The sequence below is a fragment of the Gopherus flavomarginatus genome, chromosome 21, assembly GCF_025201925.1.
Source record: "Gopherus flavomarginatus isolate rGopFla2 chromosome 21, rGopFla2.mat.asm, whole genome shotgun sequence".
In the NCBI taxonomy this organism is placed as follows: domain Eukaryota; kingdom Metazoa; phylum Chordata; order Testudines; family Testudinidae; genus Gopherus; species Gopherus flavomarginatus.
This window is the reverse complement of record NC_066637.1, coordinates 22,190,323-22,333,111: the sequence shown is the minus strand read 5'-3', so window position 1 is coordinate 22,333,111 and position 142,789 is coordinate 22,190,323. Positions and strand designations below refer to the sequence as shown.

Below are 142,789 nucleotides of genomic sequence, written 5' to 3'. Positions count from 1 at the left end.
ATCAGCTCCCTGCAGGTGGAGATGGTGCCCTCTATTGACAGGCAGGATATCTGTAGGGGTACTGCTGCCAGAGATTGGCTGGGCCTGTGGACGAAGTGAAAGGTGATACCCCTAGTTTCCAGGCATGGTATCCATGCCTTTGCTAGGTGATCCACAGAAGTAGCACTGATTGATGTTGTCCATCTGCCTCCATGTGCTTTCAGAATTTGACCATGTGTGTGCCTCCATGGGGTGGGCAGCAGCAGAGCCAGGGCTGCTGCTGCTATTGTTCTGCCTGTGGGTCCGAGGGTCTGAGAGCTTTTCACAAACACAGCTGCAGGAGGCCCCTCTGAGGTGGATCATTACCCCTTCTATAGGTGCGGAAACTGAGGCACACACAGGGAATGTGACTTCCTCAAGATCACACATGAATCGGTGTCAAGGTCAAGAATAGAGCTCAGGAGTCCTGTCTCCCAGGCCTGTCTCTTTATCATACAACCAGCCTTCCTCCTCCTTTCCACTGCAGGAAAGGAGCCCCAGAAGTCCTCATGTCAGGTCATGACTCCTGCTCCTTGTCTGCTCCCTAGCCTGGGGTGAAGCTGCAGGGAGCCTGGGGGCAGTGTGGGGCCACTCTGTTGTGAATGAGATTCCTGACCTCGACAATGTAGATCCTGGACTTGTCCATTCTGTGACCCTCAGAGTTTTCTCTGAGCTTCAGAAAATGGTACATTCCCTTGCATACAGTTCTATAGCAATCAGGCCACCTGAATCAGTAATATCATTCTGGGATCTGGGGGCCTTGAGGGGCAGCAGCCCCACTGTTCAGTGCTACAGCAATGGCCTAAGTTCAGAGAAGACTCCTAATCACAAGGAGTCGGGAAGTCTCAGATCAGGCAGCTACATTGCACACTCTCATACATATGGGTTTAGGAATCCCGAAGGGGCCTGAGAGTGCCTCCTTGGTATTGCTGGGACACACATGGAGGAGGATTGCTAGAGAACAATCTAAGGCACTTCCTATCCCCAGGGCTGAACACGCTGCCTCAGCAGCTGTCCTCCCTCTACCAGCCCAGTGGGACAGAGCTGGTATCCAGAGCAGACTACTGTGGTCATATAAATTATCGCTCTGATCATTTTTGTCATTCATCCAGATACCACAATGACAGGCACAGCGAGAAACCATTAAATAAATACAACTCAGATGGTTTTCATGGGAAGTGTTGTGCTTCGGGGATCATGTTTAGCCTTGCTATGCTGGCGTTTTCACAACTGTGCGTTTACTGGTAGTTACCCACCACAATATACTGGAACTTTCTCCAGTCTCCAGGAGCCCTACCTCCTACCATAGCATATGGGCAACCAGTGAGGCCCTTGTTCTCTGATACTAGGAGTGGGGGCTAGTCATTAGAGCAGCACAGAAAGAATTGGAACTCCTGGATTCTACTACCAGCTTGCAATTGACTCATTCTGAGCACATTGCTACCCTACTCCATTCCTCAGTTTCCCCAACTACAAAATGAAGGGTAATAATACTGATGTCTAGGATGTTGTGGGGCTTCATTAATGAATACTTCTAAAGTAACTGTTGGGTGAAAATGGGCTCGAGAGTCCCAAGTAGCTTTAATAACAATCCCTTTATAACTTCTGATAAAAACTGGTGTAGGCTCATGTGTAATGTTTACATGTGAAATATTTTGCTTTGGTTGTAAGCACTGAGAGCTGTGTTTCCAGAACCCTCTTTGCTTGTGCCTGGAAAGTGTTGATACAAGACGCAGAAGCTGGCTGCTTTGTTGGGAAAGTGCCACATCAGGAGATCTGGGTTGGATTCTGAGCTCTGCTCTGAATGCCTTTTGTGACCTTGGGAAAGTTGCATAGGCTGGGATTGTCAGAGGAGCCGAGTCCTTTGAAAATCTGTCCCAGTGTGAGCTGCTGGATGCCGAGCACTACTGCAGATCTGGGGCTTGTAAGCATGCCTATAAATGGAAATAGAAGACTTAAACATTGGCCCTGAGCTCCTGGAAACCTTTGCCCCATAATATCCCTGAGCCTCAACTCAATGGGGCTACTACAGCTTCCCTTTTCTGACCACGTGGCTGCTTAGCTTTTTAGCTCATAGGGGCAAGGATTACTCCTGGACTCATAGACTTTAAGGTCAGAAGGGACCATTATGATCATCTAGTCTGACCTCCTGCACAATGCAGGCCACACAATCTCACCCATCCACTTCTATAACAAACCTCTAACCTATGTCTGAGTTACTGAAGTCCTCAAATCGTGGTTTGAAGACCTCAAGCTGCAGGGAATCCTCCAGCAAGTGACCCGTGCCCCACGCTGCAGAGGAAGGCGAACCCCCCCCCCCCCCAGGGCCTCTGCCAATCTGCCCTGCAGGAAAATTCCTTCCCGATCCCAAATATGGCAATCAGTTAAACCCTGAGCACGTGGGCAAGACTCACCTGCCAGCACCCAGGAAAGAATTCTCTGTAGTAACTCAGATCCCATCCCATCCAACATCCCATCACAGACCACTGGGTATACTTACCTGCCGATAAACAAACATCAATTGCCAAATTAGGCTATCCCATCATACCATCCCCTCCATAAACTGATCAAGCTTAGTCTTAAAGCCAGATATGTCTTTTTCCCCCACTACTCCCCTTGGAAGGTTGTTCCAGAACTTCACTCCTCTAATGGTTAGAAACCTTCATCTAATTTCAAGTCTAAACTTCCTAGTGTCCAGTTTATACCCATTTGTTCTTGTGTCCACATTGGTACTAAGCTTAAATAATTCCTCTCCCTCCCTAATATTAATCCCTCTGATATATTTATAAAGAGCAAGCATATCCACCCTCAACCTTCTTTTGGTTAGGCTAAACAAGCCAAGCTCTTTGAGTCTCCTTTCATAAGACAGGTTTTCCATTCCTCCGATCATCTTAGTAGCCCATCTCTGAACCTGTTCCAGTTTGAATTCATCCTTCTTAAACATGGGAGACCAGAACTGCACACAGTATTCCAGATGAGGTCTCACCAGTGCCTTATATAACAGTACTAAGACCTCCTTATCTTTACTGGAAATACCTCGCCTCATGCATCCTAAAACTGCATTAGCTTTTTTAACGGCCATATCACATAGTTATCCTATGAGCCGCCAATGATCAACCAATACTCCAAGGTCCTTCTCCTCCTCGGTTATTTCCAACTGATGTGTCCCCAATTTATAACTAAAATTCTTGTTATTAATCCCTAAATGCATGACCTTGCACTTTTCACTATTAAATTTCATCCTATTACTATTACTCCAGTTTACAAGGTCATCCAGATCTTCCTGTAGGATATCCCAGTCCTTCTCTGTGTTAGCAATACCCCCAGCTTTGTGTCATCCGCAAACTTTATTAGCACATTCCCACTTTTTGTGCCAAGCTCAGTAATAAAAAGGTTAAATAAGATTGGCCCCAAAACTGATCCCTGAGGAACTCCACTAGTAACCTCCTTCCAGCCTGACAGTTCACCTTTGAGTACGACTCATTGTAGTCTCCCCTTTAACCAGTTCCTTATCCACCTTTCAATTTTCATATTGATCCCCATCTTTTCTAATTTAACTAACAATTCTCCATGTGGAACCCTATCAGATGCCTTACTGAAATCGAGGCAAATTAGATCTACTGCATTTCCTTTGTCTAAAAAATCTGTCACCTTCTTAAATAAGGAGATCAGGTTGGTTTGGCACGATCTATGTTTTGTAAAACCATGTTGTATTTTGTCCCAATTATCATTGACCTCAGTGTCCTTAACTACTTTCTCCTTCAATTTTTTTCCAAGACCTTACATACTACAGATGTCAAACTAACAGGCCTATAGTTACTCGGATCACCTTCTTCCCCTTTCTTAAAAATAGGAACTATGTTAGCAATTCTCCAGTCATACAGTACAATCCCTGAGTTTACTGATTCATTAAAAATTCTTGCTAATGGGCTTGCAATTTCATGTGCCAGTTCCTTTAACATTCTTGGATGAAGATTATCTGGGCCCTCCGATTTTGTCCCATTAAGCTGTTCGAGTTTGGCCTCTACCTCGGATATGGTAATATCTACCTCCATATCCTCATTCCCATTTGTCATCCTTCCATTATCCCTAAGCTCCTCATTAGCTTTATTAAAGACTGAGGCAAAGTATTTATTTAGATATCGGGCCATGCCTAGGTTATCCTTAACCTCCACTCCATCCTCAGTGTTTAGCGGTCCCACTTCTTCTTTCTTTGTTTTCTTCTTATTTATATGGCTATAGAACCTTTTACTATTGGTTTTAATTCCCTTTGCAAAGTCCAATTCTACATGGCTTTTAGCCTCTCTCATTTCATCCCTACATGTTCTGACCTCAATAAGGTAGCTTTCCTTGCTAATCTTGCCCATCTTGGGGTACGTCTACACTACGGGATTATTCCGATTTTACATACCCGGTTTTATAAAACATTGTATAAAGTTGAGTGCACGCGGCCACACTAAGCACATTAATTCGGCGGTGTGTGTCCATGTACCGAGGCTAGCGTCGATTTCTGGAGCGTTGCACTGTGGGTAGCTATTCCATAGCTATCCCATAGTTCCCGCAGTCTCCCCCACCCCTTAGAATTCTGGGTTGAGAGCCCAGGGGTTGATGGGGCAAAAATCATTGTCAGGGGTGGTTCTGGGTAAATGTCGTCAGTCATTCCTTCCTCCGGGAAAGCAACGTCAGACAATCATTTCACGCCCTTTTTCCCTGGATTGCCCTGGTAGACACCATAGCACGGCAACCCCCGTTCAGCTTTTTTAACAGTCACCGTATGTGTACTGGATGTCTCGGACAGAGGCTATACTCCAGCGCTACACAGCAGCATTCATTTGCTTTTGCATGATAGCAGAGATGGTTACCAGTCGTTCTGTACCGTCTGCTGCCAGTGTAAATTGGCAATGAGATGATGGTTATCTGTCTTTCTGTACTGTCCGCGGCTATCATAGGTGCCCCTGGCTAAGATCGGCCAGAGGCGCAAAGGCAAAACTGGGAATGACTCCTCGAGTCAATCCCTCCTTTATGGTTTCTAAAGATAGAGTCAGTCCTGCCTAGAATATGGGGAAAGTGTACTAGGGAACCAGTGTATCAGAGAGCACAGCTGCTCTGTGTCAGATCCCGCAGAAATGATGAGCTACATGCCATTCTAGGGGGTGCCCCTTCAACAATCCAACCCATTGCTTCCCTTCTCCCCCAACCTTCCTGGACTACCGTGGCAGTGTCCCCCCCATTTGTGTCATGAAGTTATAAAGAATGCAGGAATAAGAAACAGTGACTTGTTAGTGAGATAAAATGAGGGGAAGGCAGCCTCCAGGTGCTATGACAGTCCAGGCAGGACATTAAGCGGTGCGGAGGAGAGGAGCCCAGCATCCCGCTGCTATGATAGTCCAGACAGTACAGAATCTTTTCTTTACACAGGAAGGGAAGCGGTCTGATGGAGCTCAGCCACCAGTTGCTATGATGAGGATGGTTACCAGCCTTTCTGTCCCATATACTGGGAATGACCAGGAATCATTCCTACTTTTACCCAGGCGCCCCCGGCTGACCTCACCTGAGGCAAGCCAGGAGCACTCACGGGCTGATGGTGACGATGGATATCAGTCATATTGTACCATCTGCCACCAAGGAGGGGAGAGGAGCGGATACTGCTCTTCACTGCTGCAGCATCGTGTCTACCAGCAGCATTCAGTAGACATAGGGTGACACTGAGAGAAGTCAAGAAATGATTTCTTTCCCTTTTCTTTCACGTGGGTGCGGGGGAGTAAATTGACGAGCTATTCCCTGAAGCACGCCAGACAATGTGGTTGAACCTACAGGCATTGGGAGCTCAGCCAAGAATGCAAATACTTTTCGTAGACTGCTGGGGACTTTGGGATAGCTGGAGTCCTCGGTCCCCCCGCCCTCCCTCCATGAGCATCCATTTGAGTCTCTGGCTTCCCGTTACGCTTGCCACACAGCACTGTGTAGCCTGTAGATTTTTTTTTTCAAACGCTTTGGCATTTCATCTTCTGTAACAGAGCTTTGACAGAACAGATTTGTCTCTCTATACAGCAATCAGATTCAGTATCTCCCGTACGGTCCATGCTGGAGCTCTTTTTGGATTTGGGACTGCATTGCCACCCGTGCTGATCAGAGCTCCACGCTGGGCAAACAGGAAATGAAAATCAAAATTTTGCGGACTTTTCCTGTTTACCTGGCCACTGCATCCGAGATCAGATTGCTGTCCAGAGTGGTCACAGTGGTGCACTGTGGGATACCGCCCGGAGGCCAATACCGTCGATTTGCGGCCACACTAACCCTAATCCGATATGGTAATACCGATTTTAGCGCTACTCCTCTCGTCGGGGAAGAGTACAGAAACCGATTTAAAGAGCCCTTTATATTGATATAAAGGGCCTCGTAGTGTGGACGGGTACAGTGTTAAATCGGTTTAATGCTGCTAAAATCGGTTTAAACGCGTAGTGTAGACCAGGCCTTCCACTCCTTGTAGGCTTTCTGCTTTTTCTTAATCACGTCTCTGAGATGCCTGCTCATCCAGCTTGGTCTACAACTCTTGCCTATGATTTTTTTCCCCTTTCTTGGGATGCAGGATTCTGATAGTTTCTGCAACTTTGACTTGAAGTAATTCCAGGCCTCCTCTGCCTTTAGATCCACAAGTTCTTCAGTCCAATCCACTTCCCTAATTTCCTTAATTCTTTAAAGTTAGCCCTCTTGAAATCAAAAACCCCAGTCCCAGATCTATTTTTGTTTATCCTTCCATCTAGTTTGAACTGAATTAGCTCATGATCACTCGAACCAAGGGTGTCCCCTACAACCATTTCTTCTATGAGGTCCTCACTACTCACCAAAACCAAATCTAAACTGGCATCCCCTCTTGTTGGTTCTTCAACTACTTGGTGAAGAAATCCATCAGCGATCACATCCAGAAAAATCTGAGCCCTATTATTCTTGCTAGCACTTGTCCTCCAGTCTATATCTGGGAAGTTAAAGTGTCCCATGATCACACAATTCCCATTAGTATTTACTTCATTAAAAACATTAAAGAGGTCTCTATCCATATCCAAATCAGATCCCAGCGGTCTGTAGCACACCCCAAGCACTATCTCAGGGGAGACTCTAGTATCTTTCTTTCCCAAAGTGATTTTTGCCCAGACAGACTCTGTGTTATCCATTTCATCACTTCTTATTTCTTTACAGTTAACCTCATCATTGACATACAATGCTACTCCACCACCTTTGCCTTTATTTCTGTCTTTTCTAAACAGCACATAGCCTTCGATACCTGTACTCCACCATGTTTCTGTCATCCCTATAATATCCGGTTTCACTTCCAGCACCAGTAGCTCTAGTTCCTCCATTTTGTTACCTAGGCTCCTCGCATTAGTGTACAGACATCTTAATTTTTGCCATTTGGCTTCACTGACATTTTTTACCTGGTTAGGCACAGACATTCTACCACCAGCATCACCTGTTAGACTGGTATCTACACTACCCTTCCTCCTTATGTCAATTCTTCTGTCCACGGCTGTATCCTCTCTTACTTTGTTTTCTTCCCTCTCAAGGTTAAATTCCGGCGTGGAGATCACCTGGACGTCTCCCAACCATCTCCCTCAAATTCCTAGTTTAAAGCTCTCTTAATCAGTTGGGCAAGCCTCCATCCTAGAAGTCTATTTCCCTCCTTACTTAGGTGAAGTCCATCCCGAGAGAACAGTCCTCTGTCCATGAATGCCTCCCAGTGGCTGTACATCCCAAAGCCCTCCTTATAGCACCACTGCCTGAGCCATCTGTTGATGGCCATAATCACACCTTTGTTGCCCTTCTCCAGGAACAGGCAGAATCCCACTAAAGATCACCTGAGCCTCGATTTCCTTAAGCATCTTCCCCAGTCTGGCATAGTCTCCCTTGATACGTTCCAGCGAGAATCTAGCCATATCATTTGTTCCCACATGAAGGACAATCAACAGATTCTTTCCTGCTCCCATTAGGATCCTTTTCAGCCTCAGGTCCACATCCCTATCTTAGCACCCGGCAGACGGCACTCCCTTCTGTTCTCTGGATCAGCTCTAGTTACAGGCCTGTCTATTTTTCTCAGTGAGGAGTCCCCAATCATGTAGGCCTGCCTTTTCCTGGTGACAGTGTGATTCTCCGGTCTATCCCCTGCACCCACTGGCTACAAGTCCTCTCGATTCATATTCACGCTTACAGTCCTCCGCAACCATCCCGTATCCTCCTGGGGCTCATGTTTGGTGTCATCTCCATTGACTCTTCCCCTCTCCTTATCGGACTAGCTGCTCTTCTCGTCTTCCTTGTCCTCTCACCTTCAGCGAACACCTGCTGTGCCCCTTCTTCATTTTCCATCTCTGCACACCTGTTCCTGAGTTCTATTTCTCCTTCACCTGCCCGTCTTTTCCTCTGCCTGGTTCTCTTACTCACATGCTTCCACCATCCACTTTCCTCACCCAGCAGTCTCCCCTCAGATTCTTTGGTCCTGCTTCCATCTGCAAGTCTGAGCTTATCCCTTCAGCCTCCTCATGTCTTTGTTCCATCATCTGCTCGAACCCCCTTCTGAACTCAGAGTTTCCATCTGCATCTCCAGTCCTCGAATCTTTTCTTCCATCAGCTCCATTAGGCGGCACTTCATCCAGACAAAACTCTTTTCAGGTACCCCCTCCAGGATCATGTACATGCCACAGCTTCCACATCCAGTCATCCTCATTGTGTCTTTCACTGCTGCCTCTCTATCGGTCATAGCCTTCCCACCTCACACCTGTTAGTACAAGAAACACAAACCAAAACAAACCCCCAACAGGTACCAGAACACTGGCAGACCACCACCCACTCCTGTCACTAGCCTGTCAGTTCCTCTGCCTAGGTCTCTAAGTCTCCCCTGCAACCTCCTCCTGTAAACTCCCACTGAAACTTCCCTGTTTGCTGGCTGCTGTGCAAACTGTGGGTTTGTGCAGCACCAGCACAACAGAGCCTTGACTTTCAATGGGGCTTCCACAAGACAATCAATACTAATATGATTATAATAGAATAATAAATAACAATTACTTAGATTCTCAGCTCTATGCTGCAGGACCTGTCTTTCTTCTGTTCGTACAGCGCCTGGCGCAGTGCAGCCTTGCTCTGTGGCTGGGATTCCTAGGTGCTACTGCACTAAGGAATAACAGTTAACAAATTGTTGGCCCAGTCAATCTTACACACCAGCAGGCACATCACTAATAACACCCTCCCATTATGGTAGGCTGGCAATCCTGGCCTGACTGTATTTCCTGAGACTAACTGCACAGAGCAAGAGGGTGCAAGTGCAATCCATACTGGCGAACTCCAGAGGGTGCTTAGAGGAGAGCTGAGAGGAATGAGAACTGTGGTTAGTAGCTGGCCTAAATGAGGAACCCTAGCTTAATAATCCTGGCCTTTTGGCCCTTGCAGCTGCAGAAAAACAGGTTTATTTCCAGATGGAACCTCCTGTTACCAACCCTGGGCCCCCATGTTTTCAGTGTCACCAGTCCTGCTTCTAGGGTGACCACTGACCAGACATCCTGATAAAATTGGGACTGTCCCGATTTTGAGGAGTTGTCCTGCATCCCCACCAGAGTATGGTCGGGACACCCTTTGTCCTTCAGTCACGGACAGTCTTTGGCGAAGGGTGCTTTTATCTTTGGTGACAAGGTTTATTATCCCCGCCGAAATACCGCCGAAGATCATCCACGACTGAAGGGCTCTCTGGCGGCAATTCGGCCAACCCAGACAGGTGAGTGTAAAAAAACAAAAATGCATCCTCCCCACCCACCCCCGTGGCAGTCCTGATATTTTCCCCTTAACATCTGGTCACTCTACCTGCTCCTGCTGTGCAGAGCAGTGATTTCCATCAGCAGGGGACACAGAGGGGCACTCACCTCCAATGCAGATTGAAGTGTGTTTGCAGCGTGTTGGGCTCCTGTCCATCTGCATGGGCTGGCTGGCATGGCTGAGGAGCTACGGGAGAACTCTCAGCCCAGAGCCCTTGGGGAGGCAATGGCCACATGACACCTGGGCAAAGGGATTGTGCATCTACTCCTACCCCCAGGGTATGCAGCTCATAGGCACAAACAACTTGGTGACCTCAGGTTGACCCTTTGCAGCACTGGAGCCGCTTCACCTCCAGCCTACATCATGCACTGACTCCACAGGGACAGAGCCCCTTTCTTGGCAGGCAAGTGCAACATCTGTGAAAGCTGGACCCTGTTGCAAGGCACAAGGTTCTGGATGGAGCCCAGGGGCTGGATTCACTGGCCAAGGCTGACATCTGCTGGCAACAAACCGTATTGCCAATCAACTGCAATAATGGGGCGATGGCGGAGAAGTCCAGCTAGAGTGGTACTCAGCCTCCAGCAGCGTGACCTCAGAGCACAAGGGGAGCTGGGCCAATGGCCTGACCCCTGCAGCATGACATCAGAGCACTGTGGCCCATCCAGTTTGACATCCTGCCCCAACCCCCTAGATTCAGACCACTGGAGAATGCATTGTGGTACCCAGCTCCAGCAGCGGCTGGATGCTCCAGAAGAAAACTGTGTCCTCGCCTTCTCCCCTGCGCATATTAGGATGTTTAACAAACAATAACACCCTGTTTAAAAGGCATTTGTTGCTGGGGACGTGTCCTAACATCAGGCTTTGGGCAAACACATCAAAGCTGCGAGGCAGAGCCCTTGGCCGTGGCATTCGCTAGCACCTGGAATCAAGGCAAGGCTAGCCCTGGTCTCCTTCAGAGTGTGATGCAAGAACAGTGAAGCTGGAGCACAGTCCTGCAGCGTCTCTGAAGTGCATGCAGCAGCTTGATGTGAGGCACCAGGGAGTGAGCAGATGCTCTGGGGTCTGGAGGCCTGGCTTCACCAGCCACACCAGTGCATGAGCTGGGGAGTTTGGGCTCAGTTGTCATGCGGCACCAGAGAAAGTGGCTGAATTGTCCAATGAGTGTCGTGTGCTGGGTGCTGGTCCCTTCAGAGCTCTCTGGTTAGGGAACTAGCCTAGGGCCTGAGAGACTCAAGCTCCGCCAGACTCCCAGAGTGACCTTGGGCAAGTCCCTTAGCTTCTGTGGGTCTCAGTTTCCACGTTCCAGGGTGGATAACAGACCTGCCTGCCGGGGGGGGGGCAGGGGGAAGGATAGATACGCTAAAGGTGCCATCTGAGTATGGACAGGCTATTTGACTATGGAAGGGCTGAACACCCCCGTACTAGCTGGGAAGTTCCCAGGACTTTTGAGTCCTATTCACCCCTGACCTCGGTGGCATTTACACCAGCAATGGCCCTGTCTCTTGTTGTGGTTTGAACTATGTTCCCAAGGGTCTCAGCTTGGCATCACAGCCCCCTAGGGGTTTCAAGTAGATGTGTGGAAATAGTGGTCACTCTGCCCCTCCTGCATGGGAGGGGAGCCCAGCTAGATGAGAGGGGGACCCTGGCTGCAGCTCTGGGGTTCTGGGCTATCAGGCCTGCTAGTTGGAGTGGCGGCTGAAGCCAAATGTAGGGTTGAGACCGGGCGGTGGACACTGCTGAAAGCAGAGTCTGGGGACAGCTCACTGGCCAGATGAGGATCAGAGAGTCTGGAAGCATGCCGAAGCTTAAAGTTGGGTTGGAGTCAGTCCAAGAGTCTGGGGGTCAGGAGGCAATGTCAGGTAGGGCACGGCCAAGACTGATGCAGGCTGGAAGAAAGTTTGGGCAGGAAAGGACAGATCGAGGGTCGCTGGCAGCCTAGCGAGGCAGCAGGAGGGCGCTTAGCTGAGTGGGCAGTTGTAGACTAACTTGCAGCTCTGGAGGTTGAAATACCTGGGCCCTAGAGTCATAAAATATCTGGGTTGGAAGAGACCTCAGGAGGTCATCTAGTCCAACCCCCTGCTCAAAGCAGGACCAATCCCAACTAAATCATCCCAGCCAGGGCTTCATCAAGCCTGACCTTAAAAACCTCTAAGGAAGGAGATTCCACCACCTCCCTAAGGAACCCATTCCAGTGCTTCACCACCCTTCTAGTTGTAACTTTAGCGCCCTCATGGCCAAGATGGAGTCTGCTGGGCAGGCAGCTCTGGCCAAGAGAAGGCGTGCACAGGAATGCAGCAAGAAAAATCCCTTCCACTGCAGGGGCACCTGTTTCAACCCCCGTAGAGTGAACACACACCCACCAGAAAAGTACAATGGGTACAGGAAAGGGAGGTATTTATTTACAGAGGGATGAGAGGAGAAAAAACAACAAGGGGAAATATAGGGGGAGCAGTAAAACAGGGCTGCATCCAAGCCAAGGCCTCACAGGTCCAATGGGAGCACAATCTGGAGGGGCAGGCACTGAGCAATGTGTCTGCATAGAGTTCAGGAGGCCTGAGCAAAATTCCAGTCCAGTGGTGAGTCTTGGCGGCTCCTGGTTGCCTTCAGTGCCAGTAAACTTTCCCCAACAAACCCCACCAGTGCCACACAGAGCAACCACCTCCCCACTTCACCAGCCAGCAGCCTCCGTCCTTATTCCCAATGCAGAGTCACAAGCCCCAGTACTCACAGCCTCACGCAGCTCTGGGCAGCCGTGATCCTGGGTCCAGCTCCAGCCTGTGCTCCTGGGGCGATTCCTCCCTGGCACAGGGCTCCTCCTGGCTCCTGTCCTGGGGCGTCGGTCCTCCCCCCTTCCCAGGCTTCTCTGCGGCTTCTCTTTGCAAGGGCCTGCGGGCTGCTGCCTCTCTCTCCCTCCAGCTCCAGAGCCACCCCTGGCGCTTCCCTCTTTTTTAACTCCTCTCCCCCTCCCCCCTAGGAAAAAGATTTAAAGGGGCCATGCTCTCTAACCCCAAAGGGGTTACATAGTGAAATAGTGTTTCCTAATATCCAACCTAGACCTCCCCACTGCAACTTGAGACCATTGCTCCTTGTTCTGTCATCAGGTACCACTGAGAACAGTCTAGATCCATCCTCTTTGGAACCCTCTTTCAGGTAGTTGAATGCAGCTATCAAATTCCCCCTCATTCTTCGAGGGAGTCAAAGTCTGCTTTTCTGAAATCCAGGGTCCGTATTCTGCTGCTCTCCTTTCTTCCTTGTGTCAGGATCCTGAACTCGACCATCTCATGGTCACTGCCTCCCAGGTTCCCATCCACTTTTGCTTCCCCTACTAACTCTTCTCTGTTTGTAAGCAGCAGGTCTAGAAGAGCTCTGCCCCTAGTTGGTTCCTTCAGGACTTGGACCAGGAAATTGTCCCCTACACTTTCCAAAAACTTCCTGGAGTGTCTGTGCACCGCTGTATTGCTCTCCCAGCAGATATCAGGGTGATTAAAGTCTCCCATGAGAACCAGGGCCTGTGATCTAGTAACTTCTGCTAGCTGCCAGAAGCCAGCCTTGTCCACCTCATCCCCCTGGTCTGGTGGTCTATAACAGACTCCCACCACATCACCCTTGTTGCTCACACTTCTAAACTTAATCCAGAGACTCAGGTTTTTCTGCAGTTTCATACCAGAGCTCTGAGCAGTCATACTGCTCTCTTGGGCTACGTCTACACTACAGCATAAAATTGAAATAACTAAAACTGGTTTTATAAAACCGATATTATAAAATCGATTTTATGCGTCCACACTAGGGCACATTAATTCGGTGGTGTGCGTCCATGGTCTGAGGCTAGCGTCGATTTCTGGAGCGGTGCACTGTGGGTAGCTACTATAAAATGATGAGGCCAATAACTTCGATTTCCGTCCACACTAACCCTAAATCGATATAGTAATATCGATTTTAGCGTTACTCCTCTCGTTGGGGAGGAGTACAGAAATCGATTTTAAGAGCCCTTAAAATTGATTTAAAGTGTGTTGTAGTGTGGATGGGTACAGTGTTAAAATCGATTTAACGCTGTTTAAATCAATTTAACTGCATAGTGTGGACCAGGCCTTGCATACAATGCAACTCCCTCACCTTTTCTGCCCTGCCTGTCCTTCCTGAACAGTTTATATCCATCCATGACAGTACTCCAGTCATGTGAGTTATCCCACCAAGTCTGTTATTCCAATCACATCATACTTCCTTGGCTGTGCCAGGACTTCCAGTTCTTCCTGCTTGTTTCCCAGGCTTCTTGCATTTGTGTATAGGCACTTAAGATAACTTGCTGATCATCCTGCTTCCTCGCTCTGAGGTAGGAGTCCTCCCCTCTTGCACTCTCCTGCTCATGCTTCCTCCCACTTCACCACTTACCTCAGGGCTTTGGTCTCCTTCCACCGGTGAACCTAGTTTAAAGCCCTCCTCACTAGGTTAGCCAGCCTGCTTGCGAAGATGCTCTTCCCTCTCTTTGTTAGGTGGAGCCCTCAGGGGGATCACAAGATTATTACATAGGGAGGTCACGAGCTGTCAGCCTCCACCCCAAACCCTGCTTTGCCTCCAGCATTTATAATGGTGTTGTACATTAAAAACACTTTTTTATATATTTAAGGTGGGGGGTCTGCACTCAGAAGCTTGGTATGTGAAAGGGGTCACCAGTACAAAAGTCTGAGAACCCCTGGCCTAGCTCCATCCTCTTTGGATCCCGCGCCCCCTTCAGGTAGTTGAAGGTTTCTATCAAATCCCCCCCTCACTCTTCTCTTCTGCAGACTAAATAACCGCAGTTCCCTCAGCCTCTCCTCATAAGTCATGTGCTCCAGCCCCCTAATCATTTTTGTTGCCCTCCTCTGGATCCACTGGGCTGAAGGACACCTGCTACCTGCAACTCTCCATCATGGTGATTCAGGCTGAGGTAGTGTCAGGATACTGATGGGTGGTGGGGACATTTGCACTGGAGACATACAGGACCGCTTAAGAAGCAAGGGTCTGTCCTCTGGGCAGATGACCCTCAGTGCTAAATAGCAGGGGTGCGGGGGGAGAAGAATCCAGGAAAGAGTGGATGGGAGTAGAGCAGCATCTGTGTTTCCCCATCTGGTATGGCTTTTTAATGTCTTTAGAAAAGTTCCGGTGGAGGGGTAGCGTACTGTCCCTCTTAGAGCTGAAGATGGGGAACAGCAGCACCCAGTGTTTTCCCCAGGAATTGAAATGGGGGGGGGGGATGAGGACCAACAAGAGTTGAAACCATGAGGGTAAGGTGGGCTGTATGGCACTATAGTAAAAGCTGAAAAATGTTTTACGACTATTACTAGATTTAACTCATGTTTTAAAATCATCACAGAAATTAAAATTGGCTCCTCAAGTCTACTATGAAGCACTATCTACATCCTTCTTGGTTTCTTCTTGTAATTTTGCACAATTCTTTGGTGTCTTTTTGTGTGTCCGGTACTTCCAGTCCTTCATTATATGCTTCTGTTCAGGTAGAAGGCAACTTCTTTCAGAATACAAAATTCTACTCAATGAGGAAGAAGAACACTCAACTGTAGCTGTTGAGATTGGGAGTAGCAAGAGATGTATTCCTACTTCTTTCAGCCCAGGAAACATGGCACAAAGATTGGGTGATGATAAAGAAAAAGTTGAAGTTAAATTTTCATTCCTTTGTCGTATGATATTCCACTTTTTCTTCAAAATTCTCTATTTTGTCCTGAGTACATGGCAGCCCCATTGCTAGTAGTGCCTCACTCCACTCAGCAGTGTGTGTTTTATACGACAGCCATCTGTGAAAGCTACACAGAGGCTGAGTAGAATCCAGAAATCACTGTTGTAGATTTGTAAGACTCAAGTCTGGGTACTTTTTCAGCTGACTTAACAAACACTTCTTGTCCTCTTCTCTTAGGAATCAATATAAGTGCCTTCATTAGTCAACTGCGGGGACTGAAGTCTTTGCTTCTTCCAGTAAGTTTTCAATGGATATCCCTCTGATTGATGCAAGGGTAGCTTCTATTGCTGGACAAAAATCTACTACCATTGTAGTAGATGCCTGGATGACATTGTTTAATGACTCAAGTGGTTTCAACAGAAGACTTACAAAGACAGATAATGGCAATGGTCTTCTCTGAACTTAGTAGCAAAAGTAGTCTACCGGCCTCACTACTTAGATCTGGCCCATCTCAGTAGATACTTTCCAAAGTCAGTAATAACAGTTGCAGTAAATTTTAAGACAACAGCCAAAGATCGCTCATGAGAAAGCCAGCGGTTGGACTGATTTGAACTTCAATCCCAGTGTATCTTCTATTTGTTTCCAAGACATTCAGTCCTTTTGGACTCTTGCTGAAAAACAAAAAACAAAAAAAACAAAACAAAAAAAAAAAAAAAAAAAAAGAGTATAAAAAGCCATTAAATGTATGGCTTTTTAATGTCTGTAGAAGTGCTAGCTGGAGCAGATGGCCTCTGCAGCATGCAAATGAGAGATTAGGGTTACACGTTTCTCTGAGTAAAGCTTGTACTCCACTATGTCTTCCAGAGAAATTTGTAGTTCTATCAAATGCACAGCCAGCCATATATTTGGGGTTCAATTTACAAGCATTTAACTCTAAGATGTCACAGATACAGCTGATGTGTCTTCTCTTACCTGGACATCTAGAATGCATTGTGACAGACCCAGACCAGTGCGGTACAGGAGTCTGGTCCTATTGGTATCTGGTGGGGGTGGGCGGGTGAAGCCTTCCCACTTCTAAAGGACCTCCCCCCACCTAAGGGGAGGATCCACAGGTCTGTGACACCAAATAAGTACAGGGGACAACTAATGAAAAAATTAGGATCGGGAATGAGATCATAAGGCTAAACGAAGGGAACCCGATGGGGACACCGAGCAGAGAACCCCAGACAATGCCCACTGCTCCTCGAAAGTGTCAAGGGAGCCAGTGGACACCGCCCAGAGGAACTCCGCTCAGATACATGAATGGATGGAGGAGCAGAAATAGGCCCCATAGTCACAGGAAATCCCATTGGCCAACCTCCTCTCCCTGGTTTTGTAGATGGCCAGTTTGGCCAGGGCCAAGAGGAGGTTGATAAGGAGATCCCGCGACTTCGTGGGGCCATGAATAGGGAGTGTGTAGATAAAAAGGTGAGGGAGAAGTGCAACCAAAAACACAATAAGATAGTCAAGAGGAGCTGGTAAAGGGGCTGCAATCTGGCGCACTCCAAATAAATGTGCGCTAGGGTCTCTGTCACACCACAAAAAGGGCAGGTGTTGGGGACAGGGGTGAACCACGCCAAGTACATGCCCGTGCTCACGGCCCCATGAAGGAGCTGCCAACTGACATCCCTGGCGGGCTCGGGACCAGAGCAGAGTATAAGCTGGCCCACCGGGGCTTCTCACCCTCGAGAGGTGGCAGGAGGTCCTGCCATTTGTTATCGGGGCAGGACGCGAGGGTGAGGTAGTGAAGGGTGTGGAGCATGAGCGTGTACAGATGTTTCCTTGGCGCGGTCTGGAACAGAACCAGTTGCAGATCGTGCAGCCGGCTCGCAGTGAAAGGGCCGGGGGGCCGATTGGGTCCACGAGGCAGAGGCCCAATAAAAATGTCCACGGGGCCAGGGGTGGAGGGCGGGCGGGGCGTGCCCTCTTGCAGGACCCGGTCTAGGTAGGCCCGAGCAGCGGGCTGTAAAGTAGCCTTCACCTCCTGAAGTACGCGCCAGAGAGTACGAGGGCTGGAGAGCCCCATACGCTGAGCAAGCGTCAGGGGATCCAGCTAGTCACCCCGGTCGTAGTCCAGGAGGTCTCCGACCCTGGTGACTTCTGCCAAGACCAGCCTCTGGCGCACCGCAGGGGACTCCGCCACCTGCACACAAAGCTGGGGATTGTGTAGCAGGGGCTCCGTGAGGAGGTCGGCCCCCACGGACCTGATCGTTGAAAAGAGCTTCCAGGTCTGGAGGAGGTCTTGGTAGAAGACAGGCAGCCCGGAGAGGTCTCGCGGAAGACCTCTCGGATGGAGGTAAAAGAGCTGCCGGTCGTATCGGAGCCCTTGGAAGCGGTGGAGGAAGGCGTGCGCCAATACGCCCCACGCCGGACTACCCGCACCAAACAGGAGCCTCTGCAGGGCCTGGAGGTGGAAGACATGGACCTGAGCATGTAAGCACTTCAGGCCCTGCCCCGCTCCTCCAGGTGCAGGTGGAGGACCCCTGCAGAGACCCAGTGCATCCCTGGCCAAAAGAACCAGAATCACCGTCCGGAGGTTGGCCAGGAAACCCGGGGCCGGGACCAGGGTGTTGAGCCGGTACCAGAGCATGGACAAGACCAGTTGATTAAGCACCAGTGCCCTCCCCCTAAGGGAGAGGCACCGGAGTAGTCCTGTCCATTTCCGGAGCCGCTCTATCACCCTGCCCTGCAAATCCTGCCAGTTCTCCGGCGGAGACGGATGCGTGGCAGAAAGGTAAACGCCGAGATAGAGCAGCAGACCCGCGCTCCACCGGATGGCCTGAAGCGCAGGTGGGAGGGAGCTCGCCTGCCACCCGTCCCCGACCACCAGGCCAGAGCTCTTGACCCAGTTGACCCGGGCGAAGGAGGCTGACGAGTACACAGCCTGGCAAGCCTCCACCCGTGCCAAGTCGCCCGGGTCCTGGACCACGAGGAGCACATCGTCAGCGTACGCCGACAGGACCAGCCGCAGCCCCAGCTCCTGAAGCACCAACCCCGTCAACCTCTTGCGGAGGAGACAGAGGAAGGGCTCGATCGCCAGAGCGTACAGCTGGCCCGAGAGGGGGCACCCCTGCCGCACTCCCCGCCCGAAGCTGACCGGCTCAGTCAGGGTCCAGTTGAGCCTGACCAGACACTCCGCAGAAGCGTACAGCACTTGGAGAACACCCACAAAGCGGGGTCCGAAGCTGAACGCTTGTAGAGTGCTCAGGAGATACCCGTGATCCATCCTGTCGAACACCTTCTCCTGATCCAGGGACAAGAGGGCAAATGACAGACCATCCCTACACCCCAATTCCAGAAGATCCCAGACCAGATACAAGTTATCAAAGATGGTGCGGCCCGGGACGATGTAGGTCTGGTCTGGGTGGATCACATCCTCCAGCACGGCCCCCAGCCGCATCGAGATGGTCTTCGCAACGATTTTGTAGTCCGTACTGAGGAGTGAGATGGGACGCCAATTCCGTAAGTCATGGAGGTCCCCCATCTTCGGCAATAAGGCGAGCACGAGAGAGGGAGGACCCCGCTCTGCAAAGACTCAGCCCAGACGGTAACCAGTTTGGGCCGAGGACGTCCCAGAACATGTGGTAGAACTCCATGGTCAGCCCGTCCATGCCCAGAGATTTATTGGTGGGCATGCAATGGAGGGCTTCTGAGAACTAGGCCAGAGTGAGAGGCAGCTCTAGTCGGTCCTGGTTGTCCATGCTGACCGTCGGGAGTCCGTCCCAGAGCACTCTGCAAGCGTTAGGATCGGTCGGATCCGGGGAGAAAAAAAGTCATGTAGAAGGCCTTGGTCCTCTCACACATCTCTGCCGGATCCGTGAGGGGGGTGCTGTCCTTCGCCAGGAGGCAGGTGACGTGCTTCTTGGCCCCCCTCCTTTTCTCCAGGGTGTAGGAGAAGCGGGAGCCGCAATCCATCTCCCGAAGGAGGTGGATGTGGGATTGAACAAAAGCACCCCGGGCCCGATGGTCTTCAAGGGCCCGGAGCTCGTCCCGCTTCTCCGGCATGCTCCGCAGAGGTATGGATCCTCTGGGCTGGCGGCCAGACGCCTCTCCAGCTCCAAGACCTCCCGCTCCAACTGCCCTATCGCTGCATCCCTCCGTCAGCTTGCACCCCGGGTGTAGCCACGGCAGAAGAGCCGGGCGCGCACCTTCGCCAGATCCCACCACCGCCGCGCCGAGGAAAAGGCACGCCTCTGCCATCGCCAGGCCAGCCAGAACGCCTGGAAGGATGCCACGAAGCCCGCATCCTCCAGCAAACCATTATTAAAGTGGCAATAGGCCGGCCCTGGCCTCTCCGCGCAGAGAAAGGCCGTCACGGTGGCAAGGTGGTGATCCAAAAAGGGGGCCGGCCGAACGCTGGAGGAGTGGGCCCATGAAAGGTGGAAATGCGACAGGTAAATACAGTCCAGCTGGGAGTGGCGCAACCGATGGCCCTCCACCCGGACGGAGGTGAACGTCGAGACGTCGTCCAGGTGGTGGTCATGCCAGACATCCACCAGGGAGTGGCGTTCGACGATCTCCCGGAGGATGTCCGCGGCGGCCGGGCACTGCTCGGTCCCCGAGCGGTCCCGTTCCTTGAGGGTGGTGTTAAAGTCCCCTCCCTGGACCAGGCACTCACGAGGATCCAGGGAGCCAAGGAAGGCAAACGCCTGCTGATAAAAACGCAAACTCTCCGGGCCTAATGTTGGGGCATAAACATTGACGAGATTAACCACAAGCCCCTCCATGCGGACCCGGAGGTGCAGCAGGCGGCCCGGCACAGCCTCAGTGACCCCCAGCACCTCGGGCCATAGGTCGGGGGAGAGCAGGGTCGCCACTCCAGCCGCGCAAACCGAGAAGTGGCTAAAGTAGGCCCCGTCCCCCCACTCCAGCCGCCAGCTAGCTTCAGCGACTGGATCCATATGGGTCTCCTGCAGGAAAACCACAGAGTACCCCCCCTCCCGGAGGAAGGAGAGCACCTGGCTCCTGCGGAGACCCATCCTACAGCCTCGGGTGTTTAAAGTGGCAAAGATGATCGGCACCATGAGGAGGGCTGGGGGGGATCCTCGCCAGCAGACACGCCCACGGCCTCCGGCAGGCCGCGCAGCAATCTGTGACCAACCCCGAAGGTGAGTAAGGAGTCACGGAAGACACAGACCCGCCGGTAGGCCGCGGCGGCCTGCTTCCCGGTCCTCTTACCCTCCCCCATGAGGGCCCTCGCGGCCCGGAGGATCTGATGGAAATCCCCCCACCGCTGGAGCACAAGATGGACTTTGTTCCGGGAGCCACGGACGTCCTCAAGGAACTCCCGCAGCTCCTCCCTCAGCGCATGGGGGGGTGGGGTCACTGATCGATGACTGGCTCCCAGTGGGGCCCCCGTCACAGCCCCGTGGCCCACTGAGGCGGGCAGGCAGGGGGCAGACCCACGACGTGGTGTCCGATGGGCCGACGCCACGTGACCTGTCCCGCTCCCCGGTTCAACAAGGGGCGGTAGAAGGAGAACAGCAGCCCCGGGGGGGCGGGGTCAGGACAAGAAAAAACTAGTGAAGCCGCTCCCTGGGGGGTATTCCCAGGGGCAGCACTGGCATCACAGGAGGCGGAGGGGACAAGGACAGGGCGAACAGGAGTAGGGTGGGGATCAGGGAGAGAATTGGGGAAGGGGGTAGAGGCAGGATCCTGAGCCTCTATAGTTGAGCTGCTGGACGGTGGCTCCTCCTGGCCAGGCTCAGGGATCTGGGAAGCAGGAAGGGGACCCCTAACGATGCCAGGCTCAGTCACTGTGGCAGGGGCGGCAGGCAGAGATAGATATTAGTCAATGACTTGACCCAGACTGTGCGTTCCACCAGAGGGGACGATCACTGAGGTGTGCAAATCTGCCAATAAGCACAGGACCCACCAAGGTAGAGGAGGAACTTTGTCACAACATCTACTGGTCTACCACAGACATCAGGATAACATACACAGTGACTTGATGCCTGTTTGCATTGGTGCATTCATCAGTCATGTGTTGACATTTTTTGAATATGGTGAGTGTAGCAGCGCAGATTCACCCCTACAGCGCCTCCTGCTAGTCATTCATGGAAATTAGCTCACCAGCCCCCTGGAGCACTCTTTGTTGGCCAGTGATCTGCTACCTCTAGGCCCCCCTATGTCCCTCCCAGACCCCAGTGCCCCTTTCTGTGGGGTGCTGCCCCCTGGCAGTACCCCACACTCAGGTTCTGGGTCTTCCCACCCAGGGGACCCCCCCACCCACTAACCCCACCTTACCTCAGTCTGGGCTACTTCCAGTCACCATCTGGGCCCACTCCCTGGGACAGACTGAAGTGTCAGCCACTCATCACAGGCAAGGGGGTTCAACCTGCTGCCGTCCTCTACCACCCAGTACCCTTCTAGGCCTTAAACCAGGGCATGCAGCCTGGGGAGTTGCCAGCCAGGAGCTGCCCTGCTCCTCTGGCTTGCCCCAGCCCTGCTTCACTCCCAGTACTTTTTCTGCTAGGCAGCCAGTCCCAGCCCCAGCCTCTGCTCCCTCTCAAACCAGAGAGAGCCTGTGTGTCTGCCCCATGCTTTCCTGCTTTTATAGGGCCAGCTGAGTCTGTTTGGGGCATGGCCATAGTTGAGACTGCCTCCCAGTCAGCCCAGACTAAGGCTCCCAGCCACAGCCTTCTCCAAGGGCTATTTTATGCCCTTCATGGCAGGAACAGGGTAATCACCCTGCTACAGGGAGTGCTCACACTCAGGTCCATGTCTTCTGCCTCCAGGCACTGCAGAGGCTTCTTTATGGTGCGGGTAGTCCGGCGTGGAGAGCACTGGCGCACGCCTTCCTGCGCCGCTTCTGAGGGCTACGATATGACCGGCAGCTCCTTTATCTCGATCCGAGGGGTCTTCTGCAAGACCTCTCTGGGCTGCCGGTCTTCTACCAGGACCTCCTCCGGACCTGGAAGCTCTTTTCAACGACCAGGTCCATGGCGGCCACCGAGGGGGCTGACCTCCTCGCGGAGCCCCTGCTACACAATCCCCAGCTTCGTGTGCAGGTGGCGGAGTCCCCCGCGGTGCGCCAGAGGCTGGTCCTGGCGGAAGCCACCAGGGTCGGAGACCTCCTGGACTACGACCGAAGAGGCTGGCTGGATCCCCTGACGCTCGCTCACCGCATGGGGCTCTCCAGACCTTGCACTCCCCGGCGCGTACTCCAGGAGGTGGAGGCCGCTTTGCCGCCCGCTGCTCGGGCCTACCTCGACCGGGTCCTGCAGGAGGGCACGCCCTGCCCACCCCCCACCCCAAGCCCTCCGGACCTTTTCATCGGGCCTCTGCCCCGTAGGCCCGACCAGCCCCCCCGTCCCTTCTCCGCAAGCCGGCTGCACGACCTGCAGCCGGTCCGTTTCCAAACCGCGCCAAGGAAACAACTCTACACGCTCGTGCTCCACACCCTTCACTTCCTCACCCTCGTGTCCCGCCCTGATACGAAGTGGTGGGACCTCTTGCCACCTCTGGAGGGTGAGGAGCCCCGGTGGGTCAGCCTCTATTCCACCCTGGTCCCAAGGCCCACTGGGGATATCAGTTGGCGGCTTCTCCATGGGGCCGTGAGCACGGGCGTGTACTTGGCGCGGTTTACCCCTGTCCCGGACACCTGCCCCTTCTGCGGCGTGCGGGAGACCCTGGCGCATGTTTACTTAGAGTGCGCCAGGTTGCAGCCCCTTCACCGGCTCCTCACAGCCATCCTCTTACGTTTCTGGTTACACTTTTCCCCTCACCTCCTTTTGTATGCACTCCCTATCCGTGGCCCCACGAAGTCCCGGGACCTCCTGGTCAACCTCCTCCTCGCCCTGGCGAAAAAGGCCATCCACGCGACCAGGGAGGGGAGGTTGGCCGATGGAGACTCCGGCGACTGTGGGGCTTGTTTCCGATCCATGGTCCGATCACGCATCCGGGCGGAGTTCCTCTGGGCGGCGTCCACTGGCTCCCTTGACGCCTTCGAGGAGCAGTGGGCGCTGTCCGGGGTTCTCTGCTCGGTGTCCCCATTAGGTTCCCTCCTTCTGACCCTTTGACCTCACTCCTGTCTCTGTTCTTTCATTAGTTGTCCCCCGCACTCAGTGGGTTCTGTGGCCCTGTGGCTCCTCCCCTTAGGCTGGGGGAGGATCCTTTAGCAGTGGGCGGGCTTCGCCCGCCCACTTCCCAGACACCCAATAGGTACAGGGAGTGCTCACACTCAGGTCCATGTCTTCTGCCTCCAGGCACTGCAGAGGCTTCTTTATGGTGCGGGTAGTCCGGCGTGGAGAGCACTGGCGCACGCCTTCCTGCGCCGCTTCTGAGGGCTACGATATGACCGGCAGCTCCTTTATCTCGATCCGAGGGGTCTTCTGCAAGACCTCTCTGGGCTGCCGGTCTTCTACCAGGACCTCCTCCGGACCTGGAAGCTCTTTTCAACGACCAAGTCCATGGTGGCCACCGAGGGGGCTGACCTCCTCGCGGAGCCCCTGCTACACAATCCCCAGCTCTGTATGCAGGTGACGGAGTCCCCCACGGTGCGCCAGAGGTTGGTCCTGGTGGAAGCTACCTGGGTCGGAGACCTGCTGGACTACGACTGGGGAGACTGGCGGGATCCCCTGACGCTGGCTCAGCGTATGGGGCTCTCCAGACCTTGTACTCCCCGGCGTGTACTACAGGAGATGGAGGCCGCTTTGCTGCCCACTGCTCGGGCCTACCTCGACCGGGTCCTGCGAGAGGGCACGCCCTGCCCACCCACCACCCCTAGCCCTCTGGACCTTTTCATCGGGCCCCTGCCCTGTGGACCTGACCAGTCCCCCTGCCCCTACTCCGCAAGCCGGCTGCACGACCTGCAGCTGGTCCGCTTCCAAACCACACCAAGGAAGCATCTCTACACACTCGTGCTCATTCACCTGCACATCTACTAATGTGATATATGCCATCATGTGCCAGTAACACCCCTCTGCCGTGTACATCGGCCAAACCGGACAGTCTCTACATAAAAGAATAAATGGACACAAATCGGACTTCAGGAATGGTAACATACAAAAGTCAGTAGGAGAACACTTCAATCTTCCTGGACATTCTATAATAGATTTAAAAGTAGCCATATTTCAGCAAAAACCCTTCAAAAACAGTCTTCAAAGAGAAACTGCAGAGCTAGGATTCATTTGCAAATTAAAAACCATTAATTTGCACTTGAACAGGGACTGGGAGTGGCTGGCTCACTATAAAAGCAATTTTCCCCCTCTTGATATTGCCACCTCATCATCAGTTATTGGGAGTGGACCACATCCACCCTGATCGAATTGGCCCTGTCAACACAGGTTCTCCACTTGTGAGGTAACTCCCTTCTCTTCATGTGTCAGTATATTTATGCCCTGTAACCAGACACGACTCACCCCCGCAGCGCCTCCTACTGGTCGCTTTGGGAATTACTCAAATTCCAGCTCAGAGCATCCTCTGCAGGCACCCGGTGATCTGCCTTTTGGCTACTGGCCCCATGTCCCTCCCTGGACCCCAGTGCCCCTTTTATGTGGGGTTCTGCCCCCCCGGCAGTAACCCCTTTTCCTTAAGAGTTTCCCCTCCCTGGGAACCCCCCACCCTCTATCCCCACTTTGCCTCAGTGTAGGCTACTGCCAGTCATTGTCTAGCCCCATACCCTGGGGCAGACTGCAGTATCAGCCACTCATCATCAGCAAAGAGGTTTGGACCTGCTGCCTTGGCCTACCCCTGGGTTGCACCCTACAACCCCAGTACCTCCCAGCCCAATTCCAGGCCACAGCCTGGGGCCCTCCAGGCAGGAGCTCCCCAGCTCCTCCACCCCTCCCCTCCCCTCCCCTCCCCAGTACCACTCCACCCTAGGTACCTGCTCTGGTTCTCAGCAACCAGGCCCTTCTCCCTCTACAGGCAGAGGAAGACTGTCTGGGCTCCTGGCTTCTCTGCCCTTATATAAGGGCCTGTTGCTCAGTTTGGGGTGTGGCCCCAGCTGCTGCCACTTCCCCAATCAGCCCAGCCTAAAAGGCTGCTTTCTCCAGCCCCCAGCCCTTATCCAGGGGCTGTTTTAACCCCTTCAGGGCCGGAGCAGAGATCCACTCTGCTACAGCCTGCATCAGTAATTTTCACTCCATGCATCTGAAGAAGTGAGTTTTTTACTGATGAAAGCTTATGCCCAAATAAATCTGGTAGTCTTTAAGGTGCCACCGGACTCCTTGTTGTTTCCCCAAGATAATGACCTCTCAAGATAGCGATGATGTGAGATAATACTTTGGCAAATAATGCATTTTAAAAATCTTGGCCTATTAGGAAATGTGTATTTATGTAAGTTTCCTAGCCACAAATCTAGCATTCTGGAGTGAAGTTACTAAAACATAGTCCAACAAACATATGCTCTGGCCGCTGTTGTTCGTTGTGCCACTGTTCATTCCATCCTCAATGGCCCTGCACCATTACCTTCTGCTGCCACCTGCCACTGTAACCTCTGCGAGTCGGTCTCTTGAGGTCCCACCAGCTCTCAGCGATTTCAGCTCTCAGGGGGGGAACCTCGCTGCTAGTGTAGGCTGGGCTGTCTCTTCCACAGAAATACTGTCCCACAGCAGCAGGGTGACCAGATAGCAAGTGTGAAAAATCAGGGTAGGAGTTGGGGGGGTAATAGGAGCCTATATAAGAAAAAGCCCCAAATATCGGGACTGTCTCTATCAAATTGGGACATCAAGTCACCCTGCACAGCAGGTCTAAGCACTTAGAACTGGCTATCAGTGATTTCAGCTCTTGTGGTCACTTAACAAACCGAAAGACTCTCTATGGAGTCTAATCAGGTCTCTCTCTAAACATGAGAGAGGGGCTGGTCAAACAGAGGAGATGGCTCTTAGCAGAGCCCACACCACCAAGCAAAACATCTGTGCACCTCCCTCTGTCTTCACTAGACGATAGCATCCAGACCTCCTGCTTAGGGAGTGCAGTTCAGTTGAGGGTGACCAGTGGTTAATTTGTAATGGAAGAGGTGCTGGGGCTCAAGCAAGTTTTTTACTTTCATAACTGATGTGACAAGCCCAGAGGTCCCAGGGCTATGAACTGCCGAGCCTAGAGGTGCTGGGGCTCAGCCCTGGCAAGCCTTAGCACAAATTAAGCGGACAGTCACCCCCTCATTCAGCCAGGCTAAGCACAGTTCTTCTGCCCTTTACTCTTACAGTAAGCAGGGGCGGCCTGTGGGAGGTCCTCCGAAGTCGTGGGGCCAGTGGACCCTCCACAGGCACGCCACCGAGGGCAGCCTGCCTGCCGCCCTCGCGGCACCAGCAGAGCGCCCCCTGCGGCTTGCCGCCCCAAGCATGCGCTTGGTGTACTAGGGCCTGGAGCCACCTCTGACAGTAAGGATAACAACATTTCATGACCCCCACATTCAGAATGATTTGTCACCCAACACCAGCCAAAACTGATCACTTGGGCAGCACAGCTGTGTCTGCTGGATACCCAGTCAGAGCAGGTGTGTGCATGTAAGTACAGTTTCCACCCCCCCACACCCCAGGGCTCATCACTAGCTGTCAGGGAGAGTTCATTCAGACCTTGCTTGCAAATCATAATAGGCCAATATAGCCGAAACAAATGTGCAATTGTCACAAATAACAGCTGTGCGAAGAAGCTAGTCTTTGTTCAGACTTTTCAAACCCATTGTGCTGGCTCACATACTGTGTATGCTTTATCCTGCTTCAGTTCAAAGTGCCCTTGGCGGGAGGGGCTGGGGAAATCCCTGGGGGACCCGGTGCGGACAGGGCAGAGTACACGGCCACGTGCAGACGCCGGGCTGTCTGCCCCCTCGGAGCCAGCCCAGCCAGCCCAGCAGGGGGCAGCAGTGTGCGCTCTGTCCTTTGATGTGCGGCTAATCAAGGGGGGGGGAGGAGCAGAGCCCGCGACCTCCCCGGGGCTTTAAATAGCCGCCGGGACTCCCAGCCCCAGTGCGCGCCGCGCGGAGACTCCCTGCCGCTGAGCTGGACGTTGCAGTGTCCGCAGCGGGACCCCCGCAGGTAGGAGCCCGGCCCCGGCAGCGGCTCGGCTCGCGCAGGGCTGGGGGGCGTTTGGCTCATAGCCGAGCCCCCCCCGGGCGCTCCCATCAGCTGTTCGCTGCGCCAGGGGCCCCGCTTGGCCCTGCAGCCGCGTCCCCGGGAGCAGAACTTCCGACGGGAGTTCTCCGGCCCGCGGGCTGCGCTGCGCAGCCCAGGCGCGAAGCCCGAGTCCGCCGGGGGATCCGGCCATGTGAGCCGCTCGCTGGCGGGGCTGGATCTGTTCCCGGGCTGCTTCTCGCCCCGCACCCACGGAGGGTTTTATCCCTCCTGGCTCGGCCGGGGGCGTGCGGGAGGGCGGTGGAGCCACAGCGGGGCGGGGTCTGCACGGAGTCCGGGAGTTAGCAGGTCGGGTGGGGACCCCCCCTCCAGCGGTGCCCTCTGTGGCCGTGCTGGGGAATCCCGCAGCTACAAGCGAGTTGCTACTGACCTGATTTGGAGGGAGAGAGATGTCGGAGGCTTGTGGCTGTGAGCTGGTGCCAGGTTGCCCTTGGAAGCCCTCTCCCAGTACTGGTCCTCCAGAGAGTTCAGGGGAAGTGTTGTGGGCGATTCCCAGCCTGTCTGGACACTGCTTTGATGCTGTTGGTCTCATCCTGGGGGGCTGGGCAGCCCCCCTTTGCATGGAGAAAAGGTGGGCAGAGAAGTTGGGCTGTTGACGACAGGGTGTGTGATTTGCAGTTAGTTCTGCCCCCACAGGAGGTTCTGGCTCAGCTACTGGGTTCACATGCCAGCCAGTGGGTTTGCAAGGAGTTGGGTGGGCCTCAGGCCTGAAGTGGGCTCCCAAAATGCCAGGGCTGTCACCCCCTGCCCTCCCATGACAAGATCTAATAGAGTGCAAAATAACACTTGCAGAATTGGGGCAGATGCTCCAAGAAAACCACCCCTGGGAGGGAGGATGCAAGATGCAGAAGGGAACTACCAAGGCTGAGGATTGTGTGCTAATGCACTGTACCAGCCTCTCACCAGTAACTGATGCTCCTTATAGTTCTCTCTCTGTCTGGGATGAGAGGCAGGTTGGTGACCCAGTCCCCACAGACTGATTGGAGGGAGTTTGGCCCTGGGGGATGACCAGGACTTATCTTCAGATGCCGGTTGGAAAGGTTCCCAGGGCTGCCTAGAGGATTCAGGGTGCCTGGGGCAAAGCAATTTCGGGGCCCCTTTCCATAAAAAAAATTGCAATACTATACAGTACTATATTCTCGTGGGGGCCCCTGTGGGGCCCAGTGCAAATTGCCCCACTTGTTCCGTACCCACGGGCAGCCCTGGGAAAAATAAACCACCTGCATCTCGCACAAACCCAGTTTTGAGAACTTCTTTACAAGGTATCACTGGTTCTCAGCATCAGCTAGTGCTAAAAGGGACTAAAGCTCATTAAAAGGGTTGGACAAATATTTTCTGTCAAAACTTCTTCTGGATGGAAAACTAAGCGTTTTTAAAAAGCAGAAAAATCATGGACAATGTCTGCTTTCCTTCAAAATTCGTGTATTTTTTTTAATTGAAAAGCTGAAATTAGTCTGCCAAAACCTGAACATGATTTGGGGTTTCAGAAGTGTGTGGCCAAATATTTGCTGCTTGCCGTGTTTGATTGTTTAAAGAAACAATGAAGTTCTGATTAAAAAAAAAAAAATCCAAAACCTTTGAACTACCTCAGCTTGTGATCAAATGCCTGAGCCCATCCAGTCAGAGATTTTTCCAGGTTTCTGATACTCTGTTGGCTTCCTTGACTCATATCTGTCTCCATAACTTTGGGTTCATTTAGGTTAGAACATAAGAACAGCCATACTGGGTCAAACCAAAGGTCCATCCAGCCCAGTATCCTGTCGGCCAACAATGGCCAATGCCAGGTGCCCCAGAGGGAGTGAACCTAACAGGTAATGACCAAGCGATCTCTCTCCTGCCATCCATCTCCACCCTCTGACAAACAGAGGCTAGGGACAACATTCCTTACCCATCCTGGCTAATAGCCATTAATGGACTTAACCTCCATGCATTTACCCGTTTCCTAGAGACTAGCTCCATGGGGTCCCTCACAAACTGGAGACGGTCACTGTGGGTTTGTCTTTAGTATAGCTTATGTACATACTCCACGAACCGAGCATTTGAGCTTGTTCCAGAATCTGGGATGAGCCTATGTTGTGAAAACTGAAATGCTGTAAATAGCACATGCATGTGAATGGACAGAGGGTGCTAAAATTAAATTAACCCAGGGGTTCTCAAACTGGGGGTCAGGACCGCTTGGGGAGTCATGAGGTTATTACTGGGCATTGTGAGCTGTCAGCCTCCACCTCAAACCCCGCTTTGCCTCCAGCATTTATAATAATGTTAAATATATGAGTGTTCTCAATTTATAAGCGGAGTGTTGCACTCAGAGGTTTGCTATGTGAAAGGGGTCACCAGTATATAAAAGTTTGAGAACCACTGAATTAACCCCTCTGAAGCCTCAGGGAATGTGTGTGTGTGTTTGGGGGTGTCTCCTTGGTAGGGTTGGGAAGGATATTGCTCTTCTCATGTGATCCCTCTCCCAGTGGCTAAATTTAAATAAAGCTACCCTCCCCTGACATGAATCTCCCTATAGCACTGAAATTAAATCTAGACTATAATTTAGCATTTGAGAAGTGAAAGGGATGGTAGCCCTAATGGAAAAGCTAACAGCTTGGCTCTTCAGCAAGCCTCAAACTGCTGAATGAGCTTTAGAGTAGGGAAGGCTGTGCCTCCCAAATAGCTGGCCCTGCCCCTTATCCAACCCCCATCCACTTCCTGCCCTCCGACTCCCTGACCCATCCTGCTCCTTGTCCTCTCACCGTTCCCCAGAGACCCCACCCCTGTCCCCTGACTGCCTTGACCCCTCTCCACCCCCCTTCTGAGTCCTGACAGATCCCTGGAATGCCCATGATCTAACCCCTCCCTGTCCCCTGGCTGCCCCCACAACCTCTGCCCCCTCCCTGTGACCTGACTGTCCCCAGGATTCCCTGGCCCTGGCCCCTTGCCCCTGGCTGAGGCTCCAGGAGAGGGGTGGAAATGGGGGTCAGGCTGGGGAGGGAGCCTTAGCCATTCTCGTGGGGGCCCCTGCGGATCCCAGGGCCTGGGGCAAATTGCTCCACTTCCCCCTCCCTTGGTGGCCCTGAAGGTTTCAGTCCAGCTGGAGCGCTGTGTGGATGAGGCCCAGGTAGGGGAGGTCTCTTGGAACCCCCCCTGTGTCCAGGCCTATCAGGACTCTGGGCACAGCTGGATATGGACTGAGGAAATGAGGCACTAAGGAGAGCATGGGCATTTCCTGCTTAGCCGTTAGTACTGCCCTTAGAATCCTGTGCCGCCTTCTTTGAGGCTAGGCTCCCATTTCAGTGTCTTGGCCCATGCAGTGCAGAGCAGTCCCAGGTCCAGCACCATGCAGTTTAGGGGACCTGTGAGTGAATGGGGGAGATATACACTTTATGCAAGAGATTCCTCCCTCCTCACTCTGCAGATGACTCATAGGCAATTCCCCTACTGAGATTCCTAGCCAGAGACCTCCCAGACAGTCATTCAAAGCCACAGCCTGATCCTAAGAGGCAAAGCTGCTGCTGCCAAGGGACAACCCCTCCCCTCCCAGCTAAAGCCTCCTGAATGATCCAGGGATCTCCCACAGTAGCTAGCCCTGCTCCCAGCAGACATGGCCATAAGCCAGCTCTCGCACTCCCACTGCTCATGGCTGGCTCTTACCATCTGACTTTTGGCAGGTTTCTGTGCAGGCTGGTTAGTACCATGAGCTGCATGTTTGTCGTGGGTTTGAAAGCTCTATGGAAAAGAGCACACTTTTTCCAAGGAACTTGCCACGTTGCATGCTGAGCTCTGGGAAATGTCTCTCCCAAAGGGAGCTGCTGGCTTTGGGAAAACTGGCACTTTAAGTGCCTAAATGGGACCCTGAGCACTTTAAGGAAATCTGCCCCACACGTGCTGGAGTCTGACCTGGACCATGCCAGTGCAACTCCATTGTTGACAGCAGAGATCCTTGAGACACAGTTTGTTCCCTTGCATTGCCCAGGTTTCCCGGTTTGGCGGGCTGTATGCAGTGTGTTCTCATATTGACTTTGTGGTACTGTGCTAGGCTCTATATGAACATATAGGAAGAGAAGGTGCCTGCACCAAAGAACTTCCACTCACGCTGTTAATGTCTGCAGTGTTGTTCCCAGCACCCAACCAGGGAAGTGCAGGTCACATGCCTCACTGCGCCCCTTTACCTAGAAAGGTGCTTGTGCTGTCAGGCTTGGAGGTAGGAGGCCTCATTCTGATCTCACACTGCTGGGCATCCATTGACTTCAATGGACTGACTTCTGACTAGCATCGCTCTCAGAAGTGGCAGAACAGCTTATCTCTAACTGTTCCCCTGGCTTGCTGATCTTTATAGGGCAGTGCACTATGTTCCCTGGCTGGGTTATTTTAACTGGTCTGGGCGTGTGGGGGGGTCTCTGCACTGTCCTTTGTGGGCAGTTAATTTAATGTGAGGCTGCACTGAATCTGCATGAGGCACCAGATGCTGCAATGACATGCATTTTAAAAAATCAGTAATCGATTCAAATTAAATCTTAAGAGTGGAGGTGGGAGGAGCTTGTTTCTAAAAATGCCCTGACCTCACTTGACCCCTGAATATTTGTTTCTGAGTTTCCGCCCCTCAGCCAGTCTAAGTGTAAGTTAGAACAACCTGGAGACCAGAAGGCTGCAATGCCTCTCAGCATCGGGTCAGACAGGAACTGATCCAAAGTGGGTCCAGGGGATCTCTGCCCTCGTCATCAGTTCTGCAGCTGCATGCTCAGACTGTCTGTGGGATCGAACTGCTGCTGCAAGATCAGTCAGCAGTAGCTTCTCCATTCCACTGCTGGCTGGGTTCCCATTCTGCCCAGCTTTGCTGGGGCAGCTGAGCCCCAGCTGGCTTCCCACACACCTCCCCAGCTCTGCCAATGCTCTGAGTTCCTGAGCTGCAGCCCTCCAGCTCCAATCCGAGCCCCCATCTCTGTCCCAGCTTTGCTGAATCACCGTAGTCCTATGTGAAAATTCTCCAGATGTGGCTGGCTTTTGGCATAATGTTACTTTCTCTTGGAAACCAGCCAGGAGGGGAAACTCTGCCATGTTTTCCTTGCTTTCTGATGATGGAGATCTCCCACATTGTCATTTGGGGCACCTGGACCATGGGGGGGGGGGGGGGCTCCCCCCAGTGTCCCTGAGCTAACACTGCTGCATGAGCCATGGGACTTTGTCAGCCAGATGAGGAGAAGGTGGTGGAGCAACCTGCAGATCCTCATCCTGGGGTGGGGCATACTCCTGTCTGATGGGTTGCATCCTGCTCCCTTCAGCTACACTGGGCCCCATATTTGTCCATTGATGAGGATGATGCAAGGGTGGGTTAGGGGGAGGCTTTTGTGCAGCAACAAGTGGTGCAGAGGATACCCTGATCTGGGGGACGCTGGGACTTCAAGAGGTGTTGTGCCTCCTGAAATCCCCCTGGGCAGCTTCCACTGGAAATGGAGGTATTCAGTTGCTTCCTAAATTGCTGCACAGTGTTGCTGCATGCTGTTAAACAGTTACCCTGTTCTGAACCAGAGGCAGTTGTGTTTCACGAAGTGATCTTCGTCTCGCCAACCGTATAGCTGTTATCTGTCCTCCTTTTTGGGAACCTCTGGGATGAAAAGTACAATACAAATGTGCAAAGAGAAGCAATAATCCAGAGGCCTCATTATAGAGGGAAGGGAATGCAATTTTATCTCTTTAAGAAGACTCTGTTTTGTTTCTGTCCTTGCTATAGCACCCATGTGGGCTGGAGCAGTTGCAATAATCTTGGTGTTTCTCTAGCAATCTGCAAAAAGCAGAAAACTGGCTAGGAAGGTGTCAACTTCTTGCTGTCCATGGTATCTCCAAACACCACTGGCATGATGTGCTCGTGCCTTTGGAACATGTCAGCTTCAGGAAGCTCTGCGTTAACAAGCACATAGTTAAAGAATCAACACAGTAGTTAGGATCCAGTTTTCCAAACTGGGAGGGTGCTTTGGGTGCATACACTGCTTTAAACTGAATGGCAAATGCAGGCCCTTTCAGGGCCCTAAAGCCTGCATCATATGAGGTTTCATAGATATTAGGACTAGAAAGGACCTCAAGAGGTCATCGAGTCCAGTCCTCTGCCCCCAGTGATATCTGAGGTTAGACCACCTGGTAGTGCCTAGCCGATTTGTTGTTAGTGCTCCTGGAATAACACCTGATACCTGGATTGAGATAGGGAATCAGTGGACATTTTGGCCCTTGGAGCCGCTGCAGCTTGAGTGTTGCTCCAAAGGAAATAGCCTTCTCCTGCCAGAAACGTTGTTTTTCAGTGCTGCTGTAGCGCTTGTGGTGGAGACACTCTAGGTCATGGGAGAGAGCTCGCTGGTCTGCTTAACTCTTGCCTCTGCGAGAGGTGGTAGCTATGCTGGCAGGAGAAGCTCTCCTGCTGAGGTAGCGCTGTCTACACTGGCAGCTAAGTTCATGTAACTTATGTCACTAAAAGGGGTGGATTATTCACAGCCTGAGTGTTGCAGGTTATACCAAAGTAACCTGTAGAGTAGCCAAGGTCTTAGTGAATCACCCCTGCTGGCAGTCAGAGGGGCAGGGGCATGGAAGCACAGCTCCTTGGTTTGATGGTGCTGGCTCCCCACTTCCAGGGTCTGCACCCTCAGTCTCTGAGGCAGGGAGGGGAAGGGAGGAAAGTTGTCCTGCTGCTGAGGCAAGAACAGGACAGACACTGCACAAACACGCTGTTTCTATCCCTGATACTGGCACTGCTTGGCAGTGAAGTCCCTCTCTCCCCCCCCCTCCCCCAACTCAGGAGCAATGCTACCTATTCCTGAGCATCAGCTACTGGGATCTCCTTTAGCAGCTAGTTACGTGTGCTGACATCTCTGCTATAGAGCACTCCTGTAGCATAGTTTCTTAACTAGATCTCTGCTCAAGCTTTAGCAACTGCAGTGATTGCAGTGCGAGGTGAGCATCTGCATTCAAGTCCGCTAGTGGGGTGGTTAGACAAGAGGAGGAATGTGTCTGCAGTTGAGTGCTGCATTTGCTCTTGGTTAGGGTTACCAGATAGCAACTGTAGGGGGGAAAAATGGGATGTGGGGTGGGGGTGAGGGTAATAGGTGCCTATGTAAGAGAGTCCCCCAAAATGGGACTGTCCTTTTAAAAACTGGACATCTAGTCACCCTACCCTTGGGGGTAGGGTTTTTGGCCTTCAGAGCAGTGCTTAGGATCTGCACCTTCTCACTGCTCTATGCTGGGGTAGTCACTCTGGGGACACACATTGATCTCCATTCAGTTCCTAGGGGTGCCCACATTTCCTAGGGTCTCTACTCACCACTGCTGGGGCTGCACTCCAGGTTGGGAGAGGGGCACTGGAGACAGCACCACTCATCCCTAGAGAGTCCCTCCAGGACATGAGGGAGACACACTGGTGTGACAGTCAGGGATGCTTGTCTTGCCACTGCTGTGCTGTATGTGCTGTGGGGACGGAGCTATTTAGCCTCCACTGTTAATCAGCTTCTCTTTGCCTGCCCTGGATGCTGTCCCCAGGCCAGGAGCGACTGTGCAGCACTGAGTAGGTTATTACTTGCTCTAGACCAGGGGTCGACAACCTTTCAGAAGCGCTGTGCCGAGTCTTCATTCATTCACTCTCATTTAAGGTTTCGCGGGCCAGTCGTACATTTGAACGATTTTAGAAGGCCTCTTTCTATAAGTCTATAATATATGATAGTTTAGTTATATGTAGAGTAAATAAGGGTTTTAAAATGTTTTAAGAAGCTTCATTTACAATTAAATTAAAATGCAGATCTCCCTGGGCTGGTGGCCAGGATCCAGGCAGTGTGAGTGCCACTGAAAAATCAGCTTGCATGCCACAGGTTGCCTGCCCTTGTTCTAGAGAGAGGCAGCAGCTGTGGAGATGGCGCAGTGAAGCATGCTCTCCGTGTGACTGGACAAAATGGGTCTCTGTGGATTGCAGGTTGGGGGAGAATGGGCCAAGGGAAGGTTTTGCAGGTGAATCCGCAGCAATATACCCTGGGATTGCTGAAAGGTTTCCTGTTGCTTCAGCATTAGTAAGCAGCCTCTGGTGCAATCTCCTCCAAGCTGTTACACTGGGTCAGCGCAATGACAGGAATGCTAGTACTTCCCCAGAGCCTTGGCCTCAGAGCAGTGCCTGTCCCAGCTTGGCTTCGTGGTCAGCAAATAGGGAAGGATGAACTGGTGTGCCCCTTGGGACACCTGGTTGTGATGGCTTCCTGCCAATGGAAGAGTGGGGTATGCCTCAGTGCTAAGTTGACTTGAGCACACTGGGGTTTTCTAAGTAACTCTTCGTCCTGAGCTTTGGGGGCAGCGACTGAGGTGAGGGTGATGGAATGGGAGTTGCTAGGAACATTGTGATGGCAGAGGGAGGAGCAGAGCTGAATTGGGCAGGAGCCCTGCTGATGGACACTTGGGTGGGATTTAACTACTCTGCCCCTGTGGCCTTGCACATATCATGGGTGGGTGTGTCCATATCCATACAGTCTGCACAGAGCTGGCTTGGCTAGCCCAGTGCTTTCTGTGGCACAACTCTTCCACGTTTCCATTCTCCCTCTGGCACAGGGTCAGAGCAGAGATTGCCCCAGAAGCAGGGCTGGTGCAAGGATGTTTCGTGTCCTAGGTGAAACTTCCACCTTGCTCCCCACCCTCTGCCCTGAGGCACCTCCCCCCGCCCCAGCTCACCCCTGCTCCGCACAAGAGCATGCTGTGGCCCCTTCACTTCTCCTGCCTCCCAAGCTTGTGGTGCCTAAGCTGATTGGCGCTGCAAGCCTGGGAGGTGGGAGAAGTGAAGCAGCTATGGTGTGCTCAGGGAGGAGGCGGGGCAGGGGGACCTGGGGCGGGGAGTTCCCCTGCATGCCACCATCCCCCGCCCTTACTTGCTGCAGGTGGCCCTCCCCATGCCCCTCTGCCCCAGCTCCCTCCACCTAAATGCCAGTGGTGACTGGGGAGGCCGAAGATCCGGCTGCAGCAGTTGCTGCTGAAGAAAATGGCACCCCCCCAAATGCCAGTGCCCGAGGCGACCGCCTAAGTCACCTAAATGGTTGCACTGGCCTTGCCCAGAAGGGAGGGGGGCAGAGTGAAAGTGTGCGTGTGGTGGTGGGGGGACGGGAGGAATTGGCCAAGGAAGGACTTCCCCATAGTGTTTTGTGACCCTGAAGGCCACTGCAACAGGAGTGCAAGATGCCAAGGCCACCATAGCCCCCAAATAGGGGAGACACAAATCGCCCTCTATGTGGGCAAGTGCAGGGCTCTGTGCCCCAACACAGGAGGAATCCCCCTGACTAAGCACGTGTCATGGAGTTTGCCAGGACAGTGAGAGGGCAGGGGATGTTAGCGTTATTGTTGCGTTGCTCAGATCCGTTTGTAAGCGATGCCTCTGACTCGCCTTTGACACTTCAGGCCATTGCAACACAGTGGTAAGAGTTCTGATGCCATTTGCATTAGGACTTGCAGCTGCAGGAGGATTTCAGAAAATCCTGCTTGTGGGCAAAAGCCTGGGGATTGTCTCCATGGCCTAGCCCGTCACTTGGCAGCCAGGGATTTGTGAGAGTCTCCTCTTTGATGGAAACTAACCTCGACAAGTGAAGGCTGGTGGTAGAATGTGACCCACACAGTTGCTACAAGTGGCATTACTGCCTTCACCAGGCAGTAATGCCATGTAGGCTCAGGCTATAGAAGACCCATCTAGCTCACTGTCACCTTTAAAGGTATAATGGTGGCTGACAGTTCACTCCACGCTTTCACTTGCGATTGTTACAGTAATTCCAGACAATGCTGGAACAGGAAAGGCTAGGAGAGAAAATATGTGGGGTTTTTTGTTGAAATTTTTTTTTACATAAAGTATCTCTCACTCTTTTTCCCTTGCAGTTAGTCATGTCCTCTTTGGGGCTTTGTCTAAGCACACAGACTGCATGATTCTGGTCTGGCTCTGCTGTACTGCTTTAACTAGGCCAACATCCTGCAAACTTTGTGTTTAGACAAAGCTCTACAGAGGACACTGTCATTGCAGGTGTGATTTTTGTACAGTCAGTCATATGGGTACAAACTCTGGGTGGGATTTCACACCGCAGCAGGGGAGAGATTTCTGTGCTTAAAATGGGGAAGTGGGATTGGGAACCACAAACATTGAGAAGAGGTTCTGGGGCAGCAGTATTGCCCAAGCACTTAAAGATTGCAAGTCCCCCTCATCTGCCCCTCCACCCCCAAATGAGATTGTTTTAAAAATCATGAGGTGGTGTTACTGTGGGTGGTGGTGTGTGGGGCGGGGGGGGGGGGGGAGGAAAGAGTCTTTTTATTGAGCTTCTGGTTTCTGAGCCATTAAGCTTGAAAACTTGCCTCCGTTTCTTGGCCACCATGAAAACTAGAAAGTTGAGATTCTCGCATCTGCTGCTTGGTGGCCTGTGGGTAAGGATACTATAGCCAAGAGTCTTGGGTTCAACTACCAGGGAACTCCTGAAGGTGGAAGGGGCAATTATAGGACCTTTAATTTTGGATGAAATTCTCTGGCCTGTGTCGTGTAGGAGATCAGACTAGATGGGCAGGGCAGCGCATTCTTTAAAACCAGGATTTAACCCACAGTCCCAGCTATGCAAGCAAATGTGGTTCAAAGAACATGCCTGAGGGTTTTGTGTATGGCTGGTAAGGGGGTCTGTGCAAAAACAGAGTGGGTAGACCTACAGAGTATATATAACCGTAACGGTCCCATTCTGAATCTCTTTCTTACTAGCTAAAGGTCTCATTTCTTTTTTTCCCTCCCATCCTGCTCCTGTACACATTTGCACTACTTGCCGCATGAATGTAAATAGCAGCATAGCTGCAGTTGCATACATAGTGTTGTACTCGGCATGGCTAACCCCTGTCACTACCCATGTGATTGCAGCTGCCTTGCTGTCTATACTCATGCTAACATGAATGTACGTACAGTCCTGAGAATCACATCCTTAGCTCTTAGAGTACATGTAGCCTGTGACTCCCGGAGTGGAAATATTACAAAAATGCCCCAAATTGCAAGAGTTGGCAACAAGCAAACACTAGGAGCTACTTGCAATCTGGCCATCTTAAAGCCAAAAGGTATTTCAAGTTGCTTCTACTTTCTCTGCTCAGAGCCCTGGGGCCACTTCAGAAGAGTTCAGCACCCAATGTGCAGAGCCTTCTTGCAGGCCTGGCCCGAAGAGTCATGCTGGGGGCTGAAAGGCCCCAAGTTCCTTTGCGGGTTGAACTAGATGACCTCCTGAGGTCCCTTCCAACCCTGATATTCTAGGTTCTTTGACAGTTTGGTTTCTGTTACATTGACTGTCAACACTGGCCATTGTCATGCTGTTCGAAAACAATTGCAACTGATCTGGGTGAGATTCTTTTGCAGGAGGTCAGACTAGATGACCTCAGCTGGCCTTGAATCCTACTGCATAAAGTATATGGAGGAGGGTTGAGTTTTGGAGGCAGGGATTGCATGGGCCTGTAGACGCCCTTCACCCTTTCCAGCTTCTGCTCATAAGTCTCCTCTTCCCATCCGCCTTGCAGGTGGTGACAGAGTATCAGACCAACACACTGAGGAAGTGACACTCACCATGCATATCCTCACAATCCAATCTGAGCAAGTCTCTTACCCTCTTTGCCAACAGTCTGCCTCGCCCTAACCCCATCCCCTTCAGAATATGAGGAAGGTGCTCAGCTCAGTGTGACTGCTCAGTTCAGCAGCTGATCGTTCTCTCTGAGGGAAGTGTGTGTGGCCAGCTGTGAGGGCCTTCCCAGCATGCGAAGGATAGCCCCGAACAGGTCCCTGTTTGAAGGCATGCTTTCCATATCCATCTGCATAAAAGAGCTCACTGTTCTCTGGAAATGAGAAGGATCCAGGACTCCTGCTGTAGTGGAGACACTCCCTTGAAGAATACCTGATGAGTCCCAGAGCTTAATGCTAGCATAGAAGTTTAGAGTGTTGGGTGACTAGCACAGAGAAGATTCTGAGGTGGCAGAGGGTAGCTTAGGTGGAGCTGAAAAGGAAGCTATTATCTAATTAGTAGTTGCAGTGGAAGTGTGAGTTCTCATCAAAGTGTCATGCATTAGACTTCCTCTTAGCTGACCTAAGGAATCCTTTTGAGCCTGTTATGCAAATATTACCTTTTTTGCATACAACTTCAGGTCAAGTTCATTAGACACATCTCCCTGGTGTGTCACTCTGAGTGGAACCGTCTTTTTGCATATCAATTGCCCATGTCACTTCCTCACAAAGTTTGCTAGGCTGTTCTTTCCTGAAGGGGGAGTTTGCATCTCTCCTTGAGGCCACCTTAACACACAAGAATTAAATTCATGACTACATACATGCATCAAATATGATGACTCCAGACTATCGCACCAGCATGTCCAAAGATGGCCCAGTGATGGTGCCCTTCATGAAGGCAAAATGGGGAGTTTCCACAAGTGTGCACAACCCCCCCCCCCGAACTTAATTCATAAACCTATAAATATCCTAACCTTCCCTCTCCTGCATACCCTTCCTTGCTGTCTCCTCGTCCTGAAGGCGCTGGATAAAGATCTGGAGTGCACCAAGATGGACCAGGTTACTGTAGTGAGTTGCTGAGCTTGTAGCTCTTCCTCTCAGGATCCCTAGAAGTATTCTGGAGGGCCAGGGGGTCTACACCAAAAACATAAACATTCTGCACACAATATTAAATTATGTAGTGTTATTTTGACAAATAAAATTTGCATAATCAGGCCAATTTCAATTATTTTGATTTATTTCAAAATACCTTTAAGCAAGTATGTCTGTAACAGTTCAGACAAACACAAATTTCCGCAGCAGGAGAGAGTTAAAGAACCCCTGTGACAACCCAGTTCCTGTTTCTCTGCCCTCTTCCTCTCCCAAAGCCTAGATGGGGAGGTCAGCAGAAGTGAAAGTGGGCCGGTACAGAGTACCAATTTAAAAAAAAAATTGCTGATACACTGCTGCACTTAAGTGGAGCACCCAGTACTGGCTTTCTTTCACCTCTTTGGGCTGCATAAAAAAACGGTTTAAACTCCGAGCTAATAAAAGCTTGGAAAGGGAAAACTCCGTCACATTAGTTTCTCTCCTCCCTCCTCCTCCAGCCAGGCTGCCAACGCGGCTAGGCTCTGCATCCTCCCGACCCTCGCACTCAGCGGGGTGGCAGTGGCTCCCCTCTAGCTAGCAGCAGGGGGACTGGGTGAGGGAGAAGCCTCCCCAGATACCTGCTGCCTGCATAGGAACCATTTAAATTTAGCTGTTCGCTCTCTGGGATTAGGGGCCATTTATGATATCCTTGTTAATTTCACTCACAGGTGTTGTGGGGGTGGGGGGGCAGGGGTGAGACCAAGGCAGGGGCAGAATAGAATAGGCATTTGGCTGCACAGCTTAAATCCAGAGCTAATAAAAGCCAGTGGAGGGGAAAACTCACTGTCACATTTGTTGGGGCTGGAGGAGCAGGGAGGAGAGAAACCACTGAGTGAAATTAACAAGGATGCCAGAAATGGCCCCTAATTCCACAGGTTGAACCAGGGAGTGAACAGGTGAGTTTATGCTGTTCCTATGCAGGCAGCAGGCATCCTGGGGAGGCTTCTCCCTCAGCCAGTCCCCCTGCTCCCTGCTGCAAGCTAGAGGGGAGCCACTGCAACCCCTGCTGAGTGTGGGGGTTGGGGGAAAATGGAGCCAGCCTGGCTGGCGGAGGAGGGAGGACAAGGAGAAAAAGTGACAGTGAGTTTTCACTTTTTCAGGCTTATGCCAATAAATAAGTTCTAGTACAGACAGTACTGGTGGTGGTAGCTTTATTTTCTATATCGAAGTCATGCAATGGGAGGTATGAAGTATGTAGGAGAGCTGGGTTGCTTACCTCTGGACTGTGCCAGTAAGAAATGTACCTCACTTTCACCCTGGCCCCGTCCCTTCTGGGGCAGGGCAGGGGGTGGAGCAGCAGAGGTGGGCCCTGTACCTGTGAGAGTGGTATTTTACTTTCATGCCTGGAGGTCAGACACCCACAACTTTCCTCTTCCCCTGCCCCCCATCCCCTGGAGCCCAATTATGCCCCCCAGGCAATACACCCAAACTCCCTCTCCTCAAAGCCCAGCTGCAGTGCCACCTAGTCCAGGTACCCCACTGACTCCCCTCCTCCCCCCAAGCCTAGCTGTGGTGCCCCTCCCTCACCCAGGGATCCAGAGGAAGAAACAGCTGGATACTCAGTCCCAGGCTTGAATGGAGTTTCCTGCACACTGCTGTCTCCTTCCCTTAAGTCATGTGGGAAACGAGCTGCCAGGAACTCTCTAGCTTCCTCTCCCTCCCGCCCTCAGCGTCTTCTATTTGTGAACTGGGCTCTGCTGGGTCGAGTGGCCCCTAGTAGCACTGCAGTCCATTTCTGTGGAGGAAAGGAAATTCTGCATGCACACCATTCATTTATGCAAAATTCTGCATTGTGCAGTGGTGTAGAATTCCCCCAGGAGTACTGGAGGGGACAGACACCTTCTCCTTGGCACATGTAGTGCAGCACAGCTCACTGCAGTGCTGCAAAGTAGGGCATGCCACCCCAGAAGTCTTAGCTCCTCACACGAAGTACTGTGTGGACGCAGGACATCACAGCAACTTGTCGAGTCAAAGGTCTGAAGGGACCATTATGATGATGTGGTCCGCCCTCCTGTGTCACACAGACCAGAGATCTGCCCACAAGTTGTTCTGTAGAGTGGCTACTGTCCCTTGTGAAAGGCTAACATAAGGGAAGTAATCAAGGGTGGATTGCTTATGTGAATTCTGGAGTGCAGACTTACCTGCAGTGAAACAGGCATCCTCCAAAAGATGCACCCAGTTAGCAAACGCACAATGAGAGTGCATTGGTGCGTTCTGATAACCCTGGCCCCAGATGCTGTATACACTTCACATAAAGGTCCTATCTATCTCATAGAATTGGAAGGGACCCTGAAAGGTCATTGAGTCCAACCCCCTGCCTTCACTGACAGAACCAAGTACTGATTTTGCTCCAGATTCTTAAGTGGCCCCCTCAAGGATTGAACTCACAACCCTGGGTTTAGTAGGCCAGTGCTCAAACTACCAAGCTATCCTTTCCCACCAAAGATATTGCAGTCTCAGGAATGCATTTTCCTTTAACATAACACTTTTTCTGTTTGGACATCACCCAGCCAATGGGGTCCTGGCACCCCCACAACACATCATAATAAGATAATCGCACCAACTGGAACATTAAAACAAAAAGGCCTGTGTATACAACCAAAGCCGCCTCATTCCTCTCTGGCTTTGTGGTATTCTTTCTATGGGGTTAGCTGCTGGAATTTGTTTTTCTGTTACTGGAAGGTGGTATCTCTGCATCCTGCTAGTAGCAGTTTTGTTTCTTCTCATAGGAAGAGCTGTGCTAATAAATGGCAGTTTGATGTTTGTTTGTTTTTTTGTCAATATGTAACAAACAGAAGCCTCAAATCACACTGGCATCAAGGGTGCATGGTGCTAAATAGGACAAAGTCTGCAGTTTTGAGACCTTGCTTGCATGAGAACATTCTAAACCAGTACAAACAGATTGATTTAAATCAATGCAACCTTGTTGTGTGGACTCTTACTTTGGTTTCAGGGTGCCTTCTAGTGATTGTATTACTATAAAGTACTCCTTTTAAACCAATGTAAAGGGGTTGCACTGATGTCAGTCAGGGCTTGTCTATGAATTATGTTTTTGGGAACAAATTGTTGTGGAATAACTATTCTGAAATATTTGCATCCACTTCCCTCTGAATGTAGGGTGCTGACTCCTCCCCCCCCCCCCCAAAAAAAAGAAGTGCTTAGCATCCCACTTGGGTATCCTGTGGTGTGTTGTCCCAGTGCTGGGCTCTGTGCATTCTAGTACTCTTCTCATGGGGCATTGTGGGATATCTGCTGGGAGTCACTGGAATTCTGGGACTTAGGGTCAAGCTTGCAAATTCCCATGATTCATGTAGCTTCTGAAGCTGGCAGGATTTTCACACTGCTGTCAGCCAGTATGCGCCACCAGTGTGAGACACTAATACACAGCAGCTGCTTGTAGACTGTCACTTTGGGGGCCAGCTGTTGTGCTACCAATCCAATTTTGCTAAGAGAAGGAAGATGAAGCTGAGCAGCTATTTATGCATGCATGATCTTTTCCTGGAATAGCTTCACTTCATGCAGTGTTGTTTTTGGGGTTGGAAAGCCAGTTCTGATGCAGTCCTGGGATGACCAGCAGTGGGGCAGAATTTAAAGATGACCAAGGCCGCTTTCCTAGAAATCTGCATGGTGCTCACCCCGGAGCTGCAGTGGCAGCAAGCCAACATAGAGCTCCTCTCAGCATGGAGAAACATGGAGCCAGGGCCATCGGGAGGCTCACCAACCCTGCTTACTGCCAGTCAGTAGCTACCCAATATGGTGGTGGTAGATCAGCCGGTGCATGGAGGTGTGCACTGCAATAGTGCTAATGGCACTGGTCATAAAGTTTGGCACTGCACAGGAGAGACTTGATGGATTTGCCTGCTTGGAGTTCTCCAATTGTATTGGGGTCACTGACCCCACCCCCCCATCATGCTCTCCAGGGACATGAAGCACCTCACTACCACCTGCCCTGAGTGTGAGGAAGCCTTAGGGTTCCCTGACTCCACCAGCAATGGGCAACACATGCACCTCCTTGAGGCCTACATGGGCCCTGCTGCTGTCTCCCTTCAGGTTAGAGATAGGCATGCTCTAACCCTAGCAGCCCCCAGCCCCTGTTCTACTGGACATTCACAGCCGTTGGCTACAAAGAAACAGCACACCCAGCTTAGCTGTTCCACCCCAGATCACCGCTCCGCATCACATGCAGCAGTGTGAGGGTTATGGACCTTGAAGCAGGGCCCGGGAGTCCCCAGGCAGCACGTGGCCCACAGGCAGCATCCAGCAGCTCCCTTGAAGGACTATCTTGCAAAGAGCTCCACTCACAAAGCTTCTGATTGGGGGACACATCCAGCCCCATTGATCAGCCGGGTAGTTCCACTTAAGCCAGAAAGAGGCACAGGAAGCTATCAAAGTGGGAATCCATGGCTGGTTGCTAATATGGATCATGACCAAGCCCTGCCTGTTCCTGTCATCCTTATCCCAGACACCCATCTGTTCCAGGTCCTGCTTTCCTGCCTCATTCCAGGTGCCTGCTCTTACCTCCCACCCCTGATGCTGACTCCTGCTCTGATCTTAGAGCTTGTGGGAGAGTCAGGAGCCCACCTTGGTTCCAGGCACTGGACTCTAACCATTAGTTATGACTGCCCATGCCCCAGTCCCTACAAATTTATTTTAACAGTGACTCAGGTGATAGCATGTAGAAGTATTGGAAACAAATAGTCACAAGTAAAATCATAACATTCATTCTAGAGCCCTGACTTAAATAACAAGATACTTTCATGTCTAATAAAGTATTGCTCATAGACTTTAGGGTCAGAAGGGACCAACATGATCATCTAGTCCGACCCCCTGCACAAAGCAGGCCACAGAACCCTACCCATCCACTTCTATAACAAACCCCTAACCTATGTCCGAGTTATTGAAGTCTTCAAATTGTGGTTTGAAGACCTCAAGCTGCAGAGAATCCACCAGCAAGTGACCCATGCCCCATGCTGCAGAGGAAGGCGAAAAACCTCTAGGGCCTCTGCCAATCTGCCGTGGAGGAAAATTCCTTCCTGACCCCAAATATGGCAGTCAGCTAAACCTTGAGCATGTGGCAAGACTCACCAGCCAGCACTCAAAGAATTCTCTGCAGTAACTCAGATCCCATCCCATCACAGACCACTGGGCATACTTACCTGCTGATAATCAAAGATCAATTGCCAAAATTAAGCTATCCCATCATACCATCCCTTCCATAAACTTATCAAGCTTAGTCTTAAAGCCAGATATGTCTCTTGCCCCCACTACTCCCCTTGGAAGGGTGTTCCAGAACTTCACTCCTCTAATGGTTAGAAACCTTCATCTAATTTCAAGTCTAAACTTCCTAGTGTCCAGTTTATACCCATTCGTTCTTGTGTCTACATTGGTACTAAGCTTAAATAATTCCTCTCCCTCCCTAATATTAATCCCTCTGATATATTTATAAAGAGCAAGCACATCCCCCCTCAGCCTTCTTTTGGCTAGGCTAAACAAGCCAAGCTCTGAGTCTCCTTTAATAAGGCAGGTTTTCCATTCCTCGGATCATCCTAGTAGCCCGTCTCTGAACCTGTTCCAGTTTGAATTCATCCTTCTTAAACATGGGAGACCAGAACTGCACACAGTATTACAGATGAGGTCTCACCAGTGCCTTATATAACGGTACTAACACCTCCTTATCTTTGCTGGAAATACCTCGCCTGATGCATCCTAAAACCGCATTAGCTTTTTTAACGGCCATATGACATTGGTGGCTCCTAGTCATCCTGTGATCAACCAATACTCCAAGGTCCTTCTCTGTTGCTTCCAACTGATGTGTCCTCAATGTATATCTAAAATTCTTATTATTAATCCCTAAGTGCATGACCTTGCACTGTTCACTATTAAATTTCATCCTATTACTATTACTCCAGTTTACAAGGTCATCCAGATCTTCCTGTATGATATCCCGTTCCTTCTTCGTGTTAGCAATACCGCCCAGCTTTGTGTCATCCGCAAACTTTATTAGCACATTCCTGCTTTTTGTGCCAAGGTCAGTAATAAAAAGGTTATTTTTAACCTTTTTGACATGGGGACACCAGAGCCTGCACCCTCAGCTGGAGCCCTCACCGCAACCCCCTGCCACCCTAGAGCCCCCTCCCGCCCTCCAAACCCCTTATCCCCAGCCCCATCACAGAGTGGGTCCCAAAACTGATCCTTGAGGAACTCCACTAGTAACCTCCTTCCAGCCTGACAGTTGGGGAGTTCACTGCACCTTGAGACCATTAATCCTTGTTACACAGACCAAAAATGAGCATGGGGGAGAGTTCAGATCCCCCTCTCACCCCAGCAGAGAGTGGTTTCTGACCTAATTTAGGGCTGGTTTCCTGAGGAAGCTGCACCTGTTTCACTTAAGGTGGGAATTTCAAGCTGTTTAGCAGAACTGGTGTAACCCTCCCCCACCGAGGGTTGCTAGGTGTCTGGTTTTTGATGGGAATGCCCGGTCGAAAAGGGGCCCTGACAACTCCGCTCAGAACCACTGACTGGGCAGTTAAAAGTCCAGTCGGCAGCGCAGTGAGGCTAAGGCAGGCTCCCTGCCTGCTGTGGCTCCCAGAAGCAACAGCATGTTCCCTCTCCAGCTCCTACGCATAGGGGCAGCCAGGGGGCCCTGCACGCTGTCCCCACCCCAAGCGCTGGCTCTGCAGCTCCTGGGAACTGCAACCATTGAGAGCTGCAGGGGCAGCGCTTGGGAACAGAGCAGCACGCAGAGCCACCTAACTCCACTTCCGCATAGGAACTGGAGGTGTCGGGGGACACGCCACTGCTTCCACGAGCTGCCTGAGGTAAGCACTGCCCGGAGCCTCCACCCTGACCCCATCCCGTGCCCCTGCCCTGCCCTGATTTTTCCCCACCCCACCTTCCGAACCCCTTGGTCTCAGCCCAGAGCACCTCCTGCACCCCAAATCCCTTATCCCCAGAGCCTGCACCCTCAGCTGGAGCCCTCACCGCAACCCCCTGCCACCCTAGAGCCCCCTCCCGCCCTCCAAACCCCTTATCCCCAGCCCCATCACAGAGCCCACATCCCCAGCCAGAGCCCTCACACCTTCTGCACCTAAGCCCCCTGCCGCAGCCCCCTCCTCCACCCTGAACCCATCGTCCCTGGGCCCACCCCAGAGCTTGCACCACAGCTGGAGCCCACAGCTCCCTCCGTTCTTTGAACCCTTCATTTCTGGCCCCACCCTGGAGCCTGCACTCAGTGATTCTGCAGCAATCCCATAGCTTCTGGTCGAGCTAGTGCACATCTTTTTAGAAAGAGACATCTGATCTTGATTTACAGACTTGAAGTGATGGGGAATCCACCCCATCCTTAGGTAACTTATCCCCATGATTCATTGTCCATCCTGTTAATCATGTGCACCTTATTTCTAGTCTGAATTTGTCTAGCTTCAGCTTTCAGCCGCTGTATCTTGCTCTGCCTTTGCCTGCTAGATTGGAGTCCTCTGCTATCTGAAATCTTATCCCTCTGTAGGTACTTGTAGACTGTGATATCAAGTCACCTCTTAACTTTCTCTGCAATAAGCTAAATAGATCAAGAGAGAGACTCTGGAAGGTTTCCCAGACCTCAGATCATTCTTTTAGTTCTTTTTTTATAAACCCTTTTCAATTTGTCAATCCCCTTTTTGACATGGGGACACCAGAACTGGACCAGTCACCAGTGATCTCTCTGATACACACAGAGCTAATATCACCTTCCTACTCCTGCTTGTTGTTCCCATCGCTTCACCTACTAGAGTACACTTTCAGAGCTGGGAATGTGGGTGTATCTGGGTTTGAGTTACATTGGCCCAGCTAGCTTGGGAGGCTACAGGACTGGAGTAGCAGGGGATGCTGCAGGTAAATAATGCCACATCTGCAGAGCTGGGGTGAGTGAAGTTTGTGGAGCACCTCTCCTTGTTGCACCTGACTCTGTCTGGGAGGGCAAGAGAATTTTATTGCTTATCTGAATGTTACAATTCCAAATTCAGTTCAGAGACACAAGGGCTGGATTCACACTGGGTTGGAGTATTGTCTCAGCTAAGCTCCCCAAATAGCACACACTGGATCCTGGAAGCCTGCAAAGGTGCTTGACCCCGCACCAAACTCATGCCTGGAGCCACCTGACTGCTGAAAAAGCATTTATGGCCAGATCTTTATAAGTCATCAGCTTCCCATGCGAGCAATGGTCCCCACAGTCCCTCTACCTCCCTTTCCAGTGGAGAAATCCCACCTTGCCCCTCTACTGAGAGCAATGGAGATCTCCGCTTCTCTCCCCCATTGAGAGCAGTGGGGAATTCCCTCCCCAGCCTGTTCTCAGTGGGAGCTCTTGGGTGCTGAGCTTGCTTGTAAACCTGGCCTCCAGCCTCTGCCCTGGGGCAGCCACGAGGTCTCTTTCAGCAGGACAGCTCCTGCCAGCAGGTGACTCAACATGGCTGAGTGTAATGTAGCCATCATTTGCAGAGATCAGTGGCCATTTCTGTGCAGATTCCTGCCCTCTGCTCCTCCAGGCCATGGGGTCCTGTCAGAACTTGGCACTGAGCTAACCTCCATTTTCCCCCATCTGTGAATTAGGGTGGAGGCCCACCTCACAGGAACTGAGGAAAAGTTAATACATCTCCAAACAGCAGGTAGGCCCTCAGCTGGAAAGCACAAAACCTCCCTCCATGCTATATAACATGCTCCAGCTGCTTGTGATTTGCCAGACCAGCTAGATCTCCCTGCCAGCTGGCATGGCAGGGCTCGCTCAGAGGTTTGTGCTGGGGATGCTGGTTAGTTCTCCCTCCTGCTGCTGGCTGGAGTTTTTGGAGGAGGCCTGGTTGTGCAAGGCAACTGCTATCCCCTGCCAAAATCCGTGCTACCCAGGAAGCAGTTACTGAGTTCCAAAGGCACCTCTGTCACTGGCACCCAGCAGGCTAATCGGAGGGAACTGAGTATTGTGGTTCTCCAGGCTTATCTCAGATCCTCTCCCTCCCCAGAGGAGATGGTGAGGGGGCGGGCATAGCTTGACAATGCAAAGAGTGTGCAGGGGATCCCCTCCTCCACCATGATGCTGCTGCTCGTGAGGTGAGGATAGCTTTCATTCTGCTTTGTCCTCCTTATCCATTCTGGGAGATTGCTGGGACATTAAAGAATATTGCTGGTTTATCTGTCCCCTTGCATAGCTAGTTCTGAGAGTGCTCGGGTGTTTGCACTGCAATTACTCTTTCTGTGTAGTGATTGGATCTTCACTCCAATGCTGTGGCATTCTTAGGTAGTGACTTGAACCATGGGTCATCTGTGCAGACTGAACCTGTGACCTACGCACAGGCCTCAGGGAGGAGGGGTGATGGTGCTGGGCATTTCAGACAGTGCAGTTCAGTTCATAGGGAGCTGGACAGGGAGTCAGGGGACTTTGGTCTATTTCCAGATGACCTTGGGCAAGTCACTTCAACCTCTCTGCCTTGGTTTTTCCTCCCTCACTCTGTCTGATCCATTTAGGTGCAGGCTCCTTGGAGCAGGGGCTCTCTCACTAGGGCTCCTTGTCTTCACTAGGAAAAAAGGGTGGAAAGCCATGTGGTAAAACCCCTATGCAGACAAGGCAGTTGCGGTTTCAACATACATTAGCAGGATGAGGTAGCCTCCAGGGCCCCCTTTCGTGTTTACTTCAACCTGCTACCACATGGGAAAACTAAACTGTCATAGCCTCACTAGGATTTTACTATGCATCTGACAAAGTGGGTGTTCATCCATGAAACCTTGTGCTCCAATATGTCCCTTAGCCTATAAGGTGCCACAGGACTCTTTGTTGCTTTTTACAGATCTAACACAGCCACCCCTCTGATACTTGACACTATGTGTAAGCCATCATGTGGTAAGACCACACCTTTCTTCCTACATGTGGATGCATCCCTAGTGTCTGTCCAACACCTTGCACCATGGGGCTGTGATCCCTCCTGGTGCCACCAGGCCCCACTGTAATACAAACAGGAAGCCCAGCCAGAGGTGGTGCAATGTCTAAAGGTGGGTGCCCTCGCTGCACTGAGAGGGAATTTAGAAGATGCTGCAGGACAATACGAGCTATATGTTTAAAAAGTGCCAACATGTCTTAATCAACCTCAGCACCCTCCCCCTGGAGAAAAATCTATGTCCTGGGCTGAGCTGGTTGGACAGCAGAACAATTTAGCCCTTCCAGCCTACCTGGGACAATCCAGTCCCTGAAGGATTTCACCCAGGCTACAGCCAAGTCTGTCTTCTCCTGAAAGCTATTCTGCATGGAGGAAGCAGAGAGAGGGACAAGATGGGCTGGGGTAGATGTCCTTTCTTCCTTGTGCAGCAGTGTGAGTGTGTGTTTTGTGTCTTCCATTCAGCGGAATCTGCTACACAAGAACAGATCCTCTGCTGAGCACACAGGTCCCTGGTGTCATCCTGAGTGACTGCCAGCAGCATCATGAAGGCTCTTCTCCTCATCCTGCTGGCTGAAGTCTGTCTTGCCTCTCTTGTCCCAGGTAGGTGGATCTGTAGGGACTCACGCCCAGGGCTGTCCCTAGAGAGGGTGCAGGGCCTGGGACAAATCAGCTCCTGCCGGTTTGGGGGTCCTGCTGTGCACTGGGGGCTGGGCAGGGCCCCTGGTTACATGGGGCTGGCAGCTGGGACTCCAGGCTTGCTGCAGCACCCCCTGAACCTCTATTTCCTGCACCTGTCTTCCAGGACTGACTGTGCTGGTCATCTGTGCCAGCCAATCACACTGACCTGTGAGGCCCCCTAAAGCACAGGGTCCAGAGTGGCTGCCCCGATCTGCCCTACCCAAGGAATGGCTCTGCTCACGCCCATGGGCATACCACCTTTGAGGCATGTGCTTTAAAGGGTGTGTACGTCAAGAACAGATGTAGGAGTTCTGATCCTCTCTGCTGAATGCTGAACATGCTTAGGGCTGCACCCCATGGTGCTGTGTCTGGGGCTTACACACTGCCATGCAGGGAACCCCTCAGCTGCAGGTCCGCAGAGCTCTTTACCGGGGTCTTTCAGCAGGCAGACAGAACTCAGGATGGCTGGTGCCAGCCCATACTCTTCAAGGTGGATGGTTCAGCTCCTGCAGTATTGGTCGTTCCTCTGCTCCTCCTGAGCCAATGGTGCAGCCTTGCAGGCTGGAGGGGAGACCAGTTAGGAGGGCTGGTCTTGGCATAATCCCATAGTCAGATGGGCCAGCCTCAGGCTCATAAGACAGTTTTTGTGTGGTGCCTCACGCAGCCTGCACATATGAGGGTGAAAGATGTGATCGTTGTAACACGTGTTAGCTAATCCTAGCGTTGAGAAGGAAATCTGAATTTTAACTTCTGTTAGCTGGTCAAGAAACTCTGTCCTCCTCTCTTAAAACATGTGTGTTAGCACCCCTTAACCTGGTGTGCCTGCACAGGTCTGAAGGCAGCCCCACCCGTATCTATCTAAAGCATGTCATAGAATCATAGAATATCAGGGTTGGAAGGGACCTCAAAGGTCATCTAGTCCAACCCTCTGCTCAAAGCAGGACCAACCCCAAACTAAATCATCCCAGCCAGGGCTTTGTCAAGCCTGACCTTAAAAACCTCTAAGGAAGGAGATTCCACCACCTCCCTAGGGAACCCATTTCAGTGCTTCACCACCCTCCTAGTGAAATACTGTTTCCTAATATCCAACCTAGACCTGCCCCACTGCAACTTGAGATGATTGTTCTGTCATCTGTCACCACTGAGAACAGCGGAGCTCCATCTTCTTTGGAATGCCCCCTTCAGGTAGCTGAAGGCTTCTATCAAATCTCCACTCTCTTCTCTTCCGCAGACTAAATAAGCCGAGTTGCCTCAACCTCTCCTCATAAGTCATGTGCCCCAGCCCCCTGATCATTTTCGTTGCCCTCTGCTGGACTCTCTCTCCAACTTGTCCACATCCTTTCTGTAGTTGGGGGTCAAAAACTGGACACAATACTCCAGATGTGGCCTCACCAGAGCCGAATAGAGAGGAATAATCACTTCCCTCGATCTGCTGGCAGTGCTCCTACTAATGCAGCCGAATATGCCGTTAGCTTTCTTGGCAACAAGGGCACACTGCTGACTCATTACCACCTTCTCGTCCACTGCAATCCCCAGGTCCTTTTCAGCAGAACTGCGACTTAGCCAGTCAGTTCCCAGCCTGTAGCGGTGCATGAGATTCTTCCATCCTACGCGCAGGACACTGCACTTGTCCTTGTTGAACCTCATCAGATTTCTTCTGTCACAATCTTCCAATTTGTCTAAGTCACTCTGGACCCTATCCCTACCCTCCAGCATCTCTTCCTTTCCCCCCAGTTTAGTGTCATCTGCTGTCATAACTATAAAGGGAAGGATAACAACCCTCCTGTACACAATTCTATAAAATCCCTCTTGGCCAGAGGCACCAAAATCCTTTTACCTGTAAAGGGTTAAGAAGCTCAGGTACCCTGGCTGACACCTTACCCAAAGGACCAATAAGGGGACAAGATACTTTCATATCTTGGGTGGGGGAAGGCTTTTGCTTGTGCTCTTTGTTTTCATGGTGGTCGCTCTTGGGACTAAGAGGGACCAGACATCAATCCATGTTCTCCAAATCTTTCTGCACAAGCCTCTCATATTTCAAACTCTAAGTAACAGCCAAGCAAGGTGTATGTTTTATCTTTTTCTCAACATGTAAATGTTCCTTTGTTAGAGGGACGTTTATCCCTGTTTTGCTGTAACTTGTGAAACTAAGGCTAGAGGGGGTTCCTCTGGGCTCTTTGAATGCGATTACTCTGTAAAGTTATTTTCATCCAGATTTTACAGAGATAAACTTTACCTTTTTTTCTTTTTAATAAAATCCTTCTTTTAAGAACCTGTTTTTTTTCCTCATTGTTTTAAGATCCAAGGGTTTTGGATTTGTGTTCACCAGGACTAATTGGTGAGGGTATACTCAAGCCTACCCAGGAAAAGGGTGTAAGAACTTGGGAGGAGGAATTCGTCTCAAATCTGCCCAGGAAAGATGGGGTTAGGGACTTGGGAAATATTTAGGGGAGAGCCACTTGGAACTCTGCCTTCCCCCAAGATTTGGAACACACTTGGTGGTGGTAGCTAACTGTTAACCTAAGCTGGTAAATAAGCATAGGGAGTCTTTCATGCAGGTTCCCACATCTTACCCTAAAGTTCAGAGTGGGGAAGGAACCCTGACATCAGCAAACTTGCTGAGGATGCAGTGCATCTCATCATCTAGATCATTAATGAAGATGTTGAACAAAACTGGCCCCAGGACCAACCCCTGGGGCACTCCGCTTGATACAGGCTGGCAGCTAGACGCTGAGCCATTGATCACTGCCTGATGATCTAGCCAGCTTTCTATATGCCATACAGTCCATTCATCCAGCCCATACTTCTCTAACTTGCTGGCAAGAATATTGTGGGAGACCGTTATCAAAAGCTTTGCTAAAGTCAAGGTATATCACGTCCACCACTTGCCCCATATCAACAGAGCCAGTTATCTCCTCATAGAAGGCAATCAGTTTGGTTAGGCATAACTTGCCCTTGGTGAATCCATGTTGACTGTTACTGATCAACTTTCTCTCCGCCAAGTGCTTCAAAATGGATCCCTTGAGGACCTGCTCCATGATTTTTCCAGGGACTCAGGTGAGGCTGGCCTGTAGTTCCCTGGATTCTCCTTCTTTAAAGATGGGCATTATATTTGCCTTTTTCCAATTATCTGGGACTTCCCCTGATTGCCACGAGTTTTCAAAGATAACTCTACAATGGCTCTACAATCACATCAGCCAACTCCCTCAGCACCCTTGGATGCATTGCATCCGGCCACATGGACTTGTGCTCGTCCAGCTTTTCTAAATAGTCCTTAACCTGCTCTTTCACCACTGAGGGCTGCTCACCTCCTCCCCACACTGTACTGCCCAGTGCAGCAGTCTGGGGTGAAGACAGAGGCAAAAAAAAGTATTGAGTACTTCAACTTTTTCCACATCATCTGTCACTAGGTTGCGTCCCCCATTAAGTAAGTGTCCTACACTTCCCTGATCTTCTTCTTGTTGTTAATGTGCCTGTAGAAACCTTTGTTACCCTTCATATCCCTTGCTTGCTGCAATTCCAATTGTGCTTTGGTCTTCCTGGTTACACCCCTGCATGCTTGAGCAATATTCTTATACTCCTCCCTAGTCATCTGTACAAGTTTCCACTTCAGAAAAACAGACTGACTCCCTCCAAAAATGGAAGGATATTGCATATTCTGTTGCTCTCCTTTTTGTCAGAATCCTGAATTCAACCATCTCATGATGGCCACCCACTTCTAATTCCCTTACCCCTTCTTCCCTGCTTGTGAGGGACAGTTCAAGAGGAGCATGGTTACTCTGGCACTTGCACCAGGAAGTTGTCCCAACGCTCTCCAAAAACTTCCTGGATTGTCTGTCTGTGCACCGCTGTATTGCTCTCCTAGCAGATGTCAGGGTGATGAAGTCCCCTATGAGAACTAGGGCCTGTGATCTGGAAACTTCTGTTAGTTGTCTGAAGAAAGTCTCAACCTCCTGGTCTGGTAGTCTATACCTTACCCCTGTAATGGAGACTCCCGGGGGGCAGGGTCATCACCCCTTGCACAGAGGGGTAACTAAGGCACAGTGAAGGTTTGTCTACACTCTGAAAAAGGCCTGCAGCGCAAGACTCAGAGGCCAGGTGTATACCCCCAGGCCCAGTCTACATGTAGCCGTATGGACATTCCCACATGTGCTCAGAGACCCACCCTGCTCTCAGCACTTCAGAGCCCAGGTTGGAATGGCTATCAGAGCCAGTGCTAGCCTACTGGGGGCCATAAGCAGGAATATTTTTGCCATTCCCTATATTAAAGCAGGCAAATTCTTATAATAAAAAGTGACTAGGGGCCTCCTTGAGCTGCTCAGGATCCTAAGCAATTGCTTAGTCTGCTTCCGCCTAGCGCTGGCTCTGATGTCAGCACTGCTGTTTTTAGCACTCTAGCACAAGCGCTGGTTTGCAGACTCAGGCTTTGAGACTCGCAGCTACATGTCTTTTTTGCAGCATAGACGCACCCTAAGCAACTTGCCCAGGAAGTCTGTGAGAAGGGAATGGAACTCGGGTTTTCTAGAGCCCAGTGGTGCACCCTAACTGCTGGGCCCTTGTTCCTTGGGAGGATATTTTCACCATACTCCTCTAGGACGCTGCTAAGCACTAAGGGTTTAAAAAAGGCTGAGCAGCACGTAAAGAAGAGACCTATTGTGCAGCAGGACAGCAAAGGATAAAACCAGCAAAGGAATAAACCTCATTTGTCAGCTAGGAAGAGGGGATCCTGAAGAATACAGGAGAAAATACTTAAAGAATGATATCCAGAAAGGATTCTTCTGTGATTGCATCTGAATTCACTTTCCAGGGCATTTTTGTCTGTTGGGGCTGAGGACCAGAGTCCTGGCTCAGCAGAGCACCTGCCAGTGGCATGTATGAGAATTCAGGCCCCAGTGCTTGGGGGTTCATGGCTAGTTCATGGCTCTGGGATTGGATCCTGGCCTGGGAGAGGCAACATAAATCAATGGCAGCAATTAATTGGAAAGTGCTGCCTGCAAGAGACTCTCTACTGGATCAGGGACTTGTGAAAGGAGAGAACGCAGGCTAGAGAAATGGGGACAGTCCTTGTTTCTGGGCAGGGGTACTAGAACAACTCTTATGTGTCATGCATCCAACGAAGTGGGTATTCACCCACAAAAGCTCATGCTCCAAAACGTCTGTTAGTCTATAAGGTGCCACAGGATTCTTTGCTGCTTTTACAGATCCAGACTAACACAGCTACCCCTCTGATACTTAACTTTTATAGTGGAAGCTATTGAACAACACTGTAAAGCATTTGGTTGCTATTGTTTATTTCAAGCTGGGAGTGCTGCTGCAACCCTAGCAGCACCCCTAGCATGGAGCCCAACGTGAGAAAAAGGGGTGGCATTGCTTGCCCTCGTGTGCTAAGGCGTAACATTACGAAGAGTGCTGCTCTCTGACCCACAAGGGGTCCACATCAGTGAATTAAAAACAGAGGCCGCCCCAGGTCTGAGAATTCTCTGGCTCTAGGCTTTAGGCAGCAAAGACTCTGTTGGTTTTTAAGGGGATACTAATGAAGAAGCCAGATCCAAACACTTCATGATCTTTGGCATGTGTGAGATCTGGATTGAAATCCCATGGCTTGAACCCCTATCTGGTTGGGAGCTGATAGTCTGAGCCAGCTAGGGCTGTCCACTCACCCACACTGGGAGGGTGACTAGGCCCAACAACAGCAATTCCAGGCCCCAGGGCAGAATAGTCAATAGAGGTCCCCCCCCCAAGCCCTGCCCATGGATGGCGCTGAGCGTGTGCTGACTGGTGCCCAGTGAGCTGCCTGCTGGGCATGCTCTTCTGGCACGGCCAGGATTTCCACATGGCAGCCCTACGGGGTGGGCAACTCTCTAATCGCACAAACCCAAAGACCATTGCCCCACCACCTGCCCCTTCCCTACCCTGAGACCACGCCCCTGTCCTGCCCCTTCTCCGGGGCCCTGCCCCCTGCTCACTCCATCCCCCCCACCCTCCAGCGCTCGTTCTCCGCCACCCTCACTCAATTTCACCAGGCTGGGGCAGGGGGTTGGGGTGCAGGCTCTGGGAGAGAATTTGGGTGCCGGAGGGGGTGCAGGGTCGGGCTCTGGAAGGGAGTTTGGGTGTGGGCTCTGGAGGGGGCAGGGGGTTGGGGTACAAGAGGGGGCCAAGGGGTCAGCGCTTACCTTGGGGGCCCAGGAGGTATCCACGTTCCGCTGCCCCCAGGCACCACCCCCACAGCTCTCATTTGCCAGGAACTACAGCCAGAGTCGGTGCTTGGGGTGGGGGCGGTGTGCACATACCTCAACCTGTGGTCCGTGGACTATGTCTAAGAGGTCCATGAAAGATTTAAACTGAAAACTGACTGAACAGAAATCAGCTATAGACACAGATGATCCATTTCCAAAGGGGTCCTCACCTCCATTTGAAATTTTTTAGGGGTCTGCAAATGAAGAAAGGTTGAGAACCACCGTTTTAAATAAGTGGTGAGCCTTCTAGCAGTCCCACTGAATTTGTTTTCAAAGCTGCCAGAAAGCAAATTTGCTTTTATCCGGCCTTCTGAATTCAGGATGAAACAGGGATTTGGCTGTTTTTAGCCCCAGCCAGGAAAATCAGAGGCAATTCCTAGCTGAAAACCAGAGTGGAGGGTATGAACTGCACAGACCGATCCATTTTGGATCCTCCCTCATTTTGTTTGTGACAAGTTGCCAGATGCCCAGTGTGCCCAGTAGGGACGAGGGTCATAGAGTGAGGGATGGTAATTCCCAGGGTATGTCCGGTGGCTGGCCAGCACCAAAGGAGCCCTGGCCCCGCCAGCCAAGCCTTTGCCCTATAGCCCAGCTTGTACTTCTTGATTCAGTTTTTCTCTGGCGGTGGAACGTAGAGCTGGCAGCATTAACTCCTTCCAGACTTGGAGTGGAGAACAATGGGTAGGCAATGGGACCAGGCTGGAGGAGGCTGGGAAACCACTGCAGGGCTGTGTAGCCCCAATCAGCTCTTCTTGCTGGACTCCCCCGGCCACCTAAGTGTTTGAGTTTTGTGATCCCCACTTCACACAGGGATTCTCTGCATCATTGCTACCTTTCAGCCCCCACCATGATGACCTTTCTGGTCCAGGTGCGAATGAATCTCTAGTGGCTAGGAATAAGATTGTAGTCCTTTAAATAGTTTGCTAGCCCTCTTGTGGTCCCCACTGTGTTTGTGTTTTAGGAGCTGCCAGAAACCAGCCAGAGCAGCTGGATGTGTGTAGCTAGGCATGTTGTACTACTGATGCCAAACATTCTAAAGCTCGAGTCTGGCCCTGTAAAAATCGTGAGATTGGCTTAAAGCTTGATATTTTAAAAAATATTCTTTGCCTTCTGTTTTTTTGTGCTTTCAGGTCTCATTTGCTTCATGTTGAAACTTTTCCATGCAGCCAAGAGGGCTAGAAATTTGCTTGGTGTGGTGTGGTGGGTGGTGTTGTTGGTTTTTTTTTTTAACAACTAAAAGCCAAGATTCTCATGCAGTACCAGGATTCCAGCAGCTGGGGCTTTAAGCAAAACACCCAAACCCAGAACTGGCAATGATGAATTAATGAATATTGTTATTTAGGATCCAGAGGTGCTGGATGCTTCCTTCACAGTGCTGTGGAAAGAGGAAAAAGCCCCAGCAGACTCTCCCTTAGGGTCTCTGTTCTTTGGTCAGAGATGAAAGGGCAGTCCATCCTTGGGACACCAGTCCCCAGGACTCTGAGTCAGCTCAGGGACAAGAAACTGGGACTTGATTCAAGAATCCTCTTCTGAGCTTCATTCCACAGGCTAGAAACCTCTCCTAGTCCCATGCATGATGCCCTAAACTCTGGAAAATGGTCAGTCCCCCAGTGACATCCCTGAATGGTGGCTGATTTTGTAAATTAATATACCATGGAGAAGGCTGTGCAGGTAGATGCTGCTGGCTTCCTCAAAAACATGCAGAGAACACTTGTTACTTCTCATGTCTAGATCCAGGCCTGTGGAAGCAGGCTTTTGTTGCGGCTTTTTAGGGCTTGGTTTCTTCTGCTAAAGGATGAAGCACTGTGGTGACAGTTGGGGACTAGGAGTCAGGACCCTAGATTCTTCTTTGAGTGATTGCTCATATTGATTCCAATCAGGTGTGTGTGCACCATGTGCACAGTCACTGGAAAGTTTTTTTTTCCTTAGCAGCTGTGGAGCTCCCCTGGAGTGGCTCCTTCATGGCACTCAATATATGACCCTGTCTCCTCCGTTCCTTCTTATCACCAGTGACAGTTGTTGGAACTGTGGCTTCTTGCTCAGCAAGTTCTCCATGGTTCCTTGGTTCTTGTTTCTCTTACACCTTTTATTTAATTTAGTTTTATTTTAGTAGTAGTTTGTAGCAGTTGGGATGGGGGTTTACCATCCTTGGGAGGACTTACATGCCCAAGTCCCAGGGGTTTAAGCCCTGCTCCAAGCCCATGCCAATGGGTGACCCCCACCACGCTTGTCTCAAGTGTCTGGGAAAGGCTCACCGAGGATTTGCAAGGGTTTTGCCCTAGAACCAAAAAGGAGCGAAACTTTTGCCTTAAGCAGCTCCTTATGGACGTGGCACTTAGACCTCAGCCTCCTCCGGCGTGGCAGAATCTGGCACCAAGTTCTTCAGTGCGTAGTGCCTTGGCGGCAGTGGTGGAAACAGCACCGTGGACAGACTCCGCCAGAGACCTGCGGTACTGCTGCTCCCTGGCACTGAAACCACTGGGATTGACCCAGCATCTCTCCAGTTCCCTGGTTCAGGGGAGGGACACAGACACTCAGGCCCCTGTGTCCAAGTCCAAGGAGGTCAAGGGCCTAGCTTGGTTTGGCTGTAAAGTGTACTCCATGGCGTGGCTTCAGCTCAGGACTGCCAACCAGCAGGCAATTCTGAGCCGCTGTAACGTCAACGCCTAGAACTTGATGCTCAAGTTCAAGGAGCTTGTGCTGTCTGAGTCCAGGGAGGAGTTTGAGGCTATAGTAGAGGAAGGCAGGGCGGTGGCACAGACCTCTTTACAGGCCTCATTGGATGCTGCAGACTCGGCGGCACACACCTTGTCTTCAGGTATTGCCATGAGGTGCACCTCTTGGTTGCAAGCCTCGGGGCTACTGCCCAAGGTCCAGCAGACCATGCAAGACCTGCCTGTTGATGGGGCAGGCCTGTTCACATAGCAGATTGACTTAGGCTATGCAGCTGAGAGAGACTCAAGGGCAACTCTGAAGTCCTTGGGTATGCACACCCCAGCAACCCAACACAGACATTTCAAGCCGCAACAGCAGCAGCACTCCTACCCTCCTCGCCTGTGGCAGGACTTTTACAGATGGAGGAGCAGGAAGGGCAGAAGAAGGCCTTCCAACACCTCTTCCGGACAAGGTCAGGGCCCAACCAAACCATCATCAGGTTCCAAGCAGGCCTTTTGAAGGGATGCCTGAGGATGGTGCACCAGACTATTCCCTAGATCCTTCAGCACACTTTTTGAATCGTTTGTCCCACTTCTACTATGCCTGGTCCCAAATAACCTTGGACCGCTGGGTCCTCCACACAGTGGAAGCAGGATATTCTCTCCAGTTCTGCTCCTACCCCCATTCCCATCCCTCTTCAGGGACCCATCTCACGAGCAGCTCCTTATCCAGGAGGTGCAGGCACTCCTCGCCATGGGAGCAGTGGAGGAGGTTCCTCAGGAGCTATGGGGCAAGGGATTCTACTCCTCACACATCTGTGACGTTCCTCTCTGGTGTTATCCGGACCTGTGATCTGCTAGGCCACTCCACTTCTTGACTCTGGGAGCCAGCCTGACCCTGCTCTGCTGTGAGAACCCTTCCCCGCCCCCCTCCTGGGCTGTTCACACACAACCTCTGGCATGTAAGCTGCTCCTAGCTACTTGCAGCCAAATGACACTAGCCAATAGCTTCAGTCTCCGACACAACCCTAGGAACCTCCGTCTTGCAGTGTCCAGTGGGTATAACTGGACACTGCAAGCTTATATAAGTTAATCAATTTAACAAAATATCAGAGGGGTAGCCATGTTAGTCTGGATCTGTAAAAGCAGCAAAGAGTCCTGTGGCACCTTATAGACTAACAGACGTATTTGGAGCATGAGCTTTTGTGGGTGAATACCCACTTCTTCGGATCCATGTAATGGAAATTTCCAGAGGCTGGAGTAATATAATATGCAAGCAAGAATCAGACTGGAGATAGAGGTTAGTTCAGTCAGGGAGGCTGAGACCCTCTTCTAGCAGTTGTGGTGTGAACACCAAGGGAGGAGAAACTGCTTTGACTGTGAATGGCTAGCCAACTACAAAAGCAGTTTGTAGGCCTCATCCTCCCTGATTGAACTAACCTTGTTATCTCCAGCCTGATTCTTGCTTGCATATATATACCTGCCTCTGGAAATTTCCACTACATGCATCCGATGAACTGGATATTCACCCACGAAAGCTCATGCTCCAATACGTCTATTAGTCTATAAGGTGCCAGAGGGCTCTGCCAATTTAACAAAGCAATTGATAGGTACCAGCCTTGTTATCCCCAGGGGAGTCTCTGAGCCACTTCAAACCAAATGCACTGCTTCAGGTAGAATAAACTAACAGATTTATTAACTATAAAGAGAGATTTTAAGTCAAAGCATAACAGGTCAGAGTGGTTACCAAAATAAAATATAAGCATGCAGTCTAAATTCTTAACCCTATTAGACTGGGCAGCAACTGGATTAACCAGTTTTTCTCACTCCACTGGATATTGTAGTCCTTAATATACAGGTTTGTCCTTTAAACCTGGGCCAATCTCCTGTGTTGGAGTGTAGTGAGGCGGCCTGGCTCCCAGATGCCGCAGAGAGTGACAAGCCCCTCTGGATGCCTAAGTGGGCGGAGCCAGTGGAGCCTGTGCCCACCCCCCAGAGGTCAAAGCGCAGGACAGGAAGTATAAAAGCCCAGCCCCAGGGCTCAGAAGTGGCTGGGCCACCGGAGAGGCCAGACGCTGGTGCCCTAGCTCCTGCTGGGAAGACTCCTGCTGCCTGTGAGCGACCTGAGGACTGGCCATGCCTGTGGAGGCTGGATGCCAACCAGACGCCGGAGAAGCTAGTAGGGATCCAGAGGAGCTGCCCAGCTTACCACTCACGGAGTACCCCGAGGAGCCCATGGTGCTTGATGCCGTGGAGGATGCTGACCGGATGCAGGTACTGCTAGAGCAGGAGTTCGGAAGTAGCCCGGGGGCCGCTGACTCTAGTCTGGCTGCAGCACACCGAGAGCTGATGTCAGGGCGTTGTGGCCAGGATCCCCACTGACACAGCAGCAGGTCGCCTGCCACTGCTAGGGCCCCGGGCTGGGACACAGAGGAGTGGGCGGGCCTGCGTCCCCCCTGCCACCCCATGCACGGGTGGCCATCTCCCCCTCGCCCCGATGCTCAGGACCAGGAGCCTGGGCTTGGTATTGAACTCTCTGCTCAGCCCCTGCCTGAGGGCCTGAGCCCTGGATTACTTCCTGCCCCACCAGGCTAATGCCCCGACTCACCAGACTTGTGTAGTGAGGCGGCCTGGCCCCTTGCCACCTCAGAGAGGGGCGACCCCAACAGCATGCGTTTACATGGAGTCTTGTCGTCTTCTCAGTGTCTTGGTTGCTTGCAGCATAGGTGGGGGCAGCAGAAGAGCCCAGTTGTGTCCGCTCTGCCTGTTTTATACCCCCAGTCCATGTGCTTGTAGAACACAAGTCCAGGCATGTCTGGGGCATTGCTGACTCTCTCACAGCAAGGTTGAGCAATTCCCCTGGCAGGTGAGTCACTGCATTGTAGCTCCCTTGCTGGACAATGGTTGTTGATGATGGGTTGTTTCACACCCTGCCCGGGTGTTGGTTACTTTCCTTGCTGTTGCCTCTGGGGACCTAATATTTGGCAGATTCCCCAACTCTCAGCATGTTTTAGTGACAACCATACTCCACAATTCTCATAACTTCGTATGCATTAATGATATACATCTCTGTGGATCAAGAAATGACTTTCAGCAGATCATAACCTTTCCCCTGATATCTTACAAGGCATGCTTTATATGTAAGATCACGATTATATACAGATGAGGAATATGGGGGATACAGCATGCTCCCCCAAAGTACAGAATGTCACAACTTCCTAATTCCCAAGGCCAAGGAGGGTGGGGTCTCAGACCCATCCTAGAACTGCATGGGCTCAACAAATTCATGGTGAAGTTGAAGTTCCACATAGTCTCTGTAGGCACCATTTTTCCCTCCCTGGATCCGGGAGACTGGTATGCCGCCATTGACATGAAGGATGCATACTTCCAATACAGTGATTTGTCCCGCACACTGGTGCTTCCTATGCTTTGTAGTCAATCATGAACATTATTAATTCGCAGTCCTTCCTTTCAGCCTCTCAACAGCCCCCCCGAGTGTTCACCAAGTACATGTCGGTCATGGCTGCTTTCCTCCATCGACAGCAGGTGAGGTCTACCCCTACCTTGGCAATGGGCTGCTCAGGGGCTGCACCAGAGGACAGGTGCAGTCCCAAATCTGCTTGGTCAGGTGCACATTCAAGCAGCTGAGTCTCCTCCTCACCTGAAAAAGTGAACCCTGGAACCAACTCAGAGAATAGAATTCACTGGGACAGTGTTAGGCTCGGTCCAGGTGCAGGCCCTTCTACCAGAGTCCTGATTCCACACCATCACGGATCTCATTCAAAGCCACCAGCAATTCCCAACCTCCACAACAATGGGGTGCCTGAGTCTCCTTGGCCACATGGCTTCTTGTACTTACGTGACCCAGCATGCCAGGCTCTGGCTCAGACCATTGTAGACATGGCTCACCTTGGCCTACCGCCGGGGGTGTAACAGCTTGAATTCAGTGGTCATGGTACCAGGGCAGGTCTTTACATCACTTCGCTGGTGGCTTGACCCCCAGGCGGTGTGCGAAGGAGTTCCCTTCCACAACTCTCAATCTCCCTTATCCCTGGCTACAGACGTGTCAGCTATGGGATGGGGGGGACGTATCTGGGAGACCTCCAGAGACAGGGCCTGTGGTCACAGGATGAGCTCTCCCTCCATATCAATGTCAGGGAGATCAGGGTTGTGCTGCTTGCTTTCCAGGCCAGACTACAAAGGCAGTGTGTAGCAATTCTAATGGACAACACCACCCCCATGTTTTACATCTACAAGCAAGGGGGAGCCCATTCATCCACACTGTGCCAGGAGACTCTTTGGCTGTGGGAATTCTGCATAGTTCACTCCATTCACCTGGAAGCATCCTTTCTACCAGGAGTTCAGAACACGTTGGCAGACCGCTTCAGCAAGTCCTTGCATACTTACAAGTGGTCCATCTGGCCAGATGTCATACACCTCGTTTTCCAAAGGTGGGGTTTCCCCAAGTCTACCTGTTTGCCACCCACCACAGCAGGAAGTGCCCAATGTTCTGCTCCTTCCAGGGTGGCAGCCCGGGATCCCTCACAGATGCATTCCTGCTACCCTGGAGAGGTCGTCTGCTCTATGCCTTTCCCCATTCCCTCGTATGCACAAGGCCCTGCTCAAAGTCCGCAGGGAGGGGGCAAAGGTTATTCTGATAGCTCCAGTAGTGTGGTGTACCAGTGCTGGTGAGGCCACGCTGGAGCTGTCAGTGGACATATCAGTCACGTTGCCTCTCCTCCCCGACTGACTTACTCAGGACCACAGTCGCCTCTGTCATCCCGACCTGTGGTCCCTCCCCCTCACAGTTTAGAAGCTTCATAGCTGAACCCCATGGAACTTCTGTGCTCAGAACAAATAAGGGAGGTCCTCCTAGGCAATACCTCCTGCATCTGAAACAGCAAGGCCTGGTGGCACCCTCCATAAGGGTACACTTTGCTGCTATCTCTGCCTTCCACCTGGGTGTATCTGATTACTTGGTCTTCACCAACCCTATGGTTGGTTGCTTCCTCAAAGGTTTGCACTGCCTATATCCTCAGATCCGGCAGCCTGTCCCTGTGTGGGACTTTAACCTGGTCCTTTCACAGCTCATTTGGGAGAAGGAGGGGGGGCATTCAAACCATTGGTAACTTGCTCCCTCCTGTATCTGTCTTGGAAGACAGCTTTCCTGGTTGTCATGTCTGTTAGAAGGGTGTCTGAGCTAAAGGCCCTCACCTCTGAACCGCCTTACACTGTTTTCCACAAGGATAAGGTGCAACTCAGGCTGCACCTGGCCTTTCTCCCCAAGGTGGTGTCACATTTCCACACCAGCCAGGACATTTTCCTACTCGTCTTTTACCTGAAGCCTCATGCCAGTACCCGAGAGTAGCGGCTACACTCCCTCGATGTTCGGCAAGCACTACCTTTTCCCACTGAGCGCACTAAGTCGTTCAGAAAATCGACCAACCTATTTGTAGCGGCGGTGGACTGGATGAAAGGCCTCCTGGTCTAATCTCAAAGAATATCCTCCTGGATCGCATCTTGTATCCGCATGTGTTTGTGAACTGGCCAAAGTGCTGACCCCAGCTCTCACGGCACACTCCACAAGGGCCCAGGCCTCATCAGCGGTGTTCCTGGCCCAGGTCCCGATCCAAGATATCTGCAGGGCAGCAACTTGGTCCTTGGTACATACCTTCATCTCTCACTACGCCACCGTCCGGCACACCAGGGTCGATGCAGCCTTCGGTAGAGCGGTGCTGCAATCAGCATTTCATTAACTCCACCTCTACCGCCTGGGTAAGGCTTGGGAGTCATCTAACTGGAATCGATGCGAGCAATCACTCAAAGAAGAAAAGATGGTTGCTCACCTCTCAACTGTTCTTCGAGATGCATTGCTCATACCCATTCCAAACCCGCCCACCTTCCCCTCTCTCGGCATAGCCGGCAAGAAGGAACTGAGGAAGCGCAGGGTCATATATTGAGCACCATGAAGACGCCACTCCAGAGGGCTCCACAGCTTACCCGATGGGTGCTGCTAAGGGAAAAACTTTCCAACAACTGTGCACGTGGTGTGCACACACCTAATTGGAATGGATGCGAGCAACACATCTTGAAGAACAACAGTTATGAGAGGTGAGTAATCAATGGGTTTTTTTGTTTGTTTTCTGGTTCTGCCTGATTTGCTGTGTCACCATGGGGCAAATTACTTAGGTCAAATTTTCAGAAGTGCCCATAATTCGGGGCACATGAGGATCTGATTGAGATAAAAAAAAAAAAGATGTTCTGAGTGTCATGCTCAGGGCTACTGCCCATGTAGTCCCCCTCTATAATCCCAGCCAGGCTGTCCACCCTCTGGCTCCTCTTGGGCACAGGGACTCTCTTGTTGCTGTAGTCAGTGCACCTCTCCAGTGGAAGCCTTCTGTCAAACCGTGTGCACTGGGAGTTGCATCGGCTCTGTCACTCTAAGGGGTGGATTTTTCACACCTGGAGCGATGTTTGAGTTGACCAAACTCTGCAGTGTAGACCTGACTTTTCTCTTTGGCCACTGTGCTCTAACCCTGCTGCGGCTCTGTTTTCAGAGAAGGAGAAGAATCCACAGTACTGGAGGAATCAGGCTCAGCAGACACTGAAAACTGCCCTGAAGCTGCAGCAGCTCAACACCAATGTGGCCAAGAACATCATCTTATTTCTTGGAGATGGTGAGTGCTTTTCTCCACTGCCTGAGCAGTGCACATGGGGCTGGAGTGGCCTGTGTTAACCCCAGTGTCTCAGGAGAGGTGGTTGGGTCAGTTTGGGTTGGGAGCTGTCCAGATCCAGAAATTGAGGGCGGTGATATTGCCATCAAGCTTTCTGGTGAGATTTCCTGTAATTCTCCTAGTCGGACGTTCATAAATCCCAGTAGATTCTACCTGAGTCCTCCGCTGGCTGGGACTGCACTGGTCTGTGGCCCAGATCCACAATGGGAGTTAGCCTGAACGCTGTAGAGGGTCTGGGCCTCTCTCCCTGACATTACCCACTGTGGCTAACACTGGCTCCCTAGTGGTAACTGTGTCAGTGGGGTGGTGGAGGAGCAGTAGTGTGTCTGGGCTGGAGTAAGGAGGCTGGAGATGGCAACTCCCTGTCCTTTGCTTAAAGCAGAAAGGGGTGGTCCTTCCTCACCTGGCCTAGGTAAAGACCACTGAACTATGTCATAGACCCTAGACACAAATCACTTGGCTCAACCACAGGGGCTATGCTTGTAGCCCTGCTAGAATTGCAGAGCTCTGAGTGGCTGTGGAGTGCAGCGCAATGATAGCTGTGCTGATGTTGCACTCACCGTGATGTCACACTGTCAAACATTCACCACCAGTGGGAGGCATTATGTCATCAGAGTAACTCCTTGTAGGGGACTGCGGAAGACTGTGTCACGGCCTAGCTAGGGTATTTCCGCGTTCTCGGCTGCCTTGTGGAAAGCCCCTGCTTGCTAAGTGGCCGGTCATTGTAGGACACAGCATGCCAGTTATAACTTGCTTTTAACTGGTTAAAACTAGCTTGTATGGCCTTAGTCCAAAGGGCGTACACCGCTCATGAACAGTCCCTGGCCTTCGCCCAAGGGGCGGACATAGCCTGTGAGAAGTCCCTTTTTGCACATGTATGAGTTGCTTTTGTATTGTGCCTATATAGCTGTATGCTCCTGGTCCCGCCTTTGGACTCCGACCCAGGCCGAGCTAAGCTTCGGTGCTGGGTTCCCCGCCAAAGTGACAGCAACGCCTGGGGTCCCCGTTGCGAATGTGTCACTTTACCTTCATTAAAGCCAAATAACTCAGTGTGTGTGGGCCTCGTTCTTGCAGAGCATCCAAGCACGTTACATTCCCATTGGCTGACCTGACCCCCATCCTGCCAGCTTTTGAAAGCCGTATTACCCAAATGTACCCTTTCCCAGGCATCACATGGATGCTTTTTCACCACCCTCCTGGAGTTCAGTGACCCAGGTTGAGTTGGAGTTGGCCCTGCTTTGAGCAGGGGGTTGGACTAGATGACCTCCAGCAGTCTCTTCCAACCCTAATCTATGATCCTTTGAGTCACAATGCTGGCTGAAGTTGGAACGGAAAGGTTGATTCCAGAGATGCTGGGAACCATTGGGTTCCCAAAAGCCAACCCTGTTACCACCAACAGTAGGGCTGGGGTATCAAGTTTATCTAACCTTTCAGTTAGCTACCATGCAGTTAGACAGCCCGGGAAAGCCTGGTTCAGAAGGAACCAGTGCCAGCATGCCATGCCCCAGGCACTGACAGGGACAGCTGTTCCCATTTAGACCCATGCTTGGGAATATTTTTCTGCGGTCTTGATGTAAGACGTGGGGTTTTTTCTAATAAAACAAGAAAGAAAAATCCAAAATATCAAGTCTGCTCCATAATTGCACTGTCAAGAGTAAAATTTTCAAAAGCACCTAAGTCCCATTTTTTCAGAAGTCATTTGGGCTCTTAGGAGCCCACATTTCTATTGAATTAGACTTAGGCTCCTATGTTAAGTAGACTCTTAAAAATGTTACCATAAGTCACTGTAATGTGCTAGGTCCCAGGTCTTTACTTGGTCCATCTCTCTGAGCATCATGGAAGTTTAGTGTCAAGTATCAGATGGGTAGCGGTGTTAGTCTGGATCTGTAAAAGCAGCAAAGAATCCTGTGGCACCTTATAGACTAACAGACGTTTTGGAGCATGAGCTTTCGTGGGTGAATACCCACTTCCTCAAATGTATGTAGCAGAAATTTCCAGGGGCAGGTATATATATGCAAGCAAGCTAGAGATAACAAGGTTAGTTCAATCAAGGAGGGTGAGGCCCTGTTCTAGCAGTTGAGGTGTGAAAACCAAGGGAGGAGAAACTGGTTTTGTAGTTGGCAAGCCATTCACAGTCTTTGTTTAATCCTGAGCTGATGGTGTCAAATTTGCAGATGAACTGAAGCTGAGCAGTTTCTCTTTCAAGTCTGCTCCTGAAGGTTTTTTGTTTTTTTTCTGCAGGATGGCCACCTTAAGGTCTGCTATTGTGTGGCCAGGGAGGTTGAAGTGTTCTCCTACAGGTTTTTGTATATTGCCATTCCTAATATCTGATTTGTGTGCATTTATCCTTTTCCATAGAGACAGTCTCTACGGAAAAGGATAAATGGACCCAAATCAGATATTAGGAATGGCAATCTCCTACAGGTTTTTGTATAACACTTCAACCTCCCTGGCCACACAATAGCGGACCTTAAGGTGGCCATCCTGCAGCAAAAAAAAAACTTCAGTACCAGACTTGAAAGAGAAACTGCTGAGCTTCAGTTCATCTGCAATTTTGACACCATCATTTTAGGATTAAACAAAGACTGTGAATGGCTTGCCAACTACAAAACCAGTTTCTCCTCCCTTGGTTTTCACACCTCAACTGCTAGAACAAGGCCTCATCCTCCCTGATTGAACTAACCTCATTATCTGTAGCTTGTGTGTGTGCACGCGCATGTGTATACACACACATATGCCCCTGGAAATGTCTGCTACATGCATCTGACGAAGTGAGTATTCACCCACGAAAGCTCATGCTCCAAAACGTCTGTTAGTCTGTAAGGTGCCACAGGATTCTTTGCTGCTTTTATGGAAGTTAGTGGGCATCCGTGGTGCAGCTTGCAGATTCAGAGCTCATGGTTATAAAAGAAATACCAGCTATAAAAATGTCACTGAGCTACCAAAAGAATGAAGGTGAATGCAGCAACACAGTTTATATTACAAGAGCACCCATTGCAGATAGAAGATGGGAGAGCAAACAGACACAGAAGGGTATGTCTACACAGCCTGCCTCTGAGCCCAGGTCAACAGAATTGGGCTTGTTCTACCACATTAGAAATAGCTGTGTAGACGTTCAGCTCGGATGGAGCTCATTCTCTGAAGTCTAAGGAGGGAGGAGGTCTACAAAACTATTTTTTTAGCACCATAGCACAAGCCCTTGTCTGTGGTGTGGTCTTGGAGGCTCGCTGCTGTGCGGTGCCACTAGCTGTGTAGATGTACCCAAGGTCACAGAACATGTCAATGGCAGAGCCAGGAATAAAATCCCTTGTGTCTGATTCCTAATCCAGTGCCTTGTCCCCTAGACCAGGAATAGGTCCCCTTGCCTACCAGAACAGTTAGATGAGAGCAGCTCCCTTGCTCTCCTTAGTCTTGTGTGACCGGTTCTCTAAGAAACTTGTCCCAGTGTGGAGATTTCCAGGGACTCTTTGAAGCTGAGAGTTGGTCACTGGAGAAAGCTGATGCCCATCTTCTGTGCGTCCTCACGTTGAAGAAGGGCCTTATATCAGTTTTGTCTGAACCTACGCAGGAAGAGAGGAAGCACCTAATACCCCAAAGTCTTTGACGAACTGGAACCATATATTGGTAACGGTGAAATAGTTTTGCATAGATTGCTTTTACTGTGTATAACACCCATGGGTTGGGACAATGGTCCTTAGCCCTGGACTTCTTTCAGGGGAATAGAAATGGGATGAAGAGCAAAATAAATGATATTGTGCAATGTTCTATTTTAATCCAGCAGTTAAAGGGTTTATTGTGTCGTGAGCATGGTTAATTTTAATGTGTCGTCTGATGTTTTCCTCTTGGGGCCAGGGGAGCCAAGCTCAGACAAAAAAAGAGGAATCATTAGTTGCAACAATGTTCTAGCATGCACCTGATCTGGAGACAGCTGTGTGGAGAAGCTGCTGGCGAGTCGGTTGGACTGGCTTTTCTGATCCCCTGCAATAGCTTTTAAGGAAGTCGGAGAGTCAGTGCTTTGCAATTCTTCAGTGTTGGGCACAGGTCACTGCTCTATGTGATTCATTCTTGCTTTGTCCAACTATCTGCTGCAGGCATGGGAGTCTCCACAGTCACAGCAGCTCGTATCCTGAAGGGACAGCTGCAGAACATGAAGGGGGAAGAATCCCTACTGGAAATGGACAAATTTCCTTATGTGGCTCTGTCCAAGGTGAGCCAGTTATTTTTGCCTGCCTGGCTATCTCTGGGGTATGGTTTGGCATGGGAGCAGGCTCTACAAGCTGGCTGGGGTGAGACAACCTGTGTGACTGAGAATCTACAGGAATCGGTCCTGGATTTCATAGCTGGGGCCAAGCTGTGGGACTGTGATGCTGCTCAGCCTGTGTGGGAATGTAGAGGAATGACTCTGGCCCAGCTTTTAAAGGAATGTACATGTTTCTGTGCACAGCCTTGCAACAACCTAACTGATTTAGGAGCCTAAATCCCAGTGTCTAAAGGCCTTTACAAAGCTGGGTCTGTGCCCACGGAGGTGCAAACCCAGCTCCACTGCTGCAGGGTTGGGGGGAGGGGCAGCAAGGATTGTACTTTTCCCCTGGCTCTTGCACCTTCAACTTGTTTGTGGTTCTCCCTGGGGTACGGCAGAAGGTTTCCCCCCAGCACCTGCTCCCCACCCCTCTCCTCTCATCACACACCCTGCCTAGTGTCAGAGCCCTGTCTCTGGGCCTCAGCTGCATTTCCCCAGTTGCTCAGTGGAAGCAGCTCAATTTGTTTCATCCTGGGTGCAGAAACAGGTAACTGTGGATAAAGCATCTGCCACGGCCATGGAACTGTCACTTTTCTCCGGGGAACTGGTCGCTTTGGGTTGCCTGTAGGGCATTCGCCACCAGTCCTTCCCTCCCACTCCAAATTATTTCTCTCAGGGGCTAGAGACTCCTCTGTCCTTGGTTCTTGCCAGCTCCCCCGCAGGAGGGGTGGGAGGAGAAGCTGGGAGACTAACACCTCTTTGTGGGCCTGTTGATGAGACTGCCCCTTTGTTGACCCCCGAGGCAGAATTGATTTCAGTGACCCCAGTGCCATCTCTCCAGCAGGTATTGATGAGTGCTGTAAATCAAACCAGCCGCAAATAGGCCACTGGCAAGGCAAAGATTTGTGCCAGCTGACTGACACATGCACGCCCAGGGCAGCTCCTCTCTGCCAGGAAGGAGTCTCTTAGAGACATTCAATTTCTCTTTGTTTGGGTTCATTCAAGTGATTGCAATTACATAGGGATAATGCCAGATTTACACAGGTCTTGGCCTCCCAGAGACCAGGAGAAGATTTATGGCAGAGAATACAGAGGTGTTGGGCCAACTTTGATGGCTTTTGGAAGTTTGACATTTGAAAGGGCTTTGGTTCAAGGGCAATTTTTAAAGGTTAGATTGTGGGAAAGCAGACTCCTGAAAGACCCTCTGCATTTGCACTCTGATCACAAGATCAACTTTTAAAACTGATCCTGAGGCTGCCAGGTTTGTGTGCGAGTGTGAATGTATGGTGGGGTCAGCATAGCTAGGGTTGCATTCAGATTTGCACATACCCACATATTTCTGATTTAAAATGACAACTGAGAATTTCAAGTTGCCTCCAGAATTGGGGTGTCCAGTTTGCATTAATTATGTCATGGATGGGACCCTGAGCATCCAAATCCCTCAGGCTGATTTGAAAATTAGCTTGAATACAAAGAGTTTATTTTCCTGATTTCTTATAACTGAACTGCTCTCCACCAAGCAAAGCCAAGAGAGCTGCTCAACCCATTGCCCGCTTCCATTCTCTGACCCTGTGGAGCAGGGGGATATAGTGATCAGTTTACAAGAAATCTGCTTTATTCTAAGTTCAGTTCCAACGGTCTGTGCATGACATGAGCTTCATGGCACTCCACCCAGACTGTCTGGGAAGCTCAGCCCTTGCAGGGAGAGTCCCTAATACCACAGGGCCAGTGCCTCATTTGCAGAGTGGCAGCTGTTCGGGTAAAACACTGTAGCTACGAGCTGCTCTTAAAAACAAACTTAAAAATTCCACCTCATTTCTCACAAATTGCTCTTTCCTGGAAACAAGTACCTGGCATTTGGGTGGGAAAAGGGATCCTGGCACCAGCATTTGCAGGGCTGTGCTCTTCACCCAGCCCATCTGCTGGCATGTGGCTGGCAATGGGTGGATGGCCTGACACTGAGACACCTGCTGTTGCTTCCCTGCTCTGATTCGATCCATGCTTGTGTCAGTAGTACGTCACCACAGTGGAGTGCATGGCAAGACCAGCCAGCTGTGTGCCAGAAGACAAGGGTGAGGGAGGACCCCCTTTGGAGGAAAACTTGCAAAAAATAAAGTTTGGTTTTTTTTATTTTAATTGAATAGGATCAAATATGTGTTGCCTAGTGTCCCTGCCCGGTGGCAGGCTGAAAATGTTCTGGGCTGAGTTAACACATGCATGGAGCTGAAAGGCAGGGATTGTGGGCACAGGTGATAGCACGAGGGTCTGTGCCGGTGAATGGGGATTGTGGGCCGCTGGGTGATATGCCAGCTCGCTCTTCTGCTGTGGGAGTCAAGCCTGAAGGCACTGGTGCACCCCCAGAGGTGCTTGAGGCAATCTCTCCCTTCCTGCTCACCGTTGAGCTCAGCCGGGGGAGGGGGAGGGGGAGGGGGAGGCCATCAGTGAGTGGAAGGCAAGGGGGTCATATCATCAGTGCTAGCAAGTGAAAGGGTTGAGAACATGGGCATCTCCCAAAGTTGCCCCTGCATGCTTCAGAGGTTGGCAGTTGGATCAATTTCCTAGCATCCTGATGTCACCGGTGAGCCCCATCCCATCAAGGGCAAAGGGAGTCTTGGCGCCAGTTCGACAGAGTTGAAAGGGGCCCACAGGGAGTCTGGGGCACCTGGCTAGTTAGGGTTTTGTCTGAAGCAATGGTTAAATGCCCCAAAGCTGGCTGTGGGTGGAGGTGGGGGAGAGAATCACAGAGCAGGAGAGCTGCCAGGCCTCGTTGGGAATGGGAGCATCTCTCGGGATGGACTTCAGCGTCTGTGACTGCCCCTATGGCAGGTTCAGGGCAGTCTCCTTGCAACCCTTGAGTTGCCATGGGGCAGAATCCGGACCTGGCATGAGTGGCAGTGTGTCTGGGCCCAGTCCAGCTTTGTGGCCTGTAGCGATGCAAGTTGTATACGTGGTGCGTGGAGCAAAGTAGTGAAACTTGCACCAGTTTGTGCACAAAACCAATGTAATTTACACGCTGAGAGGATGGATGGGAGGGAATCCAAGAAAAGCAGCACCCAGGAGAATGCTAGACAAAGCAATCACTCCTTTGTTAACGAGAGGGGCTGAGATAAGGAGACATCCACGCCAAGGCGCAGGAGAGATTCCACTCCTTTTTCACACCCACTGAATGCCAGCTGCATGGAGTATCTCTGCTTTCCCACACCTGTCCCGAGTGCCTTACGCCACCAGAGACCTTGCCATGGAATCTAGGCTTGAAGCCTGCATCAGTGCTGCCCCGAAGGCAGCCGGTGTTGCGATCTGTTCTTTGCCTGGGCGACTTGAATCCAGCTCCTAGTCATATAACACACCAGCCTCCCAAAGCCTGTATATGTTCATTGCCTTTCTCCTAACTCACCCCAGCTCCTTTTCCCATAGGCCATCAGCAGACCAGTCCCTGGTAAGTAGAGTTGGGAGGTTTGGGGCTGTTTCCTCCATGTGTGTTCTCGGGAGGAAAGGCAAGTGGCCAAGGCCTTGTGATGGAGGTTGCTGACGCTGGTCTTGTTCATTCTACCCTGCCATTCGTCCTTGCAGACCTACAACACCAACGCCCAGGTGCCAGACAGTGCAGGCACTGCCACCGCGTATCTCTGCGGGGTGAAGGCCAACGAGGGGACAGTGGGTGTGAGCGCAGCCGTGACCCGTGCTCAGTGCAATACCACCGCGGGCAATGAGGTCACATCGATTCTCAAGTGGGCGAAGGAAGCAGGTGAGCAAGTGGGCAGGGCTGTAAGGCGTCATGTGTGATACAGACCAGCTGTCTGGGCTGGGCCTAGTGTCCAGTGTATAGGGTGGGCAGGACAGGGGCATGGCCAGGATAAGTTGATTCATTTCATGGGTTTTTTGTTTCTGATATCCCTGTCCCTTAGAGCAGGACTTCCTGGATGTGTTCCCCTTCCAAAGAATGGTTGGGGGGGGGGGGGGTGGAATCCCCAACCACAGAAACAACCAACATGCCGAGGACACCTGAACCAAAGCATGTGAAGTTTCATCCTAAACTAATGGACAGTGTCCCCCTCCATGTATCAGCTGAAAAGAAATACCTGAGATGTTTTCCCCAGTGAAATCCCCATCTCCTGTCTGTTCTGGGCATATCCTATAGTGCCCCCTTTAGGGCTGTGGCTAGAAAATATGTCCCTCCAACATGATGGTGAACAAGGGGAAAATGATTGGTGAAGAGTGCACTGCATGATAGCATCCCAGAATGCTTTGTGTTCTCACCTACGCGGGTGTCAGTACAGCATGGTTACACTCAGATCAGGATCAGGCCCTTTAGAGCTCTGACCATCAAACCACCTATCACGCTCCCAACTCACTCATCCCACTGTTAACCCCTTCTCTCCTGCTGCAGGCAAGTCTGTGGGCATCGTAACCACCACACGGGTAAACCACGCCACTCCCAGTGCTGCCTATGCCCATTCTGCTAACAGGGACTGGTATTCTGATAATGAAATGTCCCCGGAGGCCATCCAGCAGGGCTGCAAAGATATCGCCCAACAGCTCTTTGACAACATCCCAGACATTGAGGTACAGTGTGGAGAAAAGCAGAGCCGGTGGATGACTAGCATTCTATTCTAGGGAGCTGGGTATAATATAGTGAGGGCTGGGATCTGTGGGAGCTGGCATTGATTAGACCATGAAATTGTAACATGGGTAAAATGTGTTCTGCAACCCCAGCTGGTAGCTGGGCCACATAGAAGAAAACAACCTGCTGTTGCTGCCAGTTAATGGAGCTCCTCCTTTTAGCACAAGAGGTAGAAGTATGTTCTGCAGTGCTGGAGGTTGTAGGTTCATACCTTGCTGCATACCCATGGGGGCTGTTAGAAAATCCTGCTGCCTGGGCAACTTTCAAACTGGACTGGACAAACACAATTATTGGGGGATGGATTAGGTAACCTCCTAGGTCTCTTGCCTCTCAGTGGGTGAACCCCTGCCTGCACTCAGCTCTGCTGGGGGTGGGGCTGACAAAGCTGGGGAGCCCTCAGCCAGCTCTGGAAGGAGGGGACCCAGCCATCTGTCCTGCTACTCCAAGCCAGACTAGTGCATATTAGATGCTGCCTGCTGTAGCATGTACATGCAGGCCAAGGGCTTGGACCACGCCCTCAAGCTGAGATACCCCGGGGGCAGGGGTAGTCTGACCACCCACTGCCCCACCCTGTGCCAGTGCTCAGGAAGATGCTGGGAGGGAGCCCTGCCCTGCTCTGGCTCAGGTACCCTAGGCTACCTGCCATACCTGTCCAGCAGAGGGCAGGATTAGTTAAAAAGGGTTGGATGGTCAGTTTGGATCAACACCCAGAAGTGTGGCTACTTCTGCTAGGCTTGACATGTCTGGGAACAGGGTTTGTCATGAGAGGCAGCCTGCTGCAATAAGAAGGGTGCCATTCTGGCAGGTAGCAAACTTTGACTTGCTCCTTGCTCCCCCATTGACTTGCTGAACTGGGGCGAGGGCTATCAGTGTGGGTGATGCAGGGTATTGCCCCTTATAGTGATGGAAAAGGACTGTTTCTGTTCTGTACCTGGGCTTTTGTCAGCTGGATTTGTACATTAGTGTTGTCCTGAGCACTGGTGTAAGATTCTCTCTCTCTGTCTCTCTCCAGAGAGAGAGAGACACAAACTATGGCAACTGAAAAACATTCCTCTGTATACTTATATCTTGGCTTGCTTTTACTTTGGACCTTGGAGAGTTCACTTAAATCTTCTTGTCAGTCAAGTCATGTCAGCATTGTGTACTTTGGAGCTGTGCAATGTGTCAGAGCAAATTGGTGTGTGTAAGAGAGAGAGACTGACCAACTGGTTGTCAGTTTTAGAATTAGGAGTTCTGGAACTTCCCTGACCCCTCTCAAAAACTTTTCACTTTCTACCCTTGATTCCTGGGGAAGAGCAGAGTCTATGGAAAATATGGGATAAATTTGTAGTAGGGTCAGATTAGTGGGAAGAAAAGATGGTGATCTGCTAAGCTCAGCCCATGTGAATCATCAAAATGAGACATTGTTTGCAGTAGATTATGCACATACTTATGTTTGTTTGCTAATAGCTGGGAGTGGGTGACAGGAGATGAATCACTTGATTACCTGTTCTATTCATTCCCTCTGAAGCACCTGGCATTGATCACTGTTGGAAGACAGGATAAGAGGCTAGATGGACCTTTGTCTGACCCAGTATGGCTGTTCTTATGTTCTTAAGTTCTTGTGCTGGATGACCTTGAGGAAGACCATTCCCCTCTATGTGCCTCAGTTTCCCCACCTGTAAATCAAGGATAATGGCCATTTCCTACCATGACAAAATGCTTTGAGATCGCTGCATGGAAAGTGCTGTACGTGACTGTGCTACACTGCATTGATAGCCCTTGCCCCAGTTCAGCGCCTCCAATCCCAACTCTGCCTGTGAAGGAGAGGCTCTGCAAAAATAATTAGAAACACTGAAATTATTTGCACTTCCTTGACCTTCTGTGGCTGGATTTGGATGAAGGTTTAGGTCGGCTTTTACCTTATCCAAACCAGTATGCCTTGCCCTAATGGCATCTAAGGGCTTATCTACACAGCAGCGCAGTGCAGAGTATGGGGAGGGGTGAATTGTAGAGTGCGCTAATGTGTCATGTTTTAACTGCCCCATGTAGACCCTGCTGGTGTGACCTGAAAGGTACCTAATGCACCTTGATGTAGTCCCATTTCAAACAGCTGCCATATAGACACACCCTAAGAGACCAAGTTGATTTCAGTGGCTTTTGTAAAGCAGGCTGAAGGAGAAGACCCTGGCAGCAACGGAGTGTGTTCCAATCTGGGCAGGACTCCCTTGCCACGTTACCTTCCTCTGAGAGTGATTAGTTGTTTGTATTGTGGTAGCGCCTAGATCCAGGATTCCAGTGCAACAGAATATAAGCTGGGTCCCTGGCAATCCAAGTTATTATCTACATCTTGCTCTGTCTTTAGTGCCCTAGAATAATAGAATAGCAGAGTTGGAAGGGACCTCAGGAGGTGTCTAGTCCAACCCCCTGCTCAAAGCAGGACCAATCCCCAGACAGATTTTTGCCCCAGTTCCCTAGGTGGTCCCCTCACAGATTGAACTCACAATCCTGGGTTTGGCAGGCCAATGCTCAGACTACTGAGCTATCCCTCTTGTTTTGGGGTGGGGGGCAGGACTGGGGTGAGGAAGTTAGGAGCAACATGGGAAAAGTACTACCTAAGCCTCCCCAAAATGCCATGAGCTCTACACTTCCTAGCCAAATGAGCTGTGTCTCACCCTTGGACCCAATGCGGTGTGCCACAATGGCTTAGGAAGCAGGAGAAGAGTGAAGGGAAGCCTGACTAGGCCCCATACAGCAATCCAAGGAACACTGACAATTAAAGACTTTCAGATTAATAACACAGGATCAACTGACTTATCTGGGCTCTGAGAAAACTGCCTGCTTTGCAGACACTGCTCTGCATCCTGGTGGAATTCACCCATCAGAGTTCCTTCGTCCCCCCCTCCCCCAAAAGCTGTGTGCTGGCTCTGCTCTACCCAACTTGCCTTCCTCTGGCAGCAATATTGCCAGCAAGGTGGCATCCGGTGGGGCTGTCTCTTGGCCCACGGTCCCAGGCAGTTAGTGTGGCAGAAGGAGGGATCCGACAGCTATCTAGCAGAGGCAAATATTGCAAGCTGGGCTCAATCAGGGACTGTGGCAAGTGAGAGGAGTTGGCTGAGAGTTCAGCTCGACATGGTGCTGGGCACCCCCCATCCCCGAGAAGCTTGGCGTGTTTCAGGATTGGGCCCTACTGAAGTAGTTCTGAAGCATCAACAGAATGACGATGTCCTTCCCCGAGCTTCCAACTTTGCTTCCGCGTGGATAAATAGCTGGTGGCTGCTGCTTCCTAGCGAGCATTTGGGATCCACCAGCCTGTCCTGGACTAATGGCTCCTTCCCTGATGGCAAAGGCATGAAGTGATTGTGTGAGTCTTTGACAATGAAAATGGCAGGGACTGAATGGGAAGTAAAGGGAATGTTCTTGGGGATCTGCTAGCCTTCTGTGTGACTCTTAATAAAGCAAATGTCAATGCTGGGGCCTGGAGGGCTGGTGTGGGCTACCTGGGTCCTCTCCTGAAAGGCTAAGATGGGGGTGGTGGGCTATCCAGGGGGCTGCCTGGAGGGGGGATAGAAGGCCACCTCTGCTCTCAAAAGGAACATTGGAAGCTAGGCCTGTGGGAGTACCTGCATGAGAGAGGCTGTTTCTCAGCAGGGCTCATAGCTTGGATGTGTCCCATGATATGGGGCTTCAGCTGTGTACGCTCAGGTGCTGGTATGGGGTGTTTCAAGATAAAGAGTATCTGGGCCAGGGATCTGTAGCTGCAAGGGCCATCAAAGCAACTTAGAAACTTCATTACAACCTCTGATCTTGGGCACTCTCATCTGCCAGGATCACAAAGGCACTGGCTTTTCAGCAAGATGGCCGTCTCTGCCACTGGGCTCAGCAAAATGGCTGCCTTTTTGCTTCAACTCCGAAGTGGTTGGTAGGGGAACAAGGAGGAAGCTACAGCCTCCAGCTGGTGCCAATGCTAGGGGCATATGTGACACTTACACCTTTTGGAGGGTTCACACTCTCTGTCCCATTGCTTGAACATCTCAGTGAGAAGACTGTCAGAACTGGCTGGCTGGATTTGGCTGCTCTGAGGCTTCTCGGGACAATTGTTGGTGCTTCCAAATCAAGGCTTTGTGTCTCAGATTCTGAGCACTGATCAGTCCTCTTTGTTGCCCTTGGGGTACAGGGAAATGAGGGGATCTGGCTCTTTCCACAGTGATCTAGCCCTTTGGCATCTCCAAATTGGATGATTATGTACTAGGAATGCTCTCTCCACATTGGTCTGACAAAACCCTGGTCTGTTGACCGTCAGGGGTCATGGGATCTCTGTTCTCTCAAACCCTTCCACAGGAACCAGAATGTGTCCCTAAATGCAAGACCTGTTCATGCAGAAGTAGGAGTGTCAATGCACAGCCTCTTCTGACACTGGTGTGCTTCTACTGTAGGAGAAATAGTCCCCCCAGCGCATATGAGGTGTAGAGGTATGTGTCAGGATGCGTTATTGAGTAGCACCTGTCTATAAGAAATTACAGAACAGCTTTTCGACAGAGGGTACACAGGCTTGGACAAAAAACCTTCAAATCCAGCTAATCATTTTAGCTGCATTCCAGGTTCAAGGCAGGAGAAACCACGATAAACATTGTGCAAAGCTGCTGTCGGCGAACTCTTGTTTACAAACCCGCCTCTCACTATGGCATTGATCCAGAGCAAAGAGCGGCCCCTACTTGATCACTTTCACCACTTCCTACAGCACATGGGCCTTTGTGGGAAGTGTCCCATCCTAACAGTGGCCTGGCTGGCTGACCAAGTGAGACCTGAGTTACTGTGGCACGTTTGAGTATGGCAGGGACCATCTTTCTATTGTGTGTGTGCACAGTGGGGTCTTGCTCTGTGGCTGGGCTATTACACAAATAATTACTAGTGGGCATGCTTAGGTGCTGCCCAGCATGGCTCAGAGCACCTTTTCCAGGTGCCATGGGAAGCTTAACTGTGTGTGTTTTGAGTCTCCTTGGTGAACAGAGTTTTGAGAACCACCTTGTGCCATGAGAATTGCTCAGATACACTCTTGGTATCCAGCATGGTCCTCTACTACCGGCAGTGGGTGAACCTCAGTGCCGGCTGCTCTGGATGTTTCTCTGAATCCTTTTGGTTGCTTTTCTGAGCCTGCTGGGTCCAGAGATCTGAACTCTGAAGGGAAAACAAATTTACCAAACTGTTTTTTTTTTTTTTTTTAACCCAAAACCTGTCTTCTACTCTGGCTGAAGTTTGGGTTTACCTGTGTTACTCCAGATATTTCATGCAGGTTAACCTTTATTGTAGATGGAGAGCAATAAAAATCAAGAACAAGCCACAGCAACATGTCCATGAGGGAACACAGGGCCAATCTCGGCTGGACCAGCCTGCGCTGAACGAGGCACAGGGCCAGATTTTCCATTGCTCTCAGTAAAGAGGGGAGTTCTGTGTGGTTTTCATTGGGAGCTGAGTAACTTTGAAAATCTGGCACTTCATTAAGGCACCTAGATGGTAATTGGGCTCTTCTGCAAATCTGGCCCGAAGTGGCTGCCAGTCTTCTCAGGCAGCAGAGGCCTGAGATGTAACATAGACACAGAAAACAGAAGTGTAACAGTTACGTAGATAAATCCACCTGGGGTGGAGTTTTGAATTCAGGCCAGAGGTTCAGGCTGAATCTAATTTTATCCCGAGTGGTGGTCTCAGTGTTACAGGCATAAGAACTCTTTACACCACAGAGAAAAAGACATTAGAAGCAAGAAACGAGCCCCCTGGAATGAATAGTCTGATTTCCAGTAACATATGGTCCCTGTGGATTTTGTTTCATGCTCCCATTGGCATTACAGTGGAGTGGAGATGGGGGCTGAACCTAAATTCTGAATCCTAGCACCCCCAGAAAACCTTGGCAGCTTGGATCTGTCCCAGATTTTGTGGTCTGGGATTGAATTAGCTTTCTTCTTTGGAAGAAACCACTTTCCTGACAGCTTGTGAAAGGCTGTAATTCTGGGTTGCCAAAAGACTGGGAGGAGAAGGAGGAAAGAAATGTGAGTAATAAGAAGCTGTCTCCCAGGCTGACCTTCAGATTGCAACTGGCACTAGAAGTAAAGGGCCATGCTCTGGTGCCCATTGATTCCCTGATGCCACAGAACACACTCTGCCACCACAGAAGTCTAGCCCACTGTGCTTTTTGCCAACAAGGCCACAAAGTCATTAAGTGTCTTATGGGCACGGAAAGAAAAGATGTGAAAATTACAAGGGAGGCAGCAAGTTGGCCGGGGCAGCTGTAGCAGAGCAGGTACCTGCCAGAGAGGCACAGTCTCATTAATGCAGACCTTGTGGGAGGGGAGGAAAAAAATCAGCCCTTCTAGTTTCCACCCCCTGCCAGCACCAGGCTGTGGAATCCAGCAGAAATATTCTTTGGGGCCAGTTCTGTAAATCAGTATCCCTCTCTTCTTCAGAATAACCCCAAATCGAACAGCCAAGCCTGTTAATTAGTGGTTTAACAGGCACACGTTTTATTATTTTAACTCTGGCTTGGGTGGGAAATAATTACACAGGGCAGCAGGCTTTTTTCCCTTAATATTTTTGCTGTTGATTTTGCAGCTTTACAGGTCACCCTCTGAGAAGGGAAATCGGTGCCCAGGCTAAAAATAATAATGAGCAAATAAAAACACCTTCAAAGCAAATGCCCAGAGATGCCGCTCAGGTGCAGCATTGGATTCGGGGTCTGAGGCGCTCACCAGTCAGACCTATTCAGAACTAAGGCTCTGCTCTGGGCCCATAGAATCGTAGAAGATTAGGATTGGAAGGGACCTCAGGAGGTATCTAGTCCAACCCCTTACTCAAAGCAGGACCAGTTCCCAACTAAATCATCCCAGCCAGGGCTTTGTCAAGCCTGACCTTGAAAACCTCTAAGGAAGGAGATTCCCTAGGTATCCCATTCCAGTGCTTCACCACCCTTGTAGTGAAATAGCGTTTCCTAATATCCAACCTAGACCTCCCCCACTGTAACTTGAGACCATTGCTCCTTGCTCTGTCGTCTGCCACCACTGAGAACAGCTGAGCTCCATCCTCTATGGAAACCCCATTCAGGTAGTTGAAGGCTGCTATCAAATCCCACCCCCGCTTCTCTTCTGTAGACTAAATAACCCCAGTTCCTTCAGCCTCTCCTCATAAATCATGTGTCCTAGCCCCCTACTCATTTCTCCGTTGTCCTCCGCTGGCCTCTCTCCAATTTGTCCACATCCTTTCTGTAGTGGGGGCCCAAAACTGGATGCAATACTCCAGATATGGCCTCACCAGTGCTGAATAGAGGGGAATAATCACTTCCCTCAATCTGCCAGCAATGCTGTACCAATGTAGCCTAATATGCTGTTAGCCATCTTGGCAATGAGCGCGCACTGTTGATTCATATCCAGCTTCTTGTGCACTGCAATCCCCAGGTCCTTTTCTACAGAACTGCCAATTAGCCAGTCACTCCCCAGCCTGTAGCGGTGCATGAGATTCTTCCATCCTAAGTGCAGGACTCTGCACTTGTCCTTGTTGAAGCTCATCAGGTTTCTTTTAGCCCAATCCTCCAATTTGTCTAGGTCACTGTGGACCCTATCCCTAACCCCCAGCTTAATGTCCTCTGCAAACTTGTTGAGGGTGCAGTACATCCCATCATCCAGATCAGAGGTGGGCCGCATCGGGTTTTGGAAATTGTATGGAGGCCGGTTAGGGGAGGGGGTCGTGGCCTGCTCCCCCTCATCCACTCCCCTGGGACTCCTGCCCCATCCAACCCCCCCGTTGCCTGACTGCCCTCGGAACCCCTGACTGCCCCCCTCCTTCCTGACTGCCCCTCAGGACCCCTGCCCCCATTCGACACCCTGTTCCCTGCCCGCTGACCGTCCCGACCCCTATCCACACTGCCACCCCCTGACCACCACCCCGAATTCCCCTGCCCTCTATCCAACCCCCGCTCCCTGCTCCCTTACCGCGCTGCCTGGAGCACCAGTGGCTGGCGGCGCCACTGCCCAGCTGGAGCCAGCCACGCCATTACCGCCACGCAGCACAGAACAGTGGGTCAAGCCGGGTGCCTGGGTTAGGAGCTCACAGCCCTGCTACCCAGAGTGTTGCGCTGGCCGTGGGGTGAGCTGAGGCTGCGGGGGAAGGGGAACAGTGGGGGAGGGGCCAGGAGCAGCCTCCTGGACCAGGAGCTCAGAGGCCAGGCAGGAGGGTCCCGCGGACTGTAGTTTACCCCCCTCTGATCCAGATCATTAATGAAGATGTTGAACAAAACTGGCCCTAGGACCAACCTCTAGTGCACTCCTCTTGATACCGGCTGCCAACTAGACATCAAGCTGTTGATCACTACTTGTTGAGTCTGACGATTTAGCCAGCTTTCTATCCACTTATAGTCCATTCATCCAATCCACACTTTTTTTAACTTGCTGCAAGAACACTATGGGAGACCGTATCAAAAGCTTTGCTAAAGTCAAGATATATCATGTCCACTGCTTTCCCCATATCCACAGAGGCAGTTATCTTGTCATAGAAGGCAATTAGGTTAGTCAGGCATAACTTGCCCTTGGTGAATCCATGCTGACTGTTCCTGATCCCCTTCCTCTCCTCCAAGTACTTCAAAATGGATTCCTTGAGGACCTGCTCCATGATTTTTCCAGGGACTGAGGTGAGGCTGACTGGTCTGTAGTTCCCCGGATTCTCCTTCTTCCCTTTTTTAAAGATGGGCACTACATTAGCCTTTTTCCAATTGTCTGAGCCCTCCCCCGATCACCACGAGTTTTCAAAGATAATGGCTGCTGGCTCTGCAATCACATCAGCCAACTCCCTCAGCACCCTCGGATGCAGCACATCTGGCCCCATGGACTTGGGCTCGTTCAGGTTTTCTAAATAGTCCTCAGCCCAGTGGTCCTCAACCTTTTTGTGGCCAGTAGCAAATTCATGTTTTCAGAAGAGTGGGGCCGGCACCAACAATTTTTCAAAGCTTATTTTGTATTTGTACATTAAATAATATGAAAAACGTCATATTTAATATTACATAATATATGAATCCATAAGATAAAAAGGGTAATTTTACATCTAAAAGGTATTAATTAAATTATTCAGCAATTACTCTTTCACCTTATCATGTGAATTTTCTCTTTTTTATCTACCTGTAAGAAAAATTAAGGGGTTTTTACAAAATAAATATCATAAACAGTTTTCATCTTATTTATTTTAAAAAAGTAAAACATTGAACTGCTGGTCCAAATATATTTATTATTCTTACTTTAACATAGAATGAAGCCTGCAGCGCTGGAGTTCTCTGTTCCCAGCAGGCGTGGGGCCGTGGTTTCTCTCCAGCTTAAGCCGCGACCCCGGGCCTGCCGGGGACCGAGAACACCAGCGCCTGCAGCCCCGAGAAGCCAGAGAGAAGCCACAGCCCCACATCTGCCAGGGACAGAGACAGTGGCATAGCCAGGTTTTCAGCGTAGGGGGAGCAAAAAACATAAAAAAGGTGCCCCTCCCGGCTCACCCTCTGGCCACGCCCCCAGACCAGACCCTACCCCCTCCCGCTCACCTTCCCTCTTGTGCTGCCACCTGTCCCCAGCTCCTGTCCCAGTGCTTGGCTGTGCCTGCACCGGCCGGCAGGCGCAGCTTCCACGCCGGCCTGCTGCCCCGCGGCTCCCCCGGTTGTGTGGTGGGCAGCGCTGGCCGGCAGGCGCGGCTTCCATGCCGGCCTACTGCCCCGCGGCTCCCCCGGTTGTGTGGTGGGCAACACCGGCCGGCAGGTGTGGCTTCCATGCTGGCCTGCCACCCCACAGCTCCTCTGGTTGTATAGTGGGCAATGCCGGCCAGCAGGCGCCGCTTCCACGCCTACCAGCCTGCCGTGAAGCGGCTGCTTCCGCTGAATCCCACCAGCTACGCCACTGGACAGAGAACACCGGTGCCTGCAGCCCCCGAGTTCTCGGTCCCTGGCAGGCGCGGGGCGACGGCTTCTCTCCCTTGCTGGGCACTATGCGGGTGCACATAAATGTCCCGGCAGGCGCCATGGCGCCCACGGGCACCACATTGAGGAGCACTGCCTTAACCTGTTCTTTCACCACTGAGGGCTGCTCATCTCCTTCCCATACTGTGCTGCCCAGGGCAGCTGTCTGGGAACTGACGTCTGTGAAAACTGAGGGAAAAAAAGCATTGAGTGCTTCAGCTTTCACTGTCACTGTTGCCTCCCCCATTCGGTAATGATCCCACGCTTTCTCTGACCTTCTTGTTGCAAACACCTGTAGAAACCCTTCTTGTTACCCTTCACATCTCTGGGAGGGTTGGCCCCATCTCCAGCATCAACACCAGTGTGAATCCCTTCATTTAGTGGAGACATGCCTGATACTCACCAGGAGCGAGAGGAGACTTAGACCCTTTGTCTCTGTGCAGATGCTGTTGTCATCTGATGAGGGCAGGGGGAGGACACCATGCTGTGAGTCCATCTGTGCACTGCATTTGGGAGGTGTGATTGCAGCATGTGTAGACGTATGCAAGCTAGGTCAAGTAACAACTGCAGCGTAGCTGCAGCAGTACCGGTGGGAGTGTTTGAGGGGTACCAGGGTACCATGTGGGGGGTCCCTCCCCCCGCTGTCCTCTGCGCTCGGAGCTAGCATTGATCTAGTTGGTACCATGCAGCTAGTGCTCCTGGAGCCGGACTGCCCCCAGGGGTCCTGCCTGGCCTCGCCCCACTTCCAGAGGCTCATGTCCTCCTGCTCTGCTTCCAGGACTTGCTTAGCACTAAATAGGGTTGCCAACTGTCTAATCATATAAACCAAAACCCCCTTGCCCCACCCGCTGCCCTTCCCCGAGGCCCTCGCCCTTGCTCCGCCCCTTTTCCGAGGCCCTGACCTGCTCACTCCATCCCCTCTCCCTCCTTTGCTTGCTCACTTAGGGTATGTCTACATCTACAATTTTGCAGCGCTGGTTGTTACAGCTGTATTAGTACAGCTGTATAGGGCCAGCGCTGCAGAGTGGCCACACTTACAGCAACCAGCGCTGCAAGTGGTGTTAGATGTGGCCACACTGCAGCGCTGTTGGGCGGCTTCAAGGGGGGTTCGGGGAACGCGAGAGCAAACCGGGGAAGGAGACCTGCTTGCACGGGGGTTCGGGGAACACGAGAGCAAACTGGGGAAGGAGACCTGCTTGCACGGGGGTTCGGGGAACGCGAGAGCAAACTGGGGAAGGAGACCTGCTTGCACGGGGTTTCGGGGAACGCAAGAGCAAACCGGGGAAGGAGACCTGCTTCCCCGCGGTTTGCTCTCACATTCCCCGAACCCCCCTGCAAACCGCGGGGAAGGAGACCCGCTTGATTACCAGAGAGGCTTCCTCAGGTATGCTGGGATACCTGCTTATTCCACGGAGGTCAAGAAAAGCGCTGGTAAGTGTCTACACTTGATTACCAGCGCTGGATCACCAGCGCTGGATCCTCTACACCCGAGACAAAACGGGAGTACGGCCAGCGCTGCAAACAGGGAGTTGCAGCGCTGGTGATGCCCTGCAGATGTGTACACCTCCTAAGTTGCAGCGCTGTAACCCCCTCACCAGCGCTGCAACTTTGTGATGTAGACAAGCCCTTACTGTCACCAGTGTGGGAGGACGTGTGGGCTCTGGGCTGGGGGGTGGGGCCAAGGGATTTGGAGGAGGGGGCTCCAGGCTGAGCCTGGGCACAGGGGTCCAGGAGTGGGCATGGGGTGCTAGCTCTGTAAGGGAGTTTGGATGCTGGAGGGGGCTCAGGGCTGGGGCAGGGGATTGGGATGCAGGCTTCAGCTGAGAGGTGTTTACTATGGGCGGCTCCTGGTCTGCAGCACAGTGGGGCTAAGACAGGCTCCTGCCTGCCCTGGCCTTGCGTTGCTCCGGGAAGCAGCTGGGGTGTCCCTGCAGGGATGGGAGGGGGCAGGAGGCTCCGTGTGCCGCCCACACTCACAAGTGCCGCCCCTGCAGCTCCCATTGGCTGTAGTTCAGAACCAAATCCAGCCTTTCTCCTCCGAACAGTGAAGGAGGAGAGTGAGCCAGGGTTGTGGTTTGGCCAGGATTCAGGGCTACCCTGGTCTGCTTTGCAAATCTGGCCCTAAGAGACTTGCTGAAGACCCCCACTCTGGCAGCAGGCCTGGGGCAGAATGAGGATGGAACCCAGCTGGGCTGGCCCAGGGCTCTGCTCTCACCATTGGAGCCAGCTCTCACCCGGTGTCTTTAACAGACTAGGCTCAGTTCTGCTTTCAGCTGCGTCTGTGCATCCCGGGTGGGGCACTTCTTGTCCCCCGACCAGGTGCTACAGAATGTGTTCACCTTGTCAGGAGGACACCAGGATCTGTCCAGGCCAGTGGATTATTTTCCCGCCCCCTCCTTGGCTGTTCCTCTTCCATTTTAAAATAGTCATTTAAAAATAATCCAAATACACAAGAGAAACAAAAAAAATATGGTCCCTTTCCCGAATACTCCTGCTCAGTGCCATGAGTGCCCCTTTCATAAGCAGACAGTGTCCCTGGGGCACCCTGAAGCAGGCGATGCCTGTTTGCGCAAGGCTGGGCCTGCCGTGGTTAGGCCTCCCAGCGCTATGGCAGCAGCACCACAGGCGTAAGCTGTGTGTGGGCACTGAGGGACATGCCATGCAGGGATGGATATTGCTTGAGGGTGTGTCCATTTGTGATGCCCTCTCCTCCCTTTGGGACCCGTGGGATGGGAACCAGAACAGGCTACTGCGACGGCAGGCAGCACATGCTATTCCTAGCCGTGGCTGATAGAGAGCAGCAATGGGGCTTTGCAGCCTGCATTCGCTCGAGCCAGCGGTGCTCCGTGTACTCCTGCCACTTCTGCTGCCATAGAGTCCAGGAATAATTTCTAATAAAGCCCAAGCTTTGCAGTGAGCCATATCCCCATTTCAGGCCACAGCTGGTTGGCACCTTGCGACAAGAATCTGCTGTGCTTCGGGTGACCAGATAGCAAGGGTGAAAAATCGGGACGGGGGTGGGAGGTAATTGGCACCTATATAAGACACAGCCCTAAATATTGGGACTGTCCCTATAAAATTGGGACAGCTGGTCACCCTAGCTGTGGTCACTGTAAGTGACCCTGGTGTCCTGTGAGCAACAGCTGGAGATCGTGGTGAGTTGGGTGCTCTGGGCCAGGTTACCAGGTTCACTAGTTAGTGCTGATCTGTCTGCATTCACGTCAGGAATTCATTGACTACAAGGGCCATTCGGACCAGTCAGTCCAAATACTTAAATATTCAGAAGTCTAAAGTGTAGGCTTATGATTCAGCCTTCCCTACCAGCCAGGAAAATCCTGGGGCTTGCTTTCCTGTGGCAGAGCTTGGACTGACAGGCCAGACGGATTTGCTGATTATCCATTCCTCTAATGATTATTTTTGCAAGAATGGTAGAGAGAAAGAGACCAGCTGCCATCACACTTCGCTGGTGTGGTAAATCCAGGACAAACAGTTACAAAGGGTGCGGGGGAGAGGGTAGTAATTAGTCCCAGGGGGTTAAAAGGCCTCTCTCAATCCACTGAGGAGAGAGAACCACGGGGATAACAGAGTGAGAGAAGCAGGGAAGCTGCCAGTACGCTGGGTGCAGCAAGACACCGAACCCTCCCAGGAAGGAAGGCTGCACTCCCTCGTCAGAAGGGAAGGAAAACAAGCACAAGGGAGGGACTGGAGAAAGGAATAGCCTGACCCTGTGCTACCGGTAACGATCTGCCTTGCCCAAACCTGTGTCTCCAAGGCTAAAAAGGACTGGGCCTGCTGAGGAGAGGAAGGTACTTTGTAACACCGGCTAATCTGCAGACAGTGGTTTGGGGCATTTTTCTGTTCTGCCTGCCTGCACCCGCTGGGCAAGCTGTGCTGGTGTCTGTTACTATTACTACTGTAAGGGACAGCTCAGTGGTTTGAGCATTGGCCTGCTAAACCCAGGGTTGTGAGTTCAACCCTTAAGGGGCCACTTAGAGATCTGGGGCAAAATCAGTACTTGCCCTGCTTGGGGGGAGGGACAGACAGCTCAGTGGTTTGAGCATTGGCTTAGTAAACCCAGGGTTGTGAGTTCAATCCTTAAGGGGGTCATTTAGGGGTCTGAGGCAAAAATCTGTCTGGGGATTGGTCCTGTTTTGAGAAGGGATTGGACTAGATGACCTCCTGAGGTCCCTTCCAACCCTGATATTCTATTTCAACAATTGCATCTGTGAGTGTTAAGTCCCAAGGGCTGTAAAAGTCACATGACAGCAGAAGGCATTTTAGCAGCATCTTAATCCTGTTGACCGTGGGAGTCTGAGGCACTCTGATTAATGTACCATAGATAGGGGCAGACTCTCAGTTGCTGTAAACCAATTGTGGTGCTACACTGAGGTCTAGCCCAGTAACTGATGAAGCCTCACACCCTCCATAGGATCAGATTATTATTAGGGTTGGAAGGGACCTCAAGAGGTCATCTGCTCCCCTGCTCAAAGCAGGACCAATTCCCAAATGGCCCCCTCAGGGATTGAACTCACAACTTTGGGTTTAGGAGGCCGATGCACAAACCACTGAGCTATCCCTCCCCATCCTGAGAAGTAGGCCAGTATCATCAGCCCCATTTTATAGATGGGGGAAACTGACGTGCAGGGAGTTGAAGTGACTCGCTCCGGGTCACAGAGCTGGAATTTTGTCCCAAGAGTTCTTGGCCTCCTGATCCCTCCACTAGACTATGCTGCATCCCAGTGAGACTGCAAGCATGTCTCTGTCCACATGCTGAGGAACAGCAGAGCCTGAAAACTGGTGTCTGTTTAACCCTTTGGTTAACATGCTTGATCTCTGCAATGCTCTGGTGTGGCTGAATGGAAACTGGGTTCTTTTTTGTGCCCTGCTCTAGGTGATCATGGGAGGTGGCCGGAAATACATGTTCCCAAAGAACACCAGCGATGTGGAGTACCAGAATGATGACAAGTACAGGGGCACTCGTCTGGATGGCAAAAACCTCATAGATGTCTGGAGAGATAAGAAATCTAAAGACAAGGTAAAGGGGAGGGAGGGAGATGTCTGGGGAGCGGATCAAGGCCAGAGGGGCTGCAGGTTTAAAGATTCTTTACTCAGGATCTCTGGGTCAAGCTCATGTTAAAAAATACGGAAATGATCCTGCTGATCTAGCACTTCCCTTGTTCAAAGCCCCACACAGTCAGTAACTAACTTCCACAGCCCCTGCCAGGAATGGGGAGTGTTTGCAGTTCTATCTGGCACCTTCCATCCAAATGAGCTGTGTGTCCTACAGACATCAACAGGGAGCATGTGGAAAACTGAGGCAGACAGGTGATAAGTCTCACCCAGGATCATACAGTGAGTCAGAAATGGAGCCAGGATTTGCAGCCTGGGAGCTCCTGACCCACCGTTGAGGGTCCTTCAGGATGAAAGAAAAGTAGGTTCCTGAGTTTCAGCATAAAAGTACTTCTCTTTAGAGTATGCAGTGTTGTTGTAGCTGCGTCAGTCCCAGAATATTAGAAGATATTACCTCATCCACCTTGTCTCTTTATTGGACCACTTCTGTTTTATGGTTTTATTCTGATTTATTGGTCCAATAAAAGTTATTACCTCACCCACCTTGTATCTCTTTAGAGTGACACAGATGAGCCAAGCTGCCTTTGACCTTTCTTGGCCAGAGACTTTGTCCCATCAGCACTTTACTGTCTCTCTAGATATCTATGTGGCTGCTAGAACCATAATATCTTTGCTGGAATGTCAATGGAGGGCTGTTGATTACAAAGAGGGCTGTTGCCAGCTTCCACCCAGTTTTTCCAGTCACCCCTCTTACCCAGGCTTGGAGCTAATCTTTGCAGAAGACCCTAGATGCCTGTATGGTTTTGATTTATATTCCAGAAGTCCTGAGGTCAAGACCCCACTAAAAAAACACATAGGAAGAGCTTGCAGACTAAATAGCTAAGACGGATAAAGGGTGGGAGGGGGTGAAGCCGCTTGCCAAGGTCAATCAGTAGACGTGGGTGTAGAACTCAGGCCTCTGAAGCCAGTGTCCAAGCCACTGGACCAATCTACCGCTCTTTGTATGTTCCGCTGCCTAACTAGATAGTACCCCTGGTGCTGAAAGATGACTTTGTCCTAATATAGCCTCCTGAGCAGATGTCCTGGCAAGCCCAGTTCTAAGCTGTGTTCTCTGGAATTTCCTGCATGTGCTGCTCTGGGATTGAGAGCTATGTCTCAAAATCTATCACTTCTCTGTGTGCAGCTTGTCTACACCTGAAACGCTGCAGCGGCACAGACACTCTATGCTGACAGGAGGGGTTCTCCTGTTGGTGCAAGTAATCCACCTCCCCAAGAATGAGTAGCTAGGTCAACATTCATCCATTGACCTAGCGCTGTCCACACAGGGACTTGACTCTTTGTCACTTTTTATGGGGACTTGGGTCAGCTTAACTGCATTGCTTAAAGGTGTGGATTTTTCACACCCTGAGTGATGTAGTTAAGCTGATTTAATTTTCTAGTCTAGACCAGGCCTGGGATTTCAGTTCCTGCTTAGGTGGGGATGCTGGGGGGATGAAGAAGAGAGGCTGGAAATGATGGTAGTTGAACCCCTGAAGACCCTAGTGAGTCCTAGTGGTCTGAATGGCTTTGATGTTGATGGAAGATAGATTTCTTCTTCGAGTGCTTGCTCATATCCATTCCAATTAGGTGTGCGCGCGCCGCGTGCACATTCGTCGGAGACTTTTTACCCTAGCAACACTCGGTGGGCCAGCAGGTCGCCCCCTGGAGTGGTGCCGGTATGGCGCCTGATATATACCCCTGCTGGCCCACCCGCTCCTCAGTTCCTTCTTACCGCCCATGTCGGTCGTTGGAACTGTGGAGCACGGCTAGCCGTTCTCCACCTCCCTAGCGTTTCACTCTTCTACAGTATAGTGTATATAGTTCTGTAATTATAGTAATAGTTGTAGTTATAAAGTTAGTTAAGTGTAGTTGTAAATAGTTATACAGAGGATCGGGGGCTCGCACCTTTTCCTCCCCGCGGTGCCGGGGCCCATGCCTGGTTCACCCGGCTTTAAGCCTTGTGCGGCCTGTCATCGGCCAATGCTCACAGGAGATCCGCATGACTCCTGCCTGAGGTGCCTAGGCGAGTCCCACCTTGTGGACAAGTGCCGGATCTGCAAGGCTTTCAAGCCCCGAACGAAGAAGGAGCGGGACAGTCGCCTCAAGCAGATCCTGATGGAGGCAGCGCTGACTCCCCCACCGTCGGCACCGACTCCGGCACCGGGGCCAAGTGTCGCCTCCGCTCCGGACCACCCGGCGCTGGCAAAGGCTTCAACTTCCCGCTCGGCACTGGCCCGGCACCCTAGCCAGCACCGCTCCCTCTCCCCGAGGAGCAAGAAGCACAGGGCTCCTGCGGTGCCTACAACTGCACCGCAGTCTGAGCGTGCCTCCAAACCTGACCGCCCGGCACCATCATCCGCTGCGGCACCGAGCGTCGTCGCACCGTCGACTCCGGCTCTTCAGGGACCGTTGAGTGCGGTGCATCTCAGCTCCCCAGTGAGAACAGCGGTTGAGCTCGTCGGGCCCTCCACGCCGGAGACCTTCTCCGTTGCACGTGACCTCATCACCATGACAGAGCCCGAGCTGCCCCAACCCCCGGCACCGCCAGTGCGGGTTCTCCAGTTGATGGGCAAGCCCGCCACGGTGCGGCTGCATTCGCTGGGCACTACTGGGCATCGGTCCCGTTCCAGATCGAGGGACCACTCTCAGCGTCACTGCTCGAGATCCAGACGCCGCTCGCAGTCCCGGGACCGCTACCTGCGGCACTGGTCGTACTTGCGGCACCGTTCAAGATCCCGGTCACCGTCATACTACTCTCGGCACCGGTCTAGATCGCGGCACTGACGTTCCTACCGCAGCCGATCCCGGCACGGCAGCGTACGGCACCGGTCGACCTCCCGGCACCGAGCTGGTAGCAGGTCCCGGTCCAGATCCAGGTACCGCCATGACTCCCGGTACCGCTCGCTGGCACTGCACAGCGACGTCGGGGTGCGCAGAGGCCTGACGCAGTCATCGACGGCTCCTCCATGGCCTTCAAGGCACTCGTCCGCTTCTTCCCGGATGGACAGCGCCTCTTACGGGGGTTCGGATGGGCAGGCCCGCCCGGACCAGGGACCACCACAATGGTCCTTTTGGACGCCCTGGGCATACCACCAAGCCCAGGGCGAACCTTCGGGCCCAGCTCACTCCAGCCAATCGGAGCATCGTGCACCAGAGGCCACGGTCAGCCGGCCTCCCCCCTCAGGTATGGAGGAAGACCCTACGGATCCCCTGGCGCAGCAGGATGCCCGGGAAGTGGAGGTCCCTCTGGACGAGGCTTCAGTTCAGGAACCACTCCTCCCTGGGGTGTCTTCTTCCTCGTCCCCAGATGAGGCGGTAGCGGGCACATCTTCATCAGGGCCCCAGCCGATTGATCTCCGGGCACATCAGGACCTTCTGAGGCGAGTTTCCCAGAACATAAACCTTCCTGTCGAGGAAGTTCCGGAAGTGGAGGACCCAGTGGTAAGCATCCTCTCTGCGGAGGCACCGACCAGGGTAGCCCTCCCCTTCATCAAGTCGATCCAGGCGAAGGCAGACACCATCTGGCAGTCTCTGGCCTCCATTCCACCCACTGCCCGCGGAGTGGAAAGGAAATATATGGTACCATCCAAGTGGTATGAGTACCTCTATGTACACCCCGCTCCCTGCTCCTTGGTGGTACAATCAGTCAATGAGCGGGAACGCCACGGCCAACAAGCTCCTGCGCCAAAATCCAGGGAAGCCAGGCGCATGGACTTGCTGGGCCGCAAGGTTTATTCCGCAGGAGGCCTTCAGCTCCGTGTGGCGAACCAGCAAGCCCTCCTGAGCCGTTACAGCCACAACACCTGGGAGGCTGTCAGCAAATTTACGGAGCTGCTTCCCCAGGACTCACGTCAGGAATTTTCATCTCTCCTGGAAGAGGGCAGGAGGGTCGCCAGGACCTCACTACAAGCGTCCTTAGATGCCGCAGATACGGCAGCAAGAACACTAGCATCGGGCGTAGCCATGCGCCGTATATCATGGCTGCAGTCTTCCCGACTACCGGCGGAGCTACAGTACACGATTCAGGACCTGCCATTCGATGGGCAGGGCCTTTTCTCTGAGAAGACGGATCCCAGGCTACAGAGCCTGAAGGATAACCGGGTCATCATGCGCTCACTGGGAATGCACACGCCCCAGACTCAGAGAAGGCCATTCTGCCCCTACCACCAGCGCACTTACCCCCCGCCTCGCCCCAGACAAGATTTCAACCGGAGGCGAGGCCGGCCGAACCGTAGACGTCAGCCAGGTCCTCAAAGGGGTAACACTTCTGGGTCCGACAAGCCACCGCAGGGACCCAAGGCGAACTTTTGAAGGTGCGCCCGAGAGCAGCTTACCAATCCCTTCCCTGGATCCACTTCATTTCCTCAACCGCCTCCGTCCCTTCCTGCCGTCATGGTCCCAGCTAACTTCGGATCGTTGGGTCCTGCACACGGTGCAGTTTGGTTACCATCTTCAGTTTATTTCTCCACCCCCCTCCCATCCTCCCTCCTCGTCCCTCTTCAGGGACCCCTCTCACGAGCAACTTATCGTCCAGGAGGTTCGCAAGCTCCTGCTCATTGGAGCTATAGAGGAGGTGCCAAGGGAGCTAAGGGGCAAGGGGTTTTATTCCCGCTACTTCTTAATCCCCAAGTCAGAAGGGGGCCTTCGACCCATCCTGGACCTGCGAGGCCTGAACAAATTCATCAAAAAGTTCAAGTTCCGCATGGTAACCTTAGGAACCATCATTCCCTCCCTGGATCCCGGAGATTGGTACGCCGCTCTCGACATGAAGGACACATACTTCCACATTGCGATCTTTCCCCCGCACAGGCGGTATCTTCGCTTTGTGGTAAATCAGGACCACTACCAGTTCACGGTCCTCCCCTTTGGGCTCTCCTCAGCCCCCCGGGTGTTCACCAAGTGTATGGCGGTCGTCACCGCTGCCCTGCGCCGTCGTCGTATCCATGTCTTCCCTTACCTCGACGACTGGCTCATTCGAGGCACGTCGGAGGCGCAGGTGACCGGGCACATCACCATCATCACGGAGCTGTTTGCGAGTCTAGGCTTGACCATCAACCCAGACAAGTCCACTCTGGTGCCTACGCAGAGCATAGAGTTCATCGGGGCAGTGCTGGACTCCAACCTCGCGACGGCCAGCCTCCCCCGGCACCGATTCCAAGCCATAGTGTCCATGGTCACAAGCCTACAGGCCTTCCCGACCACGTCTGCTCGAATGTGCCTCGCTCTCCTGGGACACATGGCCGCATGCACCTTCGTCACCAAGCATGCAAGACTCCGCATGCGCCCGCTGCAGACCTGGCTCGCGTCGGTCTATTGACCGGGCAGGGACGCCATAGACACAATCGTAACGATTCCACCGAATGTTCTCGGTTCCCTAGGCTGGTGGACAACGCCCTCCCAAGCGTGTGCAGGCCTACCGTTTCACGCCCCTCAGCCCTCAGTGTCCTTGACGACGGACGCGTCATCGCTGGGCTGGGGTGCGCACCTGGGGACCCTGCGTACACAGGGTCTATGGTCACAGAGAGAGTTGACTCTTCACATCAATGTGCGGGAGCTGCGGGCAGTTCGCCTAGCATGCCAGACATTCCAACGCCATTTGCACGGCTGTTGTGTCGCGGTATTCTCGGACAACACAACGGCCATGTATTACATTAACAAGCAGGGCGGGACCCGGTCCTCCCCGCTGTGTCAGGAAGCAATACGTCTGTGGGACTTTTGCATAGCCCACTCTATTCATCTAGTGGCCTCCTTTCTCCCGGGAGTGCGGAACACCCTTGTGGATCACCTGAGCAGATCCTTTCAGTCCCACGAATGGTCCGTCCGTCCAGACGTCCTCTATGTCGTTTTCCGGAGGTGGAGGTTTCCCCAGATAGATCTGTTCGCCTCCAGATCGAACAGGAAATGCCAGGTGTTCTGCTCTCTACAGGGTCGCTCCCCGGGCTCCCTGTCGGACGCGTTCCTCATTCCGTGGACGGGACGTCTTTGCTACGCCTTTCCACCTTTCCCTCTCATCCACCGAGTCCTGATCAAGGTCCGGAGAGACAAGGCCCGCCTCATCCTGATCGCTCCGGCTTGGCCGCGGCAGCCTTGGTACACCATGCTGCTCGATCTGTCCCTGGCGAATCCAATTGCCCTACCTCCTTGGCCAGATCTGATCACACAGGACTTCGGCAGGATGCGCCATCCGGATCTACAGTCCCTCCATCTGTCTGCATGGCTCCTGGCTGGTTAAGCCAGTCCGAGTTGTGCTGTTCTGATGCAGTACAACAAGTGTTGTTGGGCAGCAGGAAGCCTTCCACGCGTTCAACCTACCTAGCGAAATGGAAACGCTTCTGCTGCTGGTGCAACCAGCACGGCCATGACCCACTCTCCGTGCTAGTCCCCACTATTTTGGACTACGTGTGGTTTCTCAAGCAGCAGGGCTTGGCGATCTCCTCTCTGCGCGTCCATCTCGCGGCTATATCCACCTTCCATCCAGGCAAGGCTGGCAAGTCCGTGTTTTCCCACCCTATGGTGTCAAGATTCATCAAGGGCCTGGAGCGGCTATACCCTCAGGTCAAACGGCCTACCCCTACTTGGGACCTGAACCTTGTCTTGACTAGGCTCATGGCGCCTCCCTTCGAACCCTTAGCCACATGCTCGCTGCTGTACCTGTCCTGGAAAGTGGCCTTCCTAGTCACTGTCACGTCAGCTCGGCGAGTCTCGGAGCTTCGGGCTCTGACCATGGACCCTCCGTATACGGTGTTCCATAAGGACAAGGTACAGCTGCGACCGCACCCGGCGTTCCTCCCTAAGGTCGTCTCCGCCTTCCATATTAACCAAGACGTCTTCCTGCCAGTCTTTTACCCAAAGCCGCATTCATCCCGAAGAGAGCAACAGCTCCATTCCTTGGATGTCCGAAGGGCTCTCGCGTTCTATATTGAGAGAACTAAACCCTTCCGACGCTCACCACAATTGTTTGTGGCAGTAGCGGAACGCATGAGAGGCATGGCAATCTCCTCCCAGCGTATCGCATCCTGGGTCACGTCCTGCATCAGGACATGTTACGACTTGGCCCGCTTGCCAACAGGGCCCCTTACCGCCCATTCTACCAGGGCTCAGGCTTCGTCGGCCGCGTTTTTGGCTCATGTCCCCATACAGGAAATCTGCCGTGCGGCCACCTGGTCTTCTGTGCACACCTTCACATCACACTATGCACTGGTCCAGCAAGCTAGAGACGATGTCGCTTTCGGCACAGCGGTTTTACAGTCCGCAACGTCTCACTCCAACCCCACCGCCTAGGTAAGGCTTGGGATTCACCTAATTGGAATGGATATGAGCAATCACTCGAAGAAGAAAAGACGGTTACTCACCTTTGTAACTGTTGTTCTTAGAGATGTGTTGCTCATATCCGTTCCACACCCGCCCTCCTTCCCCACTGTCGGAGTAGCCGACAAGAAGGAACTGAGGAGCGGGCGGGCCAGCAGAGGTATATATCAGGCGCCATACCGGTGCCACTCCAGGGGGCGACCTGCTGGCCCACCGAGTGTTGCTAAGGTAAAAAGTCTCCGACGAACGTGCACACGGTGCGCACACCTAACTGGAATGGATATGAGCAACACATCTCGAAGAACAACAGTTACAAAGGTGAGTAACCGACTTTTCTAATTGGCTTCAGCTTTAAGTGCCCACACTGCATACACTGAGAGTGAAAACAGGAGTCAGCAGAGGACAAGTGGGGATGGTTATTCCAGTCTAAGGGATGATACTGTGTGCGGGAAAGTGAAAATCCCCAGACCCTCTGGACTGACCTTTGAAACTAGCCCTGCAGCAACCCTGGGGAGGTCTGCAAACACACCAGCTCACGCCCTGATCCAAGCCTGAGCCCTGAACTCCTCTGTTGCTCCAGCGAGTGCTGCCACTAGCCACTTGTAGCACTGGGAAGGAGACAGCACTGCTCGGTGTATCGGGAGCAGCTTGGATGGGCTCAGGAAGGAAGCACATCCAGGTCTTCGCTAGGGGAGGCTGCCACTGCATGGTGCTTTGGTCAGGTAGAGAAGACCTTCCATGCCCCCACCCCCAACCAAATTGATCAGATCTGAGTTGAGAATGAAAGTAGCCTCTAGTCTGAAGAATGTCAGTGATGCTGCTGGTTTGACCATACCCCTCCCTTCTCCGTAGCACTCTATTTCTTATTGCAATTCCTGTTATTCTTTTGGGGTTCAGTTGTGCTCACCCTGTCACATTCGTGCCTTTCATCACAAAGGATCCCACAGGGGGTTTTACCAGCTGTTGGCTTGTATACTCAGGAGTTGCTACAACAGAATTGCAGCCATCTCTGGGGTGGCACTCAGTGGCCATTTAACAGCCCATGGCAATGCTGCATGGCAGCTCTTAGGAAGGAACAAAGGAGAATTCTGTATCCAATGGAAACTGCTTTTCTCTTCCTTTGGTTATGATTTAGCTGGAACATAAACCACGGAACATTTGAGTTTGACTAAGACCAGCTGGTGTAACCTGGCCTCCCTCTGGCTCAAAGGGCTTCTGTTTCTTCTGCTGCTTGCGCCCTCAAAGGGGAGGTTCTGCGTTAGCGGCATTAGTGTTGCCCGGCTGTTTAGGAGCAGGCAGTCACTCTACTGGGGTATCTTGACTGGCAGAGGGAATCTGTAGAGATGTCAGACTGGGTGAGGAAGGGGGCTCGCAGTCCGGCTGCAATGGGTAGAGCGAGGAGAGCAGGATTGTCCCCAGGCATGTGATGTCAAGCGGAAGGAACTTTCTCTTCCCTCGGCATGGTGGGAGCAGGCGTAAAGCATGCTATGACGGGAGAAGGTTGAGCTGGCCTGAATCTTGGCCTGACCCAAACTGGAGCCTTGCCTGATGGTCAAAGTTTGCACAACATTTGTTTCTTCTTCGAGTGATTGCTCACATCCATTCCAGTTAGGTGTGCGCGCCGTGCGTGCACGCTCGTCGGAAACTTTTTACCCTAGCAACTCCAGTGGGCCGGCAGGTCGCCCCCTAGAGTGGCTCCGCCATGGCACCCGATATATACCCCTGCCGGCCCACCCGCTCCTCAGTTCCTTCTTACCGCCGTGTCGGTCGTTGGAACTGTGGAGCGCGGCATAGCTGTCCTCCACGTCCCTAGCTCTCCTTGTTCTACGGTTAATAGTTAGTAGTTAAGTGTAGTTAGTTATATAGTTAATAGTGTAAATAATATTGTAGATAGTTGTTAGCCGGTTTGGGCCATAGCCCTTCCCGGCACCCGGCACCGGGCTCATGCCTGGTTCGCCGGGCTTTAAGCAATGTGCGGCCTGTAAGAAGCCTATGCCGACCAGCGACCCTCACGACGCGTGTCTAAAGTGCCTGGGGGAATCGCACAGGTCGGACAAGTGCCGCATTTGCAAGGCTTTTAAGCCCAGAACAAAGAAGGAGAGAGACCAGAGACTTAGGACTCTCCTAATGGAAGCGGCACTCGACCCGGCAGCTTCGCAGACCGTCATCTCTACACCGGCACCGGATCGCACCGGCACCGGAAAGACTCCCCGGCACCAACCTTCCCCGGCACCGGGTGCAGAAGTAAGACCCTCGAAGTCTGCAACTCCATCTAGGCAGACTCGAGTGGAGCGCCCGGCATCGACATCTGCCGCGGCGCTACCGGCACCGTCGACTCCAGGCCCGGTGGGTCCGTCGAGTCCGGTCCCGCCGAGCTCTCCCATAAGATCTGGGGTTGAGCTATTGGTCCCATCGACTCCAGAGACCTTCGCCTCGGCACGGGACCTCATTGCCCTGACTGAGTCAACTCAGACTCCAGCCCCGGTCCCTCCGGTGCGGGTGGCGTCCAGGGGCAAACCCATGATGACGGCGCCGTCTCGGGACTCACGCTCGCGGTCGAGGTCCCGACACCACAGTCGCTCAAGATCCCGCCACCGCTCGCAGTCCCGGCACCGCTCCCCTCGGCGGTACCGGTCGTACTCGCGGCACCGATCGGCCTCCAGACGGTCACGGTCTGGTTCCAGCCGCTGATACCAGCACCGGGACTCTAGGAGCCAGTCCCGCCGTCGATCAGCGCACCAGTCGACCTCCCGGCACCAAGCTGGTGGCAGGTCCCGGTCCCGGTCGACCTCCCGACACCGCGTCGGTGGCAGGTCTCGGTCCCGATCCCGGCACCGAGGCAGCGGCCGGTACCGGTCCAGATCCCGGCACCGAGACAGAACCCGGTCCGGATCCCGGCACCGGTATGACTCCCGGTACCGGTCCCCGGCACCGAGAATATCTTCGGTGCCGGACCGCAGAGACTCTTACCAGCCGCGGTCGGCCCCTCCCTGGCCTTCCAGACAGCCGTTGGTGTCATCGCAGGCGGACAGCGTATACGCGCTCGGCACCGACAGACAAGCGGCTCTTTTCCAAGACCCTCCGCAACAGGACCAGGGTCCGCAGCAGTGGGGGTTCTGGACACCCTGGGCGTACCATCAAGCCCAAGGCCCCCAACAGCTTCCTCCTAGGCCTGCAACGGCAGAGCACAGGGCGCCGGAGGCGTCGTTGTCTCGCCCCCTGTGATGCAGTAGGGACTGTCTGTGTGGGGAGCGGGAGAGCAGGGGAGGACTTTAGGGGATGGACGATGCCAGGGCCTGTAACCTGAGCTAGGTAAGGGAGGGAAAAGGTCAACACCTTTGCCCGGGAAGGGGGACAAAGGAAGGGAGTGGCAGGAGGGAAGCAGTTGGAGTTTGGGCTTGGGGCTGTGTGGGTGGAATTCAGGGTATCCTAGCTAGGATCCAAGCACCCTGAAAGCCCAGAAGGACTCGGTGGAGGGGTCCTGACTGTGCCTGCAAGCCCTACTGTAACCTGTGTTCCTGTGGTCCAATAAACCTTCTGTTTTACTGGCTGGCCGAGAGTCACTGTGGGTCCCAGGAAGAGGGGTGCAGGGCCGGACTCCCCCACACTTCGTGACACCCCCCTCCCTCCCCGGACGGGGAGGACGGATCGAAGCAACAAGACCCTGGTCTCCCTCCTGAGCCAGAGGCGAGGGCTGAGGCGGACCCCCCGCTGGACACTTTCTTGCCAGGGGTCTCCTCATCCTCTTCTCCTGATGAAGCGGTGGCTGGCACTTCCTCCAATAGCCCTCCTCCGCTAGATCTCAGGGCGCATCAGGACCTCCTCAGGCGCATAGCACAGAATCTGAGCCTGCAAGCTGAGGAGGTCTCTGAGATCGAGGACCCCGTCGTCAGCATCCTCTCCTCCGATGCTCCCACCAGGGTCGCCCTACCCTTCATTAGGACGATCCAGGCCAAAGCCAATACAATCTGGCAATCACCGGCCTCCATCCCCCCTACTGCAAGGGGCGTCGAAAGGAAGTACATGGCCCCCTCCAAGGGCTATGAGTACCTCCATATTCACCCGACACCATGTTCCCTGGTGGTGCAGTCGGTGAACGAGAGGGAGCGTCACGGACAGGAAGCCCCAGCCCCCAAATCCAAGGAGGCCAGGCGTATGGACCTCCTCGGCCGCAAGGTCTATTCGGCTGGGGCCCTTCAGCTCAGGGTTTCCAATCAACAAGCCCTTCTTAGCCGCTACACATTTAACTCGTGGGTGGCAGCGGACAAGTTCAAAGAGCTGCTACCACAAGAGACACATCAAGAATTTGCGGTGATTCTTGACGAGGGCAAGAAGGTTGCACGAACCTCGTTGCAGGCCTCCTTGGACGCTGCAGACTCGGCTGCCCGTACCCTCGCCTCGGGGGTAACGATGCACCGCATCTCCTGGCTTCAGGTTTCTGGCCTTCCACCGGAGCTCCAATACACCATCCAGGACCTCCCGTTCGAAGGTCAGGGCCTGTTCTCGGAGAAGACAGACCCCAGACTGAAAAGTCTTAAGGACAATCGGGTCATTATGCGCTCCCTTGGGATGCACACGCCTGGGACGCAACGCAGACCCTTCCGGCTGCAGCAACAGCAGCAGCGTCGGCCATACCCCCAGTTCCGCCAGCTGCAGGACCTTAATAGGCGCCGCGGCAGAAATGGAAGGCGCAGACAGTCGGGGAACCAAGGGGGGCAGAATCAGAGCTCCTCCAAAGCCCCGCCTGGACCCAAACCTTCGTTTTGAAGGTGCGCCCGAGGGCGCAGTACCAGTTTCCCCCACGGATCCTTCCCCCCCGTTTTCCAACCGCCTTTCGTTTTTCCTCCAGGCGTGGACCCAAATAACATCCGACCGCTGGGTCTTACGCATGGTGCAGACGGGATACCGCCTGCAGTTTGTATCATTTCCTCCCTCCCGCCCCCCTTCCTCGTCCCTCTTCAGGGACCCCTCTCACAAGCAATTCCTTCGACAGGAGGTACAGACGCTCCTCAACAAAGGAGCTATAGAGGCGGTTCCGGAAAACGAGAAAGGCAAGGGGTTTTATTCCCGCTACTTTCTGATCTCCAAGGCCAAGGGAGGCCTCAGGCCTATCCTCGACCTGCGAGAGCTCAACAAATACCTAGTGAAGTTGAAGTTCCGCATGGTATCCCTGGGGACCATTATCCCATCCCTGGATCCGGGAGACTGGTATGCCACCCTCGACATGCAGGACTTTTATTTTCATATTGCCATATGGCCACACCACAGACGTTTCCTTCGATTCCCTTCGATTGCCTTCACTACCAATTTGCAGTCCTCCCATTTGGCCTTTCTACGGCTCCGAGGGTATTCACAAAATGCATGGCTGTCGTTGTAGCACATCTTCGGCGCAGTCACATTCACGTGTTCCCTTACCTCGACGATTGGTTAATTCGGGGCACGTCGGAGCTGCAGGTCTGCAGCCATGTCTGCAGGATCACCGGCCTGTTTGCTACCTTGGGCCTCATGATCAACGTGGACAAGTCCACCCTGCTCCCCTCGCAGAGGGTGGAGTTCATTGGGGCCGTCCTGGACTCCACCATGGTCAGGGCCCTTCTGCCGTTGCCAAGGTTCCAGGCGTTGTCGGCAATCGTTCAGCGCTTGCTGACAGCCCCCTTGACATCCATACGGACATGTCTAACCCTGTTAGGCCATATGGCAGCCTGCACATTTGTGACCGGTTACGCACGGCTCCGCATGAGGCCCCTCCAGTCGTGGCTCATCGCACATTACCGGCTGGCAAGGCAACCACTAGACATGCTGATCACAATCCCCCAGGGGGTGTTGGATTCTCTCAGCTGGTGGCTAGACCAGTCCGTAGTGTGTGCGGGGCTCCCATTCCACCCGCCCCAGCCCTCGGTGTCCCTAACGACAGATGCCTCAGATCTCGGCTGGGGGGCCCACCTGGGAACCCTGAGAACACAGGGCCTGTGGTCCCCACAGGAGGTGAAGCTACACATCAACATGCGGGAGTTGAGAGCGGTCCGCGTTGCTTGTCAAACGTTCTGTCACCAGCTTCGGGGTCGTTGTGTCGCGGTATTTACCGACAACACGACGACCATGTACTATATCAACAAGCAGGGCGGCACCAGATCCTCTCCCCTATGTCACGAGGCGATGCGACTCTGGGACTTTTGTATAGCCCACTCCATGCACCTCACAGCTTCCTTCCTCCCCGGAGTACGGAACACGCTGGCGGACCGCCTGAGCAGATCCTTCCTCTCGCACGAGTGGTCCCTTCGCCCGGACGTCGCCCTCTCGATTTTCCAGAGGTGGGGTTGTCCCCGCGTGGACCTCTTCGCGTCCAGGGGGAACAGGAAATGCCAGGTGTTCTGCTCCTTTCAGGGCCGGGAACCCGGGTCTCTAGCGGACGCCTTCCTTATTCCGTGGACGACCCACTTGTTCTACGCGTTCCCCCCGTTCCCGCTGGTCCACAGGGTCCTTCTGAAGGTGTGCAGGGACAGGGCCCGCGTGATCATGGTAGCCCCGGCGTGGCCCAGACAGCATTGGTACCCCATGTTGCTGGACCTGGCCATAGCCGACCCAGTTCCCCTGCCCCTTCACCCAGACCTGATCACCCAGGACCACGGAACTCTCTGTCACCCGGACCTCCAGTCGCTGCACCTTGCAGCGTGGCTCCTGCGTGGCTGACCAGTTCTGAGTTGCGCTGCTCCACCCCGGTACGTGAGGTACTCTTGGGCAGCAGGAAGCCTTCCACTAGAGCGACATACTCGGCAAAGTGGAAGCGTTTCTCCTGTTGGTGCGTGGAGAAAGGTCTCCTCCCGATGGAAATTTCGGTGGCCAATATTTTGGACTATATTTGGTCCCTCAAACAACAGGGCTTGGCGATCTCGTCCCTGCGGGTCCACCTGGCGGCTATCTCCACCTTTCACCCGGGTGGGGATGGCCGCTCCGTTTTCTCTCACTCGACGGTGACTAGATTCCTGAAGGGGCTGGAACGTCTATACCCTAACGTCCGACCCCCTGCCCCGACCTGGGATCTTAACCTGGTGTTGTCTCGGCTCATGGGGCCCCCCTTCGAGCCGTTAGCTACTTGCTCCCTACTCTATCTTTCTTGGAAGACTGCCTTTCTAGTAGCTATTACCTCAGCTAGACGGGTGTCGGAACTCCGGGCTCTCACGGTAGATCCCCCGTATACAGTCTTCCATAAAGATAAGGTGCAGCTGAGGCCGCACCCTGCCTTTCTCCCCAAGGTGGTCTCAGCCTTCCACATCAATCAAGAGATATTCCTCCCGGTTTTTTTCCCGAAACCTCATTCTTCACGCAGGGAGCAACAGCTCCACTCGCTTGATGTCCGTAGGGCTCTCGCGTTCTATGTGGAGAGGACCAAACCGTTCCGAAAATCCCCCCAGCTTTTCGTGGCAGTAGCGGACCGCATGAAGGGGCTTCCCATTTCTTCGCAGAGGTTATCCTCGTGGGTAACGTCCTGTATCAGGACCTGCTATGACTTGGCCCACGTCCCTACGGGCCGTGTGACTGCGCATTCTACCAGGGCGCAGGCGTCGTCGCTGGCTTTCCTCGCCCGTGTGCCCATCCAGGAAATCTGTCGGGCAGCGACCTGGTCATCGGTCCACACCTTTGCTTCCCACTACGCCCTGGTCCAGCAGTCCAGAGAGGACGCGACCTTCGGATCTGCAGTGCTCCATGCCGCGACTTCTCACTCCGACCCCACCGCCTAGGTATGGCTTGGGATTCACCTAACTGGAATGGATATGAGCAAGCACTCGAAGAAGAAAAGACGGTTACTCACCTTTGTAACTGTTGTTCTTCGAGATGTGTTGCTCACATCCATTCCACACCCTCCCTCCTTCCCCACTGTCGGAGTAGCCGGCAAGAAGGAACTGAGGAGCAGGTGGGCCGGCAGGGGTATATATCAGGTGCCATGGCGGCGCCACTCTAGGGGGCGACCTGCCGGCCCACTGGAGTTGCTAGGGTAAAAAGTTTTCCGACGAACGTGCACGCGCGGCGCGCACACCTAACTGGAATGGATATGAGCAATCACTCGAAGAACAACAGTTACAAAGGTGAGTAACCGTCTTATCCTTTCCCCCCCTCACACTGCTCAGTGCTGGCTTTGGCCAGAACCAGCCCTGAAACCTGTCTTAGGCAAGAGGCTGAGCTCAGGGTATTTCTGGCTCAGCCCAGACCAGGAATTCTCATGGCAAAGCCTCTCTAGGCCAAGGCACGTGGGAGAAGCATCTGAACGGAATGGAACCTTCAAACCTTTGAGGTTCTCCCCATCATTTAGTTTCTGAGGCTGAGGTGGGGTAGAGGGGAAGGAAACACAAGGGTTTGTTTGCTCATGGCAGCTCCTATAAGCAACATGATGGTCAGCACAGGTACAGGGGGCCACCCACCTGGATCTGATTTCAGGATCTGGGCCAGAAGTCCCTCTCTCTACAGCACTGGCAGATCTGTGGGCATTGTTGCTATCAACCCTCACTAGCCTTAGCTCCAAGCCCCTGGTTCTAGGTCAGAATCAAACCCAAGAGGGATCAGTTTTCTAGTTCTGAGGAGACTACAGTCTCATGCTGTTCAGCTGCTGGGGATCTTATTACATTTATTTTCTGCTGCTTTGGGCCAAAACCTTGTGAGAATGGGTTGTGGGATTTTAGTGCTGTAGGATCCAAACCTGAATCCTAATCTTGTGCCTTAAAGCCAAAGCCTCTGCATGTTCTGAGCCTCATACCAGGGCTGCAAAACTTTGCCCTGTGCTTAAACTTTATGGGTGGGATGTTCAAAAAGTGCTCTGCTTTGGCTACCTCTTATTCAGCTGGAGCTGAGGGGAGTTCTATCACTGAGGAGCACGCCCTGGGTACTTTATGTGTTTTATTTTCCACAAGTCCTCAGAATACAAGGTCAAGTCAATTTTCTGTAGAAACTAAAGATCCCATTTCACTTCTTGATCAAAAAATCCCCCACACCACTGTCATGTTTTTTGTAACTGTTGCCCTCCACTCCAGAGGTGGCTGCATTTCTATGCTGCTGTATGTAGCTGTGTGTCTATTATGTAACATTTATACTGCAATAGCACCTAGAGGCCAACCAGGTCAAGACCCCATTGCACTGGGCACCATACAAACGTATAGAAAATGATAGTCCAGCCTTAAAGGGCTTACAATATCTGTAGTTTGTGACATGCTTTGGGATCCAGGTTGCTATATAAATTTAAGATCCTTCTTATGATGATCATTCATTGCACAATAAAATACATTTATTAAGAGACAAGAGAAATATGTGTTAAAGAGGGCAAAGCTGCCTGATTTTCATGCCTGTGAAGTTGTCTGGACAGATATCGATGCATATATCTGGGATATATGGCAGATGTTCTCTGTGTGTGCAATACATATGGCAAATACCGTATCTGGGAAATGCCTATGGCTTCCAGATTTGAAGGGCAGAAGGAGCCGCTGTGATCATCTAGTCTGACTGCCTCATAGAAAAAGCCAGAAAAATTCTGCACAATAATTCCTATTCAAACTAGAACATCCAGTCTTGATTTTAAAATTGCCAGTGATGGAGAAGCCACCACAACCCTTGGGAAATTGTTTCCAGTGCTTAATTCACCTCCCTGATAAATGTATGTCTTATTTCCAATCCCCTCTGTAAGGAAGTGCACATAATAGCTGCTGATCCTTTGCTCTCCCCTAGAATTCCCGGTACGTCTGGAATCGCAGTGACCTGTTGTCCCTTAACCTGATGGAAGTGGACTTCCTCTTAGGTGAGTATCTAAGAGCAAAGGCTGGAGGTGCAGGAGCTAAGCGAAAATCAGTGAGCTGGGGGACAGATTTACAAAGGTGTTTACGCACCTGGAGATGCAGATAGGTGCCTAGTGGGATTTGTGAATGCTCCTCAGCAAGTTAAGTACCTAGCTGCCAGTGAACGTCAATGGGAGTTGGGTACCAGCTCACTTAGGCACTTTTTGTCAATCTCAGGTTGGGTGGCAAGGGGCCAAGACCACCCTGCCCCTCCCTTGTTGCTAAAAGAGAGGTCTGCTCAGATGTCGGCTCTGTGTGTGTGTGTGCACACTCTCGTTCTCAGCTCTGCGCCGACAGCGGAGATAACAGACTTTGACTGAGCTGCTTACTAAATCCACAGACTTGGTTTTCAGCAAAGGAACTTTGGTCAGGTTTATTGCCGACAAACGGTGCTAACGCTCTGGTACTCTAACACATGTATGCTTGTGACAATGGACTGGCTCAGTGAATGGCTGGACTTTCCATTCTCCCCTTGGCCAGACAAAGACACTTCCTCTGAGATGCATCTTTATACACAGCTACAAACAAGTTACGTGTTGCCTCCTTGACGTTGCTAGTTACTGCCCTCTGACATACCTAGATACCACCCTGTGACGTAGCTAACCACCACCCATTACCATGTACCTGTTGGTTCAGTCAAAACATCTCTATCCATCATGCTGTTATCCTGACCTGATCTTTAGGATAGGTCAGTGCATTCCTGTTATCTTTTGAGGAACGTCTTTTGATATCAAGGTTTTCTGGTTTCTTTCTGGAATACATTTTTGTATATATTCTTGTGCCTAGCACTACTTAGGAATGTGTATTTCTGCAATATCAGCCCTGTTCTTGCCAATTCTGTGAGCAGGGCCTCTTGTGTGTGCCTCTTGCTCACAACTTAACTTTAGCCCAGGCCTCAGACCTCATACCAGGCCTCTGACACCAGGCCTCAAGTCTCAGGCCCTCTTTCTACTACAGGGTACAGGGAGGGATTTAGGAGAAGGGAGGTAAGCTCATTAGGGGAAAGGCCAAGAGCCACCACAAGAGGGAAGTATCCTGTGTTGCCAGGGACTGATGGACTGTAACCCATTGTGGCTTCTCTGCTTCTGTCCTCTATGATCCTTACCTGGTGCAGGGAACTAGGATGAAGGGGTCACTCAGCATTGGAAAAGACTGAAAACACCTGACCAGAAAGACTAGGTGTGCACTGAAGAATCTACCTATCTGATACTCATAAACTTAGCTGTTCCCAAGTGCTGAGCCAACCGCTGAGGCAGGGAAAGGGGCATTTATTGCCAGCCATGGGTGGGTGGGTGGCTGGAATCTGCCTGTCTTCTAGCCTGCTGGGTCAACAGCATACTTGTAGGTGCAGTGGGGGAAGATCACATCTCCCTCACAGCTGCTCCCCATTCCAGTCTCTGCACAATGGCAGAAAGCAGCAGCGTGGCTAGGAGGTGCTAACGTCCTGTTCGAATACTGGCACTTCAGAGGTGACTTGGCTGCTATGTGGAGTGGCACCCTGTGTTATGCCTTGTGACCCAGGCAACATCAAAACAGTTGCGCATAACACCCCAGAAGTGTATGAAAGCAGAGCTTAGAGACATTGCATTATGCATTATAAGTACAGAGCTGCTGGTTAGCCGAGGAGCTGGCCCGTAACTGCCCCTTGGATGGAGGGAGAGGAACAGAGAGCAGAACCACACAGAGACTGGGGGCTGGACTGATGTTCCTTTTGCAGGCAGGGGAGACTTTTTTGATTTTTATAAAATGCAGGGAGCTGAAAAGGCTGAGGGCTTGTACAGGACCTTCCCCATCGGTTGGTTGCAGCTGCTGTTTGTCCATCCAGCCATGCGTATTGAGGGCAAAACATACCCTGCAAAACACGTCTGCAAAGGATACCTGTGGCTCAAAAGGAATTAGGCTCCTTCTGTATGGCCATGGCACTCTGCCTTCCAGCCTGTGACCCGTGTTCCATCAGAACACGGGGTTTGTGAGGGATCCCTTCCCATCTAGCTGCACAGAACAGGGAGTGGAGTCCTGACTCCCTGAAATCTGGTGGAGGAAAACCTATGGACCTGCATCACTTCCCATCTGAATTTGGGGTGTGTTCTCCTCATTATAGGCTCCTGTTATCCAAGTGAAGCACAGTGGGAAAGTGGCAGGAAAGGGGGATGGCCAGTAGCTCTTGCTGAGTGAAATAACCCCTTTGGGCCCCTTGGACATATTGATGGGTACTCACAACAGTGTCGGAAACACTTTTCAAATGCAGCTGCAGCCTCACGAGCATCTGTGTCTGATGTGCTCAAAAACCAAGCCATGGAGTCCTTGTCCCTGCTTGCAGAGAACGTTGCTACCAAAGTGCCAGCGACCATGGCTATGGAAACTAGTGGCCGGGGCTGCAGATTTGCCATAGCATTTGTTATCAGGAATCACGGGGGAGTAGCAGTAACTTCAGTCAAAGTGCTGGCTTACTGAATTTACCATGACTGCTCCCTGATTTTTGCTAACAAATGCCCTCTTCCTCACCTCGCTAAGGGGGCACTGACGAGCCATAGCAGCACCCTCCACACCCAGCACCACAACCCCCAGGTAAGGAGGGAAGGCCTGGGGTGGAGAGGGAATGGAGAGTGAGCCCTCCCACAGCAGCGACTCCTGTGTACTGCAGGGCTGGGCCCAGCACCCTGCTCTGGGTGTTGCAACCTGGTGCGCAGGGCTGCAGTGCTGCTCAGTTTGGCTTGCCTGACTGGCACTGCCCTCCTGACACAATAGAGGATGAGGTGGGCAAAGCTGACAGGCACTGCTGCCCAGAGTTCTCCAGGTCCAGGGGCGCCTCCAGGCCCCAGCACACCAAGCGCGTGCTTGGGGCGGCATGCCACAGGGGGTGCTCTGCCGGTCACCGGGAGGGCGGCAGGCAGGCAGCTTCTGGCGGCATGCCTGCAGAGGGTCTGCTGGTCCTGCGGCTGTGGTGGACCTCCTGCAGGCGTGCCTGCGGAGGGTCCGCTGGTCCCGCGGCTCCACCAAAGTCGCGGGAGCAGCAGACCCTCCACAGGCACGCCTGCGGGAGGTCCACCGGAGCAGCGGGACCGGAGACCAGCAGAGCGCCCCCCGCAGCATGCTGCCGTGCTTGGGGTGGTGAAATGTCTAGAGCCGCCCCTGTCCAGGTCACAGCAACAGAGACAGGGAGCTGGGCCCAGCCTCACGGGACACAGGAGCTGCTGCTGCAGGGTGAGCCATGAACAGAGGAAAAGGTCAGACAAGTGGGACAATCAGACTGTCTGGGACTTTTTTTCACTCTGTGACAAACCCACAGGACTGCCAATGTCAAGTCCAGTGCTAGGCTGGCCCCAGTTGTGGCGTAGAGAGAGCCTTCCAGGGAGACGCTCTCAGGACTGTGGCTGAGTCTGCAGTTCTCCACCCTATTCGGTTGGCTGTGAGTGTCGACCATGCACCAGCTGTTGTTATATATGGGCCTGAACTGCAGTCCTCCATGTCTCCACAGGTTCCCGTTCCTGCAGCTCCTCGCTCTGCCTGGGCAATGGTCCACATGGCAGTCCTCTTGGGTTCAGGGGCTCCTAGAACTGATGTTTGGATCCACAGCTCAGACTGCCGTTTAAAATGGAGGCTGGTCCCTGCCCAGCCGTGACTGGACACAGACTCTGGTGTAGAAAGCTTCTTCAGAAGATGTTCACTGTGCTGTGTGTATGCACACGTGCACATGTACATATGGGGCCAAGCGTATGGATGGGTACATATGTGTGTGTGCATGTGAACACCTACTTACTGGGCCAGGCATGTGGATGGGTATATGTGTTGTGTGCGTGCGTGCACACACATACATACAGGACCAGGCATGTGGATGCGTACGTGTGGGAGGAGTGTGTGCACATGTGAACACATACATATGAGGCCAGGCATGTGGATGGGTACATTGGGATGTGTGTGCACATGTACATACGGGGACAGGCATGTGGATGGGTACATTGGTGTGTGTGTGTGCACGTGCACGTGTACATATGGGGCCAGGCATGTGGATGGGTACATGTGAAAGGTGTGTTCATGTGTGCCTGCCTCATACCTCTGCCACTTCCGGATGGATTGTTTTAGTGCCAACCCCAGCAGTTAGTGATGACAGGTCCATTTTGATGAGCATAAGAAAATAAATACAGGAAGCCGTTTTTCCAGGTGGCTGAATTTGCTTTCTGAGTCTGGTTCCAAATGCTTGGGCCCCTCAGGAGATGCAGACACAGGGAGCTCTCTCCCTACATCAGCTCAAGAGCTGGATGGCACATGTGCAAAGCATCTAGCCGTGTAGGCCCCTCTCTCTCCAGAGTGGCTGAAGCCTTTGACATCTGGAGGGTGTTTGCTGCAGCCTCTGGCCACTTCCTTTCCCCTGAGTCGCATCTGAGGTACTGAACAGGTTGGAGCGAACAAACTCCTTTAGATCATGCATATGTTTGGCACGCATTTCCCGCTGACTCCCTGGCTAGCGAGATGCAGCCATCTCGTTAACTCGTTGTTGGCTAGAAGGTAGGATTCCCAAGAGGCCGAACAGTGGAGCAAAGAGCCAGCATTAGCCGTGAGCAATGGGGAGGAATCATGACACAAAATGAAGCTGCCCCCAGGCTCCATTATAACCAGGAGCAGATCGGAGTCCACTGGAGTATTGGCAGGAGGGTAACTTGAGCAACAGATTGCAGTAAGAAGGTGTCCGTCAGACAGACTCCTCAGGAGAGCCACGGCCCCTGTCCCTGAGGATCTGAGTATGATGTGGGCATCTGGGACAAGTGCAGAGGAACCCAGCATGGATTGGGATAAGTGCTCAGCCCTTCTAGGCTCCAGCGAAAGGGATACACTCAGTCCCTGGGCACATTAACCCCTCTGCTCCATGCACTGGCCTGTAGCTTTGGAAAAACCGGCCGCCGCCTCTGGCCTGGGCTTGCAGCTGAGCCAGCTCCTGACAGACCTGAGTTCACAGCAGCACGGCCCCCTCCTGGCCAGCCTGGGCCTCTGGGTCACCTGCCTAGTGACTCAGCAACCTCCAAGGAAGCAGGCCAGAGAGAGGCTGGATGTTCCTGGAGGGCCCAGGCTGTTGAGAGAGACGGAGCATGGGGAGCTGGAGTGATGTGGACAGGATGAAGCTGATCAGTCTGGAGTTGCCTGTTGTTCAGTATCAGTGCCTACTAATCCTCTCAGTCTTAAATATCCCCTTGGATGGGGGGGGGCGGGGTTGAGGGGACCCAGCAGCGGGAACACAGCCTCCAGCAATTGCTCCACCCCAGCAACATGTCCTACCTCCTCCCCTTGTCGGATCCATATGGATGTGCAAGGTGAGCAGCAGCCGCTGGGCTCTTTTTCCACAGTTATGTCTCTTGGAGCCAAGTCACACCGATTGCTGCATGTAGCAGGGACTTGGTACATCTAAGCCAGTTGCTAGGATTGGGGACAAAAGGCAGCTTAGAGTAGCTGCAGCAGTGCGTGAGCGGGCAGCGTGAGCATGGAGGACGACTGCACAGTGGGAGTCCCAGGGAAAATGTGCACTTATAAAATACTGCAGAGACTCAGAGGAAATGTGAGTGTGGTCTCTGATCTGTACCAGGTCCCCTTGGCTTCCAAGCAAAGTTCTGGGCCTGTCTGAAATGGTGTTGGTGTGTGCGCTGCTGGTGAAGCAGCGTATGGTTACACACAGTCGTATTATGTCAATAAAACATGTTGAAGCAATTTCCCAAAGGAAGCACTTGCACACTGGATCTTGTGCTGGATTTCACTGTCGATTTTTCATTTTGAGAAAGTTGGCTACCGAGGTAGCAAAAGTGCTCAGCTGTCTCCAAAGTCTGACCCTCCATGGTGATTTGTGGTGGGTCATATGCAAGGCCTGAGGCAGGTTAATAGAGCACTTTAGTCATCTCAATATTGAGTGAGAGTTCCTAGGCTTCGGTAAGATTGTGCAAGAAAATCCAGTGTGGACTGAAGGTCATTCGCTGTGTGTGCCAGGATGGCACAGTCATCAGCATACTGAAGATCAGTAGTAGATGCCCTGAAGACTTTTTCGACTTTGAGTGGAGAACTTGAAGATTAAAGAGCCACCCATCCATTCTGTATTGCATGTCAACTGACCAAAATGACTGCTAAATAGATGGAGAACAGGGTTGGGGCAATAACGCATTCTTGCTTAACCCCAGTTTTGATGACAACAGGTTCTGTCTCAAAGCCATTACAAGGAACCGTGGCAATCATTTGATCTTGGAGAAGCCACAGGACCTTAATAAATTTTGGAGGGTAGCCAAATTTGGTCAGCACCTTCCACAGGGCATCACAGTTGACAGAGACGGACTGTGACCTGCAGCAGGACTCCAAGATGCAGGTCTTATAAGACAATTGTTGTTCCTACACTCCTCTCTGGAGGTAAAACCTGGGTGACCTATTGACAGAATCTCAACACTCTGGGAAGGTACCACCAAGATCCTTTCTGTCAAGTGGCAAGATAGCTGCACTAATACCAGTATCCTCACTGAAGCCAATGTCACCAGCATTGAAGCAATAATCCTCATGCATCAACTTCGCTGGGCTGGATAGTTTGTGCAGATGCCAGACTCTCACTTCCCAAAACAAGTCCTCTACTCTCAGCTCACCCATGGTTGGAGATCCTGTGGTAGTCAGAAGAAACACTACAGCAGTTCTCAAACTGTGGGTCAGGACCCGAAACTGGATCCCGACCCCTTTTTAATGGGGTCTCCAGGGCTGGCTTGCTGGGGCCTGGGGCCCAAGACTGAGGGCTTCAGCCCTGGGTGACAGGGCTCAGATTACAGGCCCCCTGCTTGGGCTGAATCATAGAATATCAGGGTTGGAAGGGACCTCATCTAGTCCAACCCCCTGCTCAAAGCAGGACCAATTCCCAACTAAATCATCCCAGCCAGGGCTTTGTCAAGTCTGACCTTAAAAACCTCCCTAGGGAACCCATTCCAGTGCTTCACCACTCTTCTAGTGAAAAAGTTTTTCATAATATCCAACCTAAACCTCTCCTACTGCAACTTGAGACCATTACTCCTTGTTCTGTCATCTGCCACCACTGAGAACAGTCTAGATCCACCCTCTCCGGAACCTCCCTTCGGGTAGTTGAAGGCTGCTATCAAATCCCCTCTCACTCTTCTCTTCTGCAGACTAAATAATCCCAGTTCCCTCAGCCTCTCCTTATAAATCATGTGCTCTAGCCCCCTAGTCATTTCCGTTGCCCTCCACTGGACTCATTTTTCCACATCCTTGTAGTGTGGGGCCCAAAACTGGACAAAGTTCTCCAGATGAGGCCTCATCAATGTCGAATAGAGGGGAATGATCATGTCCCTTGATCTGCTGGCAATGCTCCTACTTATACATCCCAAAATGCCATTAGCCTTCTTGGCAACAAGGGCACACTGTTGACTCAGATCCCGCCCTTGGGTTTCGTCTTTGGCCCCCTGGCCTAGGGAGGTGGGGCTTTGGCTTTGCACCTCCTCCCGCCTTCCCTCTGGGGTGGTGGGGCTTGGGTGGGCTCAGGCTTCGGTCCCCCCTCCTGGGGTCCTGTAGTAATTTTTGTTGTCAAAAGGAGGATGCGGTGCAGTGAATTTTGAGAACCTCTGTGTTACAAAGATGCACGGAAAGCGTATCTTACGAAAACTGATGTGGGCATCACAAGCTGGAGGAGCAAACCACCAACTGACCCCGGTGGCACCATATCTTCCATCGGGCAGTGGCCTGCTTCAAGGAGAGGCGCCTAGCCCTCGAAGCTGAAAAGAGAGAAAGAAGGAAGGAAAAAGAAATAACTTTCCCCCAGCAGGCAGCTGGCCTGCCACAAAATGTCAGTACCTACTGCAGGCGGATTTGCGATTCCAGGATCGGACTCTTGAGTCATCTCAGGACCCACAGTAAATCCATGGTAGAGAACATCCTCGAATTGAGGGATTCCCAATCAATCATTACGTCCATAGTAGGCTGCTGATTCATTCAGAGAAAAATCTACTCTGAACCCCACACCTGCTTCTCAGTTACATCCCCGATCACACCACACAGCCCACATCCCGATGCATACTGCAGTATACACACATTATCTCTTACATCCAGGGTGGTGCTGCCTAGTGAGCAGAGCAATGGACGGGGGTCAGGGTGCCTGGCTACTCTGCCAGAGTGTGTCCAGCTCCTGCTGGCAGAAAGAGGTGGGAGAGTATCAGAACCCATGGGGGATCATTATGCTGGAAAAACTTTGATGATCATGTTGGTACAATCGGAATTGGTAGCACATGGATCTGAGGCCGTCGTGAAGATCAAAATGTGGTGCATAGCTGACACATCCTCTCCCTTTGCAGGCCTCTTCGAGCCAATAGATATGATGTATGAGCTAGACAGGAATGTCCAGACAGACCCTTCCCTGACGGAGATGGTGCAGGTGGCCATCAAAATCCTCCAGAGAAATCCCCGAGGATTCTTCCTGCTGGTGGAAGGTGAGAGCCAGGGTCTCCAGACTGGGGACCTGCCCACCACTCCCAGTGCCCTATGGGGCTGAGTTTCCCATCCCAGCTTTTCAGGGCTGAGAGCATCTCATGCTGAGGACATGGGCCTGTTACTGAAGGTCTGCTATTGTCTTCTGACCTGAATGTGCCTCTCTGGGAGGGTGATGAAACGGTTCTGGAATCGAGTGACAGTGGAAAAAACCCATCCCTGTTGCACCCACCATTGCTTCACCAGTCAGGAAAGGAGCTGAGCAAGTTCACTAGCCATTTACCTTACAAGTGAACGGATGGAAATTGCTTTGCGGGGAGAGGCTAGTGTGCAGGCAATGGGTCCCAGAGCCCACAGCTCTCAAGGGAGAGGGAGACCCTGGACATGGGTAAATACCAGCAGTGGTCTGATACTGGCCCACAAACTCCTAGCTTAACTGCATTAGTCTCCCTTTTTTAGCATCTGAAGTGCAGGTAATGCTGGCCCCTGATTGCACCTTTCTGTCAAGGGAAGTTGGTTTCCTTTACTGGCCTGGAAGGGAGAGGAAGGAAGGGCTTGTGGTGAGGAATATTCACCACATGAGAACCAAGACTCCAGCCTAGCAGCTCCCCCATCCTGAGGGCTCTGGGAGGTAGTACTTATCCCTGCTGTGTGGGTGTGTCTTCTAATAGCGAGTCTGCTGCATGCCCTGCTATCTCAGTCAGCTGTTGGGCTGTTCCTTAGAAAGCAGCAGGAGACGACTCAGTTGTGGACGTGATCCTAGAAGTGGCTTGATAGAAATGATGTATTTTCCTTGCTCTCTCCCTGTCAGCTCCTTCCATCCAGTCTTCAAATACCAGCTCAGATGCACCATGCTGCACCATAAGGTGTGGTAAACATGGTCTGCACCTTCCGGTGCAGCACTCACCACAGGCCAGTGTTGGGACAGGAGGACGGATTGGTAATGGTTAGGTGCAGCAGAGAGGCAGTATACTGGACTCCATAGACCATTGACCTGGTCCAAGATAGCAGGAAACAAGAGCTCTAGCAGGATGGACCAATAGTGTGATCTGTTGTTGGTGAGTCCCAGGTTTTTAGTCTGACTAGTTGTTCCCTTCTTGCTTTTCCCTTTCCAGGGGGCAGGATCGACCATGGTCACCATGAGGGGAAAGCGAAGCAAGCGCTGTATGAGGCCGTGGAGATGGACAGAGCCATAGGCAAGGCTGGTGACATGACCTCACCAGAGGACACACTAACTGTAGTCACTGCCGACCACTCCCATGTCTTCACCTTTGGTGGATACACACCCCGCGGCAATCCCATTTTCGGTAAGGGTTTAACCCATTGGTTTCCCCCACAAGTTGAAGACCTGCCGGTCTCCAAATGGTGCCACCTGGCCAGTTACTGCTGGAGGACTGTTTGGCATCGCTGCCTGGCAGGCTTGACAAAGCCCTGGCTGGGATGATTTAGTTGGGGTTGGTCCTGCTTTGAGCAGGGGGTTGGGCTAGATGACCTCCTGAGGTCTCTCCCAACTCTAATCTTCTATGATTCTATGACAGGGGTCGGCAACCTTTCAGAAGTGATATGCCAAGTTCATGTAATTTAAGGTTTACATTTTAACAGTTGTAGAAGGTCTCTATGTCTATATTATATAAATAAACTATTGTTGTATTTAAAGTAAATAAGGTTTTTAAAATATTTAAGAAGCTTCATTTAAAATAAAAATAAAATGCAGATCTTTTCAATTTAGTGTGATCCTTGTCTGGGATTCCAGCCACCAGCCATGCTCAGGGGTTCCATTCACTCAGCTGGCAGTGGGCTGAGTGGGGCTGGCTGGGGGCTGAATGGCTCAGTCCGCTGCCAGTGTGGGGTGCCGGCAGCACTCAGCCTGCTGCCAGTCTGGGGTTCTGTCTGCCAGTCCCTTGCCAGTCGGGGTCCCAGCCGCCGGCCCGCTCAGCCTCCTGCCAGCCTGGGTGAGCAGAACCCCAGATGGGCAGCGGGCTGAGCAGGGCCAGCAGCTGGACCCCACCCAGACTGGCAGCAGGCTGAGCGGGGCCGGTGGCCAGTCTGGGATTCCGTCCGCCAGCTCCTGCCAGCCGGGATCCTGGCCGCTGGCTCCCCTCAGCCCACTACCAGCCTAGGGTTCTGCTTACCCAGACTGGCAGCAGGCTCAGTGCTGCTGGCACCCCAGACTGGCAGTGGACTGAGCCACTCAGCCCGCCGCCGGCCCCGCTCAGCCTGCTGCTGCTCTGGGGTTCCGGCCATCGGCTCCTGCCAGCCAGGGTCTCAGCCGCCAGCCTGCTCAGCCCGCTGCCAGCCTGGGGTTCCCTGGGGGTCCCCAGGCCAGCAGCAAGCGCTGAGTGGGGCCGGTGGCCAGGACCCCGGCTGGCAATGGGGCAGCAGCCAGAACCCCAGAGCGGCAGTGGGTTGAGCCGCTCAGCCGCCACCATGTGCCATCAAAAATCGGCTTGCATGCTGTAGGTTGCTGACCCCTGTTCTATGATGTCCCTTGAGACAGCAGCAATTGAAATGTGTCCAGTGTCAGAACCAGGGCAAAACCTTTGGCGGCTTTCCTAGACTGTAAGGCCATTATGATCCTCCAGTCTGACTCCTTGTAACTCAGGCCTGAGAACTCCCCCAGAGTCCTGCATTGCCCCTGAGCCCGTGGCTTGTAGCTGACCTACAGTGCATCCAATTTCAGTATCAGGACTCCAAGTGAAGGGATCACATCATAATATCCAGCTCCTGGATCCCTGAGCCCATGGACCAGAACCAAACCCCAGTTCTGAACACTCCGAAACTCTCTGGATTTAAGGCCTGGATTTCATTTATACTGGAGCTCATCTCTACTGCAGCCCAGACTCGCATCATCCACCCCAGATGGAAACACAGCAGTGGTTTAGCTACCCCAGCAAAATGCCCTATTTCTCATTTCTCATTGGGCACTGGCCCGACAACACTCTGCCTGCTGCAGCACTGGCACTACTTGCTACAGTACCTTGGGTCCCCCATCCAAATACTGGCCAGCCCTGACCCTGCTTAGCCAAGGAGAGCCAATGAGCTTCCAGTGGGGTGGAATGGCTGCATTGGGTATGAGCAGGCTGGACTATAAAAACATCAAACCTTTGACAGTCCTGGCCACCTCCTGAGTTATTCACGCCTGAAATCTGGCTGCAGTGATTGTTTCTCATGCCCCACTCCCCCTCTCCTTGTCCTCACTGAGCTTGATCTCTTTGATGGGCATGTGATCGGCCCCAGGGTAGCAGAAGCAGCACTGGCAGACACTCCAGTCAGTGTCCTTGTCTAAAGAGAGGATCAGGGTGAGGGGCTGGGGGCAGATAAACTAGAGGATCCTGGAGATATGCCTCCCCAACAGAAATACTCTATGGAAATTGGCAGGACTGGAGTATTGGAGTCAAGCATGGCATCTTCTGCAGAGGAGCGATGGCCACCATCCCTCAGGCTAACCAGGCTCCTCCTCGCACAGGTCTAGCGCCGATGCACAGCGATGTGGATAAAATGCCCTTCACCTCCATCCTGTACGGAAATGGCCCTGGGTACAAAATCGTAGCCGGAGAGAGGGAGAATGTGTCCGCCGTGGATTATGGTGAGTCTGGGGGGATGGCAAGATGCAGAATGGGGGGTGGGGAGGGCACATGGCAGGGACCAGCTGACGCCACTGGGTTCATGTAAAATGCATTGCTTATCCCAATCTAATTCCCAGTGAGCCAGAGTCCATTTCCCAAACCCACTGCCACTAACAGGGCCACCACATTGGTGCCCTCAGCAGAGAGGCCAAGGTCTAAGTGGGCCATAGAGGTGAGCTCCCTGCCTCACAAAGGTGGCCTGTTACGTGAGGATGCACGCTGGGGAGGCCCCTTCCTCAGTGCATAATGGGTGCCAGTCTCCAGCCTGGTGGTCTGACTCCCCAGTCTCTTACAGTTGTTTGTTCTCTCTCTGCAGCTCATGCCAACTACCAGGCCCAGTCGGCTGTGCCCCTGCGCCAAGAGACCCATGGGGGTGAGGATGTGGCAATATTTGCCAAGGGCCCAATGGCCCACCTCCTGCATGGAGTCCACGAGCAGAATTACATTCCACACGTCATGGCCTATGCCGCCTGCATTGGCCAGAACACAGACCACTGCAGCTCCGGAGCCCAGCACAGCACAGCGGGGCCTCTGCCCTTCCTCTCCACCCTTACCTCCGTCCTCCTCCTCAAATTCTTGTTTTAAGGTCTCGCCCTCAATCAGCTCACTTCCTTCAGTCACAGACCAGGGCTCTCCAGCTGTCTGAAATAGAGATCTTGACTCCATTCAAAGACAGATCTTGAAACCTGTCTCACCATATGATACGGGGTCTTCAGGTTTTAACCATGTTGGACATAATACCAAGGCTTTCTATGTCTCTGGTCAATGGACCCACCTTGTCCCTGAACCAGGGCAGCTGGCCTATGGCCATGAACCACTGTTCAAGATCATTAGGGTCGGGAACTGAGTGAGCAGCTCAGTTGCAGTTGACACTGCTGAACGTCCCTGGTGTGGATGCCCTGGATTCCAAGTTGGCTTCAAGATCTGGAAATGTTGGGCTGTTTTTATAGCAATAGCCTGGACTGGTTCTGTGAACTCAAAAGACAGAGACACATAGGTTCAGGCTGGGGCAGACTCTCTTGGACCCAGATGTTTGATATCTAATAATGTTTTCTTTTGTTTTAAGCTCCTCTAGCCTCACTCAAACAGTTTTTTAAAAAATCAGATAAACAAAACTCACGTATTAGGAAATGTTCTGTTCTCCTCCCATGGCTGCTGATTATGTAAATAGAGGCTTCCTCCCTGGGAATCAAAACGCGGATCTAAACTTTGAGAGAAGAGGCTTTTGGAATCTGAATCCAGATGTGGATTTCGGCTGTTTGGTTCATCTCTGGTTGATGTTTTCAGAGGACCTTCGTAGAATTAGTCACTTAAGTCAGCAGGAGTTGGACATCTGGATCCAGATCCATAAAGGTATTTAGGCTCCTAAGTCCCTCCAATTTCAGTGGAAGTCAGGAGCCTAAATACCTTTGTGGTTCTGGGCCTCAGCCCCTTTTGAAAAGCCAGTCCTCTGTCTGACAGCACAGAAGTGATGCTTCAGATCCTGCACTATGGCATCACTGATGAGAGACTTTCAGCGGGGCCAAAGGAATCACTCGCATCCGTAGAATCTTAGAATCGTAGGACTGGAAGGGACTAGGGATGAGAGGTCATCTAGTCCAGTTCCCTGCCCTCATGGCAGGACTGAGTATTATCAGTGATGTTTTATGTTTGAAGCCAGGGTGATGCAATATATGGAGCCCTCTTTGATTCTTCCTTTTAGCCCCCTTGGTGCCAGGTATATTAGGCGCTCCCAGCCTATGCTGGGGTTGTCACGTCTGTCCCAAACCTTGTGCCACAATTTGTCCGGGCTCTGCTTTGTCCCTCACATCTGGCTTGTAGGACACTAAAGGTCTCTGGAAATAATGCTTGTTGGTCACTTCTTGGTGATGCTGTGATGTGGAGATGTGGAGCAAATTGGCAGGTCAGGTTAGGAACCCAGCTTGTCAGCCAACCCCTCATGTCTCCCAAGCTGGGCTGGGAAGGTCTGAGTAAAAGCATTCCTGTGAGATTTCGTGCAGCCAGTTAGGCCGTGGACAATATCCCACGATCAGCCTTTGCTAACATATTGCAGTCCTGGCCCGAGCTCAGCAGTGGGGAGCAACTGGAGAATAATGTTGGCCAAACTTTTCTTAACCATATAAAAATATTGTTTGCGGTGCTGTGGCCATGTTCGTTTCAGGATGTTAGAGAGACAAGCTATCTTTTATTGGACAGACTTCTGTTGGTGAAAGAGACAAACTTTCAAGCTCCACAGAGCTCTTTGTCACTGACCAATCTCGTCTCCTTTATAAAAAAGGTCTATATGAGTTTCAGGCTGGATTGTATTTGAACCAAACTGTTTTCCCTGTCTGATTGCATCACAGTGTGATGCAACAGCCTTAGGAGCCAAAATCCTATTAAAAGTGAATGGGACTTAGTTGTGGACTGTTTCTAGATACTAGTTGACCAGAGTGACCAAACCCCCTGCTGACAGACAGAAAGAAGCAGGGTGGGAGTGGGGGTAACATTGTCAAAGGCAGTTACGTGCCTTGAGAGACTAACAATCGTTTCTCCTGACAAGTTGATGCAGTGGCTGGAGGGGAGTTATTTGCCATGGCATGTGGTGATTAGTTTCTGAGGATGCTCATTGGCATGCCGTTAGGAGACCTGAGCAATTTAAGTCGTTATCCAGGTTTCATTCAGCTGTTTAATTTGTCAGTAGTTTTTTCTTTATTTAAATAAAGCCTTATTAAAAAATGAACTATTTCAGGCCATAGTGGATTGTTTGAAGACACTTGAATTCTTGGGGCCAATGAGGCGCTGGAAGGACAGCCTTTTTGGCTTGATATTCATAAAGCCTGAACACAGCCAGTTGGAAGGAACTGTCAATCCACTTCATAAGCCGTGACCCAAGACCCCTGTCTGTATTTCCATAGAAACTGTTGCCATGGGTGTCATCCATGATGACAGCAAATCAACTGTCCATGATAAATAAATACAAATCTGGGAATGCATCTGGATTGGATTTGCACTGAGGCCTCTTGTTGCAATTTTTAGTCTGGAGATCTTGTTATTAAAGCTTCTTGTGGTTTTTCCATAAATGTGCATCGGCTTCTGAGCATAAAGCTCTCTGGTCTATAGCCAAAGCTGGGTGCAAAACCATACCGGCGCGTGCCAGGCATTGCAGTACAGCTGCTGAGGGTCCAGCTCTGGTTGCTCACATGTGCTGCTCCCTACGGGATTCTCGAGTACCTTGCACAGGTCAGTGGTTCCTGAGATCATTGCTCTCCGCCTGCTCGCTTTCATTTGTGACCCTTGGAATGGGGGTGAAGCCCTTTAGAGCCTGGAGGGTGGGAAAAAAGACCTAGTTGGTTGGGCTGCCAATCACCCAGAGAGATGGGGAAAGACTTCCCCTCCTCCCCCAAAGGGTCCTGGGAAGTCCTCTATAGAACTCCCTGGAGTGGCATTGAGAGTCAGCATTGCAGGAGGAAGGTCCCCTGGAGGTCCCCATGGGCCTGGCGGAGGCCTGTTGGGGCAGCTATTCCTGCTTGGGTTTTTATTTTTATTATTATTTATTATTTAAAATAAATCTGGGCATTATTATTTTTTTTAAAAAACCATCCAAACTGGGTCCTGCTGTTAAATTAGACAAGGGGTGGACTAAATTTTTGGCCCGAGGGCCACATCTGGATGGGGAAATTGCACACAGGGCCATGAATGTAGGGCTGGGGCAGGGGTTTGGGGGGTGGGAGGGGTGCAGGAGGGGGCTCAGGGTGGGGTTTGGGGGGCAGGCTGTAGCCCAATGCCGCTGACCTTGAGCGGCTCTGGGGTGGCAGTGGCGCACGACTCAGACAGGCTCCCTGCCTGCCCTAGCCCTGCACCACTCCCGGAAGCGGCCAGCACCACGTCCCTGTGGCCCCTGGAGGATGGGCTGGGGGGCAGAGGGCTCTGTGCATTGCCCTTGTCTGTGGGTACCTCCCCTGAAGCGCCCATTGCCAATTCCCATTCCCGGCCAATGGGAGCTGTGGGGGGCGGTGCCTGCAGGTGAGGGCAGCGCATGGAGCCCTCTTCCCCCCCCCCCCACATTGCCCAGGGGCTGCAGGGACATGGTGCCGGCTGCTCCTGGGAGTGGCACAGGACTGATAATCACACAAGCCGGATCCAGCCCGCGGGCCATAGTTTGTCCACTCCAGAATTAGACATTCTTGCTATTGCCTTGTGCCACAACCCTCTGTTTATTTATTTGTGCTGGAAAGGTGATTAAGTGACTTCCCAGACACTTCCCCCTCCCCCCAATGTGCCTTCTTTGTTTTCCTGCCCATGTTTAGGGTCGCATTTTGATACATGAAAGCCTTTGTTTGCAGCTGTAGTTAAAGGGGGTTTTATTAATTATCACTGAGATGGGTTTGTGGCTGAGGAAGATGGACCTTGAGCCATGAGCCCTGGATTTGGATCCTAGTTCACCACTTGACCGTTTCTCTAATGGGCTAGATTGTAAATGTTCACAGTAGAACAGTCCAAACTGTGAACATTTACAATTTGGCCCACTAGAGAGTTTGGATCCAGGGCTGTTGCTCGGCTTCTTGTGTAGCCCGACAGTTCAGACCTGGAATCTTGGCATATTTGAGTTGGGTGGCCTCAAAAATACATTTCAAGGGAAGAGCAACTTTGAAAATGGGCAGAAGGAGGGAACAGATAGGGGTGACTGATTAAGTAGGTGGCCTGGCAGCATAGAATCATAGACTATGAGGGTTGGAAGGGACCTCAGGAGGTATCTAGTCCAACCCCCTGCTCAGAGCAGGACCAACACCAGCTAAATCATCCCAGCCAGGGCTTTGTCAAGCCAGGCCTTAAAAACCTCTAAGGAAGGAGATTCCATCACCTCTCTCTAGGTAACCATTTCCAGTGCAAACTTGCTGCCTCTCGGTTGAAGCACTATTAAGCTCTGACCACGTGCGGGCAGAGTCTGTGGGTGGCTCATACCTCTGGGGGTCTTGATCAAAACTCATCTTTCAGGTGGAAGCAGTTTGGGGATTTTCTTTCTGTAATCAGGAGGAGAAGTCTGGCAATTGCTGAAATGGATCGGAATGTCCAAGTGCCTGGTCCATTGCTTGCAGATATTTATTTATGCAGTTCTTTCTGTTTGTGTCTAATAATCTCCTAATCAGTTGATAAAATCAAGCCAGCTCATCTGCACACAGCACGCAAGGAACGAGTGGAAAAAACTGACGAGCTGCTTGCTAATCACTGCTACTGGGATGTAGTTGCTGGTGTGGGAGTGGCTGGCTGGGCACATGGCTTTTGGAGTGGCTACTCTGTGTGTGTGTGTGTGTGAGAGAGAGAGAGAGAGAGCAGGCCCTGGATCTCTGCTTTGACCTGTTGGTAGGTGCAGGACGCCTGGTGCAGACCCCTGACCTTCTCTCTGCCTAGCAACAAGAGTTGGTCCAGCTCCTGTTATGGTCCAAGATGAGATGGGGCCAGTTACAAAACCTGGACTGGATCTACGGTTGGAATGGATTGGATACAGGAGAGTAGAGACCCTCCCCACAGTTTAGGTATCCCACTATCACATCTTTTTTCCATTGACAGCAGTGCCTGATAGTGTCATGGAAAACCCCCACCCACTCCTCTGGGGGCTGCCATGTCGACCCTTTGATGGACCTGATCTTTCTTCTCTTTAACACCAATGGACTCCATGGCCTTGAGTGGAGTTACTGCTAATCTGCATCGGTGTAAGTACAAGAAAATCAGGCCCGGAGTCTCTCCAAGATTGTCACACCACAACTAGGTGCTCCCTGCTCCCCATCAAGGGCTTGGTGAAGCGCCTGCTCCAGAGCTGCACCCATGTAGGTGCCTGGGTCGCCCAGCAGGAGGCAGTGACACTAGTGTCCACTGTCATGCTTGCATCCTATGGAGACAAGCTTTCCAGTGAAGAAGAAACCCTAGGCTGCTCTCTTCCCTCACTCCCATACTGGGGTTTGCTGGGAGTCTGCCCTACTTGGTCCCAAGGCTCAGACATGTGTTATCACTCTGTGACACAGGGCTGTGTGTTCTCACTGAGCTGACCATTGCAAGCCAGGCCAACGCCCCTCGAACCTCTGCCTGATCTTATCCACTCTGCCTTTGCATGTCATCGTCCTTGCAGATTTACAGCCAGGAGGACCTATGTAAAGAGGGAGAGCTCGGTATTTGATGCTGTGTGCTGCCGCTGCCTCTCTTGGGCTAGACATAACTTTCTGGAGCCAGCTCACTGAACTGTCCCTAGAATCATGGATACTCCAAGAGGATTCCTTGGGTCCTGGTTGTCACAGCGATGCCTGAGCTCAGCTTCTGGGGCAGACTGGACATTCTTAGCTGTGACTGCTCCCTAGTCCTGCTTGTCTGCAGAGCTCAGCTTTGCTGGCCTGTGAGCAGTGTATGGCCCTGAGGGTTTGCTTTGGTGGGGTTGATCATGCAAGTGCCCTGGGATGGGGCCGTCACTCCAGGTTGAGCCTCTTGTTTGCTTTTGTCCACAAGATAAATTTTGCATAAGCGGCAGAACAAGGCAGTGAGGGAGGAGCTGGGGCCCACCTTGGACAAACTGCACAGGTACTGGTGGGGGCAACTGGTGTGGGTGGGAAAGGTGCACTGCTGGGCTGTATACTTGGCTGTGCCTATGTTTCTGATTTCCCTAGCTTCTGGTGGAGAAGTTCTTTGTCCTTCAGAAGGAGCCTAATTAACCATGGGGTCTCCTTTCCTTGCTAACAGCGGGTTCCACCTCTCCTCCCTCGCCATGGGGTGCTGCCCTGCTCCTCCTAACTTTGGGGAGGCAGGGCTTCACCCAACATCATTATTGCTGGCCATTATTGCTGGCAAACAACCACTTGGTCAGCACCAAGCAACCCCAGCATTAGCCCCCTTAGTCCCCGGTCAAGGGCCTTTTCCCTCTGGGCTCTGGCTGAGCCACAACTCTCAGCCTATGCCTTGGGCCTGGACCCCAAGCCTGAGCTCAGACTATTGGCCTGCTGTGTCCCTGCAGCAGCAGCAACCGCTGCCCATGACATCCTTACCTCTTCCCAGGAGAGCTGCAAGAGGAGCTCTGGGCAGCAATTCCAGCTGTCTCTACCCAATCAGCATGCTCATTGCCCTGCCAGGCCAGGGCCAGGGCCAGGGCCAGGGCCAGGATTCACAGTTCAGCAGTTGATCTGTGGAGTGATGGCTCTGCCTGGACTTGGACGGGGAAGCACTGCTAATGCCACAGAAGTGAGCAGTTACAGTTCTTCTTCGAGTGCTTGCTCATATCCATTCCAATTAGGTTTGCGCACGCCACGTGCACGTTCGTCGGAAGATTTTTACCCTAGCAACACCCGGTGGGTCAGCAGGGCGCCCCCTGGCGTGTCGCCGCTATGGCACCAGATATATACCCCTGCCGACCCGTCCGCTCCTCAGTTCCTTCTCGCCCGTGTCGGTCGTTGGAACAGTGGAGCACGGCTTAGCTATCTCCACTTCCCTAGCTATTCACCGTTCTAGTACTTATTGTATATATAGTTGTATAGTTGTAGTTTATACTTCATTAACCTTTATTAACGTAGTTAATGTATATACTTAGAGGGGTGGGGATTAGCCCCTTCCCCTCTCCCAGTGCCCAGGCCCATGCCTGGTTCACCGGGCTTCAAACCGTGCTCGGCCTGCCGCTGGCCGATGCCAACGGGAGACCCCCACAACTCCTGCCTAAAGTGCCTGGGGGAATCCCATCTCACAGATAAGTGCAGGATTTGCAAATCATTTAAGCCGCGGACAAAAAAGGAGTGAGACTTTCACCTTAAGCAGCTCCTAATGGAGGCGGCCCTCACTCCTCCAGCCTCGGCACCGAGTGCCGCACAGTCCACGCTGAGGAGAAGTGCCTCATCGGCACCGGAGAGCGCTGGCACCGCCAAGACGCCCCGGCACCAGCCGGCACCGGCACAGAAGACAGCCTGGCACTGCTCCCTCTCCCCGCGTGCCAAGAAGGCCAAGGCTCCTGCGGCTCCAATACCCGCGCCGCAGTCAGAGCATCAGCCAAGATCAAGTCGCCCGGCACCAACAACTACCGGCGATCTCGGCACCATTGATTCCGGCCATGCAAGAGTCGTCGAGTCTGGTGCGTGACAGCTCCCCGGCACATGCCTCGGTAGAGCTTCTCGTTCCCACCACGCCAGAGACCTTTTCAACGGCGAGGGAACTCATTGCTCTAACGGAGCCCACCCTCCCTCAACCCCCAGCACCGCCGGTGCGGATTGTTGCGTCAGCAGGGAAGCTGGCCCTGGTCAGGCCACCTTCCATCGACACCGCAGGCAGGCACCACTCGAGGTCGAGGTCTCGCCAGCGTTCCCGATCTCGCCACCGGTCCCGGTCCCGGCGCTGCTCGCAGTCCCGGTACCGGTCCCCTTCTCGGTATCGGTCGTACTTGCGGCACCGCTCAAGATCCTGCTCTCCAGACCAGTACTCCAGACAGTGGTCCAGATCCTGGCACCATTCTCGCCACAGCCGCTCTCATCACCGAGCTTCACGATCCCGGTCGACCTCCCGGCACCGCGCTGGTCGCAGGTCCTGGTCAACCTCTCGGCACTGGTACGACTCCCGGTACCACTCTCCGGCACGGCACGACATACGGTACCCTGCGCACGGGGCCCCTCCTCACGTGCACTGTGCTCTGCTATGGCCATCACGGCACCCATCTGAGTCTTTACACGCTGACAGCGCCGTGTATGGGGACTCAGACCCGCAGAGCCGTCTCCTTCAGGAGGCTCAGGGCACGGAACAAGCGCCTCAGAGGTCCTTCTGGACGCCTTGGGCATATCATCAGGCCCAAGGCGAGCCTACAGTACCATCTCGTTCCGCCCCGTCGAACACCAAGCACCTGGCGCTGGACCCTCAGGTGTTCCCGGACCCTGATGTTCCTCAAGAACAGGAGTCACTGCATGATCCAGTCGTGCCGGGTCTGTTGTCCTCCTCATCACCAGACGAGGCAGTGGCTGGTACCACCTCATCGGGCCCGCCCCTGATTGACCTCCGAGCCCAACAGGACCTTCTAAGGCGAGTCGCCTTAAATATCAACCTCCAGGTGGAGGAGGTCCCAGAGGTGGAAGACCCGGTCATAGACATATGGTCGGCGGATGCGCCAACTCGCGTGGCTTTGCCATTCATCCGGTCTATCCAAGCCAAAGCAGACACCATTTGGCAATCTCCGGCGTCTATCCCTCCTACGGCCAGAGGCGTGGAAAGGAAGTACATGGTACCCTCTAAAGGGTATGAATATTTATATACCCATCCTCCGCCGTGCTCTGTGGTTGTTCAATCTGTGAATGAGAAAGAGCGCCATGGCCAGCAAGCTCCTGCCCCAAAATGGCGGGAGGCTAGAAGGATGGATCTATTGGGGCGTAAAGTCTACTCCGCCGGAGGCCTCCAACTGCGAGTGGCTAACCAACAGGCCCTACTCAGCAGATACAATTATAACACCTGGCAGTCGGTGGGTAAATTCGTTGAACTAGTCCCACAGGACTTCCGCCCAGAATTCCAAGCCCTTCTGGAGGAGAGGAAGAAAGTGGCACGGACTTCCCTGCAGGCCTTGCTCGATGCTGCTGATTCGGCGGCCAGAACCGTGGCCTCGGGCATTACAATGAGGAGAATATCGTGGTTGCAGGTCTCGGGTCTACCTCCCGAACTGCAACACACTATTCAGGACCTTCCGTTTGAGGGACAGGGCCTTTTCTCTCAGAAAACGGACCCTAGACTCCAGAGTCTCAAAAACAATCGAGTCATAATGCGTTCCCTCGGGATGCATACTCCGCAAACCCAAACACTGTCCTTCCGTACCCAGCCTCAGCGCCCTTATCCCCTGCCCAGGCCACGACAAGACTTTAGCAGGAGGCGTGGTCGCGGGAACCGCAGAAGACAATCGGGTTCCCGAGGGGGCCAGAATAACGCTCCTGCCAAACCATCAGCGGGACCAAAATCGAACTTTTGAAGGTGCGCCCGAGAGCAGAGCACCAGTCCTTTCCCAGGATCCTCTTCAGTTCTCCAACCGCCTTTCCTCCTTCCTCCCTGCGTGGGCCCAATTAACCTCAGACCGTTGAGTCCTACGCATGGTGGAATTTGGATACCGCCTTCAATTTGTTTCGCCCCCTCCCTCCCACCCGCCCTCCCCGTCCCTCTTCAGGGACCCCTCTCACGAGCAATTCCTCTGGCAGGAGGTTTGCACGCTCCTCTCAATCGGAGCTATAGAGGAGGTGCCGGAGGAGTTCAGGGGCAAGGGATTTTACTCCCGATATTTCCTAATTCCTAAAGCAAAAGGAGGTCTCCGTCCCATCCTAGACCTGCGCGGTCTCAACGTCTTTCTGAAGAAGTTGAAGTTCCACATGGTGTCATTGGGGACCATCATCCCATCCTTGGATCCCGGAGACTGGTACGCTGCTCTCGACATGAAGGATGCATATTTTCACATCTCAATTTACCCTCCGCACAGACGGTACCTATGGTTTATGGTGCACCACCAGCATTTTCAATTTGCGGTCCTTCCGTTTGGCCTATCCACGCCCCGCGCATGTTTACAAAGTGCATGGTGGTAGTGGCTGCTCTTCTCCATCGTCGGCGCATAAGCGTCTTTCCTTTCCTAGACGACTGGCTGGTTCGCGGGACATCCGAGGCCCAAGTCACCAGGGATATGGCCGCCATCACGAGCCTATTCGAGCGGTTGGGCCTGATGATCAATCTAGAGAAGTCTACTCTAGTGCCCACTCAAAGAATAGAATTCATTGGGGCCATTCTAGACTCCAAGCTCGCAACAGCCTGCCTTCCGTTACCCCGGTTTCGGACGCTAGTCTCGGCCATAGAAAGCCTTCAAACTTTCCCGAGGACCTCGGCCCATACCTGCCTCAGCCTTCTCGGTCACATGGCTGCGTGCACTTTTGTAACCAAGCACACCAAACTATGCCTGCATCCCCTCCAAGCCTGGCTTGCCTCAATTTACCGCCCAGGCAGGGAGTCCATAGACATGGTCGCCACTGTTCCTCAAGCCATCTTAGGCTCCCTCAACTGGTGGCTAACGCCTTCCCTGGTGTGCGCAGGGATGCCGTTCCAACCGAGACAACCCTCAGTGTCCCTAACAACGGACGCCTCGTGTGCCCCCCCTCTTGGCTGGGGGGCACACCTAGGCCATCGCCACACGCAAGGCCTCTGGTCAGCTCAAGAGCTGTCCTTGCACATAAACGTCCGGGAGCTGAGAGCAGTCCGCCTCACCTGCCGGATGTACCAACATCATCTACAGGGCCGTTGTGTTCTAGTGCTTACGGACAACACAACAGCAATGCACTACATCAACAAGCAGGGCGGGACTCGATCCTCCCCCCTTTGTCAGGAGGCGATCCAACTGTGGGAATTTTGTATAGCCCACTCTATAGACCTTGTAGCATCCTTCCTCCCAGGAGTCCGGAATACTCTGGCAGACCATCTCAGCAGATCCTTTCTCACCCATGAGTGGTCGCTTTGCCCGGTGTGATGCAGTAGGGACTGTCTGTGTGGGGAGTGGGAGAGCAGGGGAGGACTTTAGGGGATGGACGATGCCAGAGCCTGTAACCTGAGCTAGGTAAGGGAGGGGAAAGGTCAAACACCTTTGCCCGGGAAGGGGAACAAAGGAAGGGAGTGGCAGGAGGGAAGCAGTTTGAGTTTGGGCTTGGGGCTGTGTGGGCGGAATTCAGGGTATCCTAGCTAGGATCCAAGCACCCTGAAAGCCCAGAAGGACTCGGTGGAGGGGTCCTGACTGTGCCTGCAAGCTCTGCTGTAACCTGTGTTCCTGTTGTCCAATAAACCTTCTGTTTTACTGGCTGGCTAAGAGTCACTGTGGGTCCCAGGAAGAGGGGTGCAGGACCGGACTCCCCACACTCCGTGACAACTGGTGGCAGCGGCGGGAGATACTGCACCCCGTGGACGGCGCTTCCTGCAGTAAGTGACTGGGGAGCAGTAAAACGAAGGGGTGGTTAACCCCTGGGAGTGTGTGCCCAGTGAGAAGGACTTTGCAGTAACAGGGTCCCCCGGGGGATTGCAGCGAGCGGTCCCAGGGGCGGAGGAGTCTGCAGCTCGACCCTGGCAGAGAGGTGGTGACCTCACGAAGGGCTGGTGCACTAGGGGTCCCCCTGGAAACCGTGGGGAGCGGCGAGCACCCCGGCCTGTGAGTGGCCAGCAGGAAGATGTATGCCAAGCAGCGCAAGTGTGACCTGGTGGAGCTGTGTAAGCAGAGGGGGCTGCACCCAGGGAGGCTCAGCAAGGACCAGCTGATTTCCCAGCTGGAGCAGGGAGACCGCATGAATGAACGGAGCCCTGTCTCTGAGGGAAGCAGCCGAGAAGATGCAGCGCAGGCACCAGTGACTGTCCCTGCTGGGAGTGGTCAGCCGGCAGACGAGGGCTTCCCGAGACCCCCCCTTCCTAGGCGTAGAGGAAGGGCGGGGAGGAGCCCAGTGTATACCGAGGGCACCGTGACACCCCCGGCCAGCAGGGGAGCCCCACGGCGAAGCTCACCCCCCAGCAGGGGATCCTCCCGGCAACGCTCAGCATCCGTGGAGCGGATGCGGCTGGAATATGAAAGGGAGCTGAGACGGGAGGAGCTCGAGTTAAAGAGGCGAGAGCTGGAGGAGAAGGCGAAACAACGTGAACATGAGCTGGAGGAGAAGGCGAAACAGCGTGAACATGAGGAGAACCAGCGTAAACATGAGGAGAACCAGCGCCAGCGTGAGTGGGAGGAGAAGGAGAAACAGCGTAAACATGAGCTGGACCTGGCCCGGCTGAGGAGCAGTGAGGCCCCGGCTGCGGTGAGTGAGGGGGGACCCAAGCCTACAAAGAGCTTTGATAAGCACTTGCTGCCCCGGCGTAAGGAGGGGGAGGACATAGATACCTTCCTGACGGCCTTTGAGAATGCCTGCGAGCTGCACAGGGTTGACCCTGCAGACAGGATTGCAGTTCTCACCCCCTTACTGGACTCCACAGCCGTGGAGGTGTACAGCCGACTGAAAGGGGCGGAGGCAGGGGACTACGAACTGTTCAAACAGGCCCTGCTCCGCGAGTTTGGGCTGACTCCTGAGATGTACCGGAAAAAGTTCCGGAGCCAGCGTAAAACCCGTGAGGTTACATACCTACAACTGGTCAACCGGGCGCAGGGGTATGCTCGCAAGTGGACAGCTGGGGCCCAAACTAAAGAGGACCTGCTTGACCTATTTATACTGGAGCACCTGTACGAGCAGTGCCCGTCCGACCTGAGGCTGTGGTTGATGGACCAGAAGCCGGAGAACCCGCAGCATGCAGGCCAGCTGGCCGACCAATTTGTGGACAGTCGGGCAGGGGATGGCAGGGAGGAGTCTCGAAGGAGCAGGCCTGCCTCAACGCAGAGAGAGAGTCATCATGGGACCTCCCAAAGGGGGCCTATGGAGAACCCCCCCAAAAGGGGAACATCCAGCGGCAGGTCCCTCCGACCCACTCAAGGGGACCCACGAGATATGGGCTGCTATCGCTGTGGCCAACGAGGTCACATACGGGCCCAGTGCCCCAAGCTCAGGGACAGACCAAGCAGACCCAACCCGCAGAGGGTGGACTGGGTAAAAACCCAATCGGAGGAGGGGCTACGTTCCCAGGAAAGGGGGGTTGGCAACATACCACCTGTTGATGCTCCCGGTTCCGGGTTTTTGGTTTACCGGGTGGGCGCGGGGCTGCCCCTCCGGAAAGAGTGCATTGTTTCCCTGGAAGTGGATGGGAGGAAGGTCACTGGGTACTGGGACACGGGCGCAGAGGTGACGCTGGCCCGGCCCGAGGTGGTGGCCTCAGATCGGATGGTGCCCGACACCTACCTGACCCTGATGGGCGTGGGCGGGACCCCATTCAAGGTACCCGTGGCAAGGGTACACCTGAAATGGGGGGCCAAGGAGGGCCCCAAGGATGTGGGGGTACACCAATATTTGCCCACTGACGTGTTAATGGGAGGGGACCTTGAGGACTGGCCTAGTAACACCCAGAGTGCCCTGGTCGTGACTCGTAGTCAGAGTCGGCAAATGGCACTGCTCCCCGACAACGGGGAAGGTACTCGACCTGAGGTGCAGGCCCCTAACTCAGGGAGCGGGGAACGCCCAGGGGCACGGTGCAGAGAGGCTGCGGCCTCAGACCCAGCCAGCAAGAGAGAGCCGGTCCCCATTCCTGTCCCAGCTGCTGAGTTCCAGGCCGAGTTGCAGAAAGATCCCTCCTTGCGGAAGCACAGGGACCGGGCTGACCTTAGTGCGGTACAGACCATGAGGAGAGGTTGCAAGGAGAGGTTCCTGTGGGAGAAGGGGTTCCTGTACCGAGAATGGGCTCCCCCAGGGGAAGTAGAGTCATGGGGGATCAGGAGGCAGCTGGTGGTTCCCCAGAAGTTCCGTCACAAGCTGTTGTACCTGGCCCATGACATCCCTCTCGCAGGGCACCAGGGAATCCGGCGCACCAGGCAGAGGCTGCTACAGAACTTTTACTGGCCTGGGGTCTTTACCCATGTCCGACAGTACTGCCAATCCTGTGACCCCTGCCAGAGGGTGGGGAAGGCCCGGGACAAGGGGAAAGCGGCTTTGAGGCCTTTACCCATCATAGAAGAACCTTTCCAGAAGGTAGCCATGGACATAGTGGGACCTCTCAGCAAGACGACCCGGTCAGGGAAGAAATACATCCTGGTGGTGGTGGATTTTGCCACTCGCTACCCCGAGGCGGTGGCCTTGTCCTCTATCGAAGCAGACACAGTGGCAGATGCGCTGCTGACAATTTTCAGCCGGGTGGGGTTCCCCAAGGAGGTCTTAACGGACCAGGGGTCCAACTTCATGTCGGCCCTGCTCCGGTCCTTATGGCAGAAATGTGGGGTCCAGCACAACTGGGCCTCAGCGTATCACCCCCAGTCCAACGGGCTGGTAGAAAGGTTCAACGGGACGCTGAAGATGATGCTAAAAACATTTATGAACCAGCATCCGCAAGATTGGGACAAGTACTTACCTCACCTGCTGTTTGCGTACAGGGAGGTACCCCAGGAATCTACTGGGTTTTCACCTTTCGAACTGTTGTATGGAAGGCAGGTGAGGGGGCCCCTAGACCTGATGAGGGACGAATGGGAGGGGAAGGCCGCTCCCGAGGGAGAGTCAGTGGTGGAGTATGTCCTGACCTTCCGGGAAAGACTGGCCGAGCTCATGGGCCTGGCCAGGGAGAATCTGGCCCGAGCCCAGAGGAGGCAGAAGGTCTGGTATGACCGCACAGCACGAGCCCGTACCTTCGCCACCGGGGATCAGGTGATGGTTCTTATCCCCGTGAGGAGAAACAAACTCCAGGCCGCCTGGGAAGGGCCCTTCAAGGTTATCAAGCAACTGAATGAGGTAAACTATGTGGTGGAGCTGTCAAACCGGGCACATCACCGTCGGGTGTACCATGTGAACATGATGAAACCATACTATGACAGGGGGAATGTGGTGTTGGCCGTGTGTGGACATTGGGAGGGGCAGGGAGATGACCCCTTAGTGGATCTATTCCCTGGGACAAAAGCTGGTTCCCCCCTGGAGGCGATTCCCCTCTCTGAGCAACTGACCCCGGGCCAGCACGCTGAGATCAGAGGGGTGCTGCATCTGTACCGACAGCTGTTTTCCAACCAGCCTGGACGCACTAATTTGACTGTCCACCGGGTGGAGACTGGGTCACATCCCCCTATAAGATGCTCCCCTTTTCGGGTCACTGGTAAAACTGCCCAGGATCTTGAAAGAGAGGTCAGGGACATGCTGGCTTTGGGGGTGATCCAGCCGTCTTCCAGCCCTTGGGCCTCGCCAGTGGTGCTAGTCCCCAAGAAGGATGGGTCAATCCGGTTCTGTGTGGACTATCGAAAGCTCAATGCCATCACCGTATCTGATGCCTACCCTATGCCCAGGCCTGACGAGCTCCTAGACAAGCTAGGAGGTGCTCGGTACCTCACCACTATGGATCTTACCAAAGGCTACTGGCAAGTGCCGCTGGACGCAGATGCCAGGCTGAAATCGGCCTTTATCACCCCTCTGGGGCTCTATGAGTTTCTGACCCTGCCCTTCGGCCTCAAGGGAGCGCCAGCCACCTTCCAGCGCCTGGTGGATCAGCTACTGAGGGGGATGGAGAGTTTTGCCGTGGCGTATATTGACGACATCTGCATCTTCAGCCAGACCTGGGAGGACCACATGTCCCAGGTTAAACAAGTCCTAGACCGACTCCGAAAGGCTGGGTTAACCGTAAAGGCTGAGAAGTGCAAGGTGGGGATGGCCGAAGTATCTTACCTGGGCCATCGGGTGGGGAGCGGCTGCCTGAAGCCGGAACCAGCCAAGGTGGAGGTGATCAGAGACTGGCCTGCTCCCCAAACCAAAAAGCAGGTACAGGCCTTTATTGGGATGGCGGGGTACTATCGAAGGTTCGTGCCCCACTTTAGTGCCATAGCCGGCCCCATCACTGAACTATGCAAAAAGGGGAAGCCAGACAAGGTGATCTGGACTGAGCAGTGCCAGGAGGCTTTCCGGGTGCTGAAGGAGGCTCTGGTTAGTGGCCCAGTTCTGGCAAACCCAGATTTTGACAAACCCTTTATGGTGTTCACTGATGCCTCAGACACGGGACTGGGGGCAGTGTTAATGCAGGAGGATGAAAAGGGGGAGAGACACCCCATCGTGTACCTGAGTAAGAAGCTGCTACCCCGGGAACAAAGCTACGCAGCCATCGAGAAGGAATGCCTGGCCATGGTGTGGGCCCTTAAGAAACTAGAGCCATATCTCTTTGGGCGACACTTCACCGTGTACACCGACCACTCTCCCCTGACCTGGCTGCACCAGATGAAAGGAGCCAACGCCAAGCTCCTGAGGTGGAGCCTGCTCCTGCAGGACTATGACATGGACGTGGTCCATGTGAAAGGAAGTGCCAACCTGACAGCGGATGCGTTGTCCCGGAGAGGGGGCCCTGAACTTCCCCAGGTCACTGGGCAGAGTGACCCCGCTCAGTTCAGTCTCGAAGGGGGGAGAGATGTGATGCAGTAGGGACTGTCTGTGTGGGGAGTGGGAGAGCAGGGGAGGACTTTAGGGGATGGACGATGCCAGAGCCTGTAACCTGAGCTAGGTAAGGGAGGGGAAAGGTCAAACACCTTTGCCCGGGAAGGGGAACAAAGGAAGGGAGTGGCAGGAGGGAAGCAGTTTGAGTTTGGGCTTGGGGCTGTGTGGGCGGAATTCAGGGTATCCTAGCTAGGATCCAAGCACCCTGAAAGCCCAGAAGGACTCGGTGGAGGGGTCCTGACTGTGCCTGCAAGCTCTGCTGTAACCTGTGTTCCTGTTGTCCAATAAACCTTCTGTTTTACTGGCTGGCTAAGAGTCACTGTGGGTCCCAGGAAGAGGGGTGCAGGACCGGACTCCCCACACTCCGTGACACCCGGACATTGTTCACTCCATCTTCCAGAAGTGGGGCTTTCCCCACATAGACCTGTTCGCTTCCCGCAACAACCAGAAGTGTCAGAGGCTCTGCTCCTTCCAGGGTCTCGCCCCGGGCTCAATATCGGACGCCTTCCTAATCTCTTGGGCGAACCACCTGCTTTATGCCTTTCCACCCTTCCCGATGGTGCACAGGGTTCTCGTAAAGCTTCGCAGGGACAGGGCTCGACTGATTTTGATAGCCCCTGCGTGGCCCCGGCAACACTGGTACACCACGTTACTGGACCACTCGGTAGCCGACCCGATCCCCCTGCCCCTCCATCAGGACCTGATAACGCAGGACCATGGCAGGCTTCTCCACCCAGACCTGCAATCCCTCCACTTGACGGCATGGCTTCTGCATGGTTAACCCGATCGGAATTACGCTGCTCTGCCCCAGTACAAGAGATACTCCCGGGTAGCAGGAAACCTTCTACTTGGTCTACTTACTTAGCCAAGTGGAAATGGTTCTCTTGCAGGTGTCACACGCGGGATGTTGCACCTACGGAGGTTTCCATCCCCACTATTTTGGATTACCTCTGGCATCTCAAACAACAGGGCCTCGCGATCTCATCCTTGTGAGTACACTTAGCAGCTACCTCTACTTTCCACCCCGGCGAAGGCGTTTACTCCGTCTTCTCCCACCCTATGGTTTCAAGATTCCTCAAAGGCCTGGAGTGTCTATTTCCTCTTGCGCGACGCCCCGCCCCTTCCTGGGACCTCAATTTAGTTCTAACGAAACTTACGTCCCCGCCGTTCGAGCCATTGGCAACCTGCTCGCTCTCATATTTGTCATGGAAGACTGCTTTCCTGGTAGCCATTACATCGGCTAGGAGAGTCTCTGAACTTCAGGCTCTAACCCACCATACACGGTGTTCCACAAGGACAAGGTGCAGCTACGCCCACATCCGGCATTCCTCCCTAAAGTAGTCTCGGCCTTTCATCTCAACCAGGACATATTCCTCCCGTTCTTCTTCCCCAAACCGCATGCATCACGTATGGAGCAGAAGTTACATTCGCTTGACGTCCGTAGGGTGCTCGCCTTCTATATTGACCGTACGAGGCCCTTCTGCAAAACGCCCCAGCTTTTTGTTGCAGTGGCAGACCGGATGAAAGGCCAGGCCGTCTCTACCCAGAGGATTTCATCCTGGATAAGAGCGTGCATCCGGGCGTTCTACAATCTAGCTCACACCTCTCCGGGTCGTATTACCGCACATTCGATCAGGTCTCAGGCCTCATCGGCCGCCCTCTTAGCTCGAGTGCCTATTCAGGAATATGCCGAGTAGCTACATGGTCTTCGGTACACACCTTTACCTCCCATTATGCCCTGGTCCAACAATCCAGAGACGATGCAGCCTTCAGCTTAGCAGTCTTGCATTCTGCAGTTTCTCACTCCGACCCCACCACCTAGGTAAGGCTTGGGATTCACCTAATTGGAATGGATATGAGCAAGCACTCGAAGAAGAAAAGACGGTTACTCACCTTTGTAACTGTTGTTCTTTGAGATGTGTTGCTCATATCCATTCCAAAACCCGCCCTCCTTCCCCACTGTCAGAGTAGCTGGCAAGAAGGAACTGAGAAGCGGACGGGTCGGCAGGGGTATATATCTGGTGCCATAGCGGCGCCACGCCAGGGGGCGCCCTGCTGACCCACCGGGTGTTGCTAGGGTAAAAATCTTCCGACGAACGTGCACGCAGCGCGCGCACACCTAATTGGAATGGATATGAGCAACACATCTCGAAGAACAACAGTTACAAAGGTGAGTAACCGTCTTTTCTCCACTGGATAAATCCCAGACGGGAGCTGGTGCCAGCCCCGCCATAAAACTTTCCAGCAAGGCCAATGTCCTCGCTCCATGCATGGGCTCCCAGCTGCCTGCCTGGCTTCATTTCAGGCAGGTGCTGATGTGCTGACAAATGGACACTGGGCAAGCTAAGCCCTTGGTTTCTGTGCTTTTGCCAGGCCTGGCAGCTGGTTCTGTTGCCTGGGTGGAAAGGATATTATAACTGGGAAAGCTGGGTGGCTGCATGTATGATGTGACAGATAAACAGAGGGCCTGGGGCTAAAGGGGAGAGTGCCGGGGCTGGAGCCAAGGTGGACTGATTTTAAATTGAGCTTAAATCATTGATTATCATGTTTCGTATTTGTACTTTTTATTTTCCTAAAGAGAGGCTGATTCTTATTGTTTGGTAAACATTAAAACGTGTTTTGGAGCTAAATATAGTCTTGACATTACATTTGGTATTACTTTTTGCTAAGTAGAAGGATATGCTATCTGTACACATTTAAGCAATTATATAGCTTAACATACACACATTCAGATTCTTAATTTTTACGATGTTAGAAAATGATGAATTATGCATTGCTTATTTACTAGATGATTAATTTTTTACTTGTGATTTTTATCAAGCTTTATTTGTATGGAAATTCAAGTTCAATTAAAAATGCACAGAAATACTATTTTAAAATTTTTTATTAGTTAATTTTATTTATCTTAAGTGATGAATAAAAAGTTTATCAAAACATGTTTTGCATTTAAAACTAACTGCTTTATTAAGCAAAGTATGTATTATCTGTAGTTAGTAAATTGAACTCACTGTTTCTGGTCCCCATGTCTTTCAAGATTTTAGAACTAGTACAGCTTGTCCTCTCACACCTACATTTTACTCATAGATTGAAAGTGGAAAACAAGATTTCCTGCTTTTTCAACTCCCAATCAGTTTTTTAAACTTGAACTGAACTAGTTGACTAAACTGAATTGAAGAAAATATCCTCTCTGCAGTAGCAGAGGAGGCTTCTGCTGGTTTAGCTTTTCAACAAACTCTGGTTCCAGGTATTTAGCCAGTGACTTCCATCACATCAGTGGTTTCTCTTTCTTTAAAACTTGGCAGTAAACATGAACTAATTAATATTGCTTTTTGTATTTAATTTATTTTAATGCATTATAACTGTCAGGGTGGTTAAGCACTGGAATAAATTGCCTAGGGAGGTGGTGGAATCATCATCGTTGGAGATTTTTTAGAGCAGGTTAGACAAACACCTGTCAGGAATGGTCTAAATAATACTCAGTCCTGCCATGAGTGCAGGGGACTGGACTAGATGACCTCTTGATGTCCCTTCCAGTTCTATGATTCTATAATATGTTTGCAGTGTTGTGGTAGCTGTGTTGGTCCCAGGATATAAGACAAACAAGGTGGATGAGCTAATATCTTTTACTGGACCAACTTTTGTTGGCAGAGGTGAAAGTAAGCTGGTACGGGCCAGTACGGAGTACAGGTAAAAAAAGGTGCAACAGTGCATCAGCAAATAAGTGGAGCATTCAATACTGGCTTACTTTCACCTCTTTGGGCTGCATAAAAAACAGATTAAACTCAGAGCTAATGAAAGCTTGGAAAGGGAAAACTCTGTCACATTAGTTTCTCTCCTCCCTCCTCCTCCAGCCAGGCTGCCAACGCGGCTAGGCTCTGCATTCCCCCGACCCCTCGCACTCAGCAGGGCTGCAGTGGCTCCCCTCTAGCTTGCAGCAGGGGGACTGGCTGAGGGAGAAGCCTCCCCAGATACCTGCTGCCTGCATAGGAACAGTTTAAATTTAGCTGTTCACTCTGCAGTTCAGACTGCGGATTAGGGGGCATTTCTGGCATCCTTGTTAATTTCATTCACTGTTGTTGGGGGGGGGGGGGAGAAGCGGGGGTGAGACCAAGGCAGGGGCAGAATAGAATAGGCATTTGGTTGCACAGCTTAAATCCAGAGCTAATAAAAGCCAGTGGAAGGGGAAAAGTCACTGTCACCTTGGTTTCTCTCCTCCCTCCTCCTCCAGCCCCAACAACTGTGAGTGAAATTAACAAGGATGCCAAAAATGGCCCCTAATTCCACAGGTTGAACCAGGGAGTGAACAGGTGAGTTTATGCTGTTCCTATGCAGGCAGCAGGCATCCTGGGGAGGCTTCTCCCTCAGCCAGTCCCCCTGCTCCCTGCTGCAAGCTAGAGGGGAGCCACTGCAGCCCCTGCTGAGTGTGGGGGTTGGGGGAAAACAGAGCCAGCCTGGCTGGCAGAGGAGGGAGGACAAGGAGAAAAAGTAACAGTGAGTTTTCACTTTTTCAGGCTTATTCCAATATGAAAGTTTTATTACAGATAGTACTGGTGGTGGTAGCTTTATTTTATATATCAAAGTCATGCAATGGGAGGTATGAAGTATGTAGGAGAGCTGGGTTGCTTGCCTCTGGGCTGTACCAGTAAGAAATATACCTCACTTTCATCCTGGCCCCGCCCCTTCCACCTAAGGCCCAGCCCCTTCCGCGGCAGGACATGGTGGGGGGGCAGAGTGGGCCCCATACCAGTAAGAGCTGTATTTTACTTTCACCCCTGTTTGTTGGTCAGAGACAAAAGCTTTTGAGCTGCAGCATCTGTGACACCCCGAATGTCTTTCCCAGACTTGAAGAGCAGCTCTGTGTAGTTTGAAAGCTTGTCTCTCTCACCACCAGAGAATCAACTGGGATTTTTCCAATCGCTAAATCCTTCTGTAAAAGCATGCGATCCACTGGAAAAAAAGCTTACATGGAACGCAGTAAACATTTCCAGTAGATGGAGGGTAAATAAATCAGTTTCACACAACAACTTCACCTTTGTGCAGATGAAATTAAAAAAAAGTTCTTTAGAAAACATTTGTTGCTTCCCTGCAATTACCCGTGCAGAATTCAGGAAGTGTTCTACAGCCAAATTTCAACACACAGCCAAATCTACAGCAACCTCAAACTGTGACCGCCATTTTCATCATATTTTCTCCTCAGTGCAGGATCTGAAGGAACTTGGTTAGTGGTAGATCTCTTGCATTATCTTTAGCTTTTCTCTTCTTGCACAGCTTTGAGTGTCGTCATACAGTGCTCTATTTCTATGGCCTTTCCTTCTGCTGGCAAATTTTCAATGTTACCAGCTCCAGGTGGGCTGCATTGCTTCATGTCGTTTTCTTCTCAAACACCAGAATTCTCTTGTAGGGGCTTCTCTGGGTTTTAAAACTAAGACACTCTTGTTGACTTAATTAATCCACCCCCAACGAACAGTGATAGCACTGTCCACACCAGCACTTAGGTGGTTCACACCCCTGAGCAACATGCATTATACCGCCATAAGTGGTAGTGTAGACAGAGCCTAAAAATGTCTGAAAACTTTTATCACCTCTGAGTGTTTCAAATGGTTCAGTGCAAAGCTGGTTCCAAAAGGGATCAACATCATCTCGCTGCTGTTTTGACAAAGACAGCAACACACTTGGGCTAAAGGTGCCATCAGGCCACGACATTTTGCTAGCTAAGCAAATTTAACTGCCACACTTTCACAATTTGAGTAAATGAGCAAGCGGCAAAAAGAATGGGAAAGTTTTCTATCTTTACCCGTTCTGGGCACATGGCCAAAAACATAATAAAAAGCAGGTTTGTTTTTAAACATGCTACAAACACATAGCAGCAGCGTGGGATTTGACTTAGCTATAAAAGTTAGTTCTTAGCTTTAACATCTTTATTTAACTGTAATTTTTGAAATATTTAATTGTTTCAGACTTGTAAATCCCAATTTTGAGATAAGGAACCTATAAATCTTAAAATATAACCAAGTACCTTCCCCCTGTTGATTACTGATTACTCTCGCCCCTCGCTCCACCGATATGGTCACAAGGTGCCCGTTATCTACTGGGTAATGAGCGTTGGGATAGGGCGGAGGTTCGATCACTGGATGCCCTTGGGGGGGTGACAAGTGCCCCGAGGGTAGCAATGGGGATAACGCAAACAATCAGTCGTGGGGTTAAAAATTGAAGGTTTATTGAATGGGTCACAGGTGAG

At 52.4% G+C, this 142,789-nt stretch overlaps 1 protein-coding gene across 1 annotated transcript; it reads left to right on the top strand.

Annotated features, from left to right (window-relative positions):
* The first annotated feature begins 27,643 nt into the window (after positions 1-27,643).
* On the top strand, positions 27,644-122,814 carry ALPL (alkaline phosphatase, biomineralization associated). The gene is made up of 12 exons (XM_050931226.1): positions 27,644-27,730; positions 50,575-50,712; positions 66,238-66,357; positions 70,506-70,621; positions 74,225-74,399; positions 75,042-75,217; positions 90,116-90,259; positions 107,353-107,422; positions 115,775-115,909; positions 117,023-117,214; positions 119,374-119,493; positions 119,850-122,814. The coding sequence occupies exons 2-12, from the start codon at positions 50,655-50,657 to the stop codon at positions 120,116-120,118; spliced, it is 1,575 nt and encodes a 524-aa protein (XP_050787183.1). The 5' UTR covers positions 27,644-27,730; positions 50,575-50,654; the 3' UTR covers positions 120,119-122,814.
* The last annotated feature ends 19,975 nt before the right edge of the window (positions 122,815-142,789 follow it).

Excerpts from the sequence above, each read along its gene's own strand:
- ALPL (XM_050931226.1), top strand. The coding sequence starts at position 50,655 with ATGAAGGCTCTTCTCCTCATCCTGCTGGCTGAAGTCTGTCTTGCCTCT. Across the intron at positions 50,713-66,237 it reads TCTTGCCTCTCTTGTCCCAG|AGAAGGAGAAGAATCCACAG; the intron begins GTAGGTGGATCT and ends CTCTGTTTTCAG. Across the intron at positions 70,622-74,224 it reads CTTATGTGGCTCTGTCCAAG|ACCTACAACACCAACGCCCA; the intron begins GTGAGCCAGTTA and ends TCGTCCTTGCAG.